At 41.4% G+C, this 144,179-nt stretch overlaps 4 protein-coding genes, 1 long non-coding RNA gene and 1 pseudogene across 26 annotated transcripts in view; 3 read left to right on the forward strand and 3 right to left on the reverse strand.

Annotated features, from left to right (window-relative positions):
- Window positions 1–15,224: 15,224 nt before the first annotated feature.
- PLA2G4F (phospholipase A2 group IVF) lies at window positions 15,225–33,137 on the reverse strand. 2 transcript variants are annotated; one of them, XM_017669123.3, is made up of 20 exons: window positions 32,843–33,135; window positions 31,750–31,822; window positions 31,037–31,173; window positions 30,803–30,931; window positions 30,343–30,383; window positions 30,040–30,082; window positions 29,540–29,606; window positions 27,409–27,578; window positions 27,153–27,266; window positions 26,901–26,938; window positions 26,527–26,662; window positions 25,250–25,386; window positions 24,739–24,961; window positions 23,667–23,781; window positions 23,305–23,442; window positions 23,096–23,203; window positions 21,913–22,107; window positions 21,483–21,649; window positions 20,461–20,647; window positions 15,225–20,163 (listed from the first exon to the last, which is right to left on the reverse strand). In XM_017669123.3, exons 1-20 carry the CDS (start codon window positions 32,951–32,953, stop codon window positions 19,943–19,945), a joined length of 2,550 nt encoding a protein of 849 aa, XP_017524612.3. In that variant the 5' UTR covers window positions 32,954–33,135; the 3' UTR covers window positions 15,225–19,942. The 2 variants fall into 2 exon arrangements, with proteins under 2 accessions (XP_017524612.3, XP_073067784.1); XM_073211683.1 differs by lacking the exon at window positions 23,305–23,442 and having other exon boundaries at window positions 32,843–33,137.
- Window positions 32,244–34,167, forward strand: LOC118972448 (uncharacterized). Of its 3 annotated transcripts, none has more exons than XR_005061433.2 (3): window positions 32,244–32,493; window positions 33,174–33,272; window positions 33,804–34,167. It is a non-coding gene; the product is annotated as an uncharacterized lncRNA (long non-coding RNA). The 3 variants fall into 3 exon arrangements; XR_012120668.1 differs by lacking the exon at window positions 32,244–32,493 and adding an exon at window positions 32,501–32,545; XR_012120669.1 differs by lacking the exon at window positions 32,244–32,493 and adding an exon at window positions 32,562–32,833.
- A 498-nt stretch (window positions 34,168–34,665) lies between these two features.
- On the reverse strand, window positions 34,666–95,835 carry VPS39 (VPS39 subunit of HOPS complex). 2 transcript variants are annotated; one of them, XM_017669099.3, is made up of 25 exons: window positions 95,600–95,835; window positions 88,792–88,857; window positions 83,473–83,537; window positions 83,123–83,165; window positions 81,828–81,922; window positions 80,806–80,904; window positions 80,295–80,387; window positions 78,115–78,298; window positions 57,962–58,082; window positions 57,729–57,849; window positions 54,906–55,035; window positions 48,375–48,517; window positions 46,026–46,169; window positions 45,424–45,565; window positions 45,199–45,285; window positions 44,789–44,862; window positions 44,356–44,454; window positions 43,639–43,756; window positions 43,026–43,154; window positions 42,271–42,373; window positions 41,992–42,037; window positions 40,603–40,752; window positions 40,314–40,448; window positions 39,964–40,055; window positions 34,666–36,679 (listed from the first exon to the last, which is right to left on the reverse strand). In XM_017669099.3, the coding sequence occupies exons 1-25, from the start codon at window positions 95,670–95,672 to the stop codon at window positions 36,604–36,606; spliced, it is 2,628 nt and encodes an 875-aa protein (XP_017524588.1). In that variant the 5' UTR covers window positions 95,673–95,835; the 3' UTR covers window positions 34,666–36,603. The 2 variants fall into 2 exon arrangements, with proteins under 2 accessions (XP_017524588.1, XP_017524597.1); XM_017669108.3 differs by lacking the exons at window positions 88,792–88,857; window positions 95,600–95,835 and having other exon boundaries at window positions 81,828–81,982; window positions 83,473–83,535.
- A 1,605-nt stretch (window positions 95,836–97,440) lies between these two features.
- TMEM87A (transmembrane protein 87A) lies at window positions 97,441–138,763 on the reverse strand. Of its 6 annotated transcripts, none has more exons than XM_073211685.1 (20): window positions 138,554–138,761; window positions 137,257–137,317; window positions 134,861–134,946; window positions 132,187–132,300; window positions 130,261–130,311; window positions 130,135–130,179; window positions 123,594–123,711; window positions 119,772–119,848; window positions 118,688–118,871; window positions 117,633–117,732; window positions 114,563–114,656; window positions 113,731–113,806; window positions 111,272–111,376; window positions 110,301–110,359; window positions 109,375–109,478; window positions 104,006–104,079; window positions 103,517–103,578; window positions 101,774–101,829; window positions 100,856–100,886; window positions 97,441–98,546 (listed from the first exon to the last, which is right to left on the reverse strand). In XM_073211685.1, exons 1-20 carry the CDS (start codon window positions 138,704–138,706, stop codon window positions 98,505–98,507), a joined length of 1,692 nt encoding a protein of 563 aa, XP_073067786.1. In that variant the 5' UTR covers window positions 138,707–138,761; the 3' UTR covers window positions 97,441–98,504. The 6 variants fall into 6 exon arrangements, 5 of the variants coding, with proteins under 5 accessions (XP_073067786.1, XP_073067789.1, XP_073067787.1 ...); XM_073211688.1 differs by having other exon boundaries at window positions 119,772–119,833; window positions 138,554–138,760; XM_073211686.1 differs by lacking the exon at window positions 113,731–113,806 and adding an exon at window positions 113,103–113,175 and having other exon boundaries at window positions 138,554–138,760.
- LOC140843322 (U4 spliceosomal RNA) lies at window positions 103,350–103,432 on the forward strand (annotated as a pseudogene).
- A 161-nt stretch (window positions 138,764–138,924) lies between the features above and the next one.
- Window positions 138,925–144,179, forward strand: part of GANC (glucosidase alpha, neutral C) — a 59,726-nt gene continuing 54,471 nt past the window's right edge. For 4 of the 13 annotated variants that reach the window (XR_001854465.3, XM_073211680.1, XM_037018936.2 and 1 more), the window contains exons 1-4: window positions 138,929–139,822; window positions 141,131–141,193; window positions 141,865–141,914; window positions 142,512–142,645. Coding sequence is in view for 12 of the 13 variants with exons in the window: in XM_073211680.1 (XP_073067781.1) it covers window positions 139,794–139,822; window positions 141,131–141,193; window positions 141,865–141,914; window positions 142,512–142,645 (276 nt within the window). In the remaining variant the exon portion in view is untranslated. Of the gene's footprint in view, window positions 139,823–141,130; window positions 141,194–141,864; window positions 141,915–142,511; window positions 142,646–144,179 lie in introns of all 13 variants that reach the window. The other 9 variants (XM_017669155.3, XM_017669132.3, XM_017669140.3 and 6 more) reach the window with 9 other exon arrangements.

Genomic DNA, 144,179 nt, shown 5'->3' on the forward strand with positions numbered 1-144,179 from the left:
TGATGGTGGGATCAAACAATTCCCAGACAAGCAAAAGCTGAGGGAATTTGCTTCCCACAAACCACCTCTACAGGGCATCCTACAGGGACTGCTCTAGATGGGAGCACCCCTAAAAAGAGCACAGAACAAAACACACAACATATGAAGAATGGAGGAGGAGGAATAAGAAGGGAGAGAAGAAAAGACTCTCCAGACAGTGTATATAACAGCTCAATAAGCGAGCTAAGTTAGGCAGTAAGATACTAAAGAAGCTAACCTTGAACCTTTGGTAACCACGAATCTAAAGCCTGCAATGGCAATAAGTACATATCTTTCAATAGTCACCCTAAATGTAAATGGACTTAATATACCAATCAAAAGACATAGAGTAATAGAATGGATAAAAAAGCAAGACCCATCTATATGCTGCTTACAAGAAACTCACCTTAAACCCAAAGATAAGCATAGACTAAAAGTCAAGGGATGGAAAAACATATTTCAGGCAAACAACAGTGAGAAGAAAGCAGGGGTTGCAGTACTAATATCAGACAAAATAGACTTCAAAACAAAGAAAGTAACAAGAGATAAAGAAGGCCACTACATAATGATAAAGGGCTCAGTCCAACAAGAGGATATAACCATTCTAAATATATATGCACCCAATACAGGAGCACCAGCATATGTGAAGCAAATACTAACAGAACTAAAGAGGGAAATAGACTGCAATGCATTCATTGTAGGAGACTTCAACACACCACTCACCCCAAAGGATAGATCCACCGGGCAGAAAATAAGTAAAGACACACAGGCACTGAACAACACACTAGAACAGATGGACCTAATAGACATCTATAGAACTTTACATCCAAAAGCAACAGGATATACATTCTTCTCAAGTGCACATGGAACATTCTCCAGAATAGACCACATACTAGCTCACAAAAAGAGCCTCAGTAAATTCCACAATATTGAAATTCTACCAACCAATTTTTCAGACCACAAAGGTATGAAAGTAGAAATAAATTCTACAAAGAAAACAAAAAGGCTCACAAACACATGGAGGCTTAACAACATGCTACTAAATAATCAATGGATCAATGAACAAATCAAAATAGAGATCAAGGAATATATAGAAACAAATGACAACAACAACACTAAGCCCCAACTTCTGTGGGATGCAGCGAAAGCAGTCTTAAGAGGAAAGTATATAGCAATCCAGGCACACTTGAAGAAGGAAGAACAATCCCAAATGAATAGTCTAACATCACAATTATTAAAACTGGAAAAAGAAGAACAAATGAGGCCTAAAGTCAGCAGAAGGAGGGACATAATAAAGATCAGAGAAGAAATAAACAAAATTGAGAAGAATAAAACAATAGCAAAAATCAAAGAAACCAAGAGCTGGTTCTTTGAGAAAATAAACAAAATAGATAAGCCTCTAGCCCAACTTATTAAGAGAAAAAGAGAGTCAACACAAATCAACATAATCAGAAATGAGAATGGAAAAATCACGACAGACTCCACAGAAATACAAAGAATTATTAAAGACTACTGTGAAAACCTATATGCCAACAAGCTGGAAAACCTAGAAGAAATGGACAACTTCCTAGAAAAATACAACCTCCCAAGACTGACCAAGGAAGAAACACAAAAGTTAAACAAACCAATTACAAGCAAAGAAATTGAAACAGTAATCAAAAAACTACCCAAGAACAAAACCCCGGGGCCGGACGGATTTACCTCGGAATTTTATCAGACACACAGAGAAGACATAATACCCATTCTCCTTAAAGTGTTCCACAAAATAGAAGAAGAGGGAATACTCCCAAACTCATTCTATGAAGCCAACATCACCCTAATACCAAAACCAGGCAAAGACCCCACCAAAAAAGAAAATTACAGACCAATATCCCTGATGAATGTAGATGCAAAAATACTCAATAAAATATTAGCAAACAGAATTCAACAGTATATCAAAAGGATCATACACCATGACCAAGTGGGGTTCATCCCAGGGATGCAAGGATGGTACAACATTCGAAAATCCATCAACATCATCCACCACATCAACAAAAAGAAAGACAAAAACCACATGATCATCTCCATAGATGCTGAAAAAGCATTTGACAAAATTCAACATCCATTCATGATAAAAACTCTCAACAAAATGGGCATAGAGGGCAAGAACCTCAACATAATAAAGGCCATATATGATAAACCCACAGCCAACATTATACTGAACAGCGAGAAGCTGAAAGCTTTTCCTCTGAGATCAGGAACTAGACAGGGATGCCCACTCTCCCCACTGTTATTTACCATAGTACTAGACGTCCTAGCCACGGCAATCAGACAAAACAAAGAAAAATACAAGGAATCCAGATTGGTAAAGAAGAAGTTAAACTGTCACTATTTGCAGATGATATGATACTGTACATAAAAAACCCTAAAGACTCCACTCCAAAACTACTAGAACTGATATCGGAATACAGCAAAGTTGCAGGATACAAAATCAACACACAGAAATCTGTGGCTTTCCTATACACTAACAACGAATCAATAGAAAGAGAAATCAGGAAAACAATTCCATTCACCGTTGCATCAAAAAGAATAAAATACCTAGGAATAAACCTAACCAAAGAAGTGAAAGACTTATACTCTGAAAACTACAAGTCACTCTGAAGAGAAATTAAAGGGGACACTAACAGATGGAAACTCATCCCATGCTCATGACTAGGAAGAATTAATATCGTCAAAATGGCCATCCTGCCCAAAGCAATATACAGATTTGATGCAATCCCTATGAAACTACCAGCAACATTCTTCAATGAACTGGAACAAATAATTCAAAAATTCATATGGAAACACCAAAGACCCCGAATAGCCAAAGCAATCCTGAAAAAGAATAAAGTAGGGGGGATCTCACTCCCCAACTTCAAGCTCTACTACAAAGCCATAGTAATCAAGACAATTTGGTACTGGCACAAGAACAGAGCCACAGACCAATGGAACAGACTAGAGAATCCAGACATTAACCCAAACATATATGGTCAACTAATATTTGATAAAGGAGCCATGGACATACAATGGCAAAATGACAGTCTCTTCAACAGATGGTGCTGGCAAAACTGGACAGCTACATGTAGGAGAATGAAACTGGACTGCTGTCTAACCCCATATACAAAGGTAAACTCAAAATGGATCAAAGACCTGAATGTAAGTCATGAAACCATTAAACTCTTGGAAAAAAACATAGGCAAAAACCTCTTAGACGTAAACATGAGTGACCTCTTCTTGAACATATCTCCCCGTGCAAGGAAAACAACAGCAAAAATGAACAAATGGGACTATATTAAGCTGAAAAGCTTCTGTACAGCAAAAGACACCATCAATAGAACAAAAAGGAACCCTACAGTATGGGAGAATATATTTGAAAATGACATATCCGATAAAGGCTTGACATCCAGAATATATAAAGAGCTCACATGCCTCAACAAACAAAAAACAAATAACCCAATTAAAAAATGGGCAGAGGAACTGAACAGACAGTTCTCTAAAAAAGAAATACAGATGGCCAACAGACACATGAAAAGATGCTCCACATCGCTAATTATCAGAGAAATGCAAATTAAAACCACAATGAGGTATCACCTCACACCAGTAAGGATGGCTGTCATCCAAAAGACAAACAACAACAAATGTTGGCGAGGCTGTGGAGAGAGGGGAACCCTCCTACACTGCTGGTGGGAATGTAAATTAGTTCAACCATTGTGGAAAGCAGTATGGAGGTACATCAAAATGCTCAAAACATACCTACCATTTGACCCAGGAATTCCACTCCTAGGAATTTACCCTAAGAACGCAGCAATCAAGTTTGAGAAAGACAGACGCACCCCTATGTTTATTGCAGCACTATTTACAATAGCCAAGAATTGGAAGCAACCTAAATGTCCATCGATAGATGAATGGATAAAGAAGATGTGGTACATATACACAATGGAATACTACTCAGCCATAAGAAAAGGGCAAATCCTACCATTTGCAGCAACATGGATGGAGCTGGAGGGTATTATGCTCAGCGAAATAAGCCAAGCAGAGAAAGAGAAATACCAAATGATTTCACTCATCTGTGGAGTATAAGAACAAAGGAAAAACTGAAGGAACAAAACAGCAGCAGAATCACAGAACTCAAGAATGGACTAACAGGTACCAAAGGGAAAGGGACTGGGGAGGATGGATGGGTAGGGAGGGATAAGGGGGAGGAGAAGAAGGGGGTATTAAGATTAGCATGCATGGGGGGGTGGGAGAAAGGGGAGGGCTGTGCAACACAGAGAAGACAAGTAGTGATTATACAACATTTTGCTATGCTGATGGACAGTGACTGTAAAGGGGTTTATAGGGGGGACCTGGTTATACAGAGGATCAAAGCCTAAGTTGGCTACCCCGAAAATGAACTAAGATACGATATGAAAAAGAACTTCCAACATCAGCACTCTCTGGAAGACTCATGCCAGAAGATTATCATCATAAAACCCCAACAAAGATCCACGTGCTGCTACAGGTATAGATGCACTCATCCCACCGGTTCCTGGACTTGCCATGGGAATGAAGAAGGAGATATCTAAGCTGGCCTGTGCATACAGTAAAACAACAAATTTGACTGGATCTATACTGTTGGAACTCAACCAAGAATTAGGAGAAGTGCAAATTGTAGCACTCCAAAATCTTACAACTACAGACTATTTACTGTTAAAAGAACATATGCGATGTGAACAGTCCCCAGGAATGGGCTGTTTTAATTTGTCTGATTTTTCTCAGACTGTTCAAGTTCAGTTGGACAATATCCACCATATCATAGATAAGTTTTCACAAATGCCTAAGGTGCCTAACTGGTTTCTTGGTTTCACTGGAGATGGCTGGTAACTGTAGGTCTGCTTTGGTTATGCAGCTGTATTCCTATTGTGTTAATGTGTGTACACAACTTAATTAGTAGTTTAAAACCTATACATGCTTATGTTACTCTACAAGAAGATATGTCAAAGAAATAATCAATCTTCCTATGTTTTCTTCCGCCTGCTACTTCTATAGCTTTTCTTCTTCCTTCCTAATTACAACCCTTAAATAGAATTCGTGCCTCATATCGAATTTACCATGTATCATAATTCTTTCAAATGGTAAAGATACCACAAGACAAATGCTGGGCATAGAAGCCACAGGGCATAAATATGCAAAGAAGTAAAAAACTAACCTTTTCAAACAATAAGGCTTCTCTCTCACCAACTTTACATTTCCCTGTATGGCCCTGGAAGATGACTGGTTAGCCAGAGACGGGTAAGATTCCTCAAGGGAGGAACAACCTAAGACAGGCACAGTCGCAGGGGAGCCATCAGGTGAGAAATTGGGATCAACAGAGGTGAGGCTTAGAACCTCTCCCCACCTGTTCTGAGAGAAATCTGCTGCATCCGTGGATGTTTTATTGCCCTTGTCTAGCTTGGATAACACATAGTCTACAGGCACACACCTGATCATCTACATTTGCTCTTTTATTTGCTCATATTTGGACTGATTGTTTATAGTTCATAATGCATGATCAAAACCAAAAGTTTTTGTTGATGACTGACCTTGTACTTTCACCATGTAACTTATTCACTGTGTAAGAATTTGTTCTCCATGTAAGAATTTGTTCGTTATGCTTCAGAAGATTGGAGACTGACAAGAAATAGGCTTGAGATGGATTAATGATTGTGCATTGAGCATTGACTCCCCTATACAGAATTTTATTGTTGTTAACAACCATTTGATCAATAAATAGGAGAGATGCCCTCACAAAAAAACAAAACAAAACAAAATAAAAAAGTACACACTTCCAATTGTAAAATAAATAAGTAACCGGGATGTAATGTATAGCAGAAAGAATATAGTCAAAATATTGTAACAACTTGGTATGGTGATAGCTGGTACCTAGAATTATCATGTGTATAAATGTTGAATCACTGTGTTGTACACCTGAAACTAATGTAATACTGTGTGTCAACTACCCTTCAAAAAAAAAATAATCATCTAAAAAAAAATAAAAATAAAAAAAATAGGAGCCAAGATGGCGGCGTGAGTAGAGCAGTGGAAATCTCCTCCCAAAAACACATAGAGCTATGAAAATATAACAAAGAAAAATCTTCCTAAAATAGAGACCACAGGACACAGGACAACATCCAGACCACATCCACACCTGCAAGAACCCAGCGCCTTGTGAAGGGGGTAAGATACAAGCCCCAGCCTGGCGGGACCCGAGCGCCCCTCCCCCCGGCTCCCGGCGGGTGGAGAGCAACCGGAGCGGTTTTTTTTTTTTTTTTTTGGCGAGCGCTTTTTGGAAGCCTTAGAGGGACGGGCCCCCGTTGCTGGGGAGGCAGGGTGGCGGGACCGGTGAGGAGGTGCCTGGGAACGGCGCCGGAGGACATAGAATATCCCGCGTTTCTCCCTGCGAGACCTGGGGGCGGGTGCCTGAGACCGGTGCCTGAGGACGGAGGAGGTCGCGCGTTTTTCCCCTTTTTTTTTTTCTCTTTTTGGCGAGCGCTTTTTGGAAGCCTTGAAGGGACGGGGACCCCAGTGCTAGGGAGGCACGGTGGCGGGACTGGTGAGCGGGTGGCTGGGACCGGCGCCTGAGGACAAAGAATATCCCCCGTTTTTCCCTGCGGGACCGGTGGGCGGGTGCCTGAGACCGGCACTTGAGGACAGAGGAAATCGCGCGTTTTTCCCCTTTTTTTTTTCTCTTTTCTGCGAGTGCTTTTTGGAAGCCTAAAAGGGACAGAGACCCCGGTGCTAGGGAGGCAGGGCGGCGGGACTGGTGAGCGGGTGCCTGGGACCGGCACCTGAGGACAAAGAATATCCCGCATTTTTCCCTGTGGGACCGGTGGGTGGGTGCCTGAGACCAGCACCTGAGGACGGAAGAAATCGCGCGTTTTTCCCCTTTTTTTTCTCTCTTTTTGCCGAGTGCTTTTTGGAAGCCTTGAAGGGACAGGGACCCCGGTGCTAGGGAGGCAGGGCGGTGGGACTGGTGAGCGGGTGCGTGGGACCAGTGCCTGAGGACAAAGAATATTGAGCGTTCCTTCCCTGCGGGACCGGTGGGTGGGTGCTTTTTGGAAGCCTTGAAAGGACAGGGACCCTGGTGCTAGGGAGACCGGGCAGCAGGACCAGTGAGCGGGTGCCTGGGACCGGCACCTGAGGACAAAAAAAAAAAAAAAAAATCGCTTGTTTTTTCCTTTTTTTTCCTTTTTTTTTTCTCTTTCTTTCTGTTCCCTCTCTCATTGTTGCTGTTGTTGTTTTGGTTTGGAGAGTGCTTTTTGGAAATCTTAAAGGGGCAGGACAGGTCACTTAGACCAGAAGCAGGGAATCTGGGGATCTCTGGGCACTCTAACCCCCTGGGCAGCAGGGAGCACAGAGGCCCCTTACGGAGATAAATAGTCTCCTGGCTGCTCCCCCTCCAATGGGGCTCCACCATTTTGGAGGAACAGCCCCAGCCAGGCCAAGCCCACAGCAACAGCGGAGATAAACCCCAAAGCAACTGGGCAGGAAGCAGAAGCCCTGTCTGCGCACAGCTGCCCAGCACAAGCCACTAGAGGTCGCTATTCTCCCAGGAAAAGGCTACAAACCAACAAGAAGGGAAGCTCTTCCAGCGGTCACATGTACCAGCTCTGCAAACTATCTCTATCACCATGAAAAGGCAAAACTACAGGCAGACAAAGATCACAGAGACAACACCTGAGAAGGAGACAGACCTAACTAGTCCTCCTGAAAAAGAATTCAAAATAAAAATCATGAACATGCTGACAGAGATGCAGAAAAAAATGCAAGAGCAATGGGATGAGATGCAGAGAAAAATGCAAGAGCAGTGGGATGAAGTCCGGAAGGAGATCACAGATGTCAGGAAAGAGATCACAGAAGTGAAACAATCCCTGGAAGGATTTATAAGCAGAATGGATAAGATGCAAGAGGCCATTGAAGGAATAGAAGCCAGAGAACAGGAACATATAGAAGCTGACATAGAGAGAGATAAAAGGATCTCCAGGAATGAAACAACACTAAGAGAAATATGTGACCAATACAAAAGGAAAAACATTCGTATTATAGGGATACCAGAAGAGGAAGAAAGAGGAAAAGGGATAGAAAGTGTCTTTGAAGAAATAATTGCTGAAAACTTCCCCAAACTGGGGGAGGAAATAATCGAACAGACCATGGAATTATACAGAACCCCCAACAGAAAGGATCCAAGGAGGACAACACCAAGGCACATAATAATTAAAATGGCAAGGATCAAGGACAAGGAAAGAGTTTTAAAGGCAGCTAGAGAGAAAAAGGTCACCTATAAAGGAAAACCAATCAGGCTAACATCAGACTTCTCAACAGAAACCCTACAGGCCAGAAGAGAATGGCATGATATACTTAATGCAATGAAACAGAAGGGCCTTGAACCAAGGATACTGTATCCAGCACGACTATCATTTAAATATGATGGTGGGATCAAACAATTCCCAGACAAGCAAAAGCTGAGGGAATTTGCTTCCCACAAACCACCTCTACAGGGCATCCTACAGGGACTGCTCTAGATGGGAGCACCCCTAAAAAGAGCACAGAACAAAACACACAACATATGAAGAATGGAGGAGGAGGAATAAGAAGGGAGAGAAGAAAAGACTCTCCAGACAGTGTATATAACAGCTCAATAAGCGAGCTAAGTTAGGCAGTAAGATACTAAAGAAGCTAACCTTGAACCTTTGGTAACCACGAATCTAAAGCCTGCAATGGCAATAAGTACATATCTTTCAATAGTCACCCTAAATGTAAATGGACTTAATATACCAATCAAAAGACATAGAGTAATAGAATGGATAAAAAAGCAAGACCCATCTATATGCTGCTTACAAGAAACTCACCTTAAACCCAAAGATAAGCATAGACTAAAAGTCAAGGGATGGAAAAACATATTTCAGGCAAACAACAGTGAGAAGAAAGCAGGGGTTGCAGTACTAATATCAGACAAAATAGACTTCAAAACAAAGAAAGTAACAAGAGATAAAGAAGGCCACTACATAATGATAAAGGGCTCAGTCCAACAAGAGGATATAACCATTCTAAATATATATGCACCCAATACAGGAGCACCAGCATATGTGAAGCAAATACTAACAGAACTAAAGAGGGAAATAGACTGCAATGCATTCATTGTAGGAGACTTCAACACACCACTCACCCCAAAGGATAGATCCACCGGGCAGAAAATAAGTAAAGACACACAGGCACTGAACAACACACTAGAACAGATGGACCTAATAGACATCTATAGAACTTTACATCCAAAAGCAACAGGATATACATTCTTCTCAAGTGCACATGGAACATTCTCCAGAATAGACCACATACTAGCTCACAAAAAGAGCCTCAGTAAATTCCACAATATTGAAATTCTACCAACCAATTTTTCAGACCACAAAGGTATGAAAGTAGAAATAAATTCTACAAAGAAAACAAAAAGGCTCACAAACACATGGAGGCTTAACAACATGCTACTAAATAATCAATGGATCAATGAACAAATCAAAATAGAGATCAAGGAATATATAGAAACAAATGACAACAACAACACTAAGCCCCAACTTCTGTGGGATGCAGCGAAAGCAGTCTTAAGAGGAAAGTATATAGCAATCCAGGCACACTTGAAGAAGGAAGAACAATCCCAAATGAATAGTCTAACATCACAATTATTAAAACTGGAAAAAGAAGAACAAATGAGGCCTAAAGTCAGCAGAAGGAGGGACATAATAAAGATCAGAGAAGAAATAAACAAAATTGAGAAGAATAAAACAATAGCAAAAATCAAAGAAACCAAGAGCTGGTTCTTTGAGAAAATAAACAAAATAGATAAGCCTCTAGCCCAACTTATTAAGAGAAAAAGAGAGTCAACACAAATCAACATAATCAGAAATGAGAATGGAAAAATCACGACAGACTCCACAGAAATACAAAGAATTATTAAAGACTACTGTGAAAACCTATATGCCAACAAGCTGGAAAACCTAGAAGAAATGGACAACTTCCTAGAAAAATACAACCTCCCAAGACTGACCAAGGAAGAAACACAAAAGTTAAACAAACCAATTACAAGCAAAGAAATTGAAACAGTAATCAAAAAACTACCCAAGAACAAAACCCCGGGGCCGGACGGATTTACCTCGGAATTTTATCAGACACACAGAGAAGACATAATACCCATTCTCCTTAAAGTGTTCCACAAAATAGAAGAAGAGGGAATACTCCCAAACTCATTCTATGAAGCCAACATCACCCTAATACCAAAACCAGGCAAAGACCCCACCAAAAAAGAAAATTACAGACCAATATCCCTGATGAATGTAGATGCAAAAATACTCAATAAAATATTAGCAAACAGAATTCAACAGTATATCAAAAGGATCATACACCATGACCAAGTGGGGTTCATCCCAGGGATGCAAGGATGGTACAACATTCGAAAATCCATCAACATCATCCACCACATCAACAAAAAGAAAGACAAAAACCACATGATCATCTCCATAGATGCTGAAAAAGCATTTGACAAAATTCAACATCCATTCATGATAAAAACTCTCAGCAAAATGGGAATAGAGGGCAAGTACCTTAACATAATAAAGGCCATATATGATAAACCCACAGCCAGCATTATACTGAACAGCGAGAAGCTGAAAGCATTTCCACTGAGATCGGGAACCAGACAGGGATGCCCACTCTCCCCACTGTTATTTAACATAGTACTGGAGGTCCTAGCCATGGCAATCAGACAAAACAAAGAAATACAAGGAATCCAGATTGGTAAAGAAGAAGTTAAACTGTCACTATTTGCAGATGATATGATACTGTACATAAAAAACCCTAAAGACTCCACTCCAAAACTACTAGAACTGATATCGGAATACAGCAAAGTTGCAGGATACAAAATTAACACACAGAAATCTGTAGCTTTCCTATACACTAACAACGAATCAATAGAAAGAGAAATCAGGAAAACAATTCCATTCACCGTTGCATCAAAAAGAATAAAATACCTAGGAATAAACCTAACCAAAGAAGTGAAAGACTTATACTCTGAAAACTACAAGTCACTCTTAAGAGAAATTAAAGAGGACACTAATAAATGGAAACTCATCCCATGCTCATGGCTAGGAAGAATTAATATCGTCAAAATGGCCATCCTGCCGAAAGCAATATACAAATTTGATGCAATCCCTCTCAAATTACCAGCAACATTCTTCAATGAATTGGAACAAATAATTCAAAAATTCATATGGAAACACCAAAGACCCCGAATAGCCAAAGCAATCCTGAAAAAGAAGAATAAAGTAGGGGGGATCTCACTCCCCAACTTCAAGCTCTACTACAAAGCCATAGTAATCAAGACAATTTGGTACTGGCACAAGAACAGAGCCACAGACCAGTGGAACAGATTAGAGACCCCAGAAATTAACCCAAACATATATGGTCAATTAATATTTGATAAAGGAGCCATGGACATACAATGGCAAAATGACAGTCTCTTCAACAGATGGTGCTGGCAAAACTGGACAGCTACATGTAGGAGAATGAAACTGGACCATTGTCTAACCCCATATACAAAGGTAAACTCAAAATGGATCAAAGACCTGAATGTAAGTCACGAAACCATTAAACTCTTGGAAAAAAACATAGGCAAAAACCTCTTAGACATAAAGATGAGTGATCTCTTCTTGAACATATCTCCCCAGGCAAGGAAAACAACAGCAAAAATGAGCAAGTGGGACTACATTAAGCTGAAAAGCTTCTGTACAGCGAAAGACACCATCAATAGAACAAAAAGGAACCCTACAGTATGGGAGAATATATTTGAAAATGACAGATCTGATAAAGGCTTGACGTCCAGAATATATAAAGAGCTCACACGCCTCAACAAACAAAAAACAAATAACCCAATTAAAAAATGGGCAGAGGAACTGAACAGACAGTTCTCCAAAAAAGAAATACAGATGGCCAAGAGACACATGAAAAGATGCTCCACATCGCTAATTATCAGAGAAATGCAAATTAAAACTACAATGAGGTATCACCTCACACCAATAAGGATAGCTGCCATCCAAAAGACAAACAACAACAAATGTTGGCGAGGCTGTGGAGAAAAGGGAACCCTCCTACACTGCTGGTGGGAATGTAAATTAGTTCAACCATTGTGGAAAGCAGTATGGAGGTGCATCAAAATGCTCAAAACAGACCTACCATTTGACCCAGGAATTCCACTCCTAGGAATTTACCCTAAGAATGCAGCAATCAAGTTTGAGAAAGACAGATGCACTCCTATGTTTATCGCAGCACTATTTACAATAGCCAAGAATTGGAAGCAACCTAAATGTCCATCTGTAGATGAATGGATAAAGAAGATGTGGTACATATACACAATGGAATACTACTCAGCCATAAGAAGTGGAAAAATCCAACCATTTGCAGCAACATGGATGGAGCTGGAGAGTATTATGCTCAGTGAAATAAGCCAAGCGGAGAAAGAGAAATACCAAATGATTTCACTCATCTGAGGAGTATAGGAACAAAGGAAAAACTGAAGGAACAAAACAGCAGCAGAATTACAGAACCCAAAAATGGACTAACAGGTACCAAAGGGAAAGGAACTGGGGAGGATGGGTGGGCAGGGAGGGATAAGGGGGGGGAAGAAGAAGGGGGGTATTAAGATTAGCATGCATGGGGGGGAGGGAGAAAGGGGAGGGTGGGCTGCACAACACAGAGAGGACAAGTAGTGACTCTACCACATTTTGCTAAGCTGATGGACAGTAACCGTAATGTGGTTGTTAGGGGGGACCTGATATAGGGGAGAGCATAGTAAACATAGTATTCTTCAGGTAAGTGTAGATTAAAAATTTAAAAAAAAAAAAGAAAGAAAGAAAGAAAAGGGGGATTACTCCTTAACAGGATAAAACTATTGGTAAATCAAAGATCAACGCATGGTTTAAATATCCTTAATGTTGATCACTTAAAGGGTGTCAGATGATCAGCTATGGAGGTACTCTTTTCTGATAATATTCCTTTCTCTTAATTAAAAAAAAAAAAAAAAAAAGCAGTTACTGTGTGCTGACCTCCAATGAGTTCTGCACAGTGGTATAGAGGGCATGTCAAAGTGTGGGCAAAGGGTCTGTTTGTTTCTACGCAGAAGATCAAGGCCTAGCTTGGATACCCAGAAAATGAACTAAGATACGATATGAGGAGGAGCTTCCGGCATCAGCACTCTCTGGAGGACTCGTGCCGGGGGATGATCATCAAAAAGCCTCCACAGGGATCCGGACGATGCTGCGGTTGTGGCTGCATCCAGCCCACCGTCTCCTGGACTTGCCATAGGAATGAGGAGGGAGATGTCTAGGCTGGCATGTGCATACAGTGAGACAACGAATTTGACCGGATCTGTACTGTTGGAACTCAACCAGGAGTTGGGAGGGGTGCAAGTTGTAGCACCCCAAAATCTCATGACTATAGACTATCTATGGTTAAAAGAACATATGGGATGTGAACAGATCCCAGAAATGGGCTGCTTTAATTTGTCTGATGGTTCAAGTACAGTTGGAAAATATCCATCATATCATAGATAAATTTTCACAAATGCCTAGGGTGCCTAAATGGTTTTCTTGGCTTCACTGGAGATGGCTGGTAATTATAGATTTGCTTTGTTTATGTCACCGTATTCCTATTATGTTAATATGTGTGTGCAAATTAGTTAGTAGTTTAAAACCTATACATACTTAAGGTACTATAGAAGAAGATATGTCAAAGAAATAATCAATCCTCCCAAGTTTCCTTCATATGCTACATCTATAGCTTTTCTTCTTCCTTCCTAATTACAAACCTTAAATAGAATTCGTGCCTCATATCGAATTTACCGAGTATCATAATTCCTCCAGGTGGTAAAGATACCTCGAGACAAGTGCTGGGCATAGAAGCCACAGGGCATAAATCTGCAAAGAAGTAAAAAGCTAACCTTTTCAAACAATATGGCTTCTCTCTCACTTACCAACTTTACATTTCCCTGTATGGCCCCGGAAGATGACTGGTTAGCCAGAGACGGGTAAGATTCCTCAAGGGAGGAACAACCTAAGACAGGCACAGTCGCAGGGGGGCCATCAGGTGAGAATTTGGGGATCAACAGAGGTGAGGCTCAGAACCTCACCCCCCCTGCTTTGAGAGAAATCTTCTGCATCCGTGGATGTCTTGCTGCCCTTGTCTAGCCTGGATTAATACTTAGTCCATAGGCACACACCTGATCATCTGATCATCTACATTTGCCTTCTTACAGCACTAAACTATGTTTTCTACCTTTATCTTGCATCTACCTACCACTTCAGCATTTTATTAAAAATAAAAATAATAATAATAATAATAGGAGAAATGTGGGATCAACATATAAATCAAGTACAAAAATCAAATGAATATTCATATTTGACCTGATGGTTTATAGGTCATATTGCATGATCAAAACCGAAAGTTTGTGATGAATGCCCTTGTACTGTTCACCATGTAAGAATTTATTCACTCTGTAAGAATTCGTTCACCATGTAAGAACTTGTTCGTTATGCTTCAGAAGATTGGAGACTGACGAGAATTAGGCTTGAGATGGATTAATGATTGTACATTGAGCATTGACCCCCCTATACTGAATTTTATTGTTGTTAACAACCATTTGATCAATAAATATGAGAGATGCCCTCTCAAAAAAAAATAAATAAATAAAAAAAATAAAAAAATAAAAAAATAAAAAAATAAAATATATTATGAAGTCAAAATAGATATCTGTATTTTGAACTTTTTCATACTTAGAAATAAAACTCAGGTACGAGTCCCATAATAGTAGAGAGTGTGTGTGTGGGGTGCAGGATGTGAGGCAGGAAACATGTTAGCATGCTAAGGTTCTTGTCTTGTTTTGGGAGAGAAATGGAGACTGATTGGCTTTTTTAAAGAGCTTTTCCACAGTAAAAGTTTAAGTATTAAAAGCTTAATAAGAGTGCCAAACTGGAAATAACCCTAATTTCCACCAGCAGGTGAATGGGTAAACAAACTGTGATGTATCCATACAATTCCTACACAGAGATAAAAAGGAATGAATGACTGATACATGCAACATGAATGAATTTCAAAGCATTATGTGAGTGACAGAGAAGCTAGACACAAAAGAATGCACACACAAATCTATTTATAGGAGACTCTGAAAAGGACAAATCTAGTCTTGAGTGACAGAAAGTGTATCAGTGGTCACTGGGACCAGGGGCGGGTGATTGATTGGGACGGAACGTAAGAGAACTTTTTTTGAGGGAAGGAAATGTTCCATATCTTGACTGTGGTGATGGTTGTATGTGTATATAAATATATCAGAATTAATTGAACTGTATACTTAGTCTTGTATACTTACTGTACACTTAGAATGGGTACATTATATTTTTTATAAATTATATTTCAATAAAATTAACAAGATGAGCCATCAGACTTCTAGAAATAGGAAATATAACTTTCAAACCAGTAGACAGGAGATAGTGAAAGAAAGAGAAATGAATCAGAAAGCAAGAAAGGGGAGCCTCAAGTGGTACCAGCCTGAACCAGAAGCAGCATAAAGGGATACCTGGCTACAGTGTGGAGCCCAAGTCCAGAGGACCGAGCCAGGGTGCATAGAGCGAGAAATACAGCCTACAGGACACCAGGCAGAACCAGCCTGGCCATAGGCACTGTTTAAGCTCCCCTGGGGATTCCAGTGCAATGCGAAGGTGGAGGTCAAGGATAAAGAGGTACAGAACACCTGTGAGCACCAGGTACTCAGGGGAGCCTTTCTCGAGAACAATTGTCTCCTCTCTCTTCTGTGCCTCCTCCCCACCTGACTGCCCCTTTCCAGTAACTCTGTCTCTTCTCCTCTGCCTTACCCGTATTTTCCTACCCTTCCCTTTTCCTGACCATTCCCCCAACCTTGCCTCCTTCTACCATTTACTTTTCCAAAGTTTTCCACCTAGTGTTGGCAATTAGACTTAAAAAGCCTAACTAAATGGCTTTCTATTATATACCTTCAAAACCAAAATCTGACTAAAGTAAATGGTTTTTAATATATGTGGACCCTTATTTGGTTAATATTTCCTGTGCCTCAGTTGTCCTGATTGGAAAAAACTAATCCCCATCCCTGAACTCCAGGTGACCAGCACACCCACAACTCTCAGGACAGCCCTAAACAGACTTCTCTCTCCCACAGAGAAAGTCCTGGACTCCCTGCCCCGCCTGTTCTGTCCCTCTACATTTTTACCCCCTGTAGGGGGATGTTGAGGTGAAATGCATGTATGCATGATTAAGCAGGCAACCCTCCTTTCCTCCAAGAATGGATCCATCTGAAATAAGGGAGCCTTCATTCAAACTCTTGCCAAAAGAAGGGAGTGGCAGTGAGGCAATGAGCTGCATGGTTTGAGCTCTGGAGAAGGGGGTGCACCTATGCCAACCAGCCACCTGCCAAAACCTGAGACACCCCTCAGGGCTGCACCATCCAAGGAATGGAAAAGTTTCTTCTTCTTCTTCCTCTATCTCTGTTTCTCCTTCCTTTCCTTCCCACCTTCTGTCTCCACCACCTTCTTTTTTTTTTCTTTTTTCTATAAGAACTCTTATAAGTGCCTGGAGGTGTAGCTGAAGAAGCCAGGGGGCCTAATTTTTGAACCAACCTCTGTTCTCACACTCCATCAGCTAAGACTGTGGTTCCAGGGCTGACACATGGTACAACACAGAGCAACTTCATGTCATCAGTTCATATGAATGCCTACCTCTCCGCCAGAGTTGTGCAGTGCACAGTCTGTGCAGCCATACTTGGCATGCTTGGTGGCCACCCTTCCTTTCCTTGCACAATGAGGGACTCTGACAAGTTGAGGAGTGATGTCCTTGCTCCTGGGTTTCTAACTAGCCCGAGTTATGTTCTGGCCAAATTCCTCCAGCTCCATCACCTTCAGGACCTTGAAATATAATTCCAGCCATCCTGGGCAAGGCTTGTAAGTGGGATAGAAATGGAGTAGAAATAGTCTCAGATCCCTACTCACTTAGAAGCAGGAGCCAAACTGGCCTGGTCATCTTTGGTCCCCAACTGTTCATTCTAGTTGGTGCTCAGATTCAATCCCCATGATGTTTCCTCATTCCCTGGCTGAGGTCACCCCTGCACCTGCTGACCAATTTCTTGGCTAGAGAACTGGACCAGCCTCCCTCTCCCTGCCCTCTCATCCTTGTCTCATTACATCTTCCCAAACCTAATCTGAGCCAAAGAGGCATTTCCTATACTTCTATGTAAAGGAAGGTACCTACCAGCTCTACAAAAGCCAACATACCTGCTTCCTTCATAAAACTTGCTGCTCCAGGAGGCCAAACACCAGCCCCCACAACCCCGGGTTAGTGATCACATAGGGAGTAGAGACCTTACTGATTGCAACTTTCATACATATGAGCATTTTTCTTGGGAGAGGGTCCATGGCTTTCATCAGCTATTTGAAAAAGTCCAAATGGGTTAAGAACCTTTGGAGTAGAGTGTTACATACCCTTTCATGGCTGAGAGGTAATCAACCATCTCTTTAGAATATAGGATCCCATTCCTTTATTTGTCAAATCCCATTCATTATCTGCCAGCCACTGCTCCAAGTCCTGGGGATACAGCAGCAAACAAAACAGGCAAATATCTCTGCCCACAGGGGACTTACTTTTCAGAGGCTAGAGACAGCCTAGGGCTGTATGAGGCATTAAAGATAGACTGATAGAAGATACTAAATTTTGAGCTCTATGAAGGTCTAAGAACTCGGTGAACTCTAGGAGTTCCAAGTTCTAAGAACTCTATGAAGTTCTAAGTTATGAACTCTATGGAGGTCCTAATATACAAGCTATTGATGGTGGTGGGCACAGAAGTAATGATGACAGTGGCCGTAGCAGGAGCTCAGGGGCCAGCCTGGGGCTTCCCCAAAGGAGACTTCTCACTGCTAAGCCAAGAGGCAGGGGTGGTGTGCCTATGATGAGCGGCACTGGTGAGGAGGCAGGTGTGGCCTATGATTGGCAGCCAGAACCACTGGACCTTTTGGGGCCCTGCTCCTTCAGCCCTACCTGCTGATGTCCAGCAGGAGGCCTGAGAGTCCCAGGCCAGGCCAGGCCAGGCTGGGGGCACAGGCTAGGATCTAGTCACCTTCTTCCCAGCTGGGAACCAGAACTAGGGTCTTCTTCCCAGAGTCAGAATAGGAGAGGTTTCCTCTCACAGATGTCCCTGATTGAAAGGGAATTGACTTTGTTCCTGGAGAGCATGCTTGTGTGTTTGGAGGCAGGGGTAGGGGGGCAGGGGTTCAGCCAAAGAGGGCACTTCTGGCAGATGGGGGCAATAGAAGCAAGTGTTCAAGCGAGTATGGCAGCTTGAACTGAAGGCCCCAGGCGGCTCAGCACTGGTGGGCAGGGGTGAGGAGAACGAGGCTGCAGAGGCCCATGGTCAGGAAGGGAAGGCCTGGAGAGCCCCGAGACCAGTCTATCAGAAAGGATCTCCTCTCAGCACAGACCTGGAATCTGCCCAGGCTGGAGAGGCTCCAGATATTTAGACGGTCCCAGGTGGGTCAGCAGGGATGAGAAACAGAGAGAGACAGATCGCCCAGATCACCGATGAGTCTGTGAAAGAGGCAGGAAACCAGGCCTCTGAGTTCCCAGCCAGGGTCCTTCTACCACTGTCCATCCCAGGCAACAGACAGTGTTCATCCTCACTAGGAACATGCATACATGCAGGCTCACACTCTGCCCTGATAACCAGATGTGCCCTCCAGACACACCCACTCTGCTGCTGGGAATAGTGAGACTATTTACATGAAGTGGTAGCTGTACACATGACAAGAAAATATGGCCCAACTTTAAAGAGTGAAATGTGAGTAATTAGCAGGAAGACAATAATGGAAATTTGAGAGTCTAGACACCAGGGAGAGGCCAGCCAGCACGGGACCCGAGCACAGGACAGCGGGTAGGAGACCCCTCTTCTGGGGTCCCAGCATCAGAGGCAGACAAAAAACAGAAACAGAACTTTGGTCCAAAATTTTCAAAAAGAAAGCAACCCTGGAAGTTTAAGAGCACTTGTTCCCCTGGGCAGAGGGTGGTCAGGGTAAGGCATCTGGGGGTCTCAGATGAGCGGCCAAGGCCTGTGCCCCAGCCCATCACATCTGCCCTGCGGCTCGGAAAAAAGGAGCACAGTATGCGAGGTCATACAGAGCACACCTACCCTCTGGAGCCGTGCCAGGACTGGATACCACCACCCCTTAGCCTTCCAGAGGCAGAGCAGAGATGGGTGGGAGTGGTGAGGAGGGACAGGGGAGGCCAGAAAGGGAAGGAGGGGTAGTGGGCAGGACAATGGAGTTAGTGACCCAGACTGGCAGCCCACATGGCCCCCTTTAATCTTGATAGCACTTACACTGCTCCAGGAGCTAGGCCCTTTGCAGGAGTGTGAGTTCGATTGATGGATCTGTCTTTGGTCTTAGCTCAAGGAGAGGAACCTGCCCTCAGCTCTCACAGCTCCCATTCTGGTGAGAGTCTGAAGTCCTGGGCCCTTGGAGGCCCTTCTGCGTTTGGGGTGACCCCTGGCACTAGACTGTTGCCTGATCCCCTCTGCACACTCCAATGTAAGATGAACACGGCTCACCTCTGCCCCACACCCCGAGAGCCCCTGGAGGGACACTGCCTCCTCTGCTCCCAGAAGGGCCCCTCCCAGAGTCCAAGCCACCATTCGCAGGAGCTTTCCAGGGCCAGTGGGACCTCCAGGCAGGTCCAGTGGGATGGGAAGAAGCAGAGCCCACCACCCGCCCTCTGCCAAGTTGTGGTCCGAGCCCTACTGGCCCTCCTCTCTGTCAGAGGCCTCCGACTCCAGCCTGGCTCAGCCTCCAGCCCTGTCACCCGCCTGCCGCCGGTCCAAAGCCAGCCGGAGGGCGTGCCTCACAGTCTCCACATTGTTGAGAACGTTGTATCGACTCAGGGCTACCAGCCGATCAAACTCCCTGGGTTGATAGGTAAAGTTCATCATGCCATAGGGGGTGTCTAGACCATTGATGACAAAGTCTCCATCGGCCTTCTCCTCAGCTGTTTGCCGCTCTACACCTGCAGGTAGGAAGTGGAGGAGAGGCCAGGCTGGGCACTCTGTGGTTAGGAGCTGCCAGCCCAGAAAACCCCTTGCCCTCGGACACCTGGCCAGGCCCACAACTCAGCTTTCTCGCCCTGTGGGAGGAGCTGGGCCAGAGTGCCTGCTGAGGTCCAGGAAGCAGAGGGCAGCAGTGCCAGCTGGGGCCCTCCAGGAGGCAGGCTTTAATATGCTGTCCAGGGGAGCCAGTCTCAGGACAGCACCCCATCACCCTCCCAGGGCTCTGAAGGTGAGCCAGGCCCAGGACTTCCCCTCACCTGGGGCCAGGTATGTACGGAAGGTACGGCTGACAAGGGGAAAGTGCAGCACAATGGGAGAGCAGGGGTCCTTGGCCTTGGCAAACAGGTAGCACTCACGGGGCTCCTCCAGGTCCTCAGGGAGCACCTCAATCCTGGGGAAGGCAATGCCTCGGTCCAGGCAGTACTTCTCTGTCATCTGTAAGACCTGGGCAGGGAGGCAAACTCTGACCCTGCCCGCTCCTGGTCTCACACAGGCCCAGGCTTCACGCCAGCTGGGCCTCCTACCAGCTGAGTGACTTCAGTGAGGTGACAGCATCACCTCTCTGAGCCAGTGTCCTCATTCATAAAATAAAAATGAGAATAACTCTCTAGTGGGAGGTTGTGCAGATTAACAACTGCCACCAGCATTCTTGCCCTGACCACCTGCTGCGTCCTTCTCGGACCCCTCCTGCTCCCACTAGGGAGCTGATTTCAGTTTCACAAGGTGGAGACCGAATGAGTTCAAAAAGTCACGGTGGAAGAGGCTTTGTCGATCATCCCACCCCAGGCACTCCGCGGACCTGGCAGCAGGAGGAGGAGGAAGCCAAAGGGAAGGACTGGCCCAGCAGCACAACCAGAACCCACATCCAGTGGTAGAGCCTGTCCACACCTCACGGGATTTGATGGGGCTGCTGCTGGAGACGTCCTAAGGGGACCCTGATGGTTCTGCTGTTGCCATAGAAAGGAAGGGACAGCAGACCCAGACACAGGTCCTGAGGGGAGCGAGGAATGCTCTCAGAACCAGACAGGGTCCAGAACAAGGGCCCTGTCTTCACCAGCATGGAAGACTCCTGAGGACCCTCTTCAGCCTTCCCCCCTGACTCCCACTGCCTTCTATCACCTCAGTAATCCTCCTCCTCCACCGGGGCAGACAGCATCCCTAACAGTGTTCACAAGGCTGTCACCCACAGATCAGAGCCCAGCCCTCCATGAAGGGCGATCCCCAAACACCCAGCCAGGCCTCCTTGGCAGAGACGACCCCACTTCTCCCCCAACTTTACCTCAAAAGGGGCCTCCAGGGAGTAGTCGAAGGACAGAATGAGGTCCACTGATCTCTGTGGCAGCAGGCTCAGTGGGAACGGAGAGTTGATGGCGAAGCCCCCATCTACCAGGTACAGGCAGTCCCGCATGGGAGTGAGCTGGTTGGGGAAGCCGTCTGGGTGCGTGTCTGCACAGGGACGAATGCTTGCTTCATAGCAACCCTCTCCTCTTCGCACTGGGAATGCCCCTCTGTAGAGATCCCGACCCCGACACCCCCCCGCCCCGTCTCTCTACAGCCCCAGCGACCCACCCCCCAGCCTCCTGCCCCGCCTTGCAGCAGTCCTCACAGTCCTTCCCCTGCAGCTCCAGGTCCAAAGGCAGCCCAGATGCCAGGCCCCTGTGAGCCAGAGGCAGCGGCAGCAGGGGGGCCCCGGCCAGAGCAGCACCCACCTTTCCAAGCCACAAACTCCCTGCCAGCCACATAGTCCTTGTGCAGACAGAGGCCACTGGTGAAATTGAAGTTCTCTGCCGAGGTAAAGCGGGAGGTGAATATGTCCAGCACTGCCTGGGAGAAGGGCCCCTGGGGGGTGAAAAGCCTTGTCCGAAGCCGTGTGGGGTCATGCAGCTGGAGCTTGTGGCAGTCGTCTAGGTGGGGTGCAACAGTGAAAGAGAAGGGTGCCCTCCTTTGTCCAATGGCCCTTATGGCTCCAGTGAGCCCTCTCCATCCTGTCCCTTTACCCCTCCTCCTTCCCACCCAAACTTCCAGGCCTCTGACCACTGCTTCCCAGGATCCTTTATAAATGACTTTTTTTTCATGTTTTGCAAGTTGCCTATAACATACATGTATTAAATAATAGTTTGTTTCTCACCTTTTTGAGAAAAAAGTTGTTCACACAACTTCCAATCAGAATTTATCCATTAAACACACACTAAGCAGTTTACTACATGCTGGGCTCTGTGCTAGGGATGCACAGGTAAATAGGACCCAATGCTGCCCTCCAGAGCTCACAGCCTCCTTAGGGGAGAGTCACAAGAAGAGATAATAAATGGTAACAACACCCTGAGGTAAGGACAAGGATGAGATGTACACACGGTCCCAGGGGACCTCAGTGGTAAGACCCTCAATCAGCTTGGAGGGATGGAGTGGAACAGGGAAGCCCTGATAAACAATGCTTGAGCTGAGCTAAGTCCTAACAACTGAGCAGATGTTATCAAGGGAAGCAAGGTGGGAAAGGTACTCTATGCAGCAGGAGGCTCATAGGCCATTCTAGAAGCAGCCTGAAGAGGAGCCGTGAGGTGTGTGAACAGAATATCAACCAGAGGCCCAGCAGTCCTGTGCTGAGTTGACCTAATTGGAGTCCAAACAGAGAATTCAGAGCATGGCCTTATTCCAGAGCATTCACAACAGCCACTGGGTCTTCTGACGTGGGCCTTCCCCCAGTCCCCTAACCACACCGCCTCTGCAGACCTCTGGGAAGCTAGAGACCCAAAGCTGGAAGTCATTTCCTTAGGACTTCTCTGAGCCCAGTGGGACAGCCAAGTACTTCACCACCCCCTCCCTCATTCTTTCTGCCTCTGCCGGGGACCTAATGCTGGAGAGAGCTATGTTGGGGGTCAGCATGTCTACCCTTACCTGTAATGTTCACACTGGCTCTGTGCCAGTCGAGGAAGCCAAGGCCTGAGCCAGCCGTCTTCAGGAAGATCTCGTCCAGGCTGGCTGCAAAGGCGCTGCTCCACATACCTAAGGGGAAAAGCAAAGCCCTGGGGCCTTACAACTCCTGCACCCTGTACTGGGCCTGGCCCAACCCCAGCCCTATCTCCAGCCCTCTGGCCTAGACTCACCCTGCAGGTAGCAGATCCTGGGCTCAGGCCGGAGCTGCAGCAGACGCCCCATGAAGAACTCTGAGCCAAAGAGCTCGGTGGGAACATAAGCCCCATACTTGGGGAAGCCAACCTCATGGGGAGTGAACTCGCACCACTCTAGGGCCCAGAGTGAAGGGAATGTTAACAGGGGATTCCTGCCAGGACCCCAGAGTTTCCCCTGGACCTCGTGTCTGAGCAGGAATCTCTGCCTTGCCAAAAGCAGGAGGCAGCAACCCCATTGTGCTCCAAGGCTCCCATCTGCGCCCTGCACTCCCATCTAGCCCTGGCCTCTTACACACCCAACCATCATCCCACCGGCTTCCTAGGTTCCACACAGGCACCTGCAAATTCTTCCCCACTGATGTTGGTGCGGACATTGACGCTGGCGTAGATGGGGTAAGGGTTCTGGCCCTGGCTGACTGCCTCCTGCTGGTCAGACAGCTTGGCAGGGTTTTCCTGGGCAGGAAGAAGGAAGGCTACTTGGACTTTTGGGAATTCCCTTTCCCCGTGCCTGTGGCCTGAGGCCCGACAACCCATGGTGTGTGGTGTGCCCAGAAGAGAAGGTGGTTGCCAAGACCAGTGCTCTAGAGACAGTGCCCTAGGGGACAGGCTTTAGGCTGCAGCAGAGATGAGGCCACCGTGGGTTTTGTGTAGTTCCAGGGGCACTGGGAATACTCTCCCCATTCTTTCCCATTCAAGGAAGTATCAGAACCCAAGAGAGGTAGGCTGACATTTTTGAAAGAATAACTGAAAATACAGTCTACTTTCTTTAAATCACTAGAAAACATGGGCTCTTTTCTTAGAAATGAAAATCACTTTTGATATACATCCATAACTGGTAGCCACATTGCAGTGGGCCAGGCCCTCAGGGCTGAGAAGCTTGCTCAGCTCTGAGCCTTCTCCTCTCCCAGCTCATGCTGAGCCTGCAGTTCTAGGAGTAGAACTCCCAGCTGTGGGAGTCACGGCTGCTTGGCCAAAGCCCCCGAGAGGCATTCTGCCTCAGCTGCAGGTTGGAATCACTTGGAACACTTTCAAAACACACCTGTGCTAGGGCTCAGCCCTCGACCAGCCCAAATCAGTGTCTCTGGAAGGGGGGCCCAGGCATGGGTGTATCTGAAAAGCTGCGTACGTCATACCAATAGGCAGATCCTGCTGAGGGCTGCAGACCAGGCTCTCCCTCCCCGGGGGTTAGGAGCCAGGAGCCGTGAAGTGGTGTCAGCCCACCCAGGGAGGGGAACCCTGGGGGATCAGTCCCTTTCTGCCTCTCCTAACCCTCTTGGAGGCAGGATCCCAGACCTAAGCAATAGCTCTGCCAGTCTCAGATCTTAGCCAGGCAGCTCAGGCAGAACTAAGTGCTGGTGGGGCAGGGGTGGGAAGGAGCCATGTTTATTTTATTGTTTGGATTTCTCGTACCTTCTCGTACAGGAAATATTCAACAAGGAGGCCCCAGAGGTCGATGAGGGAAACTCTGTGGCCACTGCTTTCACGGATGCCCAGCTCCTGGGCGTAGTATTGGAGGCGCTCTGTGGATATTGCCCCCATCTTACTGCTGCAGACCCGAGCCTGGGCACGCTCAATGGGACCCTGTAAAGCCACCTGGGACCAGGCCGGGTCCTCGTAGAGTGTGGAGATGCACCTGGGCAGGGAGGGAATGAGGGTCAGTTAGGGGCAGGGGAGCAGAGCAAGGGGAGAAAAGGATGCAGGTGTCTCTGAGCAACCCCTCCTCCCCATCTCCTGTACCCACTGCCCTGAACCACCCCAGTCAGGGGAACCCTGGGGGATCAGTCCCTTCCTGCCTCTCCTAACCCCCTTGGTGGCAGGATTCCAGCCCATCCCCACACCCTGCAGGGACCCCACCAGATCACCAGGTTATACCCCTGCCCCTTCAAGGCTCTCCTTTGCACCCTGCGCCCACCTCACTTACCAGGTGGACCCAGAGATCCCACTCAGGTAGGTCACAGTGTCCAGGAGGCCGAGCTCCTGCAGCCCCGCCAGGCTGCCATACAGGGAAGACATGGCTCGGGTTCCACCTCCCGAACCCAGCACAGCCACCACAGGCACCTGGGCACAGGAAAACTCATGGTGATAACATCTACCACCACTGTTTACGCATTATTGATCTAAGAGCCTTACAGGCATTACCTCACTGAATCTTCACAGCAACCCAGTGAGACCCCATTTTCAGATGAGGAACCTGAGGCATGGAAGTTTAGATAATGTGCCACAATCATACAGTTAGTAAGTGATGGGCCATCACACCATGCTCCAGAGACGGCTCCTAACCTTCATGCCAGGGAAGTATGTACCTGGCAGGTACACTGGGTTCACCCAAACAGCTAGAGAAGGGTTTCTTAATCTTGGCACCATGGGTAACTTTGGATGGACAGTTCTTTGCTGTGAGGAGCTGTCCTGTATGCAGTAGGGTGCTGAGCAGCATTCCTGGCCTTCACTCAGTAGATGCCAGTTGTATCCCTCTTCCTCTCCCCTTAGTCATGACAGTAAAACCTGTCTCTGGACATTGGCAGATGTCCCCTGGGTGGGAGGGGGGGAGTGGAATTGCCCCTAGTTGAGAACCACTGAGCTAAAGTGATGAAGAGCACCAAGCAACCTGGGCCTGCCCCAGTCAGGCGAGGCGCCCAGACATCCCTTCAGGATCAGAGGCGCCCGGTGGGATCAGGCTAGAAGCTTTTTGGTTGCTCAGCTTTTCCATGCAGGTTTGGCTCATTCTGCACCAGACTCTCCTTTCCTGTCCTCCTTCTTCTCCTGTCTTGGAAAGAAAGCTTCTTGGCCACTGCCCAGCACAGACACTGCCCTTCTGGGGGAGACGGAGCTCCCTGGAGGCAGGGTCAGTGCCCTCTTCACCTCTCCACAGAGGGGAGACCTGGCACACAGAGTGAGATCACCAAGCCATCCAGGCTTGCTCAGCTTACCAGTGCCGGGCACAGATCCTGAGGACCCTAGCAGCCGGGAGGACGCCTCCAACTGGTGGCCTGTGCAGATAATACACCACCTTGGCCACAGCTGTTCAGCCTTTATTATATATGCGGCCCTGACCCAGCTCAGGCTAACAGGTCTGCACCTGTTCTCCTCTGCTCCCAACACCTCCTCAAGGCTTTCAGTCACCTCTCAGCCACACAGTCCTCTCAAGGGAACAGCTGGACTTGATCAGTGACACTGGAGTCCGGCTCTTCTGCTCCATACCTGGCCACTGTCAGGGGCCTGGCTCAATCCGAGCACCTGCTGCAGGGCCTTGGACACAGTCTGCTTCCTCTTGTCCAGAAACTCCCGTTCCCCATCACAGAGGTCAAAGCCAAGGCGCAGGTCAAGGTCCCCAGAGCTGCCTCAGGTGGGGTGGGATTGGATACTGGGTCACTGTTCACTGGAGGAGAACCTCAGGCCAAGCCCGTTTCCACGGGAGCAGACCCACACTCCATGGAACCCCTCAGGAAGATCCCACTGGGAACTTCCCACTGGGAACCAGACATGCTGCTGGTGCCCCACCCAGACTGAGCGGGGTAGGCAGCCGAGCCCCCACATTTCCAGCCCACCGTCCTCGTTAAGTTAGCCCTCCTCACCTCACTCCTGCCATCATGCTCAGCGCTACCTTCTGGCCCTGAAAGAGACAACAGCATGGCCCCAGAGGGCCCTGAGGGCTTCCCCCCACTGCAGCCCCTGCTGCTCTGGCAACTCTGGCCCGGATGTGGACCACAGGCTGAGGGGATCCAGGTTGGCGTGATCTTGATCCCCTTGCAGGCCCCTCCCCCAGACATTTTTTAGGTGGTTACAGAGCAGTCAGGGGTCCCTCAGGACCCCAAAGAGAGCCTTACCTCCCCCAGGACCACAAAGCGCCGTTCCTCCTGGTCCAGGGCCAGAGAGGAGAGCAGGATGCTTCCCTCGCCCAGCGTGCTGATCTGGGACTCCAGCTCAGCATTCAGGCCGCTCTGCACAGAAGGGAACACCGGAGGAGCCCTCCACAGTGGAGGAAAACTTGCCTCCCCGGTGGCCCTCCGGCGCTCCCCCAGGCTGGACTGATTCTACCATGGCGCCCCTCACAGCCCGCTCCCAGGCTACAGGCTCACTCACCTGCAGGACAGTGAGCTGCTCCCCCAGCTCCACATCCAGCCTGGAGCTGAGCACTGGATTCACGTGGAAGGTAAAGGTGGCTGGGAGGCCTGCCTCCACAGAAGGCTCCAGGGGCAAGAGCTGAGGCTTCTCGTAGGCCCCAGGTACTGCCAGCTGAATCTGTCTAGAGCCTGGCAGCAGAGGGCCCACATGAGTGCCCAGGTGAGGGAGTGAGAGCAGGGGTGTGTGTGGCTCTTCATGGTAGCACCCAAGGAGCAATCCCCTTTCCTTTCTCTTTGAAGTGCCAACTCATGACCCTGCTCACTCTGGCACTGTGACCAATAATAGCAAAGGGACCATGAGGGACACCCAGGGTCCTATAACCTGCCCTGGTCAGAACTGGGAACCTGGGGCAGGATAGGAAACACACAATGCCTGGGGAAAAGGGAAATTCGGGGAGGGAGGAGCCCCCTGCCCATAGCTTATGGGGCTGATGACTTTGAGACTGTTACAAGTATATTAAAATATAATTATAAAATAATTACAATATTAAAAATACAATAGTACATTAATGACCAGTTTTCAACTATAGTTCCCTCATCTCTTGCCCCCATTCAAGCTCTGTGCTCACCACCTTGGGGAAGGTTTGTGGCCAGAGAGAAAGCAAATAGGCTGTAAGTTGTTCCGGCATTTGTTTCCAAAGCATAAGACCTTGGGAGAATAAAGAGGGTTTGCAGAGGAGGTGAAAGGGAGAAGTGGGTTCATGGGTCCAGAGGGACCAGGTGACATGGAAAAGCAGGGGAGAGCCAGTCCAGGCTAGATGCCTGGGGGTCTGCCCTGTTCCCAGCAGTTTTCTGGGGAGGGAGCAACACCCCAGAAAGAAATGGCTGTGCAGGACACCCAGGCAGAGGGGACCTGGGACAGCCTCAGAAAAGAGACCCTAACCCTAAACACAACTTGTGAGCAACAGATGCCCAAGAGTCCAAGATGGCAGATGCCTCGGGGGCAGAGGTCCAAATGGAATCCCTCTCTCTACACACCCTCTGTGGCACTGAGACCCAGAGACTTGGCATGACCTGAGGGTGGTAGGGAATTAGAGAAAATAAGGAGAGTGATACTTCTTTCACACCATGGTTTATGGACTGAGATTGAGACAGCCAGAAACAACACCGTCTGTGGCTTGAGAGGGCAAATGAGCCCCAGGAGTCACAGACGTGGGTCTGGTCCTGGCTCTACCACTTACTGGTTGTGTGACTTTAAGCAAATTTCTTCTTCAAGCCTCAGTCTCATGAATTAAAACAGAATAATGGTTGTACCTACTTTATGGGGTTGTTATGAGGATATAAAGATAAAACACATGTAAGAGGCTAGCACAGTGCCTGATAATAGTAACTCATGGATGTCGTCTGGACAGAACTCATCTGTAGGCACAGGCTCAGACTCAGTGTCGGAGGGTCCTGAGCTGTCACACAGCCTCCACTACCACTCCTGGGCCACCCCCTGACTCCCACCCCTGCCCCAAGTGGCTACTCTCTGATGGCAGACCACATCGGTGTCTCAGTTATTTACTTCTCCTGGAATTCTCCCTCTGCCATGGGGCTGCAGTTCCTTCTGCTAAGCGACCAGCTACATTCTCTGCCCTCCAGCCTTAGGGTCAGGTTGTGACTTGCTTTGGCTAACAAAATGTCAGCTAGGTGGCTGTGATGTGACCAAAAGCTTGAAAAGCACTTGTCTGTTTGGGCTTGCTCTTGGTCCTCTGCTGGTGCCTTAGAACATACCCTGGCTAGTCTGCTGGTTGCAGAAGGTAGACGATGGACATACGGCACAGAGCTAGGTCACTCCTGCCAAATCCAGCATAGATCAGCCATGCTCCAGCTGACTGACAGATGTGTACACTGAGTAAATGCTTCCTGTCATATGCCACTGAGGTTTTGGGGTGTTTTTTGCAGAGCAATAGTTGGACAGATACACCTCTATACTTGAGCAATTCCAGAGATAGGAAATTCACTACTTCCAGAGGCAATCTGTTTCATCCTTGGTCAGCTCTGAGCAGTGAAACATTGAAAAACTTTCTGCCCCAGACCCACCTTCTTGAAATCAGTAGCCCCCTTCAGGAAAGAAGGTAAGAACCAAGGCCACTGACCAGACTCACCATATTCTCGGTGTGGGGCTGTCCCATCTCCCTTGAGGGTGCCCTGGATTCTCAAACAGGGCTGAGCCTAAGGAAAGCAGGGCAAGACATTCCATAGGGCCCTGCACAGAGCCAAAACCAGGATGGAGGGAGGAATATCAGGCAGAGTCCAAGTAATGATGTTCCAAGAGCCTGTGCCTTGTCGACAGGGGTCTTCTGTTGCAGCACCACCCTGTCCCCTGCCCAGGACTCAGAGGAAGTGGCCCTAGCAGGAATGGGGAGGATTCGAGTGGCCCTAATAGTGACTCCTTCTGCAGTTTCAGAAGCATTGGTCCAAGGAAGCAATGCGTTGTACACAGGTAGAAGACTGTCTTCTGGTCTGTGCCTCAGGCATGAGGCAGCTTCTGCCCCTCATTCCTGGAGATACCTCCCTAGCACATTCAGTGGGCATGATGGGCTTAACTTGGACTCCTCACTGCCCCCCAGCCCTGGGCAGTCCCAAGCCCACCTTCCCTACTCACCACCAGGACCCCATTGGTGATGACTTCAGACGCAGGCACCTGGCTGCAAAGGAAGAGGGAGCTCATGGGACATCTGGCCCCTCCACATGGGTATTACTATAATGTGACCAAGGCAGCTGGAAGAGTCTGGGGAGCATGGCAGGATTTGGGGTAGGGGTGAGCCTGCTGGCCAACACTCAAATAGGCTTCAAGACCAGGACATCTCCTTTCAGGTCAGGCCAGCACAGGATCTGGTGACTGACAACTGGAGCTGTCTGTGAGTCTCAAAGTAAATGGGAGGGCAGGGGCACCACCTGTACTCACCTGTTCTCCAGAACAAATTCTACCTGCAGCTCTTGTGAATCCTACAGAGCAAGGGAGCATGTTTTCAAAAAACTCTGACAGTGTCAGGGACCAGCCCTGCCCCCAAGTCCTGCTCTGCTCCGGGATCAAGAAGAGGAGACTGTTGTTATGGCTTCTCAGGGGCACAGGTGGGGTAACGGCATCTCCACAAGGAGTGTTATCCATTCAACACTGTGTGTCAGGCACTGTTCTAGACACTGACGATTCAGCAGTGACTGAGAGAGAGCACTCGGCCTTCCCACATTGGCTCCACGCAAGGAAGGAGTACTGGAGGGAAACCTTTGTAGGGTCAGTGGTGCAGGGTGGAGGAGGGGCTGTCTTGGAGCCTGGCCTGTGCTGACCTGGAGCCCCAGCCTCGGTGCCCTGCACTGGGCCTCTTCTCCTTGAGCTTGGTTCATTGCTGGCCCAGGTGCTGGCTCACCTGGTGGTTGAGTGGGAAGGTGTGTCTGTGGGGTTGGCCGGGCTTGAGGCTCCCAAGGTCAAACAGCAGAAGGCAGAGCTGGTTGCTGCCCAGGATGTCCTTGTCATAGAGGGTGATCTCCAGGACATTCTGGGAAGAGGGCAGGCAGGAGGTGGGAGCCTGAGGCAGGGCAGGAAGGCAGGTCCCCCAGAGGAGCCCTCTTCCTCTGCCGACCGGCTCCATGCTGGCCCTCACCTTCACAGCACCATGGATCTTGTAGTGGAAGGTCTCGTTCCACTCAGGGTCACTGCAGTTGGCTATCACCCTTGTCTGGGCAGGATTAGGGGATGCCGTGGGCAGCCATAGGTGCACATAGCAGTCAGCTTTAGACACTGTGGGAGAGGGAGGGGTCCTCAGCCTCCAGCTCTCACTGCTGAAAAGGGTGCCTGGAGGCAGCTGGGGCAGGAGGGGAAGGAGCAGAGGGGGCGTGGGGGCTGCCCATATGGCAGGGTGGGGAGGGGAGATGAGGGGAGAGCCCACTTCCTGGGCCAGTTACAACTCCCATTCAGCTGAATAGAATCCCACAGCAGCCAGTTGAAAAGACCACATGGCAGCACAGACCAGTGAGTGATTGCCAGAAAGGGCCTGATTCAGGCATGAAGTTCCCACGGGCACACTGGTGTGGAAAGCTCCTGGAGAGCAGATGTTGCCTTTTGGCAATTGTGGGCCTCACATGCTCACCCAGCTTGGCCCCGTCCCACTTCCTACACTCAGGGAGGAGTCCGAGGTCCACCCAATGCTCCCCTCCAGCCCCTGCCTGCCCATCCACCAGGGAAGCCTCACTCCGCAGTCAGCACCCTCCCCTCTACCCCACTCCAAATACATGCACACTTTGACCCCATCCTTCCTGAGCTCTGGGGAGGCCCCAGGAAAAGGAAGGGAGAAAGGATGGAGAGGGGATCACTCACACAGATCTGTGCCCTGGACATTCCTGGCCTTCAGCACCTTCACCTGGAGGTCATAGTATGGGTGGGTTTCCCGCTGAAACAACAGAACTTTTAGGATTCAGCACTAGGACACTGGGTGTGGGTTCTGAGCCCTCCCTGCTGTAGTGCCCAGCTCAGGTTTCCCTCATCCCTGTGCAGAGCAGCAGCCTAGCCCAGGGTCACTCGTGTCACTGTGCTGGAGACCCGGGAGGCCGTGGCAGGGCCCAGGCCGTGGGAGTTCAGCATGTTGGTGATGTGTGCAGACCCTGAAGTCAGGCTGGGTTCAAATTGAAGCTCTGCCAGGGATTCAATGAATGGCCTTGGGCAAGTTACTTGATTTCCCTGTACTTCGGTTTCCCTATCTAAATGGCGGTAATGATAATTTCATAGGGTTGTGGTTTTAAATGAGACCTATAAACTGCCTGGCTTTCTTCCTTAATACACATAACCATTTTTACTAATCGTGGTTATTATTCACCACAGATTTACAGCTCTCCTGACTAGCATGCCATTGCCGTGGCTTGAGAGCCCAAGTGAGAGCTGGAGTAAGTACTTCAGGAGATTAAAGATTAAGGGAGCGAACAGAGTTCAACCCCACCTACCAGTTCCCTGAGAAAAGGCTAATCTGCCTAGGAGGCCTCCCGCAGGTGCAGGTAAACCAGGTGTCATCCAGCTCATACTGGTCTGGCAGGTCGCTAAGGAGTCTGCAGCGTGGGCTCAGGAGAGGTAAGAACAGACTGCAGCCTCCTGGGGGTGAGACTGTCCCTTCAAAATCCCAGTGAGTGCCTTTTTTTCTTTCCCCCAGTGGCTTCTTCAGCCAGGCTAAGGGCATTCTGTGCAACCCAGCCAGCTGCAAATGTCACATGACCTTGCCCTCCACTCCTAATTGAGGGAGGGAAGGATTATTTTCAAAAGCCAAGGTTTTAGCCAACATAATTTAAGCTCTGCCTGCTTGGCTGGAGCAAATTGGTCCCAAGTCAGATCAAAACCCATTCCTAGGCAGTTCTCAGTCTTCACAGGGGGCCACTTCCAGGACTCCTCCGGTCCATGACCCAGGGAAGATCAGGTACTTTACCTGCCATTGCCTCCACTGAGGTCCCTGCTTCTCTCTTTTCCGTAGCAGCACTGCCCCCAGGAGGGGCAGCCCCTTGCCTGTCAGCCACCTGGGCCAGAGCATCCAGAGCATGGCCGGCAGCCCACCTCCCAGCAGGAAGCCCTGCCTGCTTTCCAGAGCCACTCTGCTCTCCTATGGCTACACTCCCTGCTCGCTCAGGGCTGACAGGGAGCAATGGGGTGGGGAGGGTGGAGCTGGGTGTTCTGCTGAGGACTTGGTGCTGGGTGGCCTGTTGGGGCTGGAGGTGGGGTTTGACGTGCTCCAGGAAGTGACTGGAGCCCAATTTCCTCAGGCAGGAGACACTTAAGTCCCTTTCAGAGAGGATGAGGAACTAGCACACTGTCTTCCAGACTCAGACCCTGGATATCATTGGACTGCTAATGGAAAATAGGTATCTGACTTAGTGGGTGGGGGTAGAACCCAGGTGCTCATGTTTCCAGCAAGTCTTCTACATGATGCACACGTGGGCAGCCCAGGGAAAAGCACCCAGAAGTACTACAGCAGGGGCTTAATCTCTTCCAGCTATCAAAAAGCCTAAACCAAACCAACCTTCCCCAAGGCTCTTAAGCAGAAACATGGACATCTCTGGTTCAGTTTCTCTGGACTCAAGGTGTTTCTAATGTCTTGTGGCCTCCTTCAAACACTGAGAGCTTGCTGTATGCCAAACCCACACTAGGCCCTGGAACCCAAGGTAGGAGGGCCCATCTACATGCTGAAGAAATCCACAGCCGCATGCCTCTCTGTGGCTTCTGCCCAGGCCTTCCTCTTGGATCAGTGGGAACACCTGGACGGTCCAAGTGCAGAGGCAGGGCTCTGTTTGGGTGGTATTGATAAGGGCAGGTGAAAGGCTCTCTGGGCAGTGAGCTGTCGGGAGATACATTTCTGTTCCTTGTCCAATAGTTACCTCCATTCTCCTCCCCAGGGCCTGAGGCAGAGATGGAAAGAACAACATCCAAAAAAGAGGCGATTCAACTCTACAACAAAGCCTGTGGGCAAGTTCAGACCAGAAACTCCCAAAACAAAAGGGGATATGACTGTCCTTGGCTGGGCCCCAAGCATGAAGCCAAGACCTGTGCTGGAGTCTCAGAAATGTCAGGGTCCAACCCCCTTGGTGATCTGTGTATGCCATGTACAGGGGACCCTGGGATCTGCACCACAGGACCTGAGGGGTAGGGGGCAAGGGGCAGGGGCATGGAGCTAGCTGGGCAGATCAACTGCCTGATTTCTGGCCTGTATCATACTTTCTTCCGGAAGTCTTCTGGCTCAATAAAGTCATACCTCTTAGGTGCAGATGGTTTTCATTCCCAGAGGAAAGTCAGAACAATGGGTAGTTTAAAAGGGGGGCACAGAAGGCCCAAATCACCTTCTTGAAGATGGCCAAAGCAGACCAACACTTCTCCACTTCTTGAGGGACATCCCTGGGTCCCTCGGTCCCACCAATCCCATACCGCTCATGACCCTCCCAGGCATTATGAGCTTCACTTCACTTAATACGTGAAGTGAAAGGGGAAACAGTTTGGATTAGCTAGAGTTCCAGCGTGTCCAGTGTAACCCGGTGATGCTGGAATTGTTCTGTAGCTGGGCTGTTACTACATCAGCCACCAGCCATACTAGCTGAGCTGGATGGCATAGATAGAAGCATACATGACAGAGATGTTAACATTGTTTTTTTTTTTTCTTAGTCACTAATTGGCTTATTCTCAATTCTTAGCTAAATTCTTATTGTCTCACTGTTATTTTCATCAAATCCCACAGGAAGAGGGAGAAAGAGATCCAAATAGGCATAGTTTCTTACTTTATGGTGTTTATTATGAGATCCTCATCAGTCCTCACTACAGACCTTTCACCTGGAGCTTTCTCCATACCTCCATGCGGGGCAGAGAGAGTCCAGGGAAAGAAGAATGGAGTTGGGGAAAACTGGGTTGTTCACGTTTTCCAGAAGGGAGAAAACACACATTTTTTATTCTATTGCTTCAAACACATGTGCCACACAGGTAGTGGGAATGGAAGATATAAACACGGCAGGCCAGGAAGGCAGGCTTTGTGTGGTGGGGCAAGTTTCTGCTGTACAGCAGAGGGCTGGCCCAACGACTTTACTGCTGCTCCCAAAGGAAGTTCCTCTGAGCTGGCAAACAGGGCCAAGGGCAGCAGAGCCTCTCATGAGTGGGCGTGGCCAGCCGGATGTAGCTCTTGTTAAGTACAGGAGATCCCCATGTGTCTGTGAATGCTGATGACCACACACTGTCCCTCAGACCATCCATGGACAGTATGGCTCACAGGAGCCTCGTCTACCACAACTCAGGCCAAAACAGTGTGGTGCTGTGGTTTTAAAGGGATCACAGCATGTCCTGGCCAGGCCATAAAGCAGTGTCAGTGTTGGGCACTGTCACCCACCCTCACTACCATTAAAGACACTGGGGCAATAGGACTGTTTTGTCTACAAAACCCCGAGGGTGGCTCGTCCTGTGTCCTCTGCCTACAGGGTGTCCACAAGTGCTCGATGAATGGTGGCGGTGATGTATTCCTAACCCCACAGGCTGCTCCAGCCTCCTGCAGCACACTTGGCTGTCCTCTGGCACCACCTGAGCAGGCCTGACAGCATGTACCTGTCAGTTCCTGATTTGACTGGTCCCTGTGTGTAGCAGAGATCCACCCACCTCCAACACAACACCCCAGGACAGTCCTCCAGCCTCTGCAAAACAAAACTGGAGACCGATGGCCCAGGCAAGCTGTGAGGTAAGCGGGTAAAACCAGCTGGAAAAAGAAGGGAGCCCAAAGCACACAGCTTTCCAGACAGAGGCTACACCGACATGCTCTGGGTGGCTGGTGGGTGACTGGGAGCGGGAGCCCTGTGGACATCTGCCTACAAGGTCATGTGCCTAGTGCAGTCTGTCCTTAGAGCTCCCATTATACTTGGCCCAAGGGGACAGAGAAGGACACTGAGGCTAAGCTTCTGGGCCTAGAGCTTACAGTCCAAGGAGGATCTATTTACAACATATCTGGCAATCACTTATCAATGTATTCCTACACACTGAGACTTCCCCTTGTTTCTCATTTTACCTTGCTTTAAGTATTAGTTATTCCCAGTGCCAGGAAAATGGGTGAGAAAGCCAGGGTGAGGTGGTTCTTGAGAAACAAAGAAGATAAATAGAAAGAAATAGAGACTGAAAAATAAAGGGACAAGCAGGGAGATTACTGGGGTGGGGGGCACGGGGCACAGTGATGACGGAGAAATGACTCATTATCCAGAGAAAGAGCGTTTGGCCTTCGTGGCTGGGGGAGCCCTAGCACCAAACCCCTCACGGGGCTCCAGGCAGCCATGCTGGTGGCCCCTTAAGTCCAGCATGTGTCTTAACAGAAAACTGTGAATAAACAACCTGAGGTTACGAACACTCAGGACAGTTTCCTTACTCAAGTGATTGGTATGCAAAGGGAAGACAGTGCCCTTTCCCACCAACTCCTGTCCAGGCAGGTATTAAATTCTCTAGAATTGCCTGCAACATAATGGTATGTAAGGTGTAACTAATCTCTGTTTCTTGAAAAGCTGGCAAAACACCAGACCACAAGTCTGATGAATTCAAAGATGTTCCAGGGTGCAAAGTAGCCAGTAGTGTCGAAATGGGGAGACACCTGGTGGTAGCAGCTGCCCAGTTACTGAGGCCAGTGCTCCTTCCTGTTTGATAGCCAGGCTGTCGTTCTGCTGAATCCTTGGCATGCTGGGCTCAGGTGTCAGCCGGGTTTACTCCTTTGGAACAGAAGTAGTGCACGACCACGCCATTGGGGTATCTTGCAAATGCACTGTAGGGAAGTAAAATGACTCCAGGTTGAGGACCCCTCTGAGAGAGACACCTCACCCAGGTGAGCATCCCAAAGGCAGCCCCCCAAACCAGAGAAATAGACTGCCCCTGGGGTCTCTGGATTTACACAGACACCACCATCTCTGTCAAATAAACAGAATGAGTTGCATGCAGAGTGCATGGTGGTATTTCTTATTAAGCCATCAATGTGAAGTGCATGGGAAAGGGGTGCGGGGGGCCAGCACACTGGCCAGGCTCAGCCCTGGCTGAGAGCTGCCGATGCGCATCAGAACATGCTTCATGCTAATTCTAACAAGGGACAGTAAGGAGGGCTTCCTAAAGAAAAGGATTCTTCAGCTATAGAAGAAAAAGGACAAATCATACTCCTTCGGAGGAGAGGGGAATGACTAGAGTATGTGCCTTAAAACAAAATGGTGGAGAGAACCAAGATGGCGGCGTGAGTAGAGCAGCAGAAATCTCCTCCCAAAACCATATGTATTTTTGAAAATACAACAAATACAACTAATCCTAAAAGAGAGACCAGAAGACACAGGACAACAGCCAGACCACATCCACACCTGCGAGAACCCAGTGCCTCGTGAAGGGGGTAAGATACAAGCTGCGGCCCGGCGGGACCCGAGGCCCCTCACCCCAGCTCCTGGCAGGAGAGGGGTTGAAGCTGGGAGGGAGAGGAATCCCAGGACTGCTAATCATTCAGCCCCAGTCATCTGCACAGGAGCGTAGACACACAGTGCGTGCGTGGGGTGCTGGAAACTAGGGAAACAGGACAGTAAGACCTGTGAGTGGGTCCCTGCAACCGGCGCACCCGGGACAAAGAAAAGCAAGTGCTTTTTGAAAGTCTTAAAGGGACAGGGACCTCACAGCTGGACGGAAGTGCCACGGGACACAGCCCAACAGCTGTGAATCCCGGGGAACTCTGGGCCCCCAAACCCCCGCAGCGCAGCTTGGAGGCCCCTCACCGCGATAAACAGCCTCCCGCCTGTTTCCCCTCTGACGCGGCTCAGCCATATTGGAGCAGCAGCCTGAGGCAGACCATGCCCACAGCAACTGCAGAGCTAAATAAACTCCATAGCGGCCAGGCAAGATCAGAAGCCCCGTCTGCACGCAGCTGCCCAGCACAAGCCGCTAGAGGCCACTGTTCTCCCAGGAGAGGAAGGCCACAAACTGGCAAGAAGGGACTTTCTCTTACCCAACACACGTGCCAGCTCCCCACAAATATATCTATCACCATGAAAAGGCAGAAGAAATTGATACAGACCAAGATCACAGAGGCAAACCCTGAGAAGAGATAGACCTAACCAGTCTTCCTGAAAAAGAATTAAAAATTAAGCTCATAACCATGCTGATGGAGCTGCAGAGAAATATGCAAGAACTAAGGGATGAAGTCCGGAGGGAGATTACAGAAATGAAACAACGTCTGGAAGGATTTATAAACAGAATGGATAAGAGGCAAGAGGCCATTGATGGAATAGAAACCAGAGAACAGGAACGCATAGAAGCTGATGCAGAGAGAGATAAAAGGATCTCCAGGAATGAAACAATATTAAGAGAACTGTGTGACCAATCCAAAAGGAACAGTATCTGCATTATAGGGGTACCAGAAGAAGAAGAGAGAGAAAAAGGAATAGAAAGAGTATTTGAAGAAATAATTGCTGAAAACTTCCCCAAACTGGGGGAGGAAATAATCGATCAGACCATGGAAGTGTACAGAACTCCCAACAGAAAGGACCCAAGGAGGACAACACCAAGACACATAATAATTAAAATGGCAAAGATCAAGGACAAGGACAGAGTTTTAAATGCAACTAAAGAGAGGAAAAAGGTCACCTACAAAGGAAAACCCATTAGGCTATCATCAGACTTCTCAACAGAAACCTTACAGGCCAGAAGAGAATGGCATGATATATTTAATGCAATGAAAGAGAAGGGCCTTGAACCAAGGATACTGTATCCAGCACGACTATCATTTAAATATGCAGGAGGGATTAAACAATTCCCAGACAAGCAAAAGTTGAGGGAATTTGCCTCCCACAAACCACCTCTACAGGGTATTTTAGAGAGACTGCTCTAGATGGGAGCACTTCTAAGACTAAATAGATGTCACCAGAGAAAATAAAATCACAGCAAAGAAAGCAGACCAACCAAATACTAACTAAAGGCAAAAAATAAAATCAACTACCCACAAAAGCAGTTAAAGGAAGCACAAAGGAGCACAGAATAAAACAACCAACATATAAAGAACGGAGGAGGAGGAGTAAGAAGGGAGAAAAATAAAGAATGACCAGACTGTTTAAAATAGCTCAATAAGTGAGTTAAGTTAGACAGTAAGATATTAAAGAAGCTAACCTTGAACCTTTGGCAACCATGAATCTAAAGCCTGCAATGGCAATAAGTACATATCTTTCAATAATCACCCTAAATGTAAATGGACTGAATGCACCAATCAAAAGACACAGAATAATAGAATGGATAAAAAAGCAAGACCCATCTCTATGCTGCTTACAAGAGACTCACCTCAAACCCAAAGACTATAGGAACAAAGAAAGACTGAAGGAACAAAACAGCAGCATCATCATAGAACCTAAGAATGGACTAACAGTTACCAAAGGGAAAGGGACTGGGGAGAAAGGGAGGGAAGGGAGGGATAAGGGTGGGGAAAAAGAAAGGGGACATTATGATTAGCATGCATAATGTGGGGGGGGGGCATGGGGAGGGCTGTGCAACACAGAGAAGACAAGTAGTGATTCTACAGCATCTTACTACGCTGATGGACAGTACTGTAATGGGGTTTGTGGGGGGGATTTGAAGGGGGGACCCTAGTAAACATAATATTCTTCATGTAATTGTAGATTGATGACAACAAAATAAATTAATTAATTAAAAAAAAAACAACGAAATGGTGCCGGCCTAGGATTTTACTCAGGTCAAAAGGTAGCAGGTTGAAAGATCTTTTTCTTCTTTCAGAGACACATTCTTCAAAAATAAGACTTTCTGCCCACATACAACTCACTGGCCACGTCACAATTTCATGCTCCCAGAGGGGAAGGGCTTCATGTGCAAGAAGTCAAGAGCTCCCATGCCATGTATTTCAAGTCTAAATTCTCAAAACCCACCCCCAAAAAGAAAACACGATTGCTCTCTGGAGGCTCAAGACCATGGCCTAGATACTTAGCAGCCATAGTTCCCTCTTTGGTGAAAGAGCAGAAATCCCTCCTAAGCATGACCCACATCAGAGCTGAGCTGCACACTGCAGAGGGAGCTCACCTGTTCCCAATCTTCTTCTTACACACCATGCACACCTTCTCCTCCGTGATGATGCACTTCACCTGCTGATGTAAAATCCGCTCTTCCTGGACCTGGGAGAGCAGAGAGGTTGGGGGAGAAGTCCCACCATCCAGCACACAGAACAGAAGGCAGAGGCTGGCATTGTCTCATGTCCCAGCTTGCAAAGATGCCTCTAATTGAAACACTTGCAATCAAATGTCAGTTGGTTACTAGATCAGCTTGTGCTATAGTGTTAAGGGAACACAGAGCTCTGCCTTTGTCTATAGGGTATATGTGGTAGCTCTCTCACACTAAAAATTGCAACTCTGCCCAAGAGCATAGGTTCATACCCTCAGGAATTCTGCATGGAGAAGGTTCTTGAGCACTTGATTGAACCGTTTCTTTTGTGCATTTTCTTCCAAGACTTTTTCCAGAAAGATGCGTATGTCATTAATTTGAGTGTTTGCTGGCAGAAGGTTGATGGCCTAGGGATAGGAACAGAGATGGGAACTAGGTGAGGTGGAAAAGGAGACTGAGGAAATGTCAGGGCTCCAGGCCTCAGTCCCTTTCTCCATCCCTCTGCTCCTTCAGTGCTCCCCACAAGTGCACTTCTCCGTCTTTCCAAGAAGCACTCCTGACCTTGGTGGTATCCAGCTTGCTATGGTGCAGCTCGAGGACCTGCAGGGCGGCCTGGAGATTGGCTTGTGGCTCCAGCAGTTCCAGTTTTATTGGCCCCAGGCAATGAACACTGGGAGGTGACAGGTACATCCGGAGCAGGGACAGATACACCTATCTCATACAGGTACAAGGCATGCGTCAGGCTGGCAGCAAGCCTCCCAGAACCCCCCAGAAGGGCCACACCTAAACATAAGAGCAGTCGGTCTACAGTAACAGCCACCAAGAAGCACTTACGACTCAACCATTTTCACCTTTTAAAAGATTTTGGTAAAGTCAAACAACCCAGTGAAGATGTTAAAAATTAAGGGTTGTGTTTTCTCTGAGAGAAAAAAATCATATGCCTTTTATTTGTTTAGCATAATACAGTTAACCCTTGAACAACACAGGTTTGAACTACACAGCTCCACTTACAATACAGATAATTTTCAATAAATATATTGGAAAATCTTTTTGGAGATTTGCAACAATCTGAAAAAGCATTTTCTTTTTCTAGCCTACTTTCTTGTTAGAAGACAGTATATAATACACATAACATGCTAAACGTGTTGATCGACTATTTGTTCTGGTAAGGCTTCTGGTCAATAGTAGGTTATGAGTTAAGTTTCTGGGGAGTCAAAAGTAACCTGCAGATTTTTTACTGCACTGGGTGGGGCTCAGCACCCCTAACCAAGGAACAACGGTACTGTTGACAAAATGCCAACACCGCAAAATAACTCAAAAGATCTCCTACTTTCTTTGGCTTTGAGGCTGAGACCCTGTCACATTTTGGCAAGTGGATTAACCCAAAGGAGATGCTGCCTTTTCTACTTATACCTACACTACCACAGGGTCTCAACTTCAGCACCCAACATTTTGGGCTGGATAACTCTCCACCAGAGCTGTCCTAGTGCTGTTTGGTAGCAACTCTGGCCTCCCCTGCTTAGATTCCAGCAGCACCCACACCCCCAGTGATGACAATCAAAAATGTCTCCAGACATTGACAAATCCATATGCATTCTGACAAAGCACATATGTGCACCTTTTCAGAACGACCAGCTCTTCCTTCCCAATAGGCTGACCACATCATTTACTATACAAGTCTCTCCAGAGTAAAGGGCAGGGTGTAGTCACACCAATGACAGCAGATCTAAGCTGGAAGGATCCCAAGCAACCAGGATATATGGCTCCCTGCCAAGCAATAAACAGGCTTTTGTCTGCCTCAACATGCACAGGCAAAACTGAACAGTGCCTTGATACATGGCCTGTCTTATCTCAGCAATTCATACCAGTGGTACCTGTGGCCAAAGCAGAGGGGTTAGGTGTGCTAAGAGGGACAGCCGAGTGCAGTATGCTTCCTGGGTCACAACTTACATCTTTGTAGCCATCTTTGCTTTGGTCATAATGCTTGTGGCAGTACCTGCAAGGGAAAAAGTGGTGAGACGAGACCAGGGGGGCCACATCTAGAGAAAGGTCGTGGATGCTGCCATGTGAGCAGCCTAACGAACACCAAAATCAGGGGTCAGGACAGGAGGGCTTGTCACTCCTGCAGCAGAGTGGAGGGGAGGTGGCTTTCTAGGCCTCTCACGCCTCTCCTGTCTGGGAGGCCTGCTTGTAGACCCACTGGGAGGTGGGATGACAGGGTCAACATACTCCTCAGCCATCCTTGTATCCTTCAGGATGTGGACATAGATGAAGAGAGCTTGCTCATGTTTCCCCATGCGTCCCAGCAGGAGAGCACGTTCTTCCAAGAGGCCTGTGAGGAAAAAGGAAGATAAGTAACTATCTCTACAATTATGTAATTACTTATATTCCTTAGCTATTATAGGAATGGATATTGGGGCAAAATTAATTGGGAGAAAGTATTTTACTACTTTGGATATTTTCAAGGATAAAATTACAAAAATTTAAACAAGGGTAGAGGGAGCTATTTTAGGAGGTTATTTAACCCATCTTTTTGGTGACCATTTATTAACTGGGTAGAAATGCTCACTGAGTAGCCAAGTGCATGGTACGCACCTACAGTGTGGCCTGATGTTCAGCTAAGGTAAGCAAACTGCTCTCCCAGAGCTTACACACCAGACAGATGTGCATCTTTCTCAGACAAAAACTATGATGTGCTATAAATACTACTAAACAATGAATTTGGCCAAGAACATGTACTGAAGCAATGAACAGGTTTTAACCTGGCTATCAATTAGCATGTGGTTTACACCAAAAAAGGGACTCCATTCAGTCCTAGTAGGGAAGTGAGTCTTTAGCTGGGTCAGAACAGGAGCACTGGCCTGAAACCTGCAGTTTTTCCCAGGCCCAACTTTCTGGAAGGCTGGGGAAGTGGGAAAAGGGAAAGATCAGGTTTTGCATTACTGTCAGCTGAAGTGGTTTCTCACTATGAGCCAGACACTCACCATCAAAAGGAAAGTCACAGATGAGCCGGGCTGGATCATAGTAGCCGGAAATCTCCAAGAACATAAGGAGCTTCTGTCGGTATTCTCCCAGCTCACCTTTCTCCTCTCCAGCAGGGACTGGAGTTTTGCCTTTAAAGGAAAACAAGCTCAACGTGAAATGACACTGTTGGGCAGCCATGTGGGGTCAAGAAAAATGAAGGGAGGAGGTTCAATGACGTCACCACAATAATCAGAAAGAGAAGAGCTCTGTGGTAGTTTCCAGTATGACTTTTCCTAGTTTATGATCCCTACAGGGCTCCCAAACATCAGCTGGAGGTAAAAAGCAAGCTGCACAGAGAAACACTCTGGTAGCAAACATGTTTCTTATCAGCACAGCTGTCAACTGCAGGCAGATGTGTTCCTCGCTGTGCCCACGCATGATATGCAAGGATGCCCAGAACCAGACAAGAGCTCCTGAGTCCACTTAGCTGCCGTGACTACTCTGAGGAGCTTCCCACCCATCTGGGTCCTCAAAGGAGGGTGAAGACAGCTTCCCTACATCACGCACGGCACCCCTGGGTCCCAGCTCGCCTCCGAGGCTGGAGGCCACCTGGCTTTCTGTGAGAACTGGTACCTTCAGGGAAGGACAGCAGATACTCCTTCATCAGACCTTGCACCTTCTCACAGTACAGCTGGATTAGGCAGTTGTGGAACCGAGAGCCTGTCTCCTCCCAAACGTGGATGATATGTTCCTGAGGGGAGACACGGGTTGGCCTGGTACTGTCTATGCTGTGACCCAGTCTCCCTCACATGGTTAAGGCCCTAAAGGTCCCATCCAGATTGTTCCCTAAGTAATCTGCAAAGATTAGCAAGATATAGCTCTTCTAAAATCACTGGGAAATTTTGCAATATAACCCAGTAACATCAGGAATTGTTTTCTTGATTTCCAATCTAAGCTCTTTATTAATTTTGTCCTATTATCCTCTAGACTCTCACACCAGCACATGTAGTTAAAGCTAAATAGTTAATTTAAACTTAAATGGTGCTTAAACCAGTTTGGTTGTCTTGTGGCCACAGATGAGTGTGGCTGTACAAATGTGGCTTTGAAATGTTTTTCTTGAACATCACTCTCATTTTTCCCTCTGCACTTAGATTTACAAGATTTACATCAAAAAGTTAACACTGACAGCTTCATCTACTGGGATCTCTTTCTGTTTCAGAGGATGTTGAAAAAAATCCTCCTCCTCATATTTCTGCCAATCTCCCAGTGGCACAAACCCCAATCTGAATTGTCTAATAACTGATCCATGCGGTTTAAAGATTTTTAGTTCAGACCAGAAAAATATCTTACCAGATAAGGAATAGCCAGACCCTTAAAATTCTCTATTAAGAAGCCAAGCACTCGGTCTCGCGGCAGAGACTCCACCTCCGGGAGGTCTTCAGTAAATATCTGTCAGAAGAAACCTGAGTTCAAGCAGCAGAACCATCTCACTGCGATGCTGCCAAATGCACATGCACATGCAGGGAGAGATCAGGTGTTCAGACTTGGTGAGGAAAGGGTGTGCTGTAGTGAGCTAGTGAGTGGCAGGCTAGGTCTCAGGCCTCCTGATGTCTGTGCAAGGCCCTTTCCTCTACACTACATTGCTGTTGCAGGTTTCCCCATCTACTCTTCTGAACAGCAGATAAATTGGAGGAATCTTTCCTCCCCCTCCAATATCACCATCCTAAGTAGAATCAGGACCACCTATGGTTCCAGATAAATTCAGGGGACTCCCATGACCTACCTTCAGGCCATCCTCTGGGAAGTCTCTCAGCACCCACACCGAGTAGGAAAAAATCAAATGCAGGTTTTCTGTGCCTAGAAAGAAAAGACAGACTTGTCAGCAGGTAAAGTCCACTGAACTGCCCACAGGACTGGGAAGGCCAGTGCACAGGTTGCCCAGAATTTACTCTCAGGTAAGAGAGCTCCATCTAAGTGCTAGTCACTCAGGACTGTCTGGCTGTCCTGGGCAGGCTATATACCAAAAGGCTGTCATGGTTCTACCACTAGGGACTTTTACCCCAGCTGGAGGCCGTCAAAGTCATGTGAGCCCAAAGGAGAGAGGGGACTGCCCAGCAAGAATCAGAAAGGAGGGGGACTGGGTCCATGTGAACACAACCCCTTCCCCACTCCCCTCTTGAATGCTGGACACACCCAGATGTTGCAGATATTGCACCGTCCGCTCATGGCCCTTCAGAGGAGAGTTTGCTTTCTTGGACTGGTCCACCAGTACCTGCAGAGCTGGCCGGGAAGCCCAAGAACAAGGTCATGAGCCTCTTTGGGAGGCGCACCCCCAAGGGGACTTATCACACCCAAGCAGGTTTCCCCTGTCAATATACAGGAGCCCCACTCAGATCAGAGAGCCCCTCCTCTGGTCACCTTTCTCGTGGAGCCCCTTCTTCTCATACAGGATTATTAGCTCACTGTACTTGTGGGCCTTCTTCAGCACGTGCTCGCTCTCTTCGATGTGGCAGTGATTGTTCTCCAGGCGCAGCAAGGGGGCCACCAGGGCCACATTCGTCTGCAGAGGAAGTGGCACTTCAGCAGAAACTGCTTCCTGGGGAGCCCTACTCTGACCTCGCCCAGGCATGCTTCAGGCTGAAAGGCTAGGGATGCAACCCAAGCAAGAGAAGGTAAACAACCCCTTTTTGGGACTACAGGTAGTGGCTTTTATAACATTATGCTCTTTCACACAACATGTTTTCTTGTTTTTTGTGGACATTTTCTTTGAGGAAATACTGCCCCTGTTCACCTTGTAGCATTAATCCCAATATTATCAGAGAGGACCAGCCCACTGTAAGATTCTGGGTCAATACCTTGCTTTCCTCTTAATTCCAAGCTGTTCACAAGTGTCAGGCAAAGACTAGGTGGTTCCCATAATCAAAGATTCACTCTTACTGGTGGAAGGTACTCCAAGGTGGCACCTGTCCAGTTTCAGGGGACTTGGGGATTGTGGGTGCCCGAGTGCTTGAAGAACTCACATGGAGGTAGCACTTGAGCAGAGTGGTGTCAATGATTTGCAACAGTTTCTTCTTGGATTTGATGGTGGGAGTGCCTTCCATGAGCGGGGAGGTGCTAGACTGGTGATCAGAGTCATTTAGCTTCTTTACCAATTGACTTCGTTTCTGCAAAGGCCAAAAATATGGGTTCAAGGCCAGAACTAAATCTTCCTTTATTACCTGAGCTGAGCTACCAGGGAATTCCAAATACCTACAAATCAGCTCACACCTATTCACCCTGATCTCCCATTAGTATACAGTTTTTTTTATTAAGTTATCATTGATATACACTCTTATGAAGGTTTCACATGAAAAATAATGTGGTTACTATATTCACCCATATTATCAAGTCCTCCCTCATACCCCACTGAAGTCACTGCCCATCAGTGTAGTAAGATGCCTGAGTCACTACTTGTCTTCTCTGTGCTACACTGTCTTCCCCATGATCCCCCACATACCATGTGTACTAATCGTAATACTCCTCAATCTTCTTCTCTCTCCCTCTCCACCCACCCTCCCCTTTGGTAACCGCTAGTCCCTTCTTGGAGTCTGTGAGTCTGCTGCCATTTTGTTCCTTCAGTTTTGCTTCGTTGTTAGCATAGGATTTTTACCAGGGATCAAAATAGATGACTGCCAAATTGCCACAGATAGATAGCAATTATTCACTAAGTATTTGCCACACATAGTAATTATTTACTAAGTATTTGCAAGCACTTTGTATATTAACCTCTTTTAAACCTAAAGCAAGTGCAAGTATTATTATCTTCATTTTACAAGAATCCAAGGCACAGTTGTTAGATATCTCATAATTGGCAGAGGCAGGTTTCAAATTATGGTCTTATTCCAAAGCCCCTGTTCTTTTTTTTTTTAAATCAACTTCATTGAGGTGTGAGTTACATACAATAAAATGTGCCCTTTTAAAGTACACTATTAGATGCATTTTTGACAGATATGTACATGCATGTAATCACCACCCCAATCAAGGAACAGAATATTTCTATCATCCCATAAAGTTCCCTAGTTCTTGTACCCCTTACCCCACTGATCTGATTTCTAGCACTAGAGATTAGTTTTTACCTAGTCTAGAGCTTCATATAAATGGAATCATCCAATCTGTATTATTTTGTATCTCGCAATGGCCATGGTCTTATATGCTCTACCATCTCTCTGGCACAATACCAGTGTCAGGTAACTTCACACATTCCACATGTCAGTGGAGAAGGTCAGGGAAGAATATATGCTTAGAGTCCTAAAGCTAAGACAGTGGCAATGGAGGGTCTTCTTTAATGCCACAGGCTTGGGAGACAATTTGCCCCAGAAGTTTTTTTCACTTGGCATGTGGACCATGGAAGTAAGTTTGTGAGCTCCTTACAGGCTGCCAGCCACAAGGTTACCACCAGAGCCCAGTGTCAAGGAAGCACCAAAGCTGTTCATGCTTGGTCAGACCCGTAGGACACTCACTGACCTAGAAGCAGGGAGTGGGAAGCCATCGTACAATTTTCCTAGCAGCACTTCTCGGTGCCTATCCAGAGGACCCCTTATAAAAGTCTGCAGAATACTTAAGGGGAAAAAATATACTTAGTTCACTATGAGTGGGTGCAAAGGAAATTAACATAGCCTTCTGTGACAGAAATTTGGGGTTAAGAGGCTTCAACAGAGATACTAGTTTTAGTGTTGACTTGAAAAGTTCAATTATCTGTCCATAACAGTAAACTGAAAAAAAAAAATCTAAATGCAAAAAGAGAAAATATAAAATTTAGAGTCCTGAAGAGAGGACTTTCCCAATGTATGACTAACTTTTTAGAAGTATGCTATAAAACAATATATAGTTTGATATCCATTTCTAATTAAACAAAAACCAATTCATATATACATATGTAAGTCTGGAAGGACAGCACTAAAATTTAGTCTCTGGGTGGCAGAGTTATAAGTGACTTATATTTTTGCTTTATACTTTTCTGTTTTCCAAGTTTTCTGCAGAGAGCAGGAATTTTTTCCAAAAGTATGTATCTAAAAAAGTTTGTTTTTCAAAAAGCATTCTTTTCTATCAACTAAAGTTCACTCTTTTTAGCTCCTGTATGAATTAGTATGAATTATCAGGAAGTGAGTGTTTCCCGGTATCAAGATTTGGCAAAAAAATCCACCCAGCTCCATGGTACTGTTGACAAGGAGATGAAGCTGAAAGAAGTGTGCCCACCTAGACTTCCACAGTGTCCATCTATGAAAGGCCTGAGGCATTAAGGTAAGGAAGGCCCCTATTGTCCTGCCACAGGGAAGTAGGTACTGGAACTCCCAAGCAAAGGCTTCCACGCACCTCTGTGTCATACCTACCTGTGTCAAGTAGTCAATCAGAGCTAAGTGAGCCTTCTCCAGCTCAGCTCCGGAGAGCACGGGCAGTGGGTTAGGGTATTGCAGCTGCTTCCGGTAGTCTGTGGGCAGCAAGTCCGGGTACAAGCCCATCACATGGGTAGGATCTACATGGAAGGTAAACGTGATTCCCAGCAAGGAGCTCAGGAATGTAAGGATAAACTAAACCAAGACTGTTACTACAGCAAAGTAAGTTCCAGACTTTTTTTAAAAGGAATGACTCTTAAGTTCATAAAGCCTCAATGACCTATACACCTATAGTTTGAGCACTACTGGTATGTTTATTTCACTAAAACATTACAAAAATAGCATGACTAGATTCTAAAACATAAACACATATGCACACACAGAATTAGAATGAGAGTTTATTAACTCTAAAAGTACAGGAGGAAAAATTTCCCAAGGAAAAACAGGTAAGACATTAAAGTTAAAAAGATCAATAGACTTCAAAATTAAAAAATTGTATGTCAACACAGGATTATTACTAAAACAAAAAGACCAGACAACAGGCTAGGATACACATTTGCAGCACATATGGCAAGAGGCTGATAAGTTAATTAGATAAAATAAATTCATACAAATTATTAAAAAAAATAAGATTTCATTTGATAAACTGACAAGACATGAACCACTGGTAAGAACATATAAATAAGTGGGAAAACGTTCTGTTACATTAAGAATCAAAGAGCTATGCATCAAAAATGTCAGAGATAATATTTTTATATCTATTTAATTCATTAAAAAATTATATCTATATGATAACTACCCAGCGCTTTCAACATTATGGACTGAATCACTCTTTCACTGCTAAGGCCCCAGCACTGCGATGCTCTAATAACACTTGTAAGAATTTACCCTGAGAAAACGATCTAAAAGATGAGGAACAAAGCCATATCTGAATGAACAGGGAATGTTACAAGCATTATTTGTAACAACAAAATTTTGGAACAATGTGGAATTCCTTCAACAGCAAAATAAAGTATTTTTCATTCAACTAACAGACTACTATGCAATCATTACAAATTATAATTAGGAAGGGCACATAGCAACATGGAAAAATGCTTTAACAATTCTAAGTAACAAAAGCTAGAGAAATGTATACGATTAGGATTATAATTATGTTAAAACGTAGAAATGTAGAAAAGGCTTGGATGAGGAATAGACAAAATGAGAGTCAAGGCTGGATCTAGGATAAGCTTTTTCCTTTAACATCTTAATGAATTTTGTGTACTAGCATTACTTTATTTTTGCTTTTTAAAAAAGTGGAGGAACATAGGAAGGCCACATTCCTTTCATAATGAACCCAAGTTCATTCTTCATTCAACGAAGACAAAGGCTGCATAGCCTTGCCTTGACCCCTCCAGAACCTGCTCAACCCCTAGTCACCTGTGTCTGGCCACAAAATTTCTGCCAAGCCAGAAAGACCCTGTTCCTCAAGATGAAGAGAATCATAATAATGTGAAAAAGATACTCATGAGAAGGAGCCACTGACCAGGACAGGTGGCAGTTCTACATAGGAGCTGCACAGAAGCGCAGTCTGAGAAAGAAGATGGCCACTGAGGACCCTAAATGAAGGCGTGGGTTTCTGTGGAGGCCTCACCTGCCTGCCACCATGGTGTGTGTCTGCCCACAAGACTCTAATCATACTGTTCTACTTTAACTTTGTGATGTCACCTGTAGCCTACAAAACAAAGTCCAAACTCCTGTGCAGCATTCAGGGTCCTCTAAAATTTGGCCCCAACATCTCTTTCTAGTGTGACCTATCAAGTCTCACAAACGTCACACTGGGCTGTGCACAGGCCCTCACACATGGCCAGGTCCTCCTGCTGCCACACCTTTCTTTACACTCCATTTTTCCTTCTTATCCTCTGGGGCCTGGTTGCCTTCTCTCCCTTCCTCCTGGGCAGCCCTCCTCACTACTTCCCTACACTCCTGTAGACCTTTTCTGCACTTACCCCAATGTTTTACTTAATGGTTTTGCATGCAAACTCTCTGTGGACATAACCTGTCTCTCCTGAAGCGCAAGACAAAAGGCGGAGCTGGCATTGACGGTGCTTATCTGATTTGCCTTCATGGCAATTCATTCTGAGTCCAGAGTTGTTCTACACATTGAATGCCAGAACAGTGTACACATCTAATTAACAATGGAATTATATCCCTTATGCAAAAAAAAAGGCTACAGACCAACTCTGCTCTAGCCACACAGGTCTGGTTGCTCCTTGAACATACCAGGCATCCTTCCAACCTCACTGCCTTTGCACCAGCTGTTTCCTCTGCCCAGAATACTCTTCCCCAGACATCTCCATGGCTCATTAAATCAACTCCTTCAAGACTGAAACACTCCTCAGAAAGGACTTCCCTCACCATTTTATCTTAAATTGCAATTCTAACTCCTATCTTCAGTACTCCATATCCCTTCTCTTGTTGTATTTCTCTTGGTACTTACCACTTCCCAACATACTGCAATTTTGCTTATTTACTTTGTCTGCCACCACCCCATCAGAATATAGGCCCCACTTCTTGGCACCTAGGAGTCTTCAGCACAAAGTAGAAGCTTGATAAAACTTTTTGTTGAGTTAAAAAATAAGTGAGTAAATGATATTTATTTGAACCAATTACTCCAAGGCTCGATTTCAAGTTCTAAATATACATTCCCAGAAATATAAGAACTATCTCATTCACACACTTGCCATTGCACACCATCCCACCCAACCACCAACACCCCCAAATCCCAGGGCCTCAATGCAATGAGTTTTTTCATCAAGCCCTCAGGCAAGTATCTACAGCACTTACCTTTCTACCTTGCGTTAGAGCTTTTTATATACAAATTATAGGCTGCCACAAGGAAATAACTTCAAAATAGGGTTCTTAAACATTTGTAGGATCTTAAGACATCTTATAAGAATATGATGAAAGGTATTGATCCTCTCTCAAAAAATACCCACATTTGGACAAAATTTTACATTGAATCTAGGATGACTCAGAGACTTACAAAGTCTGCACAGGTCCTATGTCCCCAGTGGGTACAGATAGACAGAGCTTCCTCCTGACTCATCCCTTAAGTGGCAGAAATATGACACTCTTACTAGGGACCTATCTGTGGGACACAGGAAAAGGAGGGGCAGAAAAGCAAACCTGGGCCCCATCCATCCTGCACTACAGGCAGGCCCTTCTCTGGCCCAGCAGGAACATGCTTCTACAAAACTTCCTTTTGCTGTTAATTCTGTGCCTCCAAAGCAGTTTTCTGACTTGGCATCCCAGGCACACACTGTTTTGTTACAACCTGAGTTTCTTTAATGTGAATTAGCTCATACACAGTTGGTAGGAGAAAGATGTCAGGATGAGGCAAGAGTTGTGTTGGCTTGTATGTAATTTTCCCCAGCTTGTTGATGTTCTGAAGTGACCAAGAGCAAGCTCTCTCACGATTAAAGAAAAACCCTTAACTATACAGAAGACTGAAAGTAAAGAGAGCCAAAAGCCCTATAGAAGCACCCTCTTTTAGCGCAAGTAGCGACTGGTTAGTAGCTTCAAAAACCACTATACTTTCTAAAAGTTAAGCCCTTTGGGGAAGCTGGGAGTAAAAATGAAACAAAGATGTTTCTCCCCATATTAATTTTTGGGAGGGTCTCATAAAGAAGTCTATGCTCAGGATTAGATTTTTTACTTTGATGAAAGTAGTTTCTATAAGTAAATGTTCTCAAAGATCTGTATCTCAAAGGAGAAAACAAGATTCCCAGGATTTAAGCCTGCAGAAGACAATTATGTTGGGAACCAATACAAGAATGAACTTAATTTTAGTAGGACTGTTACTGTTTTTATTAGTGTTTTGCTTACAAAGTTGCTTAAGTTCTGAGTAGACTGCTCTAACCTTATTTTTGGAGACCACTCCAACCTTATTTTTCCCACAAACCCTGGTATTTTCATATTTGTTACAGAATATAAGGCTTTGTAGGACCACATTTAAGGCATAGCAAAAATGGCTGTTCCTTACTATACATTTAGAGAAAGGGTGTCTTGGGTCCCATGTATGACTATCTGGCCATTGGAAAGGGATCTAGCCTCCCTACCATAAATAAATAAAGGGATATTCTGTTAATACATTAGTCTCATGCAATTTTGATCAGGGTCAGACTGTCACCAACCATCAGTCAGATGCTCTCTGGATGTGGTAAGAATATTCACTTCTGGACCTGACGACCATACCTTAGACTGAGGCCAGTCAATGGAGATGCTGCCTGAGGTCCAGTCAATAGCTAGCTGCCCCACAGACTACACCACCACCAGCACACATCTGCTTCTGTTGCTGGTAGAGGTCCACCTGTGTCTTATATGCCCTATTACACTGCTCTTTGAAGGCAGAATTCCTTTCTAATCATTTTTGCTTGGAGCCCAGAAGAGTGTACTTTCAGAGTTTATTTGTGAAATGAATGAATTAAAAGGTAGCAGCTTCATTAGCATTGACTTCAAAGCTTTAGGATTGGGGTTCAAGTTATAAATGATATATAGAAAAACGGTAAAGATCTTATGGCAGTTCCAGCTTATTCCAGCATCTTTCCAAGGAGCAGGTGGTACACTGAAAATAAAAGCCCTAACTGAGTTCATTCAGAGGAAGAATGGTAGATATTTATTGATTTCAGGTTGCCTAGCTTCTAACCCCTTCTTAACAGCAACTTATTTCCTTTTGGTGAGCTCTCTCTTCCACACCACATGTAGTTTTGGTGGGAGAATAGTTCTAGGCATTTACCTTTGCTTTCAGAAGCAGACAGGAGCCACAGCCTCTTTACCCTACCCAGTAAAGTCAGAGGGAGTGAGACCATGACCCAATCCTGGCCAATCAGATTCCCTTGATCTTGAGAAAATGAGCCAAGGATGCCAAGCAGTGTGGCACCCACCAACATGTATCCCAGCCCACATGTTTCTTTGACATAACGTTCAAGCTCCTCCACCAAGAGGTGGGGGGTCTGTGTTCCTTTGCCTTGAACTTGGTAGGCTCTCGTGAGTCAACAGAAAATGGTAAAGGTGACTGTCATAAAAGGCACTGATTGAAGCCTCCACCTAGGCTTCTTGGATTGCTCACTCTGCATGAGGACACTCAAGCAACCCCACGGAGAGACCTCCCTGAACAGGAACTAAGGCCCCCAGCCCACGACCAGCTTGTTAGCTAGCAAAGTGAGCCACCCTGGAAGTGGATACTTTAGCCCAGTCCAGACTTCAGATGAAGGGAGGCCAGCCAACACACAACAGCAACCATGTGAGAGATCCCACACAAGAAATGCCCAGCTCAACTCTTCCCAAATTCCTCCCCAGCAGACACCAAGAGAAATAAGAGGTGATTCATTATTTGATGCCAAGTTTTGCAGTGACTTGTTACAAGCTGGCAGGGGGCAATTTTTACTGAGGATCCAACAGCACAGGGGCTGGAGGCAGCAACAGCTATGGATATGGTTGTGCCAGTGGAGGGCGGCCCAGCCTGTCCTGGCTACAGAGGAATTACTGTCCAGCTTCCTGTCTCCTGCTGGTGGTCCTCCAGAGTTCCCTCGGTTAACTTCCCGAGCCTGGTCTTCCATTAATTTTGAGTGACCCTCTACCTGCCATTCTCCTAATATTCCAATAAACCATGCTTCATTTACCCAGATGCTCCTTAAATTGCCCACAGTTAGTTTCCACTGCTTACAACCAAGAACCTTAACTAATATAGGGAGTCACCACAGTTTACTATTGGCCAACATTGAGGGAAACTTGAAAAAAGGCAAAGCAAAGAGGAAAAAAAGAAGAGACAAATAATGATATAGAGTTAAACCAAGTATATATAAATTGATCTAAATTAAGCAAAAATGGAATATTCAGAAATAAAAAATTTAGTAATAGCAAACACTGGCATTTATGAAGTACTACACACTGTTCTAAGCACTTTACTTAATCTTCACAGCAATACTATGGGGTAAATATTATTTTGTCCTATTTTGCAGAGGAGAAAACAAGCACTGAGGGATCAGTAACTTTGCCTGAGGTGGGGCGGTCCAACTCCAGATTACCTGCCTCTCAGCATGATGCTCTAATGTCTAGGGAGTTTTTAGGATGCTCAGAAAAGGAAGGGCTTCATGGCACTGCCCTGTGTGGGTCTCAAATGTAACCTTCTGTTTTTATCCTAAGCTTAGGTCAGAGACTTTTGTCTAGAACAGCATTCAATAAATACTAGATGACTGAATACACATTTGCTAACTTGAATAACTTTTTGTTATCTTTTTCTAATGGCAAGGGCAAATTATCCTGGAAAACTGGAAATCTGTATTTATGGGTGAGACCAGATTTGTAAGATGAGGACTGTAATACATAACCACCATGGCCACCTGCAAGATCCTGTTAGGTATGAGGATCACTTTAGATGAGCATAAACTTCCCCACTCTTGGAAGTCTGGTATTATTTTTTCCCGTCCTTTCCAATTTCCCCTCCCTCCATTAGTTCCTTATCCCAAGGCCATACCCACTTGTTACCTGTGCCAAGCTTAGCAAAGACCTGCATGGACTCATCAAAACGCTTCTGGCAGAAGAGGTTGAAGGCATACAAGTTCTTGATATGATGGATCTGCTGCTGCTTTTCACTGTCAGAATCATCTTTCATTTCCTAATAAGAGAGTGGAACAGGTAAGCTCACTCACTCAACAAACATTTATTCAGTATTTACTAAATACTAGACAACTTCCTAGGAGATACACATGCCAATGTGTACAAGACAGCCACATGGCATCTACCCTCACAGACTGTCCTTACTTTCTAGCCATAAGAGTACATAAGTATGCAATTAAAATACAACAGGGTTTCTGTAAGATACCTGACCAGTAACCCCCAAAACTTTCAAGGTCATAAAAAACAAGGATAGACTAAGAAATAACAGATCAAGAGGACATTAAGGACATACACAACTAAATGCAGATTTCTTGATTTGAAACTGGAATAGAAAAAAGAACATTAATACAAACACTAGTGAAATCTGAATAAAGTATTGAATTTAATTTAAAAACAACAAAATCAAAACCAAAACAAGATGGTGTGTGATGACAGATGACGTGGGAGGGGTATTCAGTTTAGTCTGTGTGGTAGGTCGGGGCAGAGTCCCAGGAGGAATGTAAACTAGATGAAGAGAAGCTGCTGGAGTTAGACAGGTGAGGCTGGGCAGGTGACAGATGGGAGGGGAAGAGGAGAGTGTGCCTGCCAAAGAGGACAGCACATGGGTAAGAGCGTAAAGTGACAGAAAGAGAACACAGTGTGCTCAAATAATGAAAGATATTTGATACGGCTGGCACATAAGACGGTTGGGAAAGGTCCTGAGAACAATAAAAATATCTGTTTATTATCTTTGCTTCTTCCTCGTAACCCTTTCCTCTTATATCCTTTTAAACCAGTCTTCACTACATTTAATTTCTTTCTACAAAATATCTCTCAACGTCTCCCCTCTTTTTCCTTTCCTTTTCTGTTGCCATCACCCTAGTCCAGACCATCGGCAACATGCGGCTATGCCTGGTCTACACTCTTGTGCTCGTGGCTTCACAGACTTTGAGAACCTGGCACAGCCTCCTCACCTGGCTTAGTCCCCAGCACTCAAGCCATACCCTCTGCTCCAGTCAAGATGGGTTCTAACACCCTGGGGATGCTTGTTTCCACATCTCTAGCTTCTCAGGGCTGTTCCTGCTCCTGATCTTACTTATCCTTCAAAGGGTCCAACCTTAGGGTGCCTATTCCAGTCCACAGGGAACTGTCCCTTCTCTAACCCTTTGTCAATACCGAAGTTCAGTATGTAACTGCTGTCTGAAAGTTTCATCTGTGTTTTTTGACATGAAGTCCTCTTTAAATAAAAGATAGTTTCCTCAAGCGCTAAGATGAAAGCAATTTTGTTTTGTCATAGGGAGAACACCTATGAAGTGCAAGGCTAGGAAAGAGAAGGAAAAATGGAAACCCACTTCCATCTTCTCTACTGAAGATTAAACAGATAACATGCAGCAGGAAAATCACTGAAAAGACCCCAAGACCTTCTTGTAAGGGAAAAGATACTAAAAAAGCTATGTAGTGCATGATATCCTTTTTATAAAGTTCAAAACCTAAATATATTCAAGTACACATATGTATGTAAAAGTTTAAACAAAAAAAAGTTTTAAAGGGCATGGTAAACACAAAATGTAGGATAATGGCTCTGTCTGGAGGAGAGGCATAGGGAAGGGATAGGGAGGAGCACATAGGCTTTAGGAGTTAATTTTTCTCAGGTAGGATGGTGGATTCATGGCCAATAATTATTTTTAAAATAAAAATAAAATAATACAGGGCAATGTGTGAGTGGGAAAAAAACAGTAAGATGCTGAAATTAAATGCTCCAAGAAAGAAACAAACTTTATGGGATATTAAACATGTCTGACTATTAACACTGGACTTCTGTTCTAAATCCAGAACTTTTATATCCAAGATAAATGTTACTCTTCAAAAGTAATCAACATAGGCGATTATAAACGTGTGTTCCAATATTTGTGACCACTGCTTTCCTTTCAGAAATAATTCACAAAACATTCTAGAAACTAAGTTTTCCTACTATTATCTTCATAAAAATCTCTTCTCTTTTACCAAATCAGCACTATCTGGTTTAATGACTAGGTTAGGTTCAGAATGGCTTTTGTTTGTTTCCTAACATCAAATCCACCCTCTATAGATGACAATAATCACCACTGAGGACATTTAAAAGAAGACGACTCAGAAGTCAGGCTCCAAGAAGTGTGCTAGCAACGGGAGATCACAGTCACTATGCCGTGAACATTCCATCCAGACATTCAAGAAGAGTGACAGTCACAAATAGAAGTGTTGTAGCCCTGTTAAATGCAACTTGAGACAATTTCAGAATACCTAAAGAAGGCCTGCTTACCAAAAGCAGGAGTCCACTGGTGAAAGGATTCTGAGACACCCGTTAGTCGCTGCATTCAACCAGACGTAATCTTACATTTATGATTGTCACTTCAGTGTCTGCATTTTCTTTAATTTTCCAAGACTACACCATATCTATTAAATTAATTTATAGGCCTATTAATTCTATGAGATATTATTATGATAACTGGCATTCATTCTAATTTGATAGATAAACAAACTGGAAAAATGAAATCATTTAGAGTTATATAGCTATTTTATGGCAGAGTCAGACCCTGAATCCATGCCCCGACTTTTAGCTCTGTGCTTATTCTACTAGTCCAAACTAAATATGAACCTCTAAACCTGAATCACCTGCTTTGGAGAACCCAGAGGAAGGCAGACTCACACCCAAATCCCAAAACCAAGACTCACTGCAAGCTGCAGAGCCAATTCAAACTGCTTGTCCTGGAGAAGCTGTTGGATTTGGGTTGCCATGGGCACAGGAATGAGTCTCCAAACAAAATGATTGCTGGCCACATAGATAATGTTTGATCTAGAGGCAAGAGTAAGAGTATTAGCAAAAGAGCACAGGCTTTAAGATGACACAGGTACCTTTAAAGTTTTGGAATAATGTGGCAGCTACAGTAAAGAAAGGAATTCCTTACCCTCCTGAGGTAATGAAGCGGGGCCTCTGCAATTCAATGCTCTGGACCAGAAGCCTTGGCTCCAGGGTTCGGATCTCCACGTATCGAGGCAACACTGCAATGATGTAAGGAGGCTGGTGCTCTGGGCAAGAGAGAACATCTTAAGTTGCAGTTGTGGTCTAAGGCTTTAGGTCTGTGGACTCTTTCAAATTCCCATTTCTAGGCTGTACTGAAATGAGATCTCCAAAGAGTCCACTAGTCAAATACCAAGCCAGTATCCTACACTGTGATATACAAAGAAAAAACTGTCTAAGGATACCTAAATGGATGCATCCAGCTTTGCTAAGAGTGACCTGATCCCATTCCTACCGTTTCCCCCAAAGAACTGGGTGACAGCTTCACTTTTCCTGTCCTTCTCAGACACAAAGTTAGGCCAGGTAAAAGCCACTTGAGCCACCCCAAACAACGTATCAGAAGGAGAACAAGGTTACATAACCTCTTCTTTCATTCTCTTAGAAAGGGCAAGAGGAAGGCTACTTCTTTTTTCCCTAAAATTATGCTAAAGAAAGAACTCCACATTTCTGGCCAGTGTTTTCTGCTTGAGGTCTGCACATGGAAAAGATGCAAAACTCCACTTGATGCTTACTGGCTCACAGAGAAGGCAGCTCAGTGTGGCTGCTTTCTACCACTTATATGAGGTTTGCAGAGTGTCAACTTCATAGAAACCGAAAGCAGAATGGTGGTTGCCAGGGACTGGGGGAGAGGGAATGAGTACAGAATTTTAGTTCTGCAAGATGAAAAAGTTCTGAAATCTGTTGTATAACAATGTGAATAACATACTTAACACTTAAAAATGGTTAAGATGACAGAGTTTCTGTAATGTGGTTTTTTTTTTTTTTACGACAGAAATAAAATTTTAGAGAAGTTTTAAAAAGCTAGTAAAAAATGAACCACTAGGGGGCGGAGCCAGGATGGCAGCGACTAGAGCAGCGGAACTCTCCTCCCAAAACCACATAGAATTATGAAAATATAACAAAGACAACTCTTCCTAAAATAGAGACCAGAGGATACAGGACAACATCCAGACCACATCCACACCTGCGAGAACCCAGCGCCTCGCGAAGGGGGTAAGATACAAGCCCCGGCCCTGCGGGACCCGAGTACCCCTCCCTCCAGCTCCTGGGGGGTGGAAAGAAACTGGAGCAGTTTTTTTTTCTTTTTTGGCGAGTGCTTTTTGGAAGCCTTAAAGGGACAAGGACCCCAATACCAGGGAAACAGGGCAGTAAGACCGGTGGGCAGATGCCTCAGACTGGCGCCTGAGGACAAAGAAAATCGCGCGTTTTTCCCCTTTTTCTTGGCGAGTGCTTTTTGGAAGCCTTAAAGGGACAGGGACCCCAATACTAGGGAAACAGGGCAGCAAGACCAGTGAGCGGTTGCCTGAGACCGGCGCCTGAGGACAAAGAAAATCGCGCGTCTTTCCCGTTTTTTTTGGCAAGTGCTTTCTGGAAGCCTTAAAGGGACAGGGAACCCAATACTAGGGAAACAGGGCAGCAACACCGGTGAGTGGGTGCCTGAGACCGGCGCCTGAGGACAAAGAATATCGCGCGTTTTTTCCTTTCTTTTTCTTTTCCTCTTCCGTTGTTGCTGTTGTTGTTTTGGTATGGAGAGTGCTTTCTGGAAGTCTTAAAGGGGCAGGACAGGACACTTAGGCCAGAGGCAAGGAATCTGGGGATGTCTGGGCACTCTAATCCCCTGGGCAACAGGGAGCACACAGGCCCTTTATGGAGATAAGTAGCCTCCCGGCCGCTCCCCCTCCAACGGGGCTCCACCATTTTGGAGGAGCAGCCCCAGCCAGGCTACGCCCACAGCAACAGCAGAGATAAACTCCATAGCAACCTGGCAGGTAGCAGAAGCCCTGTCTGCGCACAGCTGACAAGCATTAGCCACTAGAGGTCGCTATTCTCCCAGGAGAGGAAGGCCACAAACCAACAAGAAGGAAAGCTCTTCCAGCCGTCACTCGTACCTGCTCTGCAAACTATCTCTATCACCATGAAAAGGCAAAACTACAGGCAGACAAAGATCACAGAGAGAACACCTGAGGAGACAGACTTAACCAGTCCTCCTGAAAAAGAATTCAAAATAAAAATCATGAACATGCTGACAGAGATGCAGAGAAAAATGCAAGAGCAATGGGATGAGATGCAGAGAAAAATGCAAGAGCAGTGGGATGAAGTCTGGAGGGAGATCACAGATGTCAGGAAGGAGATCACAGAAGTGAAACAATCCCTGGAAGGATTTATAAGCAGAATGGATAAGATGCAAGAGGCCATTGAAGGAACAGAAACCATAGAACAGGAACGTATAGAAGCTGACATAGAGAGAGATAAAAGGATCTCCAGGAACGAAACAACACTAAGAGAACTATGTGACCAATCCAAAAGGAATAATATTCGTATTATAGGGGTACCAGAAGAAGAAGAAAGAGGAAAAGGGATAGAAAGTCTCTTTGAAGAAATAATTGCTGAAAACTTCCCCAAACTGGGGGAGGAAATAATCCAACAGATGACGGAAATACACAGAACCCACAACAGAAGGGATCCAAGGAGAACAACACCAAGACACATAATAATTAAAATGACAAGGATCAAGGACAAGAAAAGTTTTAAAGGCAGCTAGGGAGAAAAAGGTCACCTATAAAGGAAAACCCATCAGGCTAACATCACACTTCTCGACAGAAACCCTACAGGACAGAAGAGAATGGCATGATATATTTAATGCAATGAAACAGAAGGGCCTTGAACCAAGGATACTGTATCCAGCACGACTATCATTTAAATATGATGGCGGGATTAAACAATTCCCAGACATGCAAAAGCTGAGGGAATTTGCTTCCCACAAATCACCTCTACAGGGCATCATACAGGGACTGCTCTAGATGGGAGCACTCCTAAAAAGAGTACAGAACAAAACACACAATGTATGAAGAATGGAGGAGGAGGAATAAGAAGGGAGAGAAGAAAGAATCTCCAGACAGTGTATATAACAGCTCAATAAGCAAGCTAAGTTAGGCAGTAAGATACTAAACAAGCTAACCTTGAACCTTTGGTAACCACGAATTTAAAGCCTTGGCAATAAGTACATATCTCTCAATAGTCACCCTAAATGTAAATGGACTTAATGCACCAATCAAAAGACAAAGAGTAATAGAATGGATGAAAAAGAAAGGCCCATCTATATGCTGCTTACAAGAAACTCACCTCAAACCCAAAGACAAGCACAGACTAAAAGTCAAAGGATGGAAAAACACATTTCAGGCAAACAACAGTGAGAAGAAAGCAGGGAGTGCAGTACTAATATCAGACAAAACAGACTTCAATACAAAGAAAGTAACAAGAGATAAAGAAGGACACTACATAATGATAAAGGGCTCAGTCCAACAAGAGGATATAACCATTCTAAATATATATGCACCCACACAGGAGCACCAGCATTTGTGAAACAAATACTAACAGAACTAAAGAGGGAAATAGACTGCAATGCATTCAACTTAGAAGACTTCAACATACCATTCACCCCAAAGGATAGATCCACCGGGCAGAAAATAAGTGAGGACACACAGGCACTGAACAACACACTAGAACAGATGCACCTAATAGACATCTATAGAACTCTACATCCAAAAGCAACAGGATATGCATTCTTCTCAAGTGCACATGGAACATTCTCCAGAATAGACCACATACTAGCTCACAAAAAGAGCCTCAGTAAATTCCAAAAGATTGAAATTCTACCAACCAATTTTTCAGACAACAAAGGTATAAAACTAGAAATAAATTCTACAAAGAAAACAAAAAGGCTCAAAAACACATGGAGGCTTAACAACATGCTACTAAATAATCAATGGATCAATGAACAAAGCAAAATAGAGATCAAGGAATATATAGAAACAAATGACGACAACAATACAAAGCCCCAACTTCTGTGGGAAGCAGTGAAAGCAGTCTTAAGAGGAAAGTATATAGCGATCCAGGCACACCTGAAGAAGGAAGAACAATCCCAAATGAATAGTCTAACATCACAACTATCGAAAATGGAAAAAGAAGAACAAATGAGGCCTAAAGTCAGCAGAAGGAGGGATATAATAAAGATCAGAGAATAAACAAACAAAATTGAGAAGAATAAAACAATAGCAAAAATCAACGAAACCAAGAGCTGGTTCTTTGAGAAAATAAACAAAATAGATAAGCCTCTAGCCAAACTTATTAAGAGAAAAAGAGAATCAACACAAATCAACATTATCAGAAATCAGAATGGAAAAATCACGACAGACCCCACAGAAATACAAAGAATTATTAAAGACTACTATGAAAACCTTTATGCCAACAAGCTGGAAGACCTAGAAGAAATGGACACCTTCCTAGAAAAATACAACCTCCCAAGACTGACCAAGGAAGAAACACAAAAGTTAAACAAACCAATTACGAGCAAAGAAATTGAAACGGTAATCAAAAGACTACCCAAGAACAAAACCCCGGGGCCGGACGGATTTACCTCGGAATTTTATCAGACACACAGAGAAGACATAATACCCATTGTCCTTAAAGTGTTCCAAAAAATAGAAGAGGAGGGAATACTCCCAAACTCATTCTATGAAGCCAACATCACCCTAATACCAAAACCAGGCAAAGACCCCACCAAAAAAGAAAATTACAGACCAATATCGCTGATGAATGTAGATGCAAAAATACTCAATAAAATATTAACAAACAGAATTCAACAGTATATCAAAAGGATTATACACCATGACCAAGTGGGATTCATCCCAGGGATGCAAGGATGGTACAACATTCGAACGTCCATCAACATCATCCACTACATCAACAAAAAGAAAGACAAAAACCACATGATCATCTCCATAGATGCTGAAAAAGCATATGAGAAAGTTCAACATCCATTCATGATAAAAACTCTCAGCAAAATGGAAATAGAGGGCAAGTACCTCAACATAATAAAGGTCATATATGATAAACCCACAGCCAGCATTACACTGAACAGCAAGAAGCTGAAAGCATTTCCTCTGAGATCGGGAACCAGACAGGGATGCCCACTCTCCCCACTGTTATTTAACATAGTACTGAAGGTCCTAGCCATGGCAATCAGACAAAACATAGAAATACAAGGAATCCAGATTGGTAAAAAAGAAGTTAAACTGTCACTATTTGCAGATGATATGATACTGTACATAAAAAACCCTAAAGACTCCACTCCAAAACTACTAGAACTGATATCGGAATACAGCAAAGTTGCAGGATACAAAATCAACACACAGAAATCTGTAGCTTTCCTATACACTAACAATGAACCAATAAAAAGAGAAATCAGGAAAACAATTCCATTCACAACTGCATCAAAAAGAATAAAATACCTAGGAATAAACCTAACCAAAGAAGTGAAAGACCTATACCCTGAAAACTACAAGTCACTCTTAAGAGAAATTAGAGGGGACACTAACAAATGGAAACTCATCCCCTGCTCATGGCTAGGAAGAATTAATATCATCAAAATGGCCATCCTGCCTAAAGCAATATACAGATTTGATGCAATCCCTATCAAATTACCAGCAACATTCTTCAATGAATTGGAACAAATAATTCAAAAATTCATATGGAAACACCAAAGACCCCGAATAGCCAACGCAATCCTGAGAAAGAAGAATAAAGTAGGGGGGATCTCACTCCCCAACTTCAAGCTCTACTACAAAGCCATAGTAATCAAGACAATTTGGTACTGGCATAAGAACAGAGCCACAGACCAGTGGAACAGATTAGAGACTCCAGAAATTAACCCAAACATATATGGTCAATTAATATTTGATAAAGGAGCCATGGACATACAATGGCAAAATGACAGTCTCCTCAACAGATGGTGCTGGCAAAACTGGATAGCTACATGTAGGAGAATGAAACTGGACCTTTGTCTAACCCCATATACAAAGGTAAACTCAAAATGGATCAAAGACCTGAATGTAAGTCATGAAACTATTAAACTGTTGGAAAAAAACATAGGCAAAAACCTCTTAGACATAAACATGAGTGACCTCTTCTTGAACATATCTCCCTGAGCAAGGAAAACAACAGCAAAAATGAGCAAGTGGGACTACATTAAGCTGAAAAGCTTCTGTACAGCGAAAGACACCATCAATAGAACAAAAAGGAACCCTACAGTATGGGAGAATATATTTGAAAATGACAGATCCGATAAAGGCTTGACATCCAGAATATATAAAGAGCTCACACGCCTCAACAAACAAAAAACAAATAACCCAATTAAAAAATGGGCAGAGGAACTGAACAGACAGTTCTCTAAAAAAAGAAATACAGATGGCCAACAGACACATGAAAAGATGCTCCACATCGCTAATTATCAGAGAAATGCAAATTAAAACTACAATGAGGTATCACCTCACACTAGTAAGGATGGCTGCCATCCAAAAGACAAACAACAACAAATGTTGGCGAGGCTGTGGAGAGAGGGGAACCCTCCTACACTGCTGGTGGGAATGTAAATTAGTTCAACCATTGTGGAAAGCAGTATGGAGGTTCATCAAAACGCTCAAAACAGACTTACCATTTGACCCAGGAATTCCACTCCTAGGAATTTACCCTAAGAACACAGCTATCAAGTTTGAGAAAGACAGATACACCATATATTTATCGCAGCACTATTTACAATAGCCAAGAATTGGAAGCAACCTAAATGTCCATCGGTAGATGAATGGATAAAGAAGATGTGGTACATATACAGAATGGAATAATACTCGGCCATAAGAAGAGGAAAAATCCTACTATTTGCAGCAACATGGATGGAGCTGGAGAGTATTATGCTCAGTGAAATAAGCCAAGCGGAGAAAAAGAAATACCAAATGATTTCACTCATCTGAGGAGTATAAGAACAAAGGAAAATCTGAACGAACAAAACAGCAGCGGAATTACAGAACCCAAAAATGGACTAACAGGTATCAAAGGGAAAGGAACTGGGGAGGATGGGTGGGCAGGGAGGGATAAGGGGGGTAAGAAGAAGAGGGGTATTAAGATTAGCATGCATGGGGGGGAGGGAGAAAGGGGAGGGAGGGCTCTACAACACAGAGAGGACAAGTAGTGATTCTACATTTTGCTATGCTGATGGACAGTGACTGTATGGTGGTTTTTAGGGGGGACCTGATATAGGGGAGAGCATAGTAAACAGTATTCTTCATGTAAGTGTAGATTAAAGATCAAAAAAAAAAAAAGAAAGAAAAGGGGGATTACTCCTTGATAGGATAAAACAATTGGTAAATCAAAGATTAATGCATGCTTTAAATATCCTTAATGTTGATCACTTAAAGGGTGTCAGATGATCAGCTATGGAGGTACTCTTTTCTGATAATATTCCTTTCTCTTAATAAAAATAAAAATAAAAATAATAAAAAAAAAAGCAGTTCCTGTGTGCTGACCTCCAATGACTTCTACACAGTGGTATAGAGGGCATGTCAAAGTGTGGGCAAAGGGTCTGTTTGTTTCTATGCAGAAGATCAAGGCCTAGCTTGGATACCCAGAAAATGAACTAAGATACGATATGAGGAGGAGCTTCCAGCATCAGCACTCTCTGGAGGACTCGTGCCGGGGGATGATCATCAAAAAGCCTCCACAGGGATCCAGGCGATGCTGCGGTTGTGGCTGCTTCCACCCCACTGTTTCCTGGACTTGCCATTGGAATGAGGAGGGAGATGTCTAGGCTGGCATGTGCATACAGTGAGACAACAATTTGACCGGATCTGTACTGTTGGAACTCAATCAGGAGTTGGGAGGGGTGCAAGTTGTATCGCTCCAAAATCTTACGACTATAGACTATCTACAGTTAAAAGAACATATGGGATGTGAACAGATCCCAGAAATGGGCTGCTTTGTCTGATTTCTCTCAGACTGTTCAAGTACAGTTGGACAATATCCATCATATCATAGACAAATTTTCACAAATGCCTAGGGTGCCTAAATGGTTTTCTTGGCTTCACTAGAGATGGCTGGTAATTATAGATTTGCTTTGTTTATGTCACCGTATTCCTATTATGTTAATATGTGTGCGCAAGTTAGTTAGTAGTTTAAAACCTATACATACTTAAGGTACTCTACAAGAAGATATGTCTAAGCAATAATCAATCCTCCCATGTTTTCTTCCATATGCTACCTCTATAGCTTTTCTTCTTCCTTCCTAATTACAACCCTTAAATAGAATTCGTGCCTCATATTGAATTTACCGAGTATCATAATTCCTCCAGGTGGTAAAGATACCTCGAGACAAGTGCTGGGCATAGAAGCCACAGGGCATAAATCTGCAAAGAAGTAAAAAGCTAACCTTTTCAAACAATTTGGCTTCTCTCTCATTTACCAACTTTACATCTCCCTGTATGGCCCTGGAAGATGACTGGTTAGCCAGTGATGGGTAAGATTCCTCAAGGGAGGAACAACCTAAGACAAGCACAGTCGCAGGGGAGCCATCAGGTGAGAAATTGGGGAACAACAGTGGTGAAGCTTAGAACCTCACCCCCGCCCCCCGTTTTGAGAGAAAGCTTCTGCATCCATGGATGTTTTATTGCCCTTGTCTAGCTCGAATTAGCACATAGTCCACAGGCACACACCTGATCATCTACAATTGCTCTCTTACAACACTAAACTATGTTTTCTACCTTTATCTTGCATCTACCTACCACTTCAGCAGTTTATTAGAAATAAAAATAATAATAATAATAAAGGGAGAAATGTGGGATCCACATACAAATCAAGTATAAAAATCAAACGAGAGGGGGCGGGAGCCAAGATGGCGGCGTGAGTAGAGCAGTGGAAATCTCCTCCCAAAAACACATAGAGCTATGAAAATATAACAAAGAAAAATCTTCCTAAAATAGAGACCACAGGACACAGGACAACATCCAGACCACATCCACACCTGCAAGAACCCAGCGCCTTGTGAAGGGGGTAAGATACAAGCCCCAGCCCGGCGGGACCCGAGCGCCCCTCCCCCCGGCTCCCGGCGGGTGGAGAGAAACCGGAGCAGTTTTTTTTTTTGGCGAGCGCTTTTTGGAAGCCTTAGAGGGACGGGCCCCCGTTGCTGGGGAGGCAGGGTGGCGGGACCGGTGAGGAGGTGCCTGGGAACGGCGCTGGAGGACAAAGAATATCCCGCGTTTCTCCCTGCGAGACCTGGGGGCGGGTGCCTGAGACCGGTGCCTGAGGACGGAGGAGGTCGCGCGTTTTTCCCCTTTTTTTTTTTTTTTTCTCTTTTTGGCAAGCGCTTTTTGGAAGCCTTGAAGGGACGGGGACCCCAGTGCTAGGGAGGCACGGTGGCAGGACAGGTGAGCGGGTGGCTGGGACTGGCGCCTGAGGACAAAGAATATCCCCAGTTTTTCCCTGCGGGACCGGTGGGCGGGTGCCTGAGACCGGCACTTGAGGACAGAGGAAATCGCGCGTTTTTCCCCTTTTTTTTTTTCTCTTTTCTGCGAGTGCTTTTTGGAAGCCTAAAAGGGACAGGGACCCCGGTGCTAGGGAGGCAGGGCGGCGGGACTGGTGAGCGGGTGCCTGGGACCGGCACCTGAGGACAAAGAATATCCCGCATTTTTCCCTGTGGGACCGGTGGGTGGGTGCCTGAGACCAGCACCTGAGGACGGAAGAAATCGCGCGTTTTTCCCCTTTTTTTTCTCTCTTTTTGCCAAGTGCTTTTTGGAAGCCTTGAAGGGACAGGGACCCCGGTGCTAGGGAGGCAGGGCGGCGGGACTGGTGAGCGGGTGCGTGGGACCAGTGCCTGAGGACCAAGAATATTGAGCGTTCCTTCCCTGCGGGACCGGTGGGTGGGTGCTTTTTGGAAGCCTTGAAAGGACAGGGACCCTGGTGCTAGGGAGACAGGGCAGCAGGACCAGTGCGCGGGTGCCTGGGACCGGCACCTGAGGAAAAAAAAAAAAAAAATCGCGTGTTTTTTCTTTTTTTTTTCCTTTCTGTTCCCTCTCTCATTGTTGCTGTTGTTGTTTTGGTTTGGAGAGTGCTTTTTGGAAATCTTAAAGGGGCAGGACAGGTCACTTAGACCAGAAGCAGGGAATCTGGGGATCTCTGGGCACTCTAACCCCCTGGGCAGCAGGGAGCACAGAGGCCCCTTACGGAGATAAATAGTCTCCTGGCTGCTCCCCCTCTAACGGGGCTCCACCATTTTGGAGGAACAGCCCCAGCCAGGCCAAGCCCACAGCAACAGTGGAGATAAACCCCAAAGCAACTGGGCAGGAAGCAGAAGCCCTGTCTGCGCACAGCTGCCCAGCACAAGCCACTAGAGGTCGCTATTCTCCCAGGAAAAGGCTACAAACCAACAAGAAGGGAAGCTCTTCCAGCGGTCACTTGTACCAGCTCTGCAGACTATCTCTATCACCATGAAAAGGCAAAACTACAGGCAGACAAAGATCACAGAGACAACACCTGAGAAGGAGACAGACCTAACTAGTCCTCCTGAAAAAGAATTCAAAATAAAAATCATGAACATGCTGACAGAGATGCAGAAAAAAATGCAAGAGCAATGGGATGAGATGCAGAGAAAAATGCAAGAGCAGTGGGATGAGATGCAGAGAAAAATGCAAGAGCAGTGGGATGAAGTCCGGAAGGAGATCACAGATGTCAGGAAAGAGATCACAGAAGTGAAACAATCCCTGGAAGGATTTATAAGCAGAATGGATAAGATGCAAGAGGCCATTGAAGGAATAGAAGGCAGAGAACAGGAACGTATAGAAGCTGACATAGAGAGAGATAAAAGGATCTCCAGGAATGAAACAACACTAAGAGAAATATGTGACCAATACAAAAGGAAAAACATTCGTATTATAGGGATACCAGAAGAGGAAGAAAGAGGAAAAGGGATAGAAAGTGTCTTTGAAGAAATAATTGCTGAAAACTTCCCCAAACTGGGGGAGGAAATAATCGAACAGACCATGGAATTATACAGAACCCCCAACAGAAAGGATCCAAGGAGGACAACACCAAGACACATAATAATTAAAATGGCAAGGATCAAGGACAAGGAAAGAGTTTTAAAGGCAGCTAGAGAGAAAAAGGTCACCTATAAAGGAAAACCAATCAGGCTAACATCAGACTTCTCAACAGAAACCCTACAGGCCAGAAGAGAATGGCATGATATACTTAATGCAATGAAACAGAAGGGCCTTGAACCAAGGATACTGTATCCAGCACGACTATCATTTAAATATGATGGTGGGATCAAACAATTCCCAGACAAGCAAAAGCTGAGGGAATTTGCTTCCCACAAACCACCTCTACAGGGCATCCTACAGGGACTGCTCTAGATGGGAGCACCCCTAAAAAGAGCACAGAACAAAACACACAACATATGAAGAAGGGAGGAGGAGGAATAAGAAGGGAGAGAAGAAAAGACTCTCCAGACAGTGTATATAACAGCTCAATAAGCGAGCTAAGTTAGGCAGTAAGATACTAAAGAAGCTAACCTTGAACCTTTGGTAACCACGAATCTAAAGCCTGCAATGGCAATAAGTACATATCTTTCAATAGTCACCCTAAATGTAAATGGACTTAATGCACCAATCAAAAGACATAGAGTAATAGAATGGATAAAAAAGCAAGACCCATCTATATGCTGCTTACAAGAAACTCACCTTAAACCCAAAGATAAGCATAGACTAAAAGTCAAGGGATGGAAAAACATATTTCAGGCAAACAACAGTGAGAAGAAAGCAGGGGTTGCAGTACTAATATCAGACAAAATAGACTTCAAAACAAAGAAAGTAACAAGAGATAAAGAAGGCCACTACATAATGATAAAGGGCTTAGTCCAACAAGAGGATATAACCATTCTAAATATATATGCACCCAATACAGGAGCACCAGCATATGTGAAGCAAATACTAACAGAACTAAAGAGGGAAATAGACTGCAATGCATTCATTGTAGGAGACTTCAACACACCACTCACCCCAAAGGATAGATCCACCGGGCAGAAAATAAGTAAAGACACACAGGCACTGAACAACACACTAGAACAGATGGACCTAATAGACATCTATAGAACTTTACATCCAAAAGCAACAGGATATACATTCTTCTCAAGTGCACATGGAACATTTTCCAGAATAGACCACATACTAGCTCACAAAAAGAGCCTCAGTAAATTCCACAATATTGAAATTCTACCAACCAATTTTTCAGACCACAAAGGTATGAAAGTAGAAATAAATTCTACAAAGAAAACAAAAAGGCTCACAAACACATGGAGGCTTAACAACATGCTACTAAATAATCAATGGATCAATGAACAAATCAAAATAGAGATCAAGGAATATATAGAAACAAATGACAACAACAACACTAAGCCCCAACTTCTGTGGGATGCAGCGAAAGCAGTCTTAAGAGGAAAGTATATAGCAATCCAGGCACACTTGAAGAAGGAAGAACAATCCCAAATGAATAGTCTAACATCACAATTATTAAAACTGGAAAAAGAAGAACAAATGAGGCCTAAAGTCAGCAGAAGGAGGGACATAATAAAGATCAGAGAAGAAATAAACAAAATTGAGAAGAATAAAACAATAGCAAAAATCAACGAAACTAAGAGCTGGTTCTTTGAGAAAATAAACAAAATAGATAAGCCTCTAGCCCAACTTATTAAGAGAAAAAGAGAGTCAACACAAATCAACATAATCAGAAATGAGAATGGAAAAATCACGACAGACTCCACAGAAATACAAAGAATTATTAAAGACTACTATGAAAACCTATATGCCAACAAGCTGGAAAACCTAGAAGAAATGGACAACTTCCTAGAAAAATACAACCTCCCAAGACTGACCAAGGAAGAAACACAAAAGTTAAACAAACCAATTACAAGCAAAGAAATTGAAACAGTAATCAAAAAACTACCCAAGAACAAAACCCCGGGGCCGGACGGATTTACCTCGGAATTTTATCAGACACACAGAGAAGACATAATACCCATTCTCCTTAAAGTGTTCCACAAAATAGAAGAAGAGGGAATACTCCCAAACTCATTCTATGAAGCCAACATCACCCTAATACCAAAACCAGGCAAAGACCCCACCAAAAAAGAAAATTACAGACCAATATCCCTGATGAACGTAGATGCAAAAATACTCAATAAAATATTAGCAAACAGAATTCAACAGTATATCAAAAGGATCATACACCATGACCAAGTGGGGTTCATCCCAGGGATGCAAGGATGGTACAACATTCGAAAATCCATCAACATCATCCACCACATCAACAAAAAGAAAGACAAAAACCACATGATCATCTCCATAGATGCGGAAAAAGCATTTGACAAAATTCAACATCCATTCATGATAAAAACTCTCAGCAAAATGGGAATAGAGGGCAAGTACCTCAACATAATAAAGGCCATATATGATAAACCCACAGCCAGCATTATACTGAACAGCGAGAAGCTGAAAGCATTTCCACTGAGATCGGGAACCAGACAGGGATGCCCACTCTCCCCACTGTTATTTAACATAGTACTGGAGGTCCTAGCCACGGCAATCAGACAAAACAAAGAAATACAAGGAATCCAGATTGGTAAAGAAGAAGTTAAACTGTCACTATTTGCAGATGATATGATACTGTACATAAAAAACCCTAAAGACTCCACTCCAAAACTACTAGAACTGATATCGGAATACAGCAAAGTTGCAGGATACAAAATCAACACACAGAAATCTGTAGCTTTCCTATACACTAACAACGAATCAATAGAAAGAGAAATCAGGAAAACAATTCCATTCACCATTGCATCAAAAAGAATAAAATACCTAGGAATAAACCTAACCAAGGAAGTGAAAGACTTATACTCTGAAAACTACAAGTCACTCTTAAGAGAAATTAAAGGGGACACTAATAAATGGAAACTCATCCCATGCTCATGGCTAGGAAGAATTAATATCGTCAAAATGGCCATCCTGCCGAAAGCAATATACAAATTTGATGCAATCCCTCTCAAATTACCAGCAACATTCTTCAATGAATTGGAACAAATAATTCAAAAATTCATATGGAAACACCAAAGACCCCGAATAGCCAAAGCAATCCTGAAAAAGAAGAATAAAGTAGGGGGGATCTCACTCCCCAACTTCAAGCTCTACTACAAAGCCATAGTAATCAAGACAATTTGGTACTGGCACAAGAACAGAGCCACAGACCAGTGGAACAGATTAGAGACCCCAGAAATTAACCCAAACATATATGGTCAATTAATATTTGATAAAGGAGCCATGGACATACAATGGCAAAATGACAGTCTCTTCAACAGATGGTGCTGGCAAAACTGGACAGCTACATGTAGGAGAATGAAACTGGACCATTGTCTAACCCCATATACAAAGGTAAACTCAAAATGGATCAAAGACCTGAATGTAAGTCACGAAACCATTAAACTCTTGGAAAAAAACATAGGCAAAAACCTCTTAGACATAAACATGAGTGATCTCTTCTTGAACATATCTCCCCGGGCAAGGAAAACAACAGCAAAAATGAGCAAGTGGGACTACATTAAGCTGAAAAGCTTCTGTACAGCGAAAGACACCATCAATAGAACAAAAAGGAACCCTACAGTATGGGAGAATATATTTGAAAATGACAGATCTGATAAAGGCTTGACGTCCAGAATATATAAAGAGCTCACACGCCTCAACAAACAAAAAACAAATAACCCAATTAAAAAATGGGCAGAGGAACTGAACAGACAGTTCTCCAAAAAAGAAATACAGATGGCCAAGAGACACATGAAAAGATGCTCCACATCGCTAATTATCAGAGAAATGCAAATTAAAACTACAATGAGGTATCACCTCACACCAGTAAGGATAGCTGCCATCCAAAAGACAAACAACAACAAATGTTGGCGAGGCTGTGGAGAAAGGGGAACCCTCCTACACTGCTGGTGGGAATGTAAATTAGTTCAACCATTGTGGAAAGCAGTATGGAGGTGCATCAAAATGCTCAAAACAGACCTACCATTTGACCCAGGAATTCCACTCCTAGGAATTTACCCTAAGAACGCAGCAATCAAGTTTGAGAAAGACAGATGCACTCCTATGTTTATCGCAGCACTATTTACAATAGCCAAGAATTGGAAGCAACCTAAATGTCCATCTGTAGATGAATGGATAAAGAAGATGTGGTACATATACACAATGGAATACTACTCAGCCATAAGAAGTGGAAAAATCCAACCATTTGCAGCAACATGGATGGAGCTGGAGAGTATTATGCTCAGTGAAATAAGCCAAGCGGAGAAAGAGAAATACCAAATGATTTCACTCATCTGAGGAGTATAGGAACAAAGGAAAAACTGATGGAACAAAACAGCAGCAGAATTACAGAACCCAAAAATGGACTAACAGGTACCAAAGGGAAAGGAACTGGGGAGGATGGGTGGGCAGGGAGGGATAGGGGGGGGGAGAAGAAGGGGGGTATTAAGATTAGCATGCATGGGGGGGAGGGAGAAAGGGGAGGGTGGGCTGCACAACACAGAGAGGACAAGTAGTGACTCTACAACATTTTGCTAAGCTGATGGACAGTAACCGTAATGTGGTTGTTAGGGGGGACCTGATATAGGGGAGAGCATAGTAAACATAGTATTCTTCAGGTAAGTGTAGATTAAAAATTTTAAAAAAAAAAAAAAGAAAGAAAGAAAGAAAAGGGGGATTACTCCTTAACAGGATAAAACTATTGGTAAATCAAAGATCAACGCATGCTTTAAATATCCTTAATGTTGATCACTTAAAGGGTGTCAGATGATCAGCTATGGAGGTACTCTTTTCTGATAATATTCCTTTCTCTTAATTTAAAAAAAAAAAAAAAAGCAGTTACTGTGTGCTGACCTCCAATGAGTTCTGCACAGTGGTATAGAGGGCATGTCAAAGTGTGGGCAAAGGGTCTGTTTGTTTCTACGCAGAAGATCAAGGCCTAGCTTGGATACCCAGAAAATGAACTAAGATACGATATGAGGAGGAGCTTCCGGCATCAGCACTCTCTGGAGGACTCGTGCCGGGGGATGATCATCAAAAAGCCTCCACAGGGATCCGGACGATGCTGCGGTTGTGGCTGCATCCAGCCCACCATCTCCTGGACTTGCCATAAGAAGGAGGAGGGAGATGTCTAGGCTGGCATGTGCATACAGTGAGACAACGAATTTGACTGGATCTGTACTGTTGGAACTCAACCAGGAGTTGGGAGGGGTGCAAGTTGTAGCACCCCAAAATCTCATGACTATAGACTATCTATGGTTAAAAGAACATATGGGATGTGAACAGATCCCAGAAATGGGCTGCTTTAATTTGTCTGATGGTTCAAGTACAGTTGGAAAATATCCATCATATCATAGATAAATTTTCACAAATGCCTAGGGTGCCTAAATGGTTTTCTTGGCTTCACTGGAGATGGCTGGTAATTATAGATTTGCTTTGTTTATGTCACCGTATTCCTATTATGTCAATATGTGTGTGCAAATTAGTTAGTAGTTTAAAACCTATACATACTTAAGGTACTATACAAGAAGATATGTCAAAGAAATAATCAATCCTCCCAAGTTTCCTTCATATGCTACATCTATAGCTTTTCTTCTTCCTTCCTAATTACAAACTTTAAATAGAATTCGTGCCTCATATCGAATTTACCGAGTATCATAATTCCTCCAGGTGGTAAAGATACCTCGAGACAAGTGCTGGGCATAGAAGCCACAGGGCATAAATCTGCAAAGAAGTAAAAAGCTAACCTTTGCAAACAATATGGCTTCTCTCTCACTTACCAACTTTACATTTCCCTGTATGGCCCCGGAAGATGACTGGTTAGCCAGAGACGGGTAAGATTCCTCAAGGGAGGAACAACCTAAGACAGGCACAGTCGCAGGGGGGCCATCAGGTGAGAATTTGGGGATCAACAGAGGTGAGGCTCAGAACCTCACCCCCCCTGCTTTGAGAGAAATCTTCTGCATCCGTGGATGTCTTGCTGCCCTTGTCTAGCCTGGATTAATACTTAGTCCATAGGCACACACCTGATCATCTGATCATCTACATTTGCCTTCTTACAGCACTAAACTATGTTTTCTACCTTTATCTTGCATCTACCTACCACTTCAGCATTTTATTAAAAATAAAAATAATAATAATAATAGGAGAAATGTGGGATCAACATATAAATCAAGTACAAAAATCAAATGAATATTCATATTTGACCTGATGGTTTATAGGTCATATTGCATGATCAAAACCGAAAGTTTCTGTGATGACTGCCCTTGTACTGTTCACCATGTAAGAATTTATTCACTCTGTAAGAATTCGTTCACCATGTAAGATCTTGTTCGTTATGCTTCAGAAGATTGGAGACTGACGAGAATTAGGCTTGAGATGGATTAATGATTGTACATTGAGCATTGACCCCCCTATACTGAATTTTATTGTTGTTAACAACCATTTGATCAATAAATATGAGAGATGCCCTCTCAAAAAAATAAATAAATAAATAAATAAATAAATAAATAAATAAATGTCCCATTCAGAAAAAAAAAAAAAAAAAAAAAAATCAAACGAATATTCATATTTGACCTGATTGTTTATAGTTCATAATGTATGATCAGAACCGAAAGTTTCTGTGATGAATGCCCTTGTACTGTTCACCATGTAAGAACTTGTTCGTTATGCTTCAGAAGATTGGAGACTGATGAGAACTAGGCTTGAGATGGATTAATGATTGTGCATTGTGCATTGACCCCCCTATACAGAATTTTATTGTTGTTAACAACCATTTGATCAATAAATATGAGAGATGCCCTCTCAAAAAAAAAAAATGAACCACTAGATGGTATAATTATCATACAGCTATTTAACCTCAAAGAATATATTAGTAAGAATAGTTTCTCAGTGTGGCATGGATTTATTTTTGGTGAAAGTTTTTCACATTATATGTGCAATTTATGCTCTAAATGAATAGTAGAATAAAAGTTCAAAGTCAGATGGGAACTCAGAAGTGAGAAAACTGGATCCTAAATAATATTTTCATCAATTTGAATGAACAACAGTACTGCTGTTACCATGTTGGTATTTTTCATCTTAGCAAAAGATAAAATTAAAAAGCATGCTGCATTACATTGGATTTTTTTCTTCTTTTTATGCTGACCTCATTTTTAAAAGCTAGTACAATTTTCTTTACTGTCAATTTGTATAACTATGTAAAACTCTCTCATCTGGCCCACTTTACTAAGGTCTAATTTAATTAAAAGGTAATCTGTAAGTGGCTGGGGCAGCAGGCACATAATAAAAGAGTGACAATGACTGTGACTTGTCTATTCAGCAAGCATGGGCTAAAAGGCAATGTTTCGGCCAGTACTCGAAGTGGATCAAGACATGAGTGCACAGCCTGTGAAGCTGCGGCATGAGCAGAGGAGACAGACAACGCACCACCTTCAGGGGACAGTGTGGGGCATGTCACAGAAGCCTTAAGGGGCCATGGAAGCACCAAAGCATAAGTGACTAATTCTGCCCCGGGCCAGAGGTGACTTCATAGAGGAAATGCCACTGAACGGGGCCTTGTCACAGGAGCAGGACACTGTTGGGCGGAGAAGAAAGGAAAAGGCAACCATGTGGATGACACGGTGCAGGGGAGTCCAAAATGACCAGACCCTGGCTTGGATGAAGTGGTAAAGATGAGAGCACAAATATAAATGAGTTTAAAATGCACCCCATTCTAAATGGTTTGGTCTTCCGCCTGCCAGATGATGATCCTCCCACCGTCCCTAGAAAGAAGGCCCTCTCCCTCAGTACTTGAACACAGCAAGTGTTTTTGTGAAACACCTCCCAAAGCGCTGGGCACTGACAAAGGTTTTAAAATAGGAACCTGGAAATCAGGAATGGGCTTCAACCACATTACACAAAGTTCTACCAAGGTTCCTCTTCTAAAGGGAAAAGAGGGACCCCAGAACATCATGAAGATTCTTGTGAAGTTCTCAACCACTCACACTTGTTACTATACATGATCTAGGGCCTTATGAAATGCTGTCCTTTTGATTTATCTTCCTTCTGGTCTACTCATCCCTAACTGCCACCAGAATAACTATCTAGAACATAACACTTTTACCAAAACCTTCTATCATTTAGGAATCTCCTGGCCTCTCAGGCCTTTGCATGGGCTCTAACAGTTGGCCCTATCCTTCTTCCATAATTCAGACAACTGAATGCCCTCTCACAAATAAGCATGTCTTCTGCCATGCTAGATTTTTCCTGTCTAGAATGATAGGCATTTTTCTTTAAGCCAGACCATGAACTAACTCCCTGCCTGAGCTAGTCCAGTCATACCTAGGTAATAAAACTTCCTCCTAACTAACTGAACAATAAATGCCCCTTTCTAAACTCATCCACTTTAGCACCTTAAACAGTGCCCCACTTTGTCTCTTTGTCTCAGATGTAATCCTTTTCTCTCTAGCTAGAGTCCTTAAAGATGGTATGTCTGTATGCTACACTCCACAGCAGTAATTACTTTTAAAATGACCACTCTTCCGACTGAAGGTGAAATGCTCCAAGGGTGGTCATATGCTTCCAGACAATACCATGGAGTTGGGAGGCTGAGGCGTGTGCAGGAGCAGAAACACCGGAGGTGGAGGACAGAGACTGATATCCAATGCCATCTATGCCTCTATGCTACAAACAGCAGCCACAACTACAACCTCCACAACCCTTTGATGTTGAGCTATTTGTATTCTAGGGATAAATAAGGAATTTCCACTAATTTCCAAATGTACTCTATTTGGCAGAGGAGACAATAGAACCATTAAAGAGAAGGTAAAAGAAAAGGAACTAAGTGGTAAAACTAGCAGTGGGCAATCACTTCCTAAAATGTACATTTCTGTTTACATGTTTCCCCCTCTGGGGCAAAACCCAGCGTCCTACAAAAACCAGAACACCCCATTTTTAATGGCCCCTGAAAGCTCTTATAAGAGCTTATAAGAAGGGGGAACTGAGAGTGAATGACACTGTAAACCAGTCTGTTAAAGCTATAAATGTGATTCTGTGCTGTGAAGATGGCACCCAAACTGGCCCAAAGTGGGAAAGAGCAGCTATGGGGGCTCACCCATGGCCACTGGTATGTCTGTCCAGTTCAGGGCACACTTCTGTGTGCAGATCCCCTCCTCGTTGAGTACCACCGTGAGATCATCCTGACCCACGGCCACTTTTCCATCTGCCAGAGGTGCAACTAAGGGCTCCAGCTGTTTTCCTGTTGGAAAGAGCTCTTTGATGGACCCCTTTCCATCCACCTACAGGAAGACACAAAGCGAGTCATCCAGCATCTCTGGCCAGAGACATAAACACAACCTGGGAAAAACAGATAAAACCCAAAAATCTACAGAGGCTAATAATATTCCTTAGTTTGCAAAAGTAAATATTACAGTTTGTTATGACAAGTTTTGTCATCACAATTTAGAACCAGTTCTCTTTTTCTCTAACATGGCAACAAGCATCTAGCCTGGCAACTAACAATGTCAAGTGATGGCGAGGATGCAGAGCAACTGGACCTCTCATACACTGCTGGTAAGAATGCAAAGTGGTACAGCCATTTTATTTGCTGGCTTCTTATAAAGGTAAATAATCACTTACCATATGACCCAGCAATCCCATTCCTAGGCATTTGCTCAAGAGAAATGAAAACTTATGTTTACACAAACACCTGTAAGCAAATGTTGACAGCAGCTTTATTCATAATGGATAAAAATTGGAAAAAACTTTGTCCTTCAACTGATGAATGGATAAACAAGCTATAATATATCCATACCATGGACAATTGCTCAGCCATAGAAAAGAATATAATGACAAACACAATAATACAGATGGATGTCAAATGCATTATGCTAAGGGAAAGAAACCATACTCAAAAGCCTACGTGCTGTATGACTCCATTTATGTGATATTCTGAAAAAGGCAAAACTATAAGAGATGAAGAACAGATCAGCGATTACAGGAGATTGGGTGTAGGATGAGGGGCTGACTTGAAAGGGACAGAATTAGGAGATTTTTTGGAGTGACGGAACAGTTCTGAATCTTGATTATGGTGGTAGGTACACAATCTAGGTATCTGTCAAAATTCAGAACTGTACATCAAAATACACAAATCTTATTCTCTGTAAATAAGTGAGTAATTTTTAAATAGCCTGGTCCTAAAGCAAGATTTTCCACCCTCAAAAGACTCTGCCCTCAAGAAGGTGATGGTGGCATCCAAGGTCGTCTGAGGAATGAAAGCCCACTCCAACTCCGGGCTCAGCCCCAGCCCTGGCAGGCTTTCTGCAGCACCTGTATGCCTTGCTGCTATTCAGGCAGCTGCATAGCAGACTTCTTTAGGAGAGCCTGCAACTCTGCTGATGATAAAATTAGGCTATTCAAACAATGTAAATAAGGAACCAACATATCAACTAGATAAACTAAGTGTGGAATAGGGAAATGTGGGGTAGGGAGGTGAGGAGAATAGCTCTTAGAACTGCCCAGTCTAGAATATGAGAAGGGTAGGAAGCTAAGAAATATAGATTATTCTATGAAATGAATGGTCTGTCAACCTTTTCTATATATAGTGTGCATACTGGAGAAAACAAATGTCATGGATATTTGCCAATTAGTTTAAGAGAAAAATGAGGTTATCAAACAATGTGCATAACATATTTTTGTAAATATGTGGAAGCTTACATACAAATGGTTAACAATAATTATTTCTGAGTGGGTGGATTATGATTTGGATTTATTTTTCTGATCTTTACTTTCTTGTTTTCTAATAAATACATTTGGCCTGTGGGAAAAAAAAATAGAACAGTAAAAAGAATATTAAAAATAAATATCTTAAATGATTTTGGAGGGTAGGAAACTTGAAGTCTTAAGAATACTTCAGTTAATACTAAAATTAGTTTATAATTCCTGAGCCCTGCAGCCTCAAGACAACAGTCCATGGTAATGCTGGTGGACAGAGGCAGGCACCCTAATTATCAGTCCCAATAATTAGATATAGGATGTGGATAACTTTTTATGTAGAAAACTGCATCCACCTGACTAAAGATACAAAGAGATCTTATGTATGCAAGATGCTGACAACATGAAAAATATACAAACACAAACACAAACATACAAACACAAACCCTATTATGCCAAAAACAATACTGTGGGCAGTCTCCTGACCTGTAGTTCAAAAGCACTTCATCATCTCCACCAAGCAAACACATCATCACCTTTCCCAATGTAAACTGACAACATTTGCAAAATAGTAAGTTTTACCCTTATTAGGTAGTAGTCTCTCTTGAAACCCACACAGATAGAATTTTCACACCAGGCCATGGACTTGGGCACATCTGGTACACTAAAGTCCCCCTGAAGAAAGAGAACAAGAGTGCAATCACAAAGATAGTAAAAGGAAAAAAATCATGACCTTCCTGTTATTCCACCCCCTTCCTGCAAAATCACCCTCACCCTCATTCAAATACAGTTCTGTCAGCACATGGCCAGGAAACCACCTGTAATAAAAATACATCACCCATGAACTAGACAAGCTGCATTTGGAAAAGGAAAACCCACTTTGTATAGACGTTGTAAGCTTGTATTACCCCTGCCTCTGAAGATGAGGAGACTTTACAAGTGGGGATGTACTCATGGCAGAGCATTCAGCTGGAGAGAGCCCCAAGACTGGCATCCTGACTTTCACTAGACCCAAACAGAAGTCTTTCAAGCTATGGGTTAACTACAAGCCGCACCTCTCACCCCACCCACGGCCAGGAATAGGGGACATTACCTGCAATTCATGAAATTCCCTGTCCTTCCAGAAATACAGCTGCAGCTTCTTTTTCACAGCCACACACATGCGCAACACCTCCTCACCGGTCTCTGTGTGCTGGGAAGAGATACCCAGAGCAAAAAGGGTGTGTACACCGTGACCCCATAACTGAGTGACACTAACTTAGAGATTTTCTACCTTGGAATGGCTACTAATCTGAAAATTCTCTGGACAAGCTGAGCCAAAGAGCACCATTCTCTAAGATGTACTCACAAACAACAGGCTGAGGGGCATTTCTTCCCAAACGATAGGTCTGCCAAAGGCCTCAGCCCCAGCCAGCAAATTTCATGGACATTCATAATTCTGAGAGTAAAATCCTGGGGTGGGCCTTCAGCTACATAACTGCTTCTCTTTTTTCTTAAATGTTTCTCACTCATGGCTGTCAATACAAGCTGGGTCAGGGATTGGCACATGTCAATGCCACTTTCAATCCTTTAAAGGAGTTGGGGAAAAGAAAATGTCTAAGTGTAAAGCAATGCAGTGTCAATGGAGACCATAAATATGAAAAAGTATAAAGCTGAGTAGCAGGGTAAGGCAGATTTTGAAGAACTTAAGGATGACAAATTGGCAAAAATGAGGAGACATGTCTTTCCTGAATAATGAGAATATCCTAAAGATGAAGACCACATGCCATGTTTAGAACAAAAGTCAATTTAATGTCCTATACTTCTGTTCATGATACCATACAGTCTGGATTTCCCACTAACGGTTTGTCCACAAAAAATGTTTTTATCCTTGGTTAGCTGCCCCCTGCTAAACAGATGTCTGGTGCTCTAATTAACACACATTCACAAAGAATGTGAACTTTTCACCTCAGACCACATACAAAAATGGAAATTTCTCTAATACAATCCCCAATCAAATCTCCTCTTTGGAGTCTCTGCTGGGCTTGGATTACCAATGTTAGTCTTCCCATCTATTGGTAGCAATAATGTAGAAAAAGTGGCACAAAGTCAAAATTTCATCTTGCCTACCCTTACCTGGAGGTCACATGTGAACAGCGAAGCTCCCTTTGCCTTTGAGACTGTAGTGATTTGTTGAAATGTCAATAGGTCGTGGACATAAATGTTATTTTCTGTTTGGAAGGAGGTAAAAAACATCACTGTAAGTTGTCATACTTCTCTAGTACAGCCACCTTCAAAACAAAAAAATAAATGAATAACTGTAACAACCGGAAGAATCAAACAGCAAATGTTGGTCGAAGATGTACCCTTCAGTCCCACCAACAGTCACTTGTTCTGGTCTATACCGGAATTACCTTACAAAACATTTAAGAGATCACTGTCTTCTGAACTTGGATACTCCTTTAAATTTATGGGCTGGCTTGAGTAGAAGAGCTCTTTCACTTCCAAAGTACCCTTAAGCTCTCTCTTTCTCAAGTCTGGAAATTTGTGATGTAATATTTGTACAAGAAATAGCTTACAAAACAACTTACATTAAGGGGTACCAATAAGAGAGAGGAAATTCCCTGTGGATTTTGTACAAACCCACGGCAAGGATTTCTGTTGTAGCAAAGACAGCAGAATATTTTCACTTGGGTCTCCTATCTAGTTTTGTGAGGATTTAGTTATTTTAATGCTCCTCTCTTGACTTCGAAACTAAATTTTAAAAGATTCTACCATTTGGGCCCCAGACTGAACAGGCAAGTTTCCAGTCTCTGCTTCTCAGGAAAAGGCCTCACTGGCTGCCTTCCATGACACCATGGCTTTCAACCCAGGCTCTGAATAGTATAGCCCTGATCTGACTCCAGCCACTCCCCACCACATATCCTTACCTGGCCAGATCTCAGGGCCTCTGCTTAAGTGTTCCCTCTGCCTACTTCTCTCCCGCTGTTGAAATCTTATTCATCCACCAAATAATACTATCCCTCCAATTACTAAGATCCCACAAAGCTTTTTATAAATTAACACTGTAATGTATCATACGATGTCATGGTTACTCTCCATCGTTTCAGTCTTCACAATCAGAACGTAAGTTTCAAAGACAGAAACCATGTGTCATTCAAGATGGAATTCCCAATGCCTAGAGCAGGGCTCAATGAATGTTTGCTTGATTATTAAATGCATAAAGTAAGTGACATTCCTTGGGAGAACAGAGCTCCAGTTTATGGGGGATGCTGTTGCTTTTATTACCTGTGTACCCTGCCGTGTCTGGTTTGGAACATGTCAGTTTCACTGTTAAGTAACAACTATCAAATTAACCCAGAAAGGTTAACTAGGTCAAAGCTTTTACTTTATCACACATGAAATAAATACAATGCAATCCCTTTTCTTACCTAACAAACTGACCAGAATCTTAAACTGGGAAACCACATGGATCTGGAAAAGAGTGTATCATTAGACTCAAACATTTCTGACAAGGCTTAGCAAATATTCACTTAATTACAGGACAAAAAAAGGACTAAAAAGTCTATAGCAATGACAGGGATCTGACATATTTATGTGCTATCATCATTTCTGCTCATTGAAGAGGATTTCAGGCACATGATAGATGGTCAGGCATCATAAACAGGAGCACAGAGAGCAGAAGATTCAGAGAGTTAATAAACAACATTACCAAAACCTTAGCTTTGACAGGGCTTCAAAGAAGTCAGATATTCTTTTATCGACCACCATCACTGCCTACCTGTTGAATCTTTTTGGAGAAGTTCTTATTGGACTTCTCTAGTGTCACTTCAAACCTGTTGCAACCTATGGAAAAGAAACAAACACAGGGATACATATAAACATAACTACAACAAAAAATGCAGCTCCATGCTACTCTCCTATATGAATCTTAAAAGATTCCTAAAAGACTAGAAGTTGGAGACCTAAAATAACCAGCTGTCTTTACCGAGGACTCTAAGTTGCTTTCAACTCCAATTGTAAAACAGAGGGTTTCATGCACCTTCACTCAACATTAGCAGAAAGGTTCATACCACAGAAGTTTATTGAAGCTGCAAGGTACCTGTGAATCTGAAGATCTTATTCTACAAAATAGTACCTTGGCAAAGTATTTCACAAACAGCAATGTAAAAAGTAACAGAGCCCAATATAAGGGCCCAAGCAATGAAGCCCAACCAAAGCATCCTTAGATCTGGGCCAACAAAATCCCATCAGCTACCCCATGTCCTGCAACAGGGGACAGAGCAAATACTCAACACTATCCCCAGAGCTAAGCAATTTAACACATCTACACTCACTGCCACTCTCAGGTGATGCTACATCTGCTGGTACTGTTGCAAAAAAAGGGAAAGAAAGTCATACACCATAAATAAAAACATGTAAAGCCAGCCTTGGAGGATGACAAAAATATTCAGCCAGCCTCAGAAGTCACCAAAAGGTCAAAAAGAGAATACTTATCATTATAACAGCAGCTATCATTAACAAAGCAATAAACAGATGCCAGGCTCTGGGTTAAAAAATTTATGTATATTTTCTGCCACCTCAGAACTACCTCAAGAAATAGGTGTTATTATTCCAATCTCACATGAGGGGCCAGATGGGTCAAGCAGTTACAGAGCAGCCAGAGAGACTGCCCAGAAGCACACTTGGGGCTCACTACAAAGTCTGTATGCTGAGCCCTTCTCCTGCTACCTGCCTCCAGCCTGTGGAGAGACAGTTTGTACTGCTGACCTCAGGCTGCTCCCCATGGTGAGCAGTGCCCCTGCCCCCAGAAGTCGGTAGAGATTCTCTGGGCAGCCATATGGGCCCGTGCCACCAAAGCAGGTCCTGCTTCCTCCACAGGTCCCTCAGCAAAGGAGAGGAAGATGAGGCCTGAAGTTGCTGGAGATTCAGAAATGAGTCCTGTGTAATGTCTATTTCACATGAAAAAAAATGTCAATTGGGCCACTTCCTGCTTGATAAAGACTTCTGTATTTGAAAGGGCTTTATTACTTCCAACAATTCTCTTTATAAGTAGAATTATCTAGGGCAGAGATTCTCAAATTTTTTGGTCTTAGGACTCATTCATAATCTTAAAAATTATAGAGGACCCAAAAGTTTAATGTGGGTTTTAGCTATCAATGTCTAACATGTTAAAAATTTTAAAAACATGTATTTATTAACGTACTTTAAAATAATGGTAATAAACCTATTACATATTAGCACAGATATATTTTAATAACTTTTCTACATAATATATTTTACTTTTTCTAAATAAAAAAATGCACTGTTTTACATTTTTTCAAATTTCTTTACTGTCTGCATTAATAAAAGAATTGACTCTCACATCTGCTTCTGCATTTAATGTTTTGATGCAACTTTAGCTGAAGTCCTCAAATGACGTATAATTGGAAAAGGGGCTTGAAATTTTTTCAGATAGTTGTGGAACTTCTTTGATACTATAGCAAAACTTGACAAATGGAGCTTCTTGCAATGTGGAATGTGAAACCTATTAATGAATGTTTCTGTTAAAGTTCACTGGTGTATTTTATACTTTGAATGGATCTTTGCTTCAAGCATGATATAGAAACTTCATGCACTGGAAAACATCAGTTCACTGAGTTATGCAGATTTTCCAAACGTTAGCACATTTTGTTACAGGACAACAAAAAAAAAAAATCACACTCATTATCACCCCCAATCTCATCAGAAAAAAAACTTTAAGTGTTGAGAAGCCGTCAAGCTCACAGATACAATTTTTCCAGCTCGAATTTTCTCTTGAGAGCTCTGATCTCACTGTTACTACAATGCTGCCTGTTGTTTTCTTTGAAGTTACAGACTCCCTTCATCCTTTCTTGAGAAAACATTTACCATACACACCCAAACGGTCTGAAAAACCAAAGTGTGAAAAAAATCTATGTCATTCTTCCAAGCAAAAAAGATACTCCATGAAAAAAGTGGCCACTTCAGCTCATAACTCAGTCACACATGTGCTTTCCCCCAAGACAGCCAGCGTGCTATGTATCTCGGTGCACAGCACGAGTGCTTTGTGTCTACTTCCCTTTACATCACAAATTTAAAAAGATGTGTCCTTAAGGTCAAGATACAATAAGATTAATGGTTTTTACTGCCTCACAAAGAACATTTTTAAGGGCAACTGGCTTTAAAAAAACCAAAACCAAAACCACTGTGAGTGCATGGAGAACAACATGTTGACTACTGGAAAGGTTTGGTACCAACAAGTTTTCTGACCAGTCTTGAACGTGTGCTAAGGAGCCAGCAGTTTTAGCTACTATCACTTTTGTACCATCAGTGCAAATGTCAATAAATGCCAGTGACAAAAAATTAAGTTTTCTGTGAGTGGATGAATCTTGGGGACCCCTAGAGTCTACAGACCACACTTTGAGAAAGACTGCTCTATAAAGATGGAGCCACTGAAGTAAAGGTCTTAGATGTGAACAGTCTAACTCCTCTGATTGGAAGTAGAATGAGGCCTTGAGACATTTTTGAGCTCGAAGGAGATGGCATGGATCAGATCAGAACTTAGGTCCCATTAGTCCTAGTCTTTCTGTGACATCTTATTATTTCTCCCATTCTTCAAAAACACAGCCTAGCTACAGCCCTTTCTAGGGTTTAAAATACCTCAAATTTAGAAACCAAGTTAGTTCTATGGCTGATTCACAAAGGCCCAGGTCTATTTCTGGGCTACAAACAGGCCAGAGCTGGGCCAGAATTATACTGTTCTCTGAGGGCATATAGGGAGAAGTAAGATGTCTAACCAGAGTTTGCTTTCCTAATTATCTAAGGTGGGCAGTACTGTTATTCAAGTTACCTATGGGGAAAGTAAGGCCCAGAAGATTAACAAGTTGTCAGAAGTCACACAGTGACTTGCCCACAGGGCAAGAAATTAATACTAAGTTAATTATCAAGTCAGATTAACACTAATATTGCCAGTTTGAGTCTATACTATGCAGAGATTTATTGCTATAGTCTAGTTTTCAATTCCCTACCACTTATATAATGATATATCAAACAAGTTAGTTTATCATAGTATTCAGTATTTGATGGTACGAAGAACTGATTATCTACTGAGGTAAAAAATTTTAAGCTCTCTTATCTCCCTGTCCTGTATACTATCCAAGCTCACAATATACAGTCAAAACACAGTTGTTGAATGCTTAATAAAATCTAAGGCAAGCTTAATCTTTAAATTACAATCCAGCAGATGTCACAGAATGGAAATACTCTGGCACTGAGAATTAAAAATTTTAGGCAACGGCCAGCAAAGTACTGTAGATAGGTCAAATCCAGTCCTCCACATGTTTTTGTAAATAAAGTTTTATTGGAACACAGCCATGACCACTCATCTGCATATAGCCTATGGTTATTTTTTGCTGCTAGAGCAGTGTCAAGCAGTCACAACAGAGACTGTATAGCTTACAGGACCTACGATATTTACTATTTTGGTCCTTTTTGGAACAAGTTTGCTGACTCTCTATTTAAAGGCAAGTTGAAAAATTAAGAAATGAAATAAACCCTCTGTTCTGATCTCTGGTTTCTCTTCTGACCAGCAGCCTTCCTATTTCCCTATTTTACCAGTGAAGAATAGCAGAATATGCTACCCCAAAATTTGCCACTTTGGTGTAAAGACTGTTTTGAGCTGAAGACAACTGAGAAGAAGGAAAGCTAGTTCTCTGCCCTCCTGCTGTTTACCTAAAAGCAGGACATAAATTTACAAAGATGTCGGCCTTCTCCACTCTACCAGAGACAGAATTTAATCACCTGAGACAACTCTCGAGCCACATCAGCCCAGAAGTGGCACCAAACCATCTATGTAACAAACTATTAACTAGCTGTTATCTTCCATTAGTTCCACCATACGGATGCCTTCCCATAATTTGCCATCCTAGAAATTCAAAGTGCTTTTCTTTTGTCTTGTCACTTCTCTAAATATGTATTGGTTACTCTGTAAGATGCTATATAAGGCCAAGTTCTAACCACCCCTTGAGTCCAGTATCTCTGCATACTCCTGGGTGACTGCATGAAGCACATGTGCATAAACTTTTGTTTGTTTCTTCATTAGTCGAATTTACATGTTCCCACCCAATGAGCCAATGGATGGGTAGAAAGAAAAAGAATTTTTTCCTCCCTTACAACAGTAAGATGTCCTTTTTTCTCAATGTTATCCTTGCTCCAGATTCCAAAGAGAACGCTCTATTTCTACTCTTACCTTAAGCTATTTACTATGGAGAGTTATTTATTAGGTTGAAAGCTACAACATTTTGTTTTTTCTAATGTGGCAGAATAATGACAATTTCATGTGGTTCGACATACTCTGGCATTAACAGATTTCTACAGACTCTGTAGCTCCAGGTTATAATATCTAAGCATATCAATTTACCATGAGAGGACAGAAGTAAAATCAGGAAAAGGGAGTGAGGTATTTTTTTCCCCCAGCAGAGGATACTCTAACACACTAAATTTCAAATACTTTCAGTTATTATCCTACATTTTTACTGACAAAGCCACATTTGATTAGAGTTTTAGTTTTCAAAGCTCTCGCATCTGACCTCAACAATTTTGTGAGACAGATAGTTTATGGGAGAGGAAAACAATGTTGCAAAGGATCTACTCATAGTCATTTGGTCAAAGGGTAAGCTAGGCTCAAACCCAGATCCTCCTGCTCCTTGTCTAACCCTTGTAAGTTAATGAGATCTTTTAAATCAATGGTTCCTAATTTTGTTTCCTACTACCACACCATTTACACAAGAATCTTATTTCCATCAGTAATACTTTTTATTGCTGGTAGTGAGTCTCTATGAAGAGAGGAGGGGAGGAACATTCAACCCCACCTACCAGATGGGAGCTGGAGAAAACAGTCTGAAAAAATAAAAAATCCTGAAGATTTTCACGTTTCTCCCCACTTTCCCACTGCACTACTCCCAAACCCCAATCACTCTTTCGGTGGTCCAGGTTGTATACATTAACGGTCCACAGTTGTATACTAGCCAACCAGCAATCCTTTTTTTTTGGATGAGTAAATAAGGCGCCTCTTCATCAGTTCTGGAGAGTGGCCACTTACCAATGTCCCTTCGAATCCTGTAGAGAAGAAGATGTCCTTGTTTGGTTCCAACAAGAAGCCATTCCTCTGGAAAAGAAAAGAGCTATGAGAAAGTCGATCAGCTTAAGTAACATCCCATTTGTTTAGCTGGGGCTTGTAATCAGAAATCAAAGGGTCAAGAAAAATGAGTTGCTTTTAGCAGGTATTTTGCAAAGATAGGGAACATTTATATTCAAGAAATCTTTGAGAATCAACTAATCAAGAAGTATTTATTGAACAATTACCAGGCTAGACATGTTAGAGAACAGTGTCCCTGGCTTCACTGTTTCAAAATTAAACTGACCAGCAACATGGTGAAAGTTTATAAAATCAAAATGGACAATATAAAATGAAACTAGGTATCTAATCTCAGAAATAACAGCTAAAAGGCATTCTCTGAAGGATTAATGATATTACTTTAGGAAAAATAAGAAGTGCCATTGTATATTCAGCTTGTAAAATTCTTTCCATCAAAAGTTGGTCTTGCAGATAATAACAAGTGTTACAAAGATGTAAAGAAGTTGGAATCCTCATACACTGTTGGCAGGAATATAAAATGATGTAGTCACTTTGAGGAATAGTCTGGCAGTTTGTCTAAAGATTAAGCAGAGTTACTATATGACCTAGCAATTCTACCCCTGTTCACATGCACAAGAGAAATGGAGACATATGTCCACAAATGTTCCTAGTAGCATCATCTTTAATAGCCAAAAGGCAGAAACAGTCCAAATGTCCATCAGCTGATAAATGGATAAACAAAATGTACTATATCCATATAATGGAGTATTACTCAGCCATTAAAAGGAATGAAGTGTGGACACATGCTACAACAGGGATAAACCTAACAACATTATGCTAAATTAAAGAACCCAGACAGAAAAGGCTACATGTTGTATGCTTCTATATTTATAAGAAATGTCCAGAATGTAGAAATCTAGAGACAGAAAGATTAATGGCTGCTTAGGGCTGGTGGGCTTAAGAAGTGAATACTAATAGATATGGAGTGTTTTTTAGAGAGATGAAATGCCCTAAAATTGACTGTGTCAATACTTACACAACACTGAATGTGTAAAAACCACTGAATCATATACTTTAAATGGGTGAATTGTAGGTATGTGAATTACATCTCAATAAAGCTCTTACTAAATAAAAAAAAAAAAAAGGACAGCACCTCATAAACTTTGGTGTGTATCAGAATTATTTTTGAGTCCATTAAATTTCTGGCTCCTGTCCTCAGTCTCTGAAGTGGGCCTGGGAACTTCCATTTCTAAAAAATTCACAGGTGATACTGATAATGTTGGTTCAGGGACCACATTTTTAGAAGACACTGGTCTATGCTAAAAGTAAAGAGGTTCTGAAAGGATTTAAATCATTACCCTGATGGATCTGTATCAATTCATTAAGGGAGTTAAACATGTATAGATATTTCCTTAGTCTTTTAATGTAACATAAGGCCACTCAATCCTTTCATAAATCCTCCTGATCCTTTCTAAAAATAAAACAGATAATGGTACAAAAAGATAAACAATTAGATAATGTACAAAAAGATAAATGATTGAGCATGCATTGTGTTCCAGGGTACAGTACGCACACGTAATGTTACTTCACTAATCCTCACAGCTATCCTTTGAACTATGTCCTTTTTATAAATCCCCATTTTATAGATGAGGAAGTTAAAGCCCAGGGGCATTCAGAGTCTCTCATGTGGTAAGATGTGTGCAGAGGAGTCAGGACTTAACCACACACTGTGATACACTTACTAAGGCGTCTCGTGTCAAAAGGATGGGTGCTGGCCAGAAGCTGTCTGAAAGCCTGTAGTCATATTTATAAAAAAGTCAGGGGACACACTGGACTGTTTCTTCAGGTTGACATCCTTAATCTTCCTGAAAAGAATAGTGATCCTGTCTTCCTTTATTTTGTGTCTTAAAGCAAAGGCAGGGCACAGAAAATAAGACACTGTGTGCTCTTACTGACATAAATGGAATCAGAAATAACACTGGTCTAATGGAATGCTAGAGATTTATGTTGTAGCAGAACATGGAAAAATAATTCAGTTCACAAAGCTTGCTTCGTAAAAGACATTATGTTTAGAACTCTACTTACACACATTACTGCATTGAGTAATTGTTAATATTAAAGCTGATTTATAGGACACCCACTGATATTTCAGATACAAATAATATGATTTTTTAAAAAATCATTTACACATAAACATTTAACATGAAAAGACCAACAAAATGGTCATCAACCTCCCAATCCTTCCCTCTCCACTCTGTCCCCTAAACCCAGCCAGTTCCTATTTTTCTTTAGCTCTTTTAACAGCCTCATCTTCTACCCATGTTTGCAAGGCCTATCAGTTTTACCTCTATGACGTACCTAGCCACAGCCCTCTCCCACAGAGTCTCTCCAGGGACCCGGTGATGGCCTCAGCTGGGGTCACTCTGTGCGCCCTTTCACCTTAAAGGAGATCTCCAATTCTGTCACACTGGGGCTTAAACCCTCATGGAGCTGGCACTACCAAAATATGAAGTCAAATTCGTAAGTATGACATTCAAGAGTCTAATTTCCATTTTTGTTGGAAATGTTCATTTGTAAAGAGATGTTTCTTATCAAATGTATGCTCTACTGGCCATAAATGGTTTCAGACAGACTCACTGAAATTTTTTAGAGTTTTTTTTAACTGAAATTTTACTTATCCCTTTTCAAGCTTTTCTTTGGAGGTGCTGAGGAAAAATGCATTTACCCTATGTGCCAAGCATTCTAACAACTTTCTTTTTAATAGTAAAAATACCACACATACTCATTCCTAATTCTCAAACTTGTAAGGAAAAACAGCACATCATCCAGATGTAATAATGGTGCGGAACCTTGAAGAGGCATGGTGGGTTACAGAAGTCAGTGGAGGTTCAGAGGGCCAGAGGACCTGACCCATGTCAGGCCTCCCCATTCTATGACACGCATCATACAACACAGCCATGAGTGCCAAGCACAGAACATGAGAGGCCCACAGAGCAGGCACAGCACAGGGTAGACAATCCCTTCCGAGACCTGGGTATCTGCAAATCTGCAAGTGGGACACACTATACCAATGGTGGTTTGTGGGTTACACACATATAAGCAAATAAGAGACAGCCCTGGAAAATTCCTGATGGCCTAATCCTGAGCCACAAGGTTGGACTTGATCCCTCCTGGGAAGTGAATAATGCTGGGCCCTCATAATTACCCTTAGGAAGTTCCGTCCAACAGTGCAACCCAGTCCAACCTCATGTGATAAACAATTCCATCCCTGGCCCAATATTGGCCACTGCAGGGAATACAGGCATGAATAAGGTAGTGGACACTGTCCTTTTTTGGGCCACAAGGCAAAGAAGTGTTTCTCAAAGCATGAGCCCATGATTAGCTGCATCAGAATCACTCAGACTTATTAAAAATGGACATTCCTGAACTCTGTTCCTAAAGATTCTGATTCAATGATTCTACAGTGGCTCCCTGAAATTTGCATTTTTAATTTTTAAAATTTTGAGACATTTACATAGTTTCAAAGCTAAAACTATGAGAAGTCTAACTTCCATCCTTGTCCACTCCTCCCTGTTCTCTTTTTGCTATAGGTAACCATTTTAGTTACTTTTTTGACTTATCTTTCCATTGTTTCTTTGGAAAATATATGTAAAAATTATTGGTAGAACACAAATACAAATACAGACACACATTAAAGTCTGGGAACCAGGCTCTAAAATCAGACATAATTTTTACCGAATATGTGACAATTACTTAAATTCTCAGATTCTTCCTTGGCAAAATGGAGTTATTTCATAAAATTAATACAAATTAGTATTCAGCAAATGGAAACTATTATTATTACTATCACTATTCGTTAATTAGCTAAACAAATCTCTAATGAATACTCATGAGTCAGGAACTATTCTGTCATTGCAAATTAAGCAATGTACAAAAAAAAGTTCCTGCTCTTTAAGGAATTTAAATTCTAAGATGGAGTGAGAAAAACAATATATATATAACAGCATTAGGTGGCAATCCATAAGAAAGGTAGAAAGGTGGCTGAGTAAGAGAAAAGCACATTGGTGGATGTGGCATTCTTTTCTATATGATGTCTAGGGAAGGTCTTGCAGATTTATGTAACATCTCAGCAGAGACCTAAATGAATGAGGTATGAGCCATGTAGTATCTAGGGAAAAAGAGTACCAGGCAGAGGAACAACAAGTGCGAAACCTGTGAGGTAGGTACTTGATTCGTGTGTTCATGGAACAAGGTAGACCGTGTGACTAGTAACAAAAAAGCAAAGAGTAAAAGCACCAAGAGATAAAGTCAGGGAAGCAGCCAGAGGCCTGATCATGTCAGAGGTAGCCAGCCACGGGAAGGACTTTGGAAGTTATTCTAGTTATCACGGGAAGCTAATGGAGAGTCTTGAGCTGGGGAGAGGTGTGATTAGATTAAGTTTTCACACTTTTCACACACACACAAAAAGAATTGCCCTACCTCTGTGTGGATAAAAAACTTAAAATGGCATAATGGCAAACGCACATTGATCAGCCAAAAGACCACTACAGTAATACAGGTGAGAGAAAGGTGCCTTCATCAAGAGTAGAAATAGCGGAGATGGGGAGAAGTGACTAGATTCTAGATTTACTCTAGAAACGGAGCTGATGGATTGGATGTGTTGTCAGAGAGTAAGAGAAGCCTAGAATGATTCCAAGGCTTTTGGCCTTAGCCAAATGGGAGAATAGAAATGCTATTTGCTGAGATGTGGGATAAAGGGCTTAAGCATGTTTTGGGAGAGTGGTCTCATGAACTGTTCTGGCCACATGCTATTAGACATCCAAATGAAGATGCTGAAAGGAAAGGTGGATTCTACAACTCTGGAGTTTAGGGAGCAGTCATCCTCATCAGTATCCTCCTCACTCCCATTTCCCAAAAGATTATGGTGTCTCTGAGACATCTTCCAGGTCAAATATTGTCTGACATTGCATGATCTGGCTCTTGGAGGTTCCCAAATGAACTTCAGGTAAAAGGGGTAATAAACAGAAATAGCATGAAAATAAAGTAGTTTTGAGGCAGGAGGTAGTAAAGGGCCTCTTGTAGCCCAATGCCTATCACAGCATCCTAGGAGGCAATAGGCATTTCTCTTGTTTGATGGAAGATCAAGGCAGTCCAAAAGGTACCTACATTTCAAAACTGTCTTTCTGAAAAGCACAGGTACAGGGAATCTTTGATGTGACAAAGTGGAATTGGTAAGAGGCTGAGCTATGTATGTACTACTCGTCCCATAGTGTATCAGAGTCAAAGATTCTGACAAGCTAAGTGTGGTAAGCAGCTGCATCAATCCATTTCAGAAGCATGTGTCCTAGACTGAGTTGGGTACTCCTCCTCTATGTTCTCATAACAGGCAGCATACAACTCTAGTATCACTTATCTTATATAATCTATTCATATGTCTTTGTCCCCCATCACGTGTCCTAGGAGCACAGACACCACTTCTTAATCATCCTTTTATTCCCATCCCTAGCAGAGAGACTGGCCCATGTAGGCACTTAATACATATAAAGACTTAAGGGGATAAGTCCCTTTGTGCAGTGTCAAGTCTTTCATTTTTCAAATTTCTTTTTCTCCCCTCTATTTTTAGTTTTTACTGAGAGCATTTCATGACAGAAAATAGAGGTTTCTTGAGATATCTGGAGGAAGCAGGATTCTCTCCTTACTTAACCCTAAGGACAAGGAGAGCCTACCCTGGAGATGTGATTTTAAAGAAGCTCAGGCTGCTAACGGCAAGAGAGGTACATACTAACATGAAGACCTGTACTGAAATCACCCTCCTGAGGAGGCCATGAAGAAATCTGTGAAACTGCCTGGGTGGCACCATCCACAGATGATGCGGAAGATGACAGCCACCACCAAGATTCCACCAGGCCCATCCATCATGGGTACTTAGCTCAGTATAAGATCTGATTAAGGGTTCTGAGCCATCTTTTTATGGCCCTTGATTTCTAGTACTTAGATATTAACAGGAAAGACTGAAACCATTTGTTTGGTTTATCAGACACAACCACTCATACATACGAGCATACTGCTCATAGTTAAGAATAGAGGTTTAGACTCCTGAAACCAATTGCATCCCAGAGTGTACAAGAAATGCCTGACGCTGCTTTCTGCACTAGCCAATCCCAAAAAGATTATGCACGTTTTTATGGTTTAGATTCCATCACAACTTGAAATGATGCTCTTACACCTAGGGTTAGATAACTGGACACTTTGAATATAAGGCAATCAACCACTTAGCTAGATTGAATTTAGAGTAACATCGTGAATTATCTATAGTAATAAGAAGTGAACGACGAGTGATCACTAATAGAAAAAAAGGCATATCGTGTTGTCTTAACCAAAACGCTGTTGTCGTTCATTTAGAAAACAACACAGTCATCTGGACAAGTTCAAGCCCCTGGCAGGCTGAGAACTTCTCACTGCTTGTCCCTCCAAACTAAAGACTTCTTGTGAATCCAAATGAGCCAAAGCTGAGCACAACTAATAAAGCTCAACCTCCAACTCAGCACCGAGAGCAAAGGCAGGTGGGACGTCCCTAAAATGCCCGGGACCCTGGGGAGATCCCACCGTCCCCCTCCAAGTCTACGATGCTTTGCCCTCCCTCAATCCAGACCCCTTTCGGAAAGCGTCCGACCAGACAGAAGCCACAGATCCAGACGCCCATCCACTTTCCTAGGCTCGTGAAAGGTCCGGGACGCTCCCGTGCTGACGAGGTCTCGGCCCCTCGGCTCACCCCAAGCAGCCAGGCAGTCGATCTGTAGAGGCAGCTTTTCTAGGATCGGCACCGGCTCGAAGGCGTCGTGCATGGCGGCCAGCAGAGTTACCGCGGCAGCCTAACCCGGAATGTGCCGGGCCGTGTTTAGGTCCGGAACCAGGCCAGAGAAAAGCCGAACGGGATCCGGACTGGAACCCCAGTTACAGAACCTCGGACAACACCGCCGTCACCAAACGCCGGACTTCCGGCTGGGCTAAGTCCGCCCCTTCCGCAGTCGGAGTCCCGCCCCTTCCGCGGGACTCCAGGGGCCGGCAACACCGCGGACCTGGAGAACATCGGTGACGACCAGTCAGACGTTGGCGTTAACGAGCGAGAAGGATCTTAATCTCAGAACTGTTTAGGTTGCAAGGCGAGCTAGTGAATCGTGCTTTGCCATCAGTTAGACCTGGAGTGGTCTGCTATTTAGGACGTCAGATGTGACGTTTAAACAATTTAATCTGCAGAGGCCTCAGGTTACGTACCTAGCACTCCATAAATAGTGTTAATTCACCCATTATAATCCCAACCAGTTCAAGCATGTTATCCTTTTTAAACGTTGTCTAGACTAGTGATATTCACTGTGGTCTCTAGACCAGCAGCAGCAGCAGCAGCAGCATCTGGAAACTTGCTAGAAATACAAACTCTCAGACCTCATTTCCCACACTACTCAATCAGAAGACTGGAATGCTGGGGGGTGGGGGGTGTCAAGGTGAGTCCGTGCACTTTGAGAACTGCTGGAAGAACATCAACATTCGGCAGTTTCTCCCCAAGAAAACACCATTTAAACCTTTACATTTAAAGCAAAAATATAAAAGAAAAAAAGGGGTGAGTCTATCTATGATAAAATAAATTCAAAAACTGTCAATTAGGAATATTGTTCTATTTTTACCAAATGCTGTTTTTGATAATCAAATGAAATATTTTGCAGTAGTAGGAACATAAAAACTGCTAAAATGAATATTGCGTTAAGGCCCACTTTCACCAAAGAAACTGAACACCTTGAAAATTTAGTACTACTGGCTTCTGTACTAGAAGGCTTAAATACCTAGCAGTTCCAGGCCCACGGCCCAAGACAAAATAAACAATTTATCTTTTCAGGTACAAATTAATGTAATACTATAAATTCCTTTTGAACCTGTTCTAGGAAATGATATGCTATATACCATTAGAGCAACATAAGCCATAAGAGAGCAGAATGATCAGATTCCAGGCTAAAGAATTTGTACCATATAATCCTGTTTAAAATAGGAAGTTTTTTTTCCTAGTTTCATGTCAATATCTAATTAGCCTTAAACAATATTTGACCAGCTATCCTGCTGCATTATAACTATTATTCACTTGGTGAGTTTTAGTACGGGAAGAACAAAAGCATACACACAACTGTAACATTAGCCTTTTGCTAATGGGCTAACCTGAGAATATAGTCAGGTCTTCATATTGTTCCTTAGGTAATGTTTTTAATCACCACAGGAAACAGTTATAGAGAAATGTTACATAGATGTAAAATACTTTCACTATAGTATGAGTGAACTGGTTATGTGGTCATTGGTTTCAAAAGACAAAGTGATACAGAATAAAAATCATGGAAGGAAAATTCTCACAAGAGAGTTTGGGAGAAAGGTCATTAGAAAGTCTGAAAAAAATGAAAATATACTAATTTTGTTAAAATTTTTTTATATTAAAAAGTGGCATGAAATTCTATGTACAACAAAAATCTTGGGAAGGCAAATTGGACAAAACCATTAAAAACACATAGAGTTTCAAATGAATCCCATCACCTTGTGATGTCTCTTATAAACAGTCGTTAAACCAACACCAGCTACAAGAACAGTCACTTTTTAATAGAATGAGCAGCAATCCAGGGCCTCCATACTTCATGTAGGAAAAACTGTTTAAATTAAGCCAGAAGAATCTATTTGCTTTGTTAGCTACTGCTTCTGAAGCACTACAGTTCCTTTAGCAGTGTGCTCTCTCACAAGCACTATGATGGGAGTGCCTCTCTGCATCTGGTGCCCAGTGAATGGCATGAGGCAGAAACAAAGCATTGCCTAGGACTCTGAAATACCACCCTCAGAGGCTTACAAAACAGTAGTTAAAAGTTCTGGAGAGGGCACCACATTGCCAGCAATGGGATGTGTCACAATAGCAGATGTCAAGAGTTAGGCTAGTATCTCTCTCTAAAGTACATCTGAAATAGAAAAATCTTTAATATACACCATTTGTAAACAAAATTGCACTTGATTTTTTTTTAATGATCTAAATCATACTGTAACAATTTCTCTCCTTTTTTTTTTTTGTTCTTTTAATCACTTATAGAACCATGGCTTCTTAACTCAGGACTTTTTTTTCCCCCTCAAAACTACCTCGACAAGATGTAACCATGGCTTACCAGGAAATGGAAAGATAATTAGCAATTTCCCCCATTACCTATGTAACTCCCTAAATAAATAAAATTGAACAGGCATAAAAAAATAAAAAAAAATTGAACAGGCAGTTGCTCCTGGAGATTACATATTATGGTGTTGATGTCACAGTTCTTTAGAAGATGTTAAACTTTTTAGTTTGACACATTAAACAATTTAAACATTATAGAAGGTTCAGGAACAACACACGTTAAGTTGGATAACATCCATGGCAAGGTATGGGAGGGAAAGGGGCATCAATGTTGATACGAAACTTGTAGATTTTTCTTGTCCTATGAACTTGTTGTCAGTAAGATGATCTCCTTGTTCTGACACCTCTCACCAGCTCCAATGCACAAAGATCAAGGAACAGATCAGGATGTCATTGTCTCCTTTAATCCCATGGAGCAATATAGAAGACTGACACAGAAGCTGATCACTTCCAGAAACTAGCTATCTTCAGCTACACATCTTCCCACTCTTTACTCCATCTTAGACCTTTCAAAGTGTGTGATCATTCGTTCCTACAGAAAAAAAATTTTTTTTTCTTAGTAATTTCAAATGGTTTATATTTCAAATATCTTCTCCAAAAATGACGAACACATGTATTTTTCACAAGTGCTTACTTATGTTCGTTTAGTATTTACAGTGATGGTTCCTAACCATTTATGAAGATTTTGAAACACAGATTTTCAGGACCCATCTAAGAGCAAATGAATCAAGATTACTAGGCTCTGGACATCAAAATCAAAAGGAACTGTGTATCTGAGAGTCAATTAAGGTGACTAAGCAAATACTTAAGATTAAACTTTAATGAAAATGTATACCTCCTCGAATTCAAGGACTTCCCCTGAAGAAAACTGTCAAGGACGTGGGAAAAGATTTAACCCCAAGTATTTCTTCTACAACACTCAGAACTGTAACTATGTACTAGAAAGAATTAAGTGTCCAAAATACACAACTATATAAACAAACTATGGTATGTTATTATAATGAAATATTACATACTTTTGAAATTACATTTGATGAAAATGTTCTAGAGATCTGTTATAAAACAACGTGCATACAGTTAACATTTTGCACTTGAGAGCAGTTAGGATGGTAGATTTTAAAATTTTTAAAAAGACCATGTAAAAATTACATTTGATTGTAAAATAGTATTTATGTGATTTAAGAAAATAAATGCATTACCATTAGATTTCCTGTCTTAGACAATTTTTTTTACCTTAACAGTTTTTCATTTTTCCTCTGCTTCATTTGCTAAGTACCTATCACACATTTATCCCAAACTCCAAGAGATTGTAAATCTCTTTTCAATTATATCCAATAATCTATCCTTTCTACTTTTTTTTCTTAAATATACCCTTTCCCTACCCCAGAAGCTCTCTGTTCTCCTGCTCCATTCTGGACTGGTTGCTCCCCAAGCCTGTTGTCCAGCTGTCACACTGGGCATTTCTTATATCTTTATCCTGGGGATTTATCCTTGCTTTTTTGTGTTAGATCCTTTATTTCCTAAATCCCAAGTCTTTCTCTTTCTAGTTCCCTCATTTCATGAAGAATGCTTTCTAAGACTTTGAGACAGCATATTTAGGTGTCAATTATTTCACTTCTTGTGTGACTGAAAACATCTTTAATCTCATATTGGTAGTTTAGTTAAGTATACAGCTTCAGGGTGAAAATAATTCTCTTCAGAACTCAAAGACTTTTTTTATCTTCTAGTTTCCAAAGTTGCTGCTGAACAGTCTGATATCATTTTGATTCCTGGTCCTTTATTTGTTTCTCTTGAAACTCAAGTTCTTATTCAGTTCTTGAATAGGCTTTTCAGGATACAGATGGGTGAAGTCAGTGCTACCAAAAGTACTAATAGTAAACCTGTATTCTCATGAATGACACAACTGGGTTTCACATATGCAGCCCCGACTGGCTGAAATGTAAGAATGGCTAGAGAGCTGAAGCCAAAGGGAAGCCCTGGAAGCAAACTATTAGCAGAAGACCCCAAAACAGAGATCTGAGAACTGCAGAAAACATCACAGAAAGCAAACTGCTACACAGGTTTAATTCTGAATGGTAGAGTTCTCTATTTTAATGCACAGAACAGCTAAGGAATGTGACACTGTGCTGCATCACACAGCAGGTCAGGAGGAAATGAACCATATTTTAGCAGCCAATCCAACACAGTGAGTCAGAATTGGGTGGATGCTTTCAAAAAGTTTTCTGAAATCAAGAGACTCTAGAATAACCTAATATTGAGAACACATCCAGAACTAATTCCCATGAACTGAGACTGCAATTCACTGTGAAGCCTTCTAGATGAACCATATGGAGGTATATTAAAAGATTAGATATCAACATAAACATTAGAGGTATAAATTTAATCCTTATTATCTGAAGAAGATAGTGGCACAGGTAACACTGAATAGTAAGTAACTTAAAATAATTTATATTTTGTTTGGGTCTGCTATATTCCTTTCTCAATGCTCTTCTTTATTATTTTTGCCTAGATAAGGTAAGGGTTAAATTTGAATTTCTTAGAAACAAAAGAACTAGACAGTGGGAGAGTATGGTATTTGTTACATAGTTTAAACAAAGACATTCTTGGTCTGACCAAGTAACTTTGGAAAAGAAAAAAGGGACATGTACAGAAAACCATTCTTGAATACTTGAATTCTAATATTAGTATTTCTATTCTCATCTATTTCCAACTACACCAACTATAGTTTCCCAGTCCATTACTGAGTCTTATAAATAAAATATACCTGAACAAAGAAAGGACTTGTGACTCCCTATTATGTCAAGAAACCCACAATTTTTGCACATTTGATTGACTACTAACCTCATCTGAATCCAGAAGGGCTGGAAGTGCTCTGCAAAGAGAAAAACACCAAACTGAACAATCAGCAAGCCATAAATAGTTCATAAAGGAAGGTCAAGTAATGACTGCAATTTAGAGCTTCTTTGTAATTATCTAAGATTTACATCTTCTTAATGGCCATTTCAAGGGGGGAAAAAGCAAATAAAAAAACAAATCAATACTGAAATTGTATAGAAAAAACAAACATGTTTTGCCTTATGTTTAATTAAAATTACAGCCATGTAAAGGAACTCTAGAATTTCAAAGTATTATCCCATTTATTTTGGAAAGATCTATAGATTTTTCAAAGTAGAAATGTCATCCGAATGAATAATCCTCATTAATTTGCTTGTATATCATCCTTAATATTTAATTACATTTTAACATTTTTAATGTTTTCAATATTGTCTTATCTTTCAATATTCTTTAATCTTTTACTTCTAAAGTGAACTAGAAGCATTCTCATTAGTATGCTCTTGTGGGTAAAATTGCAACATTTCCAGAATATCTTGCCTGGCTTTAATATATATACATATCAATAGGCGTTCAGAGGTGGAAAGAAGTATGGCTTCAGTGCATTTGCATCATTCCTCAGGGGTGGAGAGAAGTTCATCTCCACATCAATGGGTAATTACCTGGGCAAGGAGGGCTTATCTGTATCCAGGAGGTAAGGGGAGGGCCAGTTTTGCTTCTGCTGGAGCAGAAAAGAGAGATGGCCCAGAACTGCAGCTTGTGAGCAATAAATGGATTTTAAACTTTATTTCTCCCTTTGACTGATTTTGGTTTTTAGAGGTATTTTGCCCTGGGATTTCCTCTCCCCAGACTTACAGCTCTTGAGCTCACTTAAAAAGAATACTGACTTTGAAATAGGATTCTTGTGGTAATGATTCAAAAACTTACACATCTGTCACAGAAGAAGGGACATTTTCTTCTACCCACTTCAAATCATCTTCTTGCTAGGAACATACAAATACCAGTTGTTACTCAAATGCTCCAAATAATATATCTCAAGTAAGGATCTAAAGAGAACTCAAAATCTTTAAATTTAATCTTTTGTCATTCTGAAATAATATATTCATGTAACAAATGGGACTGCTAACAGAAAAACCATGTTAACTTAAAAAACAGTATCTTCCAAGGCCCTCTCAACTGAGCAGTGATAGAGACCTAACTGCACCCTTGACTGCGCCCCCTTTTAGCATGAAGCAGCCAGAGTGGTCGTTGCCTCCTTCCCCTAGCAGCAGCTAGGGTGTCTATCTGTAGAGGGGGGAATGAGACAGGGACCATGGGTGTAGTCAGAGTAGGGTGAGGGACTCTGGAAAAAGCAAGGCAGGATAATTATAGTCAGAGCAGTGTATTACATGCAAGGAAACCCCCTACCAAAACTGTGTTAAACATTAAGCTCTAGAGTCATTCTTCAGTGAGATCAGTTAGTATTCCTCAGATAAAGGAAAGCAGCCCATGTTTTTATTATGCTAATCTTTGTAATCATGTGTAAGATTCACTTTAGCATGCTAAAAGGCCCAGGCCTATGTGCTGTTCTTCCTCCTTCAGACTTGATGAGGTGATTTGCAAACTGGGCAACTAATTTAGTATGCAGGCCCAGCCGTAAAAAACATAGTAAAAAGCAGGAAGGATTCCACCCTAAAGATAAGATTGCATTTTAACACCCAGGAAGTTAAGAAGTAAGATTCTTAACTTACTCTTTAGCAACCTTGGGGGCTGGGCAGGCAGTGTTTGATATGCTCCCAGACCAAGATGATGGTATTCCAGGGAGAAATCAGAGCAGTAAATTCCTTGTATTAAGTTAATTCTAAATATTCAGGGACCATTTAACAAGTCCACACACCTAAGCCTTTTATCACGTTCCTAAAAATCCTCAGTTGCATATAAAACCCCTAGACAACGCACAACTATGAGCTCTCTTGTCCCCTCCTGGCGTAAGCCAGGAGCTCTGTCAGTCCTCTCACTGTCTCTCTCAATAAAAGCCTCTCCCTGGCTCTCCTAAAAAAAAAAAACAAAAAAAAAACACCCCACAATATATATAACTAAAATACGAAATGAAGTCCTACATCCTTAAATGCTTTCTTCTCAATGGTCTAATACCTAGAGATGGCTTCATGTAAGAGCTGTTCCTTAAACTTGGCTAAATTCTAAAATCTATAATATAGAATAAATGTACAGCTCCTAAACCAAAAAAGAACTGCTGACTGAAAAAAATCTTCATCTTTACTACAAAAAAGACCTTAGGTTATTAATGGAGCTATGACTTCATTATTGAAAACCATTAAACAGAACCATCAAACTATTCCAGGGCCTTTTCAGGACATAATAGTAAGCAAACCATGTAGTTAAAAGATTACTAGGTCCTAGACAAGAGCACTTGCTCTGTTTTTTAAAAATATAAATATAATACATATTAGGAGACTCATAAAACAAGTTAATTACGGCATAGGTTAAAAAAATAAAGGCCTCTAGCTTTGCGCAGTGGCAGTATCGTAGCCAATGAGGTTTATCCGAGGCGCGATTATTGCTAATTGAAAAGAAAAAAAAATAAAATAAAATAAAAAAATAAAGGCCTCTACATAACAGCTAAGTTCCAAGAAGACAGGGCAAACAGGAAAGGAAAGAAGTCATACTTACAGCTTTGTTTACTTTACTATTTCCATTTGGTTCTTGTTTAGTACTTCTCATTTTCATTCCTTCTGTAGAAGAAAAACAAAAGCAGACTGATTATCTATGTCAGCAGACCAACAATGACTGCAGAATGGACTCAGAGATTTGTTTTAAGCTTACTGACAACTCAATTATGTAACAGATGGTTCTCCATCTTTATACTTGTGCTGGGAAGTTCAAAGCGAAATTTTCAGCCCATCTCTAGTAAGCAACTGAACATTTAATGTGCAATTACGTATTGAATTTACCATGGCTTCACTTGAAAATTTGTACCCTCATTTTTGCTTTCCTCTAACTTCACCACATACCAAATTGAGGAATAACACAGTTATAAAAATAGTAAGAATGTACTCGTAAGTATCTTGATTTTGATACGTGAAATGTTACACTTGCTTTACCTGATTTCTAAGTCAGAATAGAATACTTAAAGCACATAAATGTGAATTTTATCACTACCAAAGCTTTCTTTCAGCATAGGCTCCTTTTGTTCATCTTCTTCCTCTTCCTCAGACAATGGTGAAAAGGCAAACCTGACAGAACAAAAGTGAATGGAAGGAAAAAAATTAGCACACTATAAAAACTGTTCCACTATCTGGATTTTATAGGACTAATTATTGAAACTGCAATTACAGTCATTCATAAAATCAATTTAATGAATTATAAAGTAACTTTCCCCTTTTGGAAAGCTCTCGACTGAGCAAGAGAAGCAGGACAGTATCTTATCTATGAGTGCAGACTCAGCCAAATAGTACCCGTGGCTTTAGACAAGTTACGTACTCGCTCTGTGCCTGAGTTTTCTCATCTGTAAATGGGGATAACAGAACATTACTCATAGAGGTGTACTGTAAAAACAAAGTAACTCATTTCAAAAAGTATTTAGAATACTTGACACATACTAAACATTGAATAAACGTTCATTTACAAGCCTATGTTATGGCATGAGAGGTAAGTAAACCCTTGTGTACTTTAAAACCTCAGGCTTCAATTTGTAGTTAACACATGGAAGTCCTGCTCTTGTGTGTTCCAGATAATTTAAAATCTCAGTTTCCCAGTGGGGAGCCGAGATGAAGCCTGATCTGGTACATCTCATATGTCTTTCCTTAATAGTTTCCAAGAGACTCAGCAGAGCAGCTGCCAGACAGGTAATTCTACAGCGCATTCTCTTTGAACTCCCTTTGCATGTACTGTTACCTATTTCATTCTAGCTTGTTTTTAAATCTCTCCTACATGATTAAAAGAAAGTCTTTCAGTATAGCTCATAGAAGACAAATAGGGACTCGGTGGCATCTTACTACACTGATGGACAGTGACTGTGATGGGGTATGGGGGGGAACTTGATAATAAGGGTGAATGTAATAACCACATTGTTTTTCTTGTGAAACCTTTATGAGAGTGTATATCAATGATGCCTTTAAAAAAAAAAGAAAGTCTTTATAAGCTAGGAATAATAAAGAACACTCATAACCCATTAAAAGGTAACAAAAATTAATAGTAGATGTCAAAGTTAATGATGATACTTGAAAATTTTATTTTAAAGTCAGAATGAGGTCCATTCTTATTGCCTGGTTGCATTATTATATAGGATGTCCTTCCTAGCCAACCCAAAAATCAGAAATTAGGAGCATGATTATTTGGAAGGGAAGGAATAACAGTAACATTACTTTAGGTAACAACCTAGAAGAAAACCTAGGAATAATCAGAACAAGATAATATAAAGAGTTGATATATATGATAAGTATATAAAAATGAACGACATTCCTATATATTTGGAAAAGCCACATGTATTATTTTAAAAGGTTACAATCATAACAGCCACATTAAAAAAAAAATGTTTAAAGTTACAAAATATAACTGGAAGCACTGAAAGGACTACAGAAATAGGGGAGGATACTATATTTAAGGATAGGATTATCAAAAAGATATAAAGTTTCCCTAATTAATCTATTAATTCCAAAATCTAGTAAGCTTTTCCTAGGATTAAATAAACAAGCTGCTTTTTTTATTGAAGAGCAAAGACCCACTAGCAAAGGATTATTTTTTTAAAAGATTAAGGGGGAGGGTGGTTTAGGCTCTCCAGATACAATTTATCAGGAAGCTAAGATAATGAAGACAGTGTACTTCTAATGCAGATCAGAGAATAGAGAACCTATAGGTAACTCTTGATAAATAAAAAAAACCCAATTATGAATTTTTAAAACACAAATAACTTTATGACTTCACTAAACTGAATAGGTTTCTTAAACAAGACAAAATATACTGTCCATGAAGGAAAAAAACAACAAATTTGACTATATTTTCAAGTTTTTCTATGACCAAAAACACCATAAAAAAGTTAAAATATAATCAACTAGGAGAAAGTATCTGGAAAGCTTAGAACAAACGAAATATTGGCATCTAAAATATATAAGGAATTCCTACACCTCAATACAAAAATGATCAGTAAGCCAATAAAAAAATAAGCCAAAGATATAAAAAGCTGATCAACAGGAGACCAACTAAATGACCAGCAAACATATAGAAGAGATAAAAAGTAACTCAGCCTTAAATGCAAATAAGAGTTACCACTGAATATTGTCATCCAGTCGATCAGCAAAATTAAATAAAATGAGGGGAGTATAGAAGCAAGGAAAAGGAAAGAGCTCCTCTCATACCACTGCTGGTAAACATGCTTCTGATTTTTTTTGGAATGCAATCTGATACTTTAAAAATTACAAATACATATACCCTTTAACCCAGCAATCCCAAGCCTACTCATTCAACTACTTTGAGCAGATGCTATGTGCCAGTATGTAGTGAAAAATTAACCTTATCTAAAAAGAAGTCTGGCCTTTACACCCTAGACTACTTGGAGATGATTTCTACATCCTGGGATTATCCTGCCTGATGGAAGTGGCTTTGGCCACTCCCAGGAGCTCTGGACACTAGACAGTCTGTATAATGTTGTAATGGGGACTTTAGGGCACAACGTTATCATCCAGCATCCAGGAAAAACTAGACTAAAGTGGCGCGGGCCATGCTGCTCATGCTGTTTGACAAGGTCCAGGCATGAGGAGAAATCCTGAAAACAGGAAACCTCATAGCTGGCCCCTGCTAATTCCCGCACTTACTTTTGCAGTTATGATGTTGGTGATTGGGCTCATATATGGGAAATCTTATGTATTTAAGATTTATTAATCTTTAGTAAATAACATAACCCAAAATATCGATCAAAGCAATTCCGGAAACGAAAGCAGTATTATGGGACCAACTGTTCCAGGCATACTGCCACAAATACGTGAGGCAGAACAACCCTCTCTTAAACAAGGCCTCTCTTAAAATTAGATGCAGTTTGTCCTCTCTTTTGTAACAATTAAAACATGACTGACCAGAATTTCTTCAGAATATTGGCAGAGAAGAAGTTATGGGAACCTGGGCCATGGAAAAACCCATTCTCCCAAAGAACTATATGAAACAGCAAAGTAATAAAAAGAGATTAATAGTCCCCACTGCCCACAGCCCCCTTTATGTTGCTTATGATATTAGAAGAGTATCCCCCTTGAAGAAAGAAGTTATGAGTAAAATAGAAAGATTTATATTTATAATTATCCCATATACAGAAGTTTATAATAAATTTATGACAAAATATTATTATATTAATGGTAAGGTAGTAAGAGCAGATTTAGTGTTATTATATAAAGGATAAAGAGGACTGCAAGGCCCCAGAGCCTGTAGAGACAGGAGGAAAGGTGTAAACATCTGAAATTGTGGAATGAATATTATGAAAGAATAAGGTGTTCCTATTGTATTTGTAGGAATATTGAAGGATGTTAAAACTTATGAGTATAGGAGTACCATCCATAGATTTTAGATGTAAGCCTCAACCCACATGTGTAGAATAGGATTTAATTAATAATATAGTTACACTTAATAACCAAAAGACATATAGCTTGCATTTTATATAACCTGCTTAAAACTTTATATAGCCTTAGACACATATCTTAAACTCTATATAATCTTACATGCTTATAAATAAAAATCATAGCCCACATGCTTAGCCCACATGCTGTCTTACACCATTTCCTATCTAGCACCTAGCATGTAACCTACATCTCTGGCCAAAAAGGTTAAGGGAAAGTAATGAGCCAGAATTATACAAAAACTGAAATGAAAAAACATTGTACCACCCATGATCAAAGAAAATGTGTAACATTAGGTAAACCTTAAAAAGATATAAAAATAAAGACCCTGCCGCTTGATGATGGGGAGATGTTACAACCTTAATCGGGTGTTTCATCTCCTCACTCATCTCCTCACTTGCTGACGCTGTCCTTTCCTTCGTGACCCACACCTCGGCTGGAGGTGGACTCCGGCACTAAAGGTTTTATTAACCCGACTTCCAAGAGGGGCTGGAGCCTGAAGGTCTGCCACATGGGCAGTATGTGATGAAGCCCCAATGAAGTGTCTAGACACCAAAGGCTTGGGTGAGTGTCCCTGGTTGGCAGTACTCTGTGCACACCATCACACACTGGAGAGCCATGGAGGTAACATGATCCATAACTCCATGTGGAGCAGACAACTGGAAGTTCCGCATCTGGAGCCCTCCTACACTCTCCCAAGAAGTCTCTTTCCTCTATATCCTTTATCTATTGATAAACCAAGGCCACAGCGTAACAGCATTTAGTGAGTCACTCAGTCCTTCTAGTGGATTATCGAGCTTGCAGTCTTGGGAGCCCGTGAACTTGCAACTGAGTGTCAGAAGTGAAGACAGTCTTATGGGGACTACTCCTTTAGATTCTGCAGCCTGGCTAACTCTGCATAACCACAAATAACAATTACAGGAGTGTGCAAAATGTTTTCTTTCAAAGAGAAGAGGGAGAAAGGAAGAGCAGAGATAAAGCAAAAAAAAATTAAGACTGAAGAAGGGGAAAAATTTTATATGTAGACATAGCTAGTGAGTAAGGAGATCAACAGATTCAGGTAAAGGAGGGTCACCAGAATGTCTAGGTTCTTTCTGAACAGTATGATTTCACATCACCTTTATTTTACTTTCTCTCACACTTTTTTCTCTATTTTCTTTTTTAAACTTTTCTTTCCCAAGGAATACAAATATTAAGTGTTCAGTATAAAAAGACAAGGTTATTTTCATGGGTAAAAGGATGCTATTTCTTTTCTTTCCAAATCTTTTATTCATATGTCTTATTATAAAATTAAGTGTTCAGTTATACCATCTGATCCTTTTCCTTCTTGGGTCATGTGGTTCGGTAATATCAGCTCTTAACTGTCTAAATTCAAAAGGGAAGGGGATAGAAACAAAAGCATGGATATTCACAAAATAAAGAGCTAATTCCTAAATAACTGAGGTTTGCCTATAGTTGGACAAAGCAAATTCACATGTAAATTTTTAATTCCAAAGTCATTCACACAAATTTTTATTTCACCCTCTCTACTGTTACAAAGTGAACTGGGCTTCTGTGTACAGATATTTCTCTTTCCTTCTGGACACCAGATAGATGATGAGACTCTCATCCCAAGTGTCACCCTCTATCTACCTTCTTTATTTACCCATACAAATACTTTGTTATCAGAAAATGTCAGAACTGAAAGGAACCTCAGATCAACTGGTTCAGTTCCCCCTCACTGTATGAAGAGGAAATGGAGGCCCAGAAAGTGAAAAGCAGCACCACACCAAAAAGCATGCTGCAAAAACAGAGCTGAGACAGGGCTGAGACCCAGGAAGTGTAGCTTCCACTCCATGGCCTGGCCCTGACACTGTCACTCACTGAACCACTTGAGGGATGACATGCCCATTCAATGGTTAGCAATGTAAATAAGAAGTGTCCAAGAACCTCTGGTTATTTGCAGATGGTCGCCAGAGCACCATGATGACAAAGAGGATCATGGAGAACAGCAAGCGCCAGATGGCATCGTCAACCCACAGCTCCCGCCAATCCTACCAAAAGGGGGAAAAAGTATATTTATATACATTATTTTAACCCTTATTTCACAAAGTCCCTTAGCATTGAACTAGAATCACTTTTTTATTCATACTACTTATAGTTACTAAGCGCCTACTGTGTGCTAGGCACTGTGCTAAGTGCTGGGGATACCAAGTGAACGAACAGTTTCCTCTCTCATGGTAGCTACTATTGCTAAAGAAAAGAGGCTGAGTGGAGCTCCTTGTCAACTGAAGGAAGCACTTGTCAATGCTTCATTATGAAGGAAGCACTTGTCAATGCTTCATTATATCTCTGAGAATCTTTAGGGAAGGGTTTTTATACAATGTAAGAGAAAGTAACATTAACTTGTGACTCTTTATAATTTTCATTTGTTTATTTTTACCAAAATAGAGCGTCAGTCGCCTCCAAAGAACTGTTATTGGCCAGTCTTTGTGCTCAGATCTTAAGGACATGGCTGCTGCTCAGATTAGCATTAGCATTAGTCATATAAAGTTTAGGGCTCTGGATTTCTCGTTCTGAGACTTTTTAGTTAAGGCCAAGATTGGGTTGTTTTGACAGTGTGGCTCATCACTTACAAAATTATCTCCCACTATTGGGATATATATACTAAGACTCCCTCCACCATCGCAACCCCCCAAACCCCCACTGCCCAAAACAAAGATACCTCCCACACCAAGCACCATGATAAGAACAGAGTACTTAGGAGTACAGAAGCACTCTAACCCTAACTTCTTAAAATGTGCAAACGTTACTGTCATCAACATCATTGTGCGAAACAAGGACACTATTCATAAATGCATGTGTTTATAACTCACCGACTGACAAGTCACTATCCTGAACTTCATGGTTGTCCAGATGATGAACACAATAGATGCTAACAGAAATGAAAAACCTGGTCAGGGTATGGACATTGGTTTATATTCTCAATTACCAGTTCTCTGATTCTGGTTAAGTGGAAGCCCACACATCCTTAACTCCCAACACATTACAATCATTTTCTCTAAGTTATTTTAACAAGTTTACTTAGCTATAATGCACTTCAGTCAACCCTTTCTGTATTTAAAGAATAGTTTTATTTACCACCTGGCTACTTCAGTAACCCTCAGAATTGGAAAAGAAAATACTGGAAATAGGGCTTTTTACAGCATTAGCAATAATATAATTTTCCCCCTTTATCTTTAATACAGTAATGCTGGTTTTTCTTTGGCTGGTCAGTGGGGAAAAGGACGATAAAAGACAAAAAGAAATGTTGGTTCCAATCTTAAACCATACCTCCTTAGACCTAGTACAAGGCCCGAAAGGCAGGCAAATTAGCCTACTTTGGTTATGGTTTATCTATTGTCTATATTTCAAGCATGCTTAGTGAAATATGTAAAAGCAGGATGATAGCAACACAACCTGATTTAAAATTCTATAGGTATTTAATAAAACCAAGTAAGCAAGTATTAATACCTTCTCTACAAGGACTCTAAATGCTATATGGCACTCAAGCTAATTTGCCCCAAGAAAAAGAATGCCTCAGGAACAGAATGGAGACAGGAAAGGAATATACTAAGAGTTGAAATTATCTGCAGCCAATATTCAGCTATTAAAATAAATGGACCTCAGTCTTACTTGAACTACACATCCATTTGAGAATATGGCAAAAGTTAAAGACCCCTTCCCCAGGGAGAATGCACAAAACTTTCTGTGTGGTATTAGTGAGCCCACCAATGGACTCTCAGGTTAAGAATCTCTCTTCAAAAAGGATCAAATTTAAACAGCATGCAGAAAGTCCCCAACTTACCTGCTACTGCCAAGATAAGTGTGTTGGTGAAATGTCGATACAAAGAGAGTTTTACAATGTTCCTCCGAAGTTTTAATAGCTTCATTGTTTGAGTCAGGCTAATAAATATGTGTTTGCAGGTCAAGGAAATCAACATTCAGAAATAAAAACAATAGGCTAATAAATTAATCAAGTTCCTTTGAGGATCTGTGGCCACAATGATAGAGCTACAGACCCCAGAGCCTTCCAGCTCTCATTCTCAACCTCACGAACACTGCAAGCCTCACCATTAATATGAAAGTCTTCATTTTCAAGAGATTGGAAAAGAAAGAACCAGGATAAAATAGGAATGCAAAAAATAAGAAAAGAAAAAATAAAAAAACAGAAATAAAAACAGGAAGAAGCTTTCTAGAGAAACAAAGAAGAACAAAATTAAAGACATATGGAAGAAAATGAAAAAAAAAAAGTAACAGGCAAAGGACCCAGAGTCAGTATCATCTCTCTTCCCTTAAGGTAAGAGGCTCTGTTCTCACTGTCCTAGCTAATCAGGTCTAGTCATAAATACACTCATGCCTACAACCTCCCAGAGTTCCAAACTCAGTCCCTTCGTTCATGTTAAGGAACCTGCTATATAAGCTGCCTGAGCTATCTTAAACTAAAAGCACTGTACCGTTACAACTAGCTGAGAACCCTAGGCTGAAAAAGCAATGACTCTCCATTTTCAGAACATTGTTTTCAAGTAGAAGTTGCCTCAGGAAGATGACTGAAGACTACTAAGGATGGTATCTAATGTCCAACTTTTAAAATGAGGAACAGATATAAAAATAAGTGAACTGGTGCTTGCTTCTGCCCTTCAACAGAGCCTTCACTGCTACCTGATCACTGGGTTATCTTACTGCATGATATGGTCCCACCTCCCTCTCTCCGCCCCACTAAACGCTGGTAGAGGTTCAGGAAGCACACTTGAAAGATACTGATCTAGAAAAGTTTTGCCATTTGGACTCAGACACTTCAATTTCAAACATTTTGGATAGATGGCAATCCCCTCAAATTCACAAAACTACAATTTTGTTTATATTCAGTTTTTTGTAACAGTCACAGTCTATCAAGACATTAATACTGCATGACTGTATGTAGGACCAGATACATAAAAACCAAAACGAATAAAAATAAAATCCCCCAAAGATAAAAAAGTTCCAATACTTGAAATCTTTACTCAACTGGCCAAGTCCCTAATAAACAAATGTTTTATTTTAAAAGCATGAAAAAATGATTATTCAAATAGAAACTTGTTATCTGCTGACTGACTTTGCCTATAAACCAATCAGTATTTATTTCAGATTTCAGATAATACTAACTCAGCTTTTGAATGAGGATATAAAATACTTTCCCTGAAGGGTTAAAATCTACAGAGAATTTTAAGAGTCAAACAACTTCACATAGTTGGAGAAACTACATTTTAAGGATCAAAATCTTTTCACATTTTCCAAAGCATTAATTAACTGTTAGAGGCTGAAAGAAACAGCAGGACCAGGGCAGTCAGTGACTCTAACATTAAGCGGGGTGCACAAGTAAGTTCAAAATCAAAGTGAAATGTTCATTTAAAAAAAGAAAAGCCAGAAGCTTTATCTGTGCTCAGTCCACAGTCACCAACCTCTGATGCAATTTTAAAAATTAAAAACAAACAAACAAATGGCTTACCTGAGCCCAAAGGTTGTTAGACTGAAAACACCCTATTCCCCAAACTAGGGAGTAATCACTAAATCTGATAAACACCCTTTGCAGAAAGATCAATGGAAACCCAGCGCTGAGGGCAGAAAATGGACCACCATCAGACAAGCCACTGAGAAGGATATCCACCAGCACAGGGCAGTGTCTAGGAAAGCCAAGGGGATAAAGGCCAAGGAAGCAAGATCAGTCTGGGCCTGCAGACAAAGAAAAAGAGGTAGTGAAAAAGAGATGTCTAGAGAGGCACAGAGAAGAAACCAGCACACAATTCTGCATTTACACAATCATCTGGAATGATTTTGTATTTGAACTGAAAGAAAATAAAAAGGAGTAACACTTGGCACCTCTATTATTCTTCCCTCTGACACACCATCATGTAGAAGATAGAACTGTAGGCGTTTTAATCTCAATACCATGAACATGCTGCTAACTAATTATGAGGCAATCTCCATAGAGTTCCCAGCATGCTAAGAGCCACGTTAAAGCACTGACCACACCCAAAACTTACGGGTGCTAAGTCAGACTTTAGTAAGAAGTCTATAAAGACCCTACTCAAATTTTAAATTACTGCATCACTAATACATTAAGAATTAATGTCCAGATTATAACATAATACAATTTTACAAACAAGAGTCACCCCAAAATAAAATATAGGCAAGTATCTGTCCCAAAAACTATGCTGCTTCTTTTCACAAGTTTATATACAAAAGATGCTATTTATACAACCCAATCACTGGGACATTATTGAAAGGATATCCATAAAATAATACAGGCATCAATAGCTGAGAGGGCCAGGTTTACTATCAGAGCCAAAGGATAAGAAAAATACTATAGCAGAAGAAGAAAGAAAACGAAATTGACAGAGGGTTAAAGTTGCTAAAAGTCTAAGGAAATTACATACAGAGGATAGTGTGATTTGAAAAACAAATTTGAGTCTGTAAGTGTTTTACTTAAAGGGCAGTTTATTGCAAAACTTACTGCAGTTTTCTTCAGGGCCAAGTTTGTACCACCTACCACCCTGAATTTAACAGGCTACTGCAGGGAATGATTTTTAAATAAATAAGAAAATAAGTAGAATGACCTAGGGTGACTCACTTCTTCTTGACATTAATCCAGGTCCAACACAAATTTACCACTTCTATCTCAGTGCTTTGGTTTCCTTCCTTGGCAAAGAACATAACTGTTTAATTCTTGAGAATGATGCAAAATTTAGTTAGTTGCAACTTAAGAAAAGTCTTTGAAATCCAAGTGCTGATTAAGCAAAGAGCACTGTCATTTTAAAAACAAAAAATATAGACTAAACAGCAATTGCATGACAACAGTGTTTGCCACTTACATAAGGAGAGCCCACTGTCTGGGAGGCGGAATTCAGTAAGTAGCAATCTGGGGACAGGTGGGAAAGCATTCACTCCCAGTCACACATTAAATTTATAAAGCTCTAACAGATTAGAAAGAAAAACTGAATTATAAATCAGAGCCCAAAGGTGACTTAAAGAAGCCCACAGATATTTCCAATTCACCCTCTCAAGACAAGAGCAATATACTTGGACTGACCACAAAAAAACTCGATTAAGCAGTACTGACCCCAGTAACTCTGAGGACCCCCTCCATGCCAGAGAACAAAAGATAGAGGGCTCCTGCCACCACAACCTTGTGAAGAGTGACTCCAAGACGAGGCCTAAAGAGGAAGCAGAGAGACAGTCTGAGTACAAATGCAGCAAACTCTGAGACAAGCTAAGTAACAGGAACTCCAGGTTAATATAGGCCAACAACTTAACAGAGATAAGCCAGACATGCCTGATACACGTCAGAGAAAAAAACTCAGAAGAACATATAGTCTTAAAACAAAATAGTGAACAAGAGAACTTTAGATCTGGCTGCACTGCATTAAAAAAAGAAAACTTTTTTATTATAGAGAATTTTGAAACACTTTCAGTAGTGTAACGAACAGCTGTAACACCCCTCATCTAGTCCCTATAATCATCAACTTATGGCCAGCCCTGCCCCTTGCACACCCTTATCCATTCCCAACCTCCCTTATCATCTTAAAGCAAATCTTAGATAACATATCTTTTATCTGCAGATATTTCAAGTATATGTTTTTAACAGATAAGACTTTTAAAAAATATAACCAGAATACCATTATCAAACTTAAGAATTTTAACAATATAATCAAATATACTATCGTAGCTCATTAGGTAAATAGTACATTTATAAGCTCAAAATCCAACAAAATATGAATTACTTTGAGCAGCTTCTGTTTGAAGGAGTAATAGTCTTAGATCCTTTATATTCAAAATGCTACTCAGAATCTACATTTTAACAAGATTCCAAGCTGATTCTTTAGTGCATTATAAGTCATGTTTACCTAAGCTTTAGCAATATTTGTTCTTATATTTTTTGTTATACCCTAGAAAAGCTCTGTATGGGCAGGAATTTTTCTCCCCACTGGTATATCTTAGAAGCCTAGAATACTTTCTGGCATATATAAGAGGCACCCCAATATTTAAGTGAATACATTTTAAAAATGAGAATGCCCTATTCCCCTAATCCCATTTAAAGCAAAACCCCTTTAAATGAATGAATAAATTTTAAAAATTAAAAGAAAGTCCCCCCCCATTTCTTTAATACCACTTGAAACGAAGTTCCTGAAATAACTGCCTACATACACCTGGCTAGTTCCAATTCCTCTCTTCCTATTCTCTCTTGAACACATTCCAATCAAGCTTTTGTCCTACCATTTCACCGAAACTATTCTTCTTAAGGTCACTTCCATGCAGTTAAAACCAATGTCAACTCTCAATCCTCATTTCTCTTAATGACATAATTAATCACTCCCTCCTTAAGGTTTGCCTCCCACCATACTAGTCACTCCTCAACTTCCTCTGGTCTAATTCTACTTCATCTCACTGAATTCTTAATAACAGAAAATGTTCAAGGGCTTACTTAGTCTTTGACCTCTTCTCTATATACTCTCATTTCCTTAGTAATCACATCCTGTCTCATTGTTTTAAATAACATCTACATCCTGATGGCCCCCAATATTTTTTTGAGGTACACACAATGCACAAATCTTAGTGTACAGCCAGTACCGTACTGTTTTGATTAACACAGCTTTGCAGTATAGCATGAAGTCAGGGAGCCTGACACCCCCAGCTTTGCTGTTTCTCAAGACTGCTTGGCTATTCAGGGTTTATTGTGATTCCATTCAAACCTTAGGATTATTTGCTCTGGTTCAGTAAAAAATGCCACTGATATCTCAATAGGGATTACAATGAACCTGTAAGTTGCTTTGGGCAGGATGGCTATTTTAACAATATTAATTCTTCCTACCCGTGAGCATGGAATAGCTTACCATTTACTTGTGTCTTCAATTTCTTTCATCAATGTCTTACAGTTTTCAGAGTAGAGATCTTTCATCTCCTTGGTTAAGTTTATTCCTAGGTATATTATTCTATTTCATACAATTATAAATGGGATTGATTTCTTAATTAGTTAATCATTTGTATATATAAATGCAGCAAATTTCTGTATATTGATCTTGTACCTTATGACTTTACTGAATTCATTTATTAATTCTAGTAGTTTTTTCGTAAAGTCTTTAGGGTGATGACTCCCAAATTTATATCTCCACCCTAATCTCTCTCCTTTACTTTCCCCATTTGGATATGTAACTGAACTCCTTATCTTGCCTCCACTCCAACTTTACTCCACCTGGGATCTTCCTGAACTCAGTAAAACTCAATTCCATTCTTCCACTTGCTCAGATCAAAACAGTTGGCACAGAGGCTCTCTTGTCTCCTCCTGGTGTGAGCCAAGAGCTCTGTCCTCTTGTTTTCTCTCTAAATAAAAGCCTCTGCCTTGCTCTCTTTTAAACAAACAAACAAACAAACAAACAAAAATAGCTGGCACAATACTTGACTCCTCTTCTTTCACATCACACATTTGGTCCATCAGCAAATTCCATTGGCTCTACCTTCAAAATATATACTAAATTTGACCACATCTTAGCATCTCTTCCTCTAAATATAAATACAGTTCTGTCACCTTGAGATCTTTGTTTAAATGTCACTAACCAAAGCCTTTCTTACCTACTCTACTTAAAATTGCAAAACCTCCACTTCCTGCTTAGCACTTTCTATACCCTTTCCTTGCTTTATCTGCTCCATAGCACTTCACTGGGATATTAGATATTTTATTTATTTCTGTCTGGGCTCCTACCTCCACAAAAGTAAACTCCAAGAGTTTTACTTGCTACATCCCTAGGACCTAGAACAATGTCTAGTACATAGAAGGCACTCTCTGAAATATTTTCAAATAAAAGTATTTTCAGACTGTTATAGCAAGAATGGTCTTCCCATAAAAAATCTTTTTTGCAAAAATATTTTGGAACAGTAAAGTCACTGTAAGTTTACTCTACAAGTGTGATGTATCAGGGCATGTTCTAGATTTTCCTGCAAATGCCTCTTGAGTTCTAAAAAGTAAAATGAAATATTTGACATTTTTCCAATTTAACAAATCTACAAGATTTCAGATACCTGTACTATTTATGAACTTTTATCAACTCTTTCAGAATTACATTGGAAATTTGCAATACTATTTCAATTTAATCAGTGCTTTAATATGCTCTTCCAAATAGGAATTTCATACTTACTTGACTATGCCATATCCCAGACTGACTATGATGACCAGCGTTCGAGCCAGGGAGCGCTTAACTGCAGAAAGCAGCTCTGCAAGGATCAGGGCACCTTGAACTATGAGAAAGAAGAAGAGGGAGAAGCTGCTCTAATCTAGGTTTGGGAAAAGGCACAATTCTAGAGCCAGGATGCAGACCTAGCTCTTAACATTCTTCGGAATAAGCATTGCTACTAGCCCTGCTAAAAAAAGACCTCTCCTGCAGTTTTTACAAGTATGTACCCAAAGCAATCTGGGTGCCCTCAAGTCACCTTTCCTCTCTACCCCCAACTTCACTAAAACCTCAGCAGAATAAGTCACTAGTTTATAATATCTAGGGAACATCCCCGGATCTGTAAAACCTATGAAATAGAGCTACACACAGAAAAGCACAGAACACATACAAACACAGTCTTCAAATTATTTTCACATCTACTATTTACAAGCCCTTTCAAAGACAGGAAAAGATCTAATTAGCAATATCTTGTAACAATAATCATTGATAATGAAATGGTCTCATGAGAACCAGAGCTATCACAAAACCCAGTACAGAAAAGTTTCTGTCATTACCTGTTAATTACTAAACCATAACAACCTTTTGCTTTCTTGGTATTACTGCATTTTACCAATTCTTAGATATACTTCCCCCCATATTTTGACATTTTTGAAATCAAAGCATACCTTACAATCAAAGGCATCTTACATTAAATTGGCAGTATTTACTTTTTCTTAGATGCATTTAATATTGGTGCCTTAAAAATCATGGTATTTGAGATTCAATGGTGGTAATAATCCTTTCCAAAATGATCACTATTTTAACTTTTGTTAAGTATATTTCAATAAAACCATTTGTAAATCACTGAACCCACAAGTTAAGAGATTAAAATCAGAAGTCACAATCATAATGAGTCTGCTTAAGTTATTCTAATAATTAACTAAAAAGTTAAACCTTACTGACTTCTGACCTTAGGAAAACTATCACACATCTCACCAGTCAATCACTCACAAACTGGCAAACACTGTTTGGTTACATACCAGATTCTCCTTTGTAACGGATGTTCTGAAATTCTGCATAGAAGACTGCTTTCTCAAGCATTCCCAGGAAGATGACAGCACCGATCCAAAACTGAATTCTCAGGAGATCTCTCCAGTAGCAGGCAGACCATGCCAGCCACAGAACACCAAACAAGACATATACAATACACATCACCATGAAAAACTGCCGGCCAAGAGGGTAAGAGAAAGAGGATTAGGTCCAACAGCCAGTTTAGAATCAATACAGTCTTAACAAACTATAAGAAATATATATATATTACACCTTCTGTTTTAAAAAATCAGTATTTTATTCTTTTGGAGTTCAATACTAACACAAAAAAAATCATCTCCTCTTAAGCAGAGGGAGACCACCTAAGGACCCATCACTGAGTGACCGCTCACTCTTCTGTACTGCAAGAGCTTTTATAGCTCACAATCGAAAATTATAAAAATGAAGACAACACTGAAGAGGAAAAAAGCAGTGCAGGGTTAGGAAACATCTGAAGGCAATGAAATGCAACATGGTGGAAAATTGTAGAAGGAAAAGGAAGAAGAAAAAAAACACTCATGAGCAAAGAAAATCTGAAAAGAGATTATGGATATTCCCAAAGATATGGACACAGACACACACACACACAGACACACACACTGAGGAGGAGGAAGTGGCATTATTTAATTGTTTTAAGTAGGACCAGAAACTACAGGATTGTTACACACACACACACACACTGAGGAGGAAGTGGCATTATTTAATTACTTTAAGTAGGACCAGAAACTACAGGATTGTTAAAAAGTACCCTGGCTTTGCATTCTAGAGAGAATGTGAGGTGTGAAATAATCTTTGAGGTACTTTCTGACTCTAAAATTCCACAAATCATTGACCTCTTATTTTACTGGTAAAAATAATGAGGCACAGAAGGGTTCATTGACACTCCCAAGGTCACATTCTAGTAAGCAAGAACAGAACAAGAAGTAGTATTTTTTGAACTGTTCAAGACAATTCTTTAAAAATGAATACTGCCACAAAACAGTCTTTCAAACTAAACTCATTTATGGTACAGATACAGAATATAAGTTCACTTACAATCATTAGTGGATATTCTTCGAGCGTGAGGTAATCAAAGGGACCCTTCACTTCAACAGTCACTGCCAAAACACAGACTTCAGAATTAATGTAAAGGATGCAGAAATTAAACAAAAATATTGTGTGATATTTGATGTAATTAATGAAGAACCTAGTGCATCAATTACTTTTAGCCATTTCAATCCTGGAGACTACTGTATTTAGAGAGAGCTCTGAGGTTCGTGAAGTGTTCTCATGGTTCATGCTGTGTCCCGCACAGACCTCCATGCCTCTGCCCCAGTCAGCCAGAATCTTTAAGGAGAAAAGCTCTATGTTCTCACACTCACGTCCTTTAAAGACTGGATAGAATGTACTTCCTCTACAAAGCCCTTTGCGACTTGCCCAAGTGGAACTATTCCCTACCTCCTTGAAATTTAAACACACTTCATACACATTTTTCCTTACATCACTAATATGCTCTGAAAAGTATAGGACTTCATTTCTTCATTCCGCTGTCCTCTGTTTTCTCTCTATCCATACATGTATTTTCCTATTGCTTTATTTTTTTTACCTACTTCAGTTATATGTGATTTCACTATAGTGATGTATGTATCATTTTTCAGAAGTACTTAATAATACCAAAGCATTTAATGAAGCATAAATGACAGTAACAAGAGTATGAAAGATGTGTCTTACTGAAGAAAACTTATGGCTATTTTTAAACTGTAACTGATACAGCTATTTGGATAAATTTTAGGTAGGATTAATAAATAGAAACTGACTTCTCTGTGACGTGGTATCTATCTCCAAAGACAGACTATCAACTGCCTATTCAACAAAAATTTCCACCCATTTTCATTAGGCAAAAAGGACATACCATTATTACAAGTAAATCAGGTCCAATTCTTTAATGAACAAGAGGAGCATCCCATAATAGCAATCATAAAAATTTCATAGCAGAACTGGTTATTAAATCATACCTTCTTAATTTAATAAAAGAACAAATATAATTATTTGTGAATATGTGTCACATCCGTTTCTTACTCTGTGCCAGGGGTCAGCAAAAATATATCACATGGGCTAGATCTGGCCATTCACCTTTTGTAAATAAAGTTTTGTAACAGCTACATCCACTCACTCACATACTGTCTATGGCTGCATTCACACAACTGCAGAACTGGGCAATTAGAGAACATTTACTCCCTGGCCCTTAAAGAAAAGGCTGGCTAACCCCTACTGTAAGCTTAAATATAACATTTAACTGAGCACATACTATGTGGCATGCACTATGGTAAACATAGGAGATGGAAAGACACGTAAGATGTTTTCTGCCATCTAGCAGATTATCATCTAGAGGGAGGAAGGTGCTGGAAAGCAACACAGAGAACTGTCCCTCTGAGCCAGACCCAGAGGGTCATGAGTATACATATGCCAGGACAAGTATAAAATGCCATCTGGGCAGAGGAAATATGACTAAAGACAGGTGTGGAAATGCATGATATATTTAAAGAACATGTAGTACAAGATTAATATAGTACCATTTTGACACAAGGAAGCAAAAGATAAACTGGGAAAGTTGTAGTTTTCTAAGCCTTACTATAGAATGTGGACATTTTATAGGCAGTGGAGAGACATCAAAAGTTTTAATGAAGGGAAGAAAGGTGGTAAAATTGCTTCAGAGAGAATTCTAAGACTTTCACAAGGTGTAGTTAATTCCATGCCATCTTCCTAGCTCCAAACAATGGATGGATAAAACAAAAAGGACTTAAGCCCCCAAACAAGATAAACATCTCCAAATATGAATACTGAACAAAAATGCAGAATTGTGCATGAGGTTACATTCCTGGTCATGTTGGACTCTGGGCCCCAAAGCAGGTTATGGTAATTGGGAGCACAGTTCCTACAGGATAACCAAACTTGAAGGATCCCAAGGAAAAGGGGGACTGGAGCCAAATTCCACACATGAAGAAGCTTAAGTGGAGCAGAGCAAGACTTCTCCATCTTTTTCAATGAAAGAAGTAAATACTGGCAACTGTTCCTTGAGACTATTACTCATTAGAAAGCTGTGGGTCTAGAGAGACAAGAGGATACATGTAAATCTTAGGTGCAGAAACTGTGCCAGGCCACCCTCTGGTTTGCCTAGATCTGCTGTTTACCATTTTACTATGAAACTTAAGACCCACCTCTGGATTGGGAACTAAGCATTCATAAAATTACAAATTTTATGGAATTAAGAATCCACAAAAAACAGGAGTTTAAAATTAAGTCATAAGGGGGGAGCCTAGTAAACATAATGTTCTTCATGTAATTGTAGATTAATAAAAAAAAAAATTAAGTCAAATGACAGAAATAATAAAGATAAAAGTAGAAATTAAAGAAATAAACAACAAAAAAATAGTTTGGAAAATTAACAAAACCAAGCTAGTTCACTGAGAAAAAACACTGTAAATCAAAAGTCTAGAAAAAGATTTTTAAAATTAAGAAGGAATAAAAGCTACTAAGAATGAAAATAAGCTTACAGATTCAGGTACATTAATAACTTTATGTCAAATCTGAAAGTATGGAATGAAATGGACAACTGCTGAAAAACAAAACCATGATTCAAGGGAAATAGAAAAACTAAAAATGAAATACTCATTATTATTAAAGAAAATGAATCAGTTGTTTAAAATCAATACAGGCAAGGAAAGAAAGAACATCAGGCAAAAATACTATCATAAAGGATTCTACCAAACAGTGAAGGAATGGACAATCCTATCCTTACATAAAAATAGAGAGCATTCTCCAATTAATTGTATAAGATTAGCATAACCTGGACACCAAAACCCACAGAAAACTTACCAGAAAAGGTAATTATAAACCAACCTTACTTTGAACATACACCAAAAATTCTGAATAAAATTCTGGAAAATAAAATTCAGGTATGTATACATGTTAACGAGCATGTGTGTATATGTGTGAAGACCAAATAGTGTATATGTTTCAAGATTCAAGTGTGTGTATATTAAAAATTCAAGAATGGTTTAGTATTTGAAAACCAGCTAATGTAACCTATCACATTAATGGAGGAAATCAGTTATTTAACATTAAATGAGGAAATCTATATAATCATTTTAGTCAACACAATCAAAGCATTTGATAAAACCAAGCATTCATTCTTAATACTTAAAAAAAATACACTTAGTAAACTAGAAAGAACTAAGTGAGTATTTTGAAAAATCTGTAATAAACATTATACTTAATGGTGAATGTGCCAATATTGTCAGAAAGTCAGGAGCAAAATAAGGATGGCCACCATAACTGTTGCTATTCAGTGCTCTAGTTGAGAAAGCAGGGGAGGGAAGAAAACTGCAAAGGAGAAGGAAGACAGAAAAACAGAAGCTATAGGAAATAAGACCAGCTAGTAAGATACTGCAAAATTCCAGGTGAGAGATGATGACTCCATGAACTGGGATGCAAGAGTGAAAGGAGAACACTTAGAAACATTGAGACATTAAACAATTACAAAATCACTTAATTTCAAATTTTCCAAGTTTTGACAAGTCTGGTTCAGAATACTGAGAATTTGATACTATGTAAAAACTTAAAATGCAGGAGAAGCAAATGAAGAAAAATAAAATCTAGTATCTATGATGCATAGTAAGAAAGCGTATGTGAAGAGCCTAAGATTGTGATACATACCATGTACAAAGAAATTTTAATTTCTCTTCCTTGGTTTTTTTACTTCACAACAAACATTCTTAATTATTCCTTCCTTCCTTAAAGCAATTTTACACTACTCACCATGCATGACACAACTAGATAATAATAATATAACTAGTAAAAAAAATGATATGGACTTACTGGTAAAAAGATTACTTAGTGAATTTTCTTTTGATGATTCCTTTGAAGGTGAAATCCCAATATGCACAATAAAAATGTATGGTGCATCTTGCCAAGTTTTCAATGGATCATGCATTGCCTAGAAAGGAGAAGAGACACCAAATCTTTAAGTTTAAGGATTTAGAATATAAGTTAATAATATAACTCAAAAATTTTCCAGAATGTGCCCAGAAACATGGTTGAGCCCTCCACTTTCATTCATTTAGAACAGTAAGTGTAACAAAACAAACAGGCCTACAATACATATGAGGTAGGTTAGATTATAAATTAAACTTAAAAAGGCAGGAAATCTTGTTTATCTTATGTATTTTTTATAAGGAAAACATCAACTGGAATCATTAAATTGAATCTCTGTGTAACTAAACCGTACTATACTACCTATATCTTAATCTTACACATTTCCTGAACAAACTAAGATTATTTAAATAACCTAAAAACAATAACAAAAACACCCATGATATCAGTGAATTATAAATGCCAATTCCTGAATCTAATTTCTTTTGTTCAATGCCCTTCCCAAGACTACCAGAATTTCTACCAACAATATCTCACATTTATATCAAACATTTACTCCTTGTTAGTCTACGTGGAAAGCAACAATCACTGCCCCCGAAGTCAAGGAAGTGGAGTTAACGTAACAGCCTCCATGTTTACAGAACTAGTTACTTGGGAACTGTGTGTTCCAAAGCCAATGCAATCTGTGCAGAGCTCTAGCAAAAAGCCTTCGAAGGATGTGTTGCCATTCATGCTAGAGGGACTATGGACCTTCACATACACAAAAGTAGGACACGAAGATAAAGGAGATGAACACAGAAAACAACTGGCGGCTTCTTGCCCGTGTGTGAAAGAAGGTACTACTACTTAGGTTCACAAGTTATTACTTCTGGTCTTAAAAGGAACTTTTTTCCAGAGATCTCTGGATAAGCCTCACTGCTCTATGAAACCCCTCAAAGCATGTAATAGATTTTGCATATTTATGCATTTTCCTGTGGACTCACAGCTTTTTTCAAATGCTCAAATTGTCCTATAACCCAAGAAAAGGCTAAAACAAGAGTTCAAAAATTATATTCCATGCTACAAAAATCCCGTGTCAAAAAAGCAGATTAAATGATCCTATAGCTACACATTTACTAGATTATTTTAGTAATTTAAGAACATAAGCACCATGCTGAATCATATATTGATTTACCTTTGCCTGATGATCTCTGATAATATTTTGGAGAAATTTGTGAGAAAATTTTAGAGCTTCAAAGTTATAGGTACATCATGTACTGTCTACCCATAATTAACTGAATCTTTCCTGAACTTACTTGTTCATCAACCCAGTAAAACTTTGGTGTACTAAACCGGTTGGCTATTAATTTTACATACCTTAAAACTACCTCTTAAAATTTCAAAAGGGATTTATTAATTCTCATGTTCCAGGACTTGACAAAATTTACATTTAACTCTGGAATACAGGTATTCTGAGCCTGTAAAAATAACATTCATATGCCAGGCACTCTATTAAACACGTAAAATTTAGTACACTCTTTAATCCTCATGCCCCTAACATTAATAGTAACAGCTATAATTAGCTCCTTCAATAGGTATCTTTCAATAGGTGAATGGGTAAACTGTAAATATCCAGACAACAGAATATTCAGCACTAAAAGAAGCTGTCAGGCCACAAGAAGGCATGGAGAAATCTTCAATGCTTATTTAGTAAGTGAAAAAAGCCAATCTGAGAAGGCTATATATTATATGATGCCAACTATATGACACTTTGGAAAATACAAAACTATAGAGAGAGCAAAAGGTCAGTGATTGCCAGGGGCTTGGGAGGAGGGAGGGATAAACAGGTGGAGAACTGGAGATTTTTAGAACAATGAAACTGTTCTATATATTATAACAGTATATATCTGTCATTATACATTTGTTAAAACCCAAAGAATATACAACTCAAAGAACTAACCCTAATGTAAACTATGGACTTTGGTTGACAATGATGTATCAACATTGGTTTATCAATTATAACCAATGAACCACACTAGTTCACAGGTTGATGGTAAAGCCTATGTGCATCTGAGCGGGGTATGTGGGAACTCTGCTTTTTGCTCAATTTTGTTGTGAACCTAAAACTACTCTAAAAAAAAAAACCTATTAATTTAAAAACATTACATAATGGTCAATATATCACATATATCACATCACTGTTTATATTAAACCAGAAAACTGAGTTCATCAAAAATTAAATCTAATCTTAGTTGAAGGGAAAAGGAAGAGGCCCCTTCTTCTAAAAACCATGTTTTATCAGAGCTTTAACAAAAGGGGTTAGAGGTACTGAACTTTTGAGCATCTTTTAAATAGGATTAGAATTCTCCTCTTTGGCAGAAATTTTTAAAATATTTTTTTAATTAAGGTATCACTGATATACAATAAAGGTTTCACATGAACATTATGCTTTTAACATTCACCCACGTTATCACTTGTCCTCACCCCCCACTGTAGTCACTGTCTGTCAGCACAGTAAGATGCTATAGAGTAATTACTTGTCTTCTCGTGCTATACTGAGTTCCCCGTGACCTACCTATATTGTGTATACTAATTATAATGCCCCTTAATACCCTTCCCTCTCCCTCCCCACCACCCCTTCCCCGCTTCCCCCCTTCCCTTTGGTAACCGCTAGTCCCTTCTTGGAGTCTGTGACTCTGCTGCTGTTACGTTCCTTAAGTTTTGCTTCATTGTTATTATACTCCACAAATGAGGGAAATAATTTGGTACTTGTCTTTCTCCACCTGGCTTGTTTCACTGAGCATAATACCCTCTAGGTCCATCCATGCTGTTGCAAATGGGAGGATTTGTTTTCTTATGGCTGAATAATATTCCATGTGTATATGTACCACATCTTCTTTATCCATTTATCTATTGGTGAACACTTTGGTTGCTTCCATTATCTTGGCTATTAAAAAGTGCAGCAATAAACATAGGGGTACATATGTCTTTTTGAATTGAGGGTCTTGTTTTCTTTTGGTAAATTCCTAGGTGTAGAATTACTGGGTCAAATTGTATTTGTTTTTAGTTTTTTGAGGAACCTCCATATAGCCTTCCACAAAGGTTGAACTAACTTACATTCCCACCAACAGTGTAGGAGGGTTCCCCTTTCTCCACATCTTTGCCAGCATTTGTTGTTCCTTGTCTTTTGGATGTTGGCCATCCTAACTGGTATGAGGTGAAACCTCATTGTAGTTTTAATTTGTATTTCCCTGGTCAGTGATGTGAAGCATCTTTTCACATGCCTGTTGGCCATCTGAATTTCTTCTTTGGAGAAGTGTCTGTTCAGATCCTCCACACATTATTTAATCAGGTTATTTGCTTTTTGGGTGTCGAGGTATGTGAGCTCTTTATGTATTTTGGATGTTAACCCCTTATCGGATATGTCGTTTATGAATATATTCTCCCATACGAGGGCTTTTTGTTTTGCTGATGATGTCTGCTGTACAGAAGCTTTTTAGTTTGATGTAGTCTCATTTGTTCATTTTTGCTTTTGTTTCCCATGCTCAAGGAGATGAGTTCAGGAAAAGGTTGCTCATGTTTATATTCAAGATTTTTGCCTATGTTTTCTTTTAAGAGTTTTATGGTTTCATGACTTACATTCAGGTCTTTGATCTATTTTGAGTTTACTTTTGTGTATGGAGTTAAGACAATAATCCAGTTTCATTTTCTTAGATGTAGCTGTCCAGTTTTGCTCTTTGGCCCAATTTTGAGGAAGAATGATCCAAAGGAGAGATAACTCTTTGATTTCTTTTGGCTACAATCTGATAAATATTTCTAAATATTACTTGTGTTATTTGACAGGACCATTTTTTCAGCCAACTTTAATCACTAGGAACAAGGATCATGACTTGAGTAGAATTTAAAAAGTATGCTATGCACAGAAGACTACCGAATAAAGCGCAATTACAAACAGCTGATATGTACCCAGATGAATGTTCAGCTTCACTTATTTTTTAAATATACAATTTACAATAATTTAACCTGACAAACTGCATAAAATCTGTTTTACATTATAATAGCCACTATTTGTGCAGAAAGAGGGAAACTCAATCTTCCTTTTTTGGGACCATAAATTGCTACAACTTTCCTGCAGAGAACTTTGACAAAGCATTTCTTAAAAACTTATTAATCTGGCATACACTTAGACCCAGCAATACCACCTCTAAATGTGCACAAAGATAAAGCTAGACATTATGAATGTGACCTTATCCATAGTAGTGAAAATTTGCAAACAAGCTAACATACATTAACTGATTATTAATTACAAGAATCAGGTAAAATGGAATAGTCTGTAGTCACAAAAAAGAGTGAAGTAGTATCAATGTACCAATTTGTTAAGACAAAAGAAATTACACAGCAGCAGATACAATACGATCTCATTTTGGTTAACATTCATGTGTTCTGTGTAATCACACAACACAAAATATAATTATAAAACATTTTTACTCTTAAGTTACAGAAGAAAAATGTTCACCAACATGGAATCTTTTAAAACCAGAAAATAAAGACCTAAAAAGAAACCAATCTGCAGGAATATTCACTGCAACACTATTTAAAATTGCAAGATAGTGAAATAGTGCAAGATAGGGAAATTGTTAATAAATTGCAATGTATTCATACAATAAAATACTATGCAGGCATTTAAATAACCATGTCATACAATATTTACTGAACTGAAAAGATGTCCATGTTATACTGCTAAGCTAAAAAGGCTGCAACACATATTATAGGATTCCCATTTTTAAATAAATATAAACATGCATATAACAAAAAACTAGAAAATATATTTATAGTCTACCTGTGTGTTGTGGTAGTATGATTATGTTTTCATTTATATATATTTCTAAATTTTTTATAGCAAATATGCATACATTAGCAGTAAGAAAATCCCAACTGATACTGTTATTCAAAAAAAAGAAAAATATCATGAAGCGTGCCATGCCAAACTCATTCTTAGGTTAAAATTCTGTTTAACTATAAGCAGGGCAAGGAGAGTGGGGACACTTTCAGAATGGCAGAATAAGGACCACTGAAAATCCACTCACCCATAAAAGCAACAAGAACATGGGCAGAAATGATGGGACTTTTTAGGAACTCTGGAAATTAACAAAAGACTTGCAACAAACCTAGAAGTGTTTCCTCAAGATAAATAGTGAATCTCAGTAAGAAAAGCAAGCTTGTTGGATTTTCCTTCGCCCATGCCCCTCTTCCAAGCTCCTTGAAACTAAAGTCCTCACAACTACAACAGCTGTGAAAAACGGCACTTCTGCAGCCACTGGGAAAAAACAGAACAAGTTTGGAGGTCCCTCCCCTAAAGCCCAAGCACCAGAGCTGTCTGGCATACGCTGGAAAGCTCTATTCCTAGGGCTTGTCTTTTCTAAGACTGACTCAGAGATCACTCACTGGGGAGGACCCTGTACTCAAGGAAGGCATTGTCAAAATACTCAGCAACAATTGTGAAAGATCAAAGCTACCAGAAGCAATGCCACTAGGTGGAGCTATCAAGAGGCTGACTAAAAATTTAAAAATTGGAAATGAGATGTCCACAGCAGTTTTTAAAAGCTCCAAAAATATCCCTGGAAATCTGGAAGACCATGAGTACATGCAGGGCTGTGCACATATGCACAGGATGTGAACACACGCCCAAGAGACACTTGAGATCTCTCAGCTGTGACTGATCTTAAATCTCTGCACAAGAAGGAAATAAAAGTTTTAAATTGTGAAGAAGCCAGATACAAATTATATGATTCCATTGTATGAAATTAACAGAACAGGAAAATCCATAAAAATAGAAAGAATAGGGCGGGGTGTGGGGTGGAACAAGGAATCACTACTAATGTCTATGCAGGATGAAGATACTCTGAAATTAGTGACTGATGGTTACATAATTTGGGAACATACTAAGAACCACTGAATCCTATGTTTTAAAGGGATAAATTCTGAGATATGTATGTCTTAAAGTTACTGTAAAATTTAAAACTTTAATCAGTTTTGTAAAAAGCATGACCCAACATGGATATGTTATTTCTTCTATATTTTAACAGGCAAAGTTTTGAGGAATTAGTTACTATGAATCAGAAAGTGAATTTTGAAAATTTAAGTTATATTTTCTTCCACTTTACTTAAATACTCTAAACTCTTCCAGTTATATTCTATCACAAGATAATTTTAGATGGAGCTGAAGGTTCTTTTGTTAAAATTTCTTCCTACTTACAAGTGACATTTATGGGGTGATAATTACAAAAACAATACAGATTGAGTGTAGCAAATATGGAAAATATAGAAACAAAAGGAAAATAAACAACATACTTATAATATCATCCAGAGACAATCATTATTAACATTTTGGTGTACAAGCTTCCACTCTTCAGTTTCTTTTTAAATGTTAGAATGTTAATGATTCAAAATATACAAACATAAGAAAACTGAAATGTTTTCAATGCCCCACACTCCCTACTACACTTACAGTTTTGTCTCCAGTAAAGGTAAGATTTGTTCCATTTTCCTTAGCCTTCAAAAATAAAAAAAAAAAGAAAATTAATTCAGAATTTTTACTTTATTCTCAGAAACATATAACAAGGAAAACAATTACCTCCTGTTTTTCTCCTATAAGAGGCAATCGCACAAAATCCCCAGAAAAGCTCTGTGAAACAAATACAAAAACAAAATTAAGGATGCATAACAGTAAAAGAAAACTAGCTCAAGGTCCACAGACATGGTTAAATAAATATATAAATTTATTTAAATATATATTTATACAAATATATAATAAGTTTACTGTTTATAACAATAAATTTAACAATAATGGCATTGATAAAAGATTCCAACTAACCACCAACAAGTGAATAAAGCCCTGCTTGGGAACTAAAAAATACTATCAAACCAATTGTCCACTCAATTTTTCTCCAAGAACTATAGGTATTTAAGAATAATAAAACCTTACATAGAAACTGTATGTTTAGGACGGAGAATGAGAAAAATTTCTCATTCAATGAGAATTTTAATTTCAACAAATGAGAAAAAGTGGCTCAACACTATAAAGCTTTAGGTGCAGAAATGGGATTTGAACCTAAGATTCCAAACTCCTGGGTCCACTGATCCTTTCTCAACAAATGGAGCATTCTCCTTCCTAATTAGAGCATGTATTTCAACTGTGGACATTGGACTGGAGATGGCGAAGAAACCTTACCCATAGGGGGTATGTGCCAAGACCTTGGAAAGATTGTAGCAGATCTAAAAGCAGTGCACCTTGGGCAACAGTAGCTTTCCATAATCAGATCCAAGAATGGTCAACGAATCCTCCCAGCCTGGTGGGTAAATTTGGAAAACCAACAGAAAATCCCCTGCTCAACACCACATCATTCCTAGTTTTCTTTTTCTACCATTTTAAATATATTTTCTTTTTCCTCCAAGTCCATAAAATCTAAGCTTGACAAGAACTCAATTTTTATAGTTCAATTAACAATTACTACAGTTGCTTATCAATTACTAATTATTAAATTAAAGCTTTCCTATCAATAAACTTTACTTCTAGTAACTGGACAAAAAAAAACTAGCTTTCCATGAACCCTTTCCTCTTCAAGGCAATATACTAAATATTCTGAAGCAATATGTACGTTGTAACTGCAGAAAGGACAAACGAAAGGCTATAGTTACAACTATTCTCAACACCTAAAAACTATGTAATTTTTCTATTAAAAAAATGGCATCAGATCCTATTTCTAAGAAAAGAGATTTTATAATAATAATCCTCATTTATATGATATACAAGTAAGCATTAAAAATATACAATATGCACTCGTTCCCCTCTATGCAGAAATTCAACCCTTTGATTTGCATCTGTATCAATAAAACCTAAAAACAGATTTTTCTGGGGACACATTACATGAGATGACATGAGAGTAAAAAATTGGTTTCAAATGTCCCATGGATAAGCAAAATGTGGTATACACATACAATGGAATTTATTCAGCCTTACAAACTCTGATACATGTGATGTGAATTAATCTTAAAAACATTTGCTAAGTGAAAGGAGCCAAATAAATACTACACGATTCCATTTCTTTGAGGTATTGAGAGAAGTCAAATTCATGGAGACAGAAAGTAGAACAGTTGTTAACTGGGATGTGGGAAGGGGATGATTGCTCCTGTTCACTGGTTATGAAGTGTCAGTTTGAGATTATGAGAAAGTTCTGGAGATGGCTGGTGCTGAGAGCTGCACATTAATGTCAGTGTACTGAATGGCATAGGTTTAAAAATAGTTAAGATGGTAAATTTTATTTATGTATATTTTACCACAATAAACAAGGATTGGGTGTGTGCTTTTTACACACAAAGGAAAGTACACCCTCTCTTTAATGAGATGAGCATTTAAGTGGCTGACTATGCACCTATCAAAACAAGCTTATTTCTGTCGGAAGAAAGAATTGGGAAGTGGAAAATCAGTATTGCCAAAAAGACAGACACTCCATTTTTCACCTCTTCTACTTCCCTCCCCTCAACCACCATCAAACATTACTTGTGTTTTAAAAAGTTCACTGCAGTTCTGGAACAATTTTGATGATGTTTGATATTTCCCAGATAGGCCTTTTTTTTCCCTAAGGTTTTCCAAATATGTCTCCACTTCTTCTGCCTGGAAAGAGAAAATTCAAAGTATGTAACTTATCTTTCACATTAAGATATTTAAAGGTATCAAACAGGTTGACTACTGCACAAATACAGTCTTAGGTTTGCTATTTTAAAAAATTAACAAAATCAAACAATGATGCTATATAATATACAAGAATCTAACAGTATTAGACTCTAAAGTGCAGAACAGCAGCACATGGCTCAAAAGGGTAGTGCCTCTAAAAATTCTAGGAAGACTGGGACACTATCAAGAGTTCAGAGAGTTTTGTCCCAAGAAAATATATTTATAAGAGTTACTTGACTAAATCAACACCACCACCAAGATGTGCTCATAAGCTAAGACAGAGCACAAAACTGTTATAAGCTGTTCACAGCCCACTGTTAATATGCTGAAAAAACTCCATCAATTCTTTCAGTTTTCTCCCATAACTTCATTCCTAATGTTGCCCTCTTTTTTCCTAAGCAACCAATTTCACATTTTCATCTGCTTGACATTTGCATCGTCCCATGGCAACCAGAATAATTTTTACATTCCTAACTTGTACTTCCTATGAAGACTGGATCTGCTAAATGCTTAACCAGTTTATAACAAGTTTCAAATATATGATGTTTTTAAGTGTAAATTCAATTACTGTTAGTTTAAGAAAAAAGAATCAATGATATTTCAAATCATACTTTGGAGGTATTATTATTTCTCTTTAAATTCTTCAGTCCTTTTAGTACTCCTCCTCATTATCAACTCTAGAAAATACTGTGTGACAAAAGCAAAACCAATCACCAAACCACCAAAAAGATCATGCAAAACATTAATACGAGGCAGAAATTCAAAAAGGCTTAAGGTTTAAAAAACCAATTGGGTGGTGGGTATTTTTTAAGGACCAGTCAGATTATCTTTGAAAAGAAACCTCAAGAATTGTAGGGGAAAGGAAGGAAGAAGAGAGGGAGGAGGGAAGCAGGAAGGGAGGGAGGGAGGGAAGAAGAGGGGAATGGAAACAGAATGGAAAAAGGCCTAAAAAATCCATCTTGGAGTCATATAGCTTCAATGTTCATAGTATACTAATGGCAATTCTGAAAGCATGATCCATGGACTCTTTCACAAGCTCTAACAGATCAAAACTACTTTCATAACAACATGTTATTTGCCTTGTGCTGATAGTGCAAAAATAATGATGGGTGAAAGTGATGACCCTTATCAGGAACCAAGCAGTGGCACCTAATCATACTAGTAGTCACTGTACTCTCCAGTCACAAACTTGCAGTTCAAAAAAAAGCCAGTTTTATGTAAGAATGTCCTGGATGAAGCAGTAAAATTATTAATGTTATTAAATCTGAACCTTTTGAGTACATGCCTTTTTTAATATTTTGAGACAAAACAAAAGGACACAAAAACTGTTGATTATTGAGATAAAGCACTTGGCACCTGTTTTGACTTGCGAACTAAAGTATCCACTTTTTTCATTTACTTGAAAGAATAACAAACTACAGTTACTCAGACTGTTATTCTCCCAGACAGTTATTTGGGAGATAGTTTCTTGAAAATGGGCAAAGGGAGGCTGTCACTTCAAGGATTATAACTGACAATAATCGCCATCAATGATAAAATTGGAGCTTTCGAGTAAAAACCAGAATTCTAGAAAACTTGTATGTGCTTCACGATGAGATTAACAGCTTCCAATACTTATGGAATTTCTGACAGACTGAGGGTAATATTAGCAAATGTAATTTTGAGTTAATTGTAAAATGAATTAATATTTGGACAGCTTATATAATTCAGTCAACCAGTATTTTCTAAATGACCAATGAATGATGTTACAGAATCAGACATGGGTAAAAGACCACGCAAAGTGTATGGAAACACCAATTTATCTTAGTAACAGTACGAAAAGAGTTCACTGATATGGTTTCAGATTCCCCATTGCAACTAACCTTTTAGAAACTTCATTTGTTAGGTTTTGGTATAGAATCAAATAACCATTCACAATCATCTGAAAACACTACTAAAATACCATTTCCTTTCCCAACTGTATATCTGTGTAACGCCACATTCATTTTGTGCATATACTTCAATCAAAATAGTGTACTGCAATAGACTGAGTGAAGAAGATGTAAGAATCTAGCTGTCTTTATTATACCCAACATTAAATAAAGAGATTTGCCAAAAAAAAAAAATAGTAACACCAGTCTTCCAGGTTTTTTTGAAAAGATTTTCATTAAAAATATTTATATTAACATTTTTATTATTTTTTATTGCTATTTTTATTATGAGTTTATTATTGCTATTTTTAAATAAGTTAATATGTATTTTGTTTTAATTTCTAATACAGTAACCCATATGAACAAAGGCTCTGTGGAGCCTGCAGTAATTTTTAAGAATTTAACAGAATTCTGTGACCAAAAAGTTTGAGAACTGCTGGTACAGTAGATCACAAATTGGGAGAGCATGGATTCTATCTAGTTTCAGATCTTTTCTACATAGCTACATGACACTCCTTCCTCTATCAGTTTGGGACCCCAAGATCTCAAAAGCCCAGGAAGAAAGAGTCTGTCAATTTTATGTTCCTTACCTTGAAGTTGTAGATTTCATTGTAACAGTCAGCACTTTTCAGATACCAGGTTATATTCAAAGATACAGCACAAGGTTCTCCATCAACTATAAAAGAAATCTTTGTGAATAAAAGATCATACCCAAACAAAACATTTTTTTCTAAACTGTTACCCACATCTCATTTCTTCCCTGCTAAACTGAGATACTCAAAAGACTGTTCCTTCTCCAAACACAAGGTAATGAAGTAATATATATATAAAAAGAACTGGCTACTCTTCAGATGCATTTAATTATTGTTCCCAAAAAGAAACAGCAATTAAACAGTTTTTAACCTTTGAAACTCTATTTTTATGGCTGGATTTCTGGTTCCCTGTTGGGAAAAATGTGGAGGTGATAAAGCAGTCCTAAGTTAAAAAGCAGACTTCTATTACCATTCAAATATTTATCTAGCAGAACACTTTAGTATACAAAGAAGTAACAACATTAGGGATATCTCAAGGTAATATTTTAAAAAGTTCCACTGAGGAAAAAAATTCATGGCTTAGACCTTGATAGATACCAAGATTGGATAGAAAGAACTATGAACTAAAAAGCAAACCCAGCTGGGGAGAGTGGGAGGCAAAAGCAAAGATAAAGGAGTATTAAATCCTTTTCAAGCCCCCCTTAAGAGAGACCTCTAGGTATTGGTCTGAAGACTTGTGAACACAAAAATCTGACTATATGACTGATAATCATTCTCATCTGGGGCAAGTCAGTGTTCTTTTATCTTTGATCCTAGCTGTGGAAAAGGACATATACTAAGAATACCTACTTTATGCAATTGTGACAAGGACAGACACGACTGCATCCAGAAACCTAAAATGATAACTTTTCTGTTTTCTTTGTTTTGTTTTCTCAAGTTTTTAAGTAGCACACTTTTAAAAGTTTCATTAAAATGCACAAAAACCTGACATAATTGAATTGAATTTATGGAAATGATGAAAAGGATATTGCAATTCTGCTATGAAGTATTCAGAAGAACTCTACAAAGACAGGCTTAATTAAATAAGAGCCAATAAGAAAATCCCAATACACAGATTTGTGGGGAAATTTGGCTGCAAAAATACTTATTTACATTAAAAGACACCATTTAAATGGTTTTAAGGGACAATGAATAGGGTCCTGCCAAGCTCATGGAAAACTAAATACCATATGCACAAAAGTACAAAATCAGAGACAAGGTAAATATGAAAAAGCACAAAAGTAACAAAGTGAAAGATAATGTAATTTTTAAGGAGCCACAAATCCTCCAAACACAATGAAATGTAGACACTTCAAATTATACAATTTGCATAAGCTTGGCAAAACACCATTAGATCAAAATACAGATAAGAAAAGACAATACATAATTAATAGAATAGCATATAGACTCTCAGGCTTTCCAGAAGACAAATACTGCTATCCCTAGAAGATACTTTTATCTAGTAAACTGTCAAAAGAAAGACCAGCATGTCAGAGTAGATTAGATTTAAACCATGTTTAAGTCATTAGATTGCATGTTCACAGACACTGTCTATTCCTCATGGAAATTCTATCTGCCCCCTTTACTCCCATTACACTGTAAGCTTAGTAAGGGGACTTTTCTATCACTTCCCTGCAGTCTAAAACAGAGCCTGACACAGAGCAGGTTTTTAATAACTACTTATTAATTACAAAAGTAATAAAATCATCCAACTATGACTTAAAACTTTGCACTTTCATGGGGAAATACATACAGAGAAGCACAGACAGACGGATAATCAGGATTTTTACCCTGATCCTGAAGTGGAACTGGCTGCTCATCACCATTTATTCTCTAAAATAAAGCCAGTTTCAAAAATAAAAAGAAGCTGTTCTTTAAAACTGGAATGGGATATTCTGGATTTAGATACAGTGGTTTTCCCACTGGACAGACTGGTTTTGTTCTAAGTAATCCCTATTTCCTGATAATATCTCTGAGCTTCCTCTTCCAAAGATCCAAGTGGTAACATACTCCTTTTGTAAACAAAAGATTTACTGAACATATTCGTTCAGAGCCAATGGTCTGACAAGCCTACAAAACCTGTTCAGTAATCATCTAACAAGCACATAAAAGCAAAATTGGTGGTACCACTATGACTTAGATTAAAACATCATGCAGGCAATCAATCAACACAACTCATCTAACTTATAAACACCAGAAAAACAAAAGAAGAAAATTAAGTTTCACACTAGTAAATACTTTGAAGATTTCTCAGTAAAGGACCTAGTTATACTACATGTTTATTATACCCAGACATTGCTAGATTATTAAATTTTAGTATATATGTTGAGAGTAGATCATCAGAGGTAGAAAATAGGTTAATTTGAAGATCACTGAAAAGTTCAAAGAAAACTTAATGAAACACAAAAACTCACATTTCAGGAAGATTGTGGTATTTTTGAAGAGGATCTTTCCAAAACTAAAATAATTTTTCCCCTGCAAAGATAAAGGAGAGAAAGATAATTAGCATCATGTCACTTTATTTCCCAATGTAGAATATAACTGGTATAAAAATCTATGATTTATAAAGAGTCTAAGTTAGTTTTGTTAATAAACAAGACATCAATGTCCTTCCTCTTAGTAAAATGCAACCATATCCAAACTGCAGAATTCTGTAGCTTGGCACAGAGACATGATTTTTTCCCCACAGGCAAGGAAGCAAGGACTCTAGGAAGCTGCTAGAAATCCCAACTTAACTTAAACCTTCCTGGGAGGGACTCCTTAATCAGTTCCTTCCCTTTACTCACCCATCACTGTCCAGAGTAACCATTTCTTCAAATAAACTATTCTATAAGCAGACAGACCATTTTGTAATAAATACCTAAAATTGAGAAACTGAAGATCTCCACCAAATAAACAAAAGTTATAGTGCCTGCCATATCAAAAGCTCAAATAAGATGTGGACATTACAACCAGTGAGTGGAACGGAATGAAACAAAAAGGCCATTCTGGTTTTAATCGGACTAATGCATTTCGGCATTTCCTGCCTGCATCTGATTTTTGTCTGCTCACAGAACTATAGCTCTTACTCAAATGAGGTTTAAAAGCGGGCGAGGGGGAGAAAGGGTCAACCTATCTAATTAATTGTCCAAAATACTAACCTTACCATATCAAATTTTAGAATAATATTTCATCCATTTTAACCAGCCTCATGTTAAAATACATTTTTTAAACGACTAGGATTCCTAATTCGGGCGTAGAATAACCATTTCAAAGTTCAAACGAAATCAAACAACTTCGTTAAGTAGTATTATCTAGTAACAAAAAAGTGCAGTTAAAAAGAGAAAGTAAGAAAGACGCCTATTTACATATTCCTCTCGGGGATTACTGGATCCTGTGGAACTTTAGCTGAAAAAGAAACTATTCTCTAACTATACATTAAATCTACATGTCTCAACTCAGGCACTGAAAGTTCTCTCGGACTCGGCTGTTAAGAAACCGCTCCACCACTCTTCTCTGCTTCTGAAGTGGCAGTGACATTCCTGGTAACCTGCCCACAGAAGTGCACGGCTTTCCTCTCCAGGAAAGCGGGTCCCCATTAACCAGACACACAGATGCTCCCGGCAATTCCACCCCTTTGGAAGCGGACTTTTGAGGAACCTTCATGGACCCCTTGGGCCGCCGTAGCCCCACCCCCTTATTCCTCCAGGCTAGTTGCTTCTGAACACTCACCGACGGTATCGGAATGTGCCACTTTGATCGATCAGCAGCAGCGACGGGTGCCGGTCCTACACCGAAGAGAGACAATAGGGATGTCTGAGACCCCAGAAGAAGAATGACAGGCAGCACCTGAAGCCACGCAGCCGCCGCCATCTTCACAGCCATGGAGTGCCTACCCACAGCATTTCACCCTCTTCCGGTTCGCCCCGCCTCCTTCCGGCTCTGCTCTGGGGGGCGGGATGATCCGGGTCCTCGCAACTTCGCGGAGCTGGCTTGTTTTGCCACCCAGCAGCCCCTCCCTTAGCCAGTTGTCAGGGCAGCGTGCGGGCTGGAGACGCACTGCGCAGGCGTCGTCCTGTAGTAGCCTGGTCACCTTGGAGCGTCAGGGTCATCACCAAAAACCACCAACACCGTGGTTGGCTCTTTTCTTTTCTGCCAGCCCTTAAAGGCCTTGGGGATCAGGCAAGCACCTCGTGTAGCGTTTGGCTCTCTGCTCCTGTCCGCCCCGGCCCCTCATCCCTTCTAAGCCAAAAGTCAAACGCCGGGGCCAGAAGTCTGGGAAAGCCGTAAGTCTGGCTGCCTGGTTGGCGTCTAGTAGTAAGTTCCAGGTTCCGGAGGTATTTAAGCAAAGACTGGAATTTGGTGGTGGTGGAGTATAAGGGATTCCTAAACAGAGTGTTGTGATAGATAACCCCTCTTTAAAAAAGACCTTTCTAGCATTGAAAAGTATGATGCTGCAGGAGAATTGGCCGGAGAGAATCAACCTCCAGCGAAGAGCTGGACGGCACTTTATATTCAAAACTAAAACTCAGAGTCGGTCAGTTTTCAGTATCTGTAGCGTGACCGTCACTGAGCTAGACCTCAGTTTAGCCCCAGTGGTGTAGCTGCTCTCGGTATCCCCAGTTCTCACGCTCTTGATATTTTTCTTCTAGGACTCTTTGAGCACCCGCCCCCACGGCGGAAAAGACAGTTTCGGTTCCTAATAAAAGCAGTTCCTCACCAGCCACTAATAACCAAGAAAAATTTGTCAAATAAATCCCTTTAGGAACACTAATTTGGGCCTGGAAATCCCAGGAGCAAGAGTCGAGTTGTCACAAATCCCTAAGGACCTTGAGGGGAATCCGTTTGCTGGAGACTTGACCGTGCTGAAGTGCTAACTTGTAATTTAGAAAAACAGCCAATCAGCGTTTTAGAAAGATCGTCCACTGTCTTTGCCTGATTGCTCAGAGCCTGTCGGATAGACTGGGAAGCCATGGAAACTGCTGGGAAAGAGGAAATCAGGTAAAGGCCCAATGGTGCTAACGGACTGACTCCTGGAGTCAGGGGATAAGTACCTGAAAGCAACATTTTGGCTTTGAAGGTTTTATTGATTAGTTGACCTTCTTATTTCTATATTAATATTCATGCACTTGATCTTTATCATTTTTCTCAGTTCCCCAGGGAACTGAAATAGTTGATATTTATAGCTTACCCCTTATAAAATACTTTCAGGGTGGTTAACAAAATAGTGGAAGAGCTGTAATCATAACTATAGCACGTGTATTTCAAACATGTTGCTTTCCATGTTCAACTCTACCCACCTCTACCTTTATAATTCTGGAGCTCAGTCTTCAAAGCTAGAAAGTGAAGACTGCAAAGAAAAAAAGAAAAAAAATTTCTCTAATTGTTGCACCTCAATTAAGAGACACAGTGACAAAGACTGAGTCAGTGAAGGATTTGGTAATTTCTGTGATAAACAATTTTTTTAAGTATGGCTGAGTGTTATCTTCCTGGACTCTTTTTTTATAATATTTGGGAGTTTGTGCTCAGTCATAGTTTCTTACACATTAGACGGCTGTATTCAGCAACACCTCTGCATGAAGGCCAATGTGCTTTCTCCCCTTGTAACTTACAGTTGTTTTAATCAAGTAGAGGCTAATTTAAATACATATACTTGAGTAGCAATATATACACATCTTGTTCATGTTCTAGTCCAGAAACAGCTCTTCTGGAAATTTGGTTTTAAAAAACACTGGCTCCTAGATTGTCAGCATAGTCTTAAAAAGCAGAAGATTTTCCTTCTATATCTGTTTCTATTCCTGTTCTAGCAGCTTGCCTATATCTAGTAAAGCATTTGTCAGGTTGATCTGTGATTGTTGGTTGGGCTCTTGTCAGTTCTTCGTATCTTCCTCAGAGCCCAACACTCGGTAAGAATATTCTGAAAAGATGTTGTTGAATAAGTTGGTGGGCGGGTTGTTTTTTTTGTTTGTTTGGTTTAGGATTTTTTTTTTTTGGTTTGTTTTTGCTCTGTCACGTTTTCCTGTGAGTCATAGCCATCGGTCGTTATTTTAAAAGAACCCTTCTTCATAAGTGATGGTGCTCTTTTTCATGGCTTTTAGAGTAATCTCAGAATTGGGTGTTTTGTTGTTTACTGTGGGTGATTTACAGAAGGATGTTGTTCGGCCACACACAGGCTGAAATATTATGGCTGTGGCACAGTTTTTCATTGAAGAGGCTTATTTCCCTATCATTCATGCTATAGTTAGAAAAGGTACAAAAATTGGATTCACAAGCCCTGGTATAAAATAAGTTTCTTAAAATGTCTTTTAGTGTTGAAGATGAAGCTGTGGATAAAAACGTTTTCAAAGACTGTAGCAAGATTGCCTTCTACAGGTAAGGAGAGGAAATTTTGACAGTATTTCAAAATTGAGGTTTATTAACTTTTTGAGAACTGATAGGCTTTCTAAGGAAAGGGGCAGTGAGGAAATTGAGTGATTAAGGCATTCATCAGACAGAAGACATTCAAAATACTCCTGTGTTATTTAAATTTCTCAATATAGGTATTTTAAAAGTCCAAGTGTTCTTAAACTAATGTTACAATTTTGTCTTTGAATAGATAATACTTTTACATGTTTCAAAAATCAAATAATATAAAATGATAATACATTGAAAAGTATTACTCCCATTTCCTGTCCCCTTCCACCCCATTCCATATATTGTCCCTGCAAGTAACCAGATTTTTAAATTTCTTATTTATCCTTCCAGTATTTCTTTTTATAAATATATATATTCTTATATCACTGCCTTTCTTACACCAAGTAGCTTTCTATATACACTGTTATGTACCTCTTTTTTTCCTACTTCATAGTTAATTCTCAAGAGCTCTGTATGAGTCTGTGGGGATTTTCCCCTTTTATAGCTTTAATAGTATTCCGCTGGCTAGATGTACTATAATTTTTTCAGTCTTCTCCTATTACTAGAGCCTTGGGATGCCTTCAGTCTATTGCTATAAATCACTGCCACCATGAGAAGCTATATATATATGTCATTTCCTTCACATGCAGGTATATTTATAGGATGAATTTCCAGGAGTGGGATTACTGGGTCAAAGTGTGTAAGTGTATTTGAAATTTTAACTATTACCAGATACCCCTCCATAGGGACTGTAGCATTCGGTACTTTCATCACCTCTATGTAAGATTATTTTTCCCAGAGCCTCAAAAATATTTCTTTAAAGTCTTTTGAGTGTCTGTCTTTATGTGATCCTGAAACTGAAATCCCCCAAAATTTTATCATGTATTATGATTTTATAAGATAGTCACACTGCTCTGGAGAAGAAAATCATATCATTTTTTATTCTACAGTGAACTTCTGGTCTCCTTGTTCAAACACTAGGTTGTACTGGATTACCACTAGAATTTATTGAATTTCTATTAAAGTGTATATTTCATGGAAAGAGAGGGAAATTAGCAAGTTAGTAAATGTCATCTATGAAACTGCCCCACTTTCTTCATAAAGGGGCAGAATGCCATCCCTGAGCATTGTTACATTGAACAATTAGTATTCGTACTAGTACTAATTTTATCAGCGAGTACCTTATTAGAGTACTAATACTGTCTGTGCCCAATTCACTTACTATCATAGTGAATTTTAATGCCTTCTACTTGGTAATACAGTCTACTGGATGCTGACAGTCACAATTACTTCTCAGGCATCTGTGTACTCCATATCTGTAGGCGTCAGAAACAGCAGCGTTCCAGGAAGTCCATCTACCAGGCATTACTAGAATCAGTCACAACAGGCAAAGAAAGCACCAGGTTCCAAGTTGTCAACAAAGCAACTAAGGTGAGAAATATTTCCTACAGAGAATTGTTTGTTTCTATATTTATTTGGGTTGAATGAAGTAAATTTCCAAAAAAGCTAATTAAAACTATGCTTCAAAAGGGGTTAGACACTTAGAGGAGTAATGTCATCTTTTTCATAGTTACACTAATACTACTTTAAAAGCAATATGGATATCAATTTACAGATTACCTGTGTAGCAGATACTTCCCCAGATGTTTTACAAATGTTAGTTCCTTTTAATTAGTATATGTAATATACCTAAGAGGTACATTGTATTATTTTCAGATTATACAAATTTTGAAATAAGGGAAATTGAAGTGTAGAAGTTACTTGCTCCAAGTCATGCTACTACAAATCAGAATTTTCACCTGCATCTGTTGCCTATCAAGCAACCATGCTCTTTCTAATACCATTACACACCATTAAGAATTTAGCCTAAGGTACAGATTCAGTGAAAGTCCAAACCCCAAAATGTGGGTGGGACAGGGGAGCAAGGGACTATACAGTTTAAAACCTAAGTCACAGATGTTCTCACACTTGTTCTCACCTGTCCCTCCTCCACACTCCTTTGGATGGGCCATCCTGGTGGGTCAATCAGAGAAAGTACTGTGTGGGCTGGGCTAGGTAGTGGCTATGCACAGGTACCTGATACTCTCAACCTGACCCTCACTTCCAGGTACCCCCCTACCTTCTAAAGGCATCTTAAGCTTCTGAGTCCTCCCACACCAATCTGGTTCAATTGGCAATTTATGTACCTGAAAGACATGTGAAAGCCATTTGGTACCTCAGCAGTCATAGATTCTCTGCTGATCCAAATCTCCCATAGTATCCATCTTTCTGTAGCCTAGTTTGATAGCTGTTCCTGAGAAAACATGGAGCAGCATGAATTTCCTTCTGGGGGAGCCAGCTGCCATTAGTATGCAGCCTGATTACCTGATACCAGCCAAACCTCTGCATTGAGGGTCTGCAGAAGCACTTGGCACAAGGAAAGGCAGGGAGTCCACCAGAGACCTTCCAGGAGTCACTAGGCCTGCCACAACATGTCAGGTACCACCCTGTCTCATTTTTCCTGTCATTTGCTCATTTTTCTTCCTGTTTCTGAAGTGTCTAACCCCAGAGAGTTATAGCTGTCCCATGGTCAGGGCAAGAATCCCTTTCCATCCTTGGAGATGCACCTGAACAATCTACTGGCATGAAGACAAGTGCTGAAGCAAAAAGAAATGAGGCAAAAGCACCCTGAATACCAGTGTGGGCCCACAGGCACATTCTCGGTGCACCTTGCCCCCGGTGTAGTCAGCAAAAGATCTCCACAACAGCCTTTTACAAGACTATAGATCAGTTTCTCTACACACATTTCCCTGTGGATCCTGAAACTGTGAGTGACAATGCCGTTCAGATCAGGTGCCAGAACCAGAATCACTGGATCTGGATGCCTTCAGAGAAAAAGAAGCACAAGACAGCACATGGCTCAGAAGGGAGCTCAGAAGCCCAAGCAACAAGGGCAGCTTATCCGGGATGTCAGCAATATGGCTGA

Source organism: Manis javanica, chromosome 8 (assembly GCF_040802235.1).
Source record: "Manis javanica isolate MJ-LG chromosome 8, MJ_LKY, whole genome shotgun sequence".
Taxonomy (NCBI): domain Eukaryota; kingdom Metazoa; phylum Chordata; class Mammalia; order Pholidota; family Manidae; genus Manis; species Manis javanica.

Coding starts and splice junctions, on each gene's coding strand:
- PLA2G4F (XM_017669123.3), bottom strand. CDS start 32,953: ATGCTCTGGATGCTCTGGCCCAGGTGGCTGACAGGCAAGGGGCTGCCC. Junction 31,174..31,749: donor TGTCCAGGGCACAGATCTGT/GTGAGTGATCCC, acceptor CCTCTCCCACAG/TGTCTAAAGCTGACTGCTAT. Junction 23,204..23,304: donor CAGGATCTGCTACCTGCAGG/GTGAGTCTAGGC, acceptor TTTTCCCCTTAG/GTATGTGGAGCAGCGCCTTT.
- VPS39 (XM_017669099.3), bottom strand. CDS start 95,672: ATGCACGACGCCTTCGAGCCGGTGCCGATCCTAGAAAAGCTGCCTCTA. Junction 88,858..95,599: donor CGACTGCCTGGCTGCTTGGG/GTGAGCCGAGGG, acceptor TTTCTTTTCCAG/AGGAATGGCTTCTTGTTGGA. Junction 42,374..43,025: donor CTGTGACTTTCCTTTTGATG/GTGAGTGTCTGG, acceptor TTTTCCTCACAG/GCCTCTTGGAAGAACGTGCT.
- TMEM87A (XM_073211685.1), bottom strand. CDS start 138,706: ATGGCTGTGAAGATGGCGGCGGCTGCGTGGCTTCAGGTGCTGCCTGTC. Junction 117,733..118,687: donor CCGTTACAAAGGAGAATCTG/GTATGTAACCAA, acceptor TCTTTCTCATAG/TTCAAGGTGCCCTGATCCTT. Junction 110,360..111,271: donor ACTTATCTTGGCAGTAGCAG/GTAAGTTGGGGA, acceptor CATTTCTGTTAG/CATCTATTGTGTTCATCATC.